Genomic DNA, 144,179 nt, shown 5'->3' with positions numbered 1-144,179 from the left:
AAGATTCTTTCTTTAGAGAATTATCCAAGAAAAAGATTAAGAGAAAACCTAACAGAGTAATTATCGGAGAAGAAGAGAGAGAGATTGGGGGAATGAAAAATGTGGAGTGAAATTTGAGGAAGAAAGAGAACAAGAGCGTTAAAGAGGGAGAGGGGGGAGAGTAATGTACGGTTCTTTTGATTTTGCATAAAAATACCAATTAAATATAAGAAAACCTTAATATTGGGCTATAGGGTGCCAATATCTAAAACTATGGCTTTTTTTATATCAAGTCTCTTCCTAGGTTGTTATACCATGCCATTTTCTCTTACTTAAAACCTGCTTGGTTTCGTAATCTGAGGTCATTTACAAAAACAAATAGTAATCACTAGACAATGATAAAGCTTAATTTTTTTTCTGGGAAACTTAAGAAACATCCTAAATAAGTTCTAACTTACCAAGCTCTAGCCATTAATCATAGACTTACCCAAACTATCCAATCACATACAAAAATTGAAACCCCAAATAAATAAGGATTATTTCTCTCTAAGAATCACACACAAATCTCCTTCCATATTTTTAAGCGTGATCAACAGCATTAGATGTAAAACGGAAGAAAATTTCATGGATGAGGTAGCAAACAAGGTGATGGAATATATCTATATCTATCTAAGCAAAAATAACTTTTTTTCAATAGGTATGGTTGAAATTCATTGAAAACATATAGATGAGTCAATATACAAAATTTGAGAAAGATTAAAGTTGATTTGGACTGATTTTATCAAAATTCGTGGTTAAAATCGAGGTTCAAAAAATTCTTCAGCGACACATGCATCAAACATGTATCATGCATGTATCCCATGCACATGTATACATGGAAAATACATATGATACATATTTTGACACAAACATGATACATATGTGATATACAAATGACGCATAGTGTGATACACGTATCATCTTTTTCCATGTTCATCTTCTACGTCAAATTTTTAATTCAAACCACCTCAAAACTCTACCAAATCATCCAAAAACTGATGTTTAAACTCCTTAATATATATCCAATCTATTCCAACAACACCCACTCAAAAGAAAGCAAATATTTGCCCTTTTTGTTTTGCTACAAATAGCTAACCGGCTAATATTAATAATCTTTTATGAATTGACTAATTTTTGTACTAACTTACTTATGGGTTAACTGGTAATTTCCAAAATTATTCCACATTTCTTGCTGACGTACAATACCTCTCATATTTAAAAAAGATAAAGTAAAATAATAAAATAACCAACTAAATAGAATAGTTGTGTATTCTCATCCAACTTGGAATCTGTGGCTGCCCATTACGTTGTGAATACAGTTTCAACACCCCTAACTAGAACTATAGATCACAAAGAATGAGAATAATGGAATAGAAAAAACTACGTAGGATTTTATACGTGTTACTACCAATTAATGGTAATTCACAGGTGGAGTTACTACCTGCCATATCTTGCAGATGGAAGATTTGATATCTAGCTAGCTTTTGCGTTCTCTTCCGTTGTCCCTGACTCACCTAAAAAACCCTCCCCCATTAGGTCTTTTCTTTGTCTCTTAAAATTAATTGAAGGATCTGTAATCCTAGTTCTCTTAACCTCGTTAATTGTAACAAATTAGCACTACAAAAAGAATATAAAAACAGCTGCACCATGATTAAAATGTTTTAGTTGAATTTTTATTCCAACGTTTTAGTTGAAATCTGTATTTCATAGGACATAATAGGTATAAACTTCTTTTCGTATTTACCTATTTTATCTAAGTATTAGTATGTTAGTATCAGAGGCGGAGCTAGGATTTGAAGCTTATGAGTTCGAGATTCTAATCATTTTTAAGTTTCTAAATTAATAATTTATACATGTTTAATAAATTTTATCAAATAAATACAGGGTTTGAACCAAAGTTACTGGGTTCGGCCGAACCCGTAACTCGCTCTCTAGCTCCGACCCGGCTAGTATACATGTTCTCTAGATATATTGCGTTAAGTGGAGGAGGAAAAACAAATCTAGACAATGTAGACATACCAAACTATGAAAGTCAAACATTGAATGTGGACAGCACGGTTGGAAAGAAACAGTTAGTTAATGATAGAAAGATTGGTAAGAAATTGAGCAAAAAGTCAAGTTAGAAAAACTGAAAATGCGTCCGTGACAAAAGCAGAACTGAAAATTGATAAAATAGTAGCGACGAGTGATGGAATGAATTCCTCATCCTTATTAGCCTTTGTTGAGCACCTGATCTAGGCCCAGCAATGCAGTAGAAAGTCCAGGATGTGCTATCCAGCCCAAGCGTAGTTAGCTCATTTTAATTATTTGTAGTTTTACTATTTTGATTTTCCTAATTCTCTTTCTTTTTCAAATCCATGGTTTCGCAAAATCAAAATCATTAGGATAATCTTTAGTTACCTCTATTTCCCCTCTAAGATCTTGCCGTGCTATTAAACCACCAAATCAACTGTTTAACAAAAAAAAATAGTTTTTGTGGTCAAATTAAATATTAAAATAAATCGGGTTTCTAATAACCAATTTTACTTCACTTTTCCGAATATAGAAGAATAAGAAATAATAAAAATTAAATATTCAACGAGCAAAGGAAAGAAAATCTTTTTGGCAGGTTTCTTCCAAAAGTTGAGAGTAAGAATCTTCAATCAAGCAGAGAAGTAAGAATAAAAGATTGATTGTTTATATTCGAGAATTCCCTCATCATCGTGCAAAATATGGATAAAGGGATTTATATAAGGGTACAATATATAGCTGCTTTGCCCCACTTAATTTCTGCCCGTTACTAACATTAACTATATTAATTGCTCGTTACTTGAATTATTCGTAACGGTTATGGTAATAATAAACAATCGTGCATAATCATGGATTATGCAGATTCCTTTTCCATATTCGTAGTTAATAATGAATCTTCCCATTTTTTGGTCTTCAATTATGCATCTCGTGTCTATCTCTTCTTACCCAGCTATCAGATACAGTATCTTTATAAACAACCTCGTGGGTGTTTCACCCACGCCTCGTCATCCTCCTTTACTGCTATAATTCAAATGCCACCTATCAAAATATCACTTATCCATGTGTCATATCTATTTTTCCACCAATACAAATAGTCCCCCAACTTTTTGAATATTCTCAACTAAATATTCGGGAAGTGTTAAGTTTAGTTATGGTGGAAATGTCTTGCCGCATCTTCCCGAAATCATTATGATTTTCCGCAGGAGCGAAGAGACGTACGTCTTTTCCATTTAATGCTCAAGACACGTGTCTTGCTATAATTAGTTCTATAGTTTGCATCGTCTTTTTAGGGCTTTCTGCCGCTTTGTCAGTTTGAAGTGACGGTTCCATGATGACGTCTTTTTCTTATAAATATTGCATTACGTATCTTTTGAAACCTTTTTCTACTTTCTTGTATTCCTTTCTAATCTTTCTCTATAACTTCTCTCCTTCCTTCGTGCTTTTGCTATCAATTAACAATGGCTTCAAACCCGTGTTCATCGCCAGACCCCAGAAAACTATCATTGTAGATGAGCTTCCTCCTTCTACAACCCAAGTTAAGAGTAGAAGAGGTGGCAGACTTCGTAGCCTAGGCTCCATATCGAGCCGAAGTTCTACTCCTTCTCAGAAGAATACCTCTAAATCTTCTTCTTCTTCTAAAGCTAAACTTTCATCGACCCCTAATTCTTCTTCCAGAATAAAAGATCAAAACGAACCACTGCCTGAACCTGTAGTTTCTGAGATTGTTCCTCAGGAATTTTCTTTTAAATTGGACTGTGAAGCATGAAAGAAAGAGGTTTCTTCCATAGCAGTACTTAAACCTACTGATCACTACCCTTCTTTAATCAACTTCGGCCCTCTTCCTTCAGTACGTTGTGAATGCTATTGGAAACCCAACTTCCCCGTCATAACTCATAGTGCTGATGGTTGAATAACCTCTTATTACGAGGGTTATTCGTTTGTTTACACTTATCCTTTTACTTCAGGATTCAAACCCCCTATTGATCCAGTAATCATTGAGTTCTGTCGTTACTTCAAAGTGTGCCTTCGAGGGCAGTAGCTTGCATTCGCTATTTGTCTGGCTTAGTTTCAGCCTCTTTCACTTTTCGTCACCTCCTCCATCTTTATTCCCTAAAGCTTTTCCGCGAAGGTGTTTTCACACTCGTATCAAGAAGCAAAAGAGTTTTGGACAGTCCCGAAGATGACCGTGACCGGACCTGGTATGCTCGATTCATGGTTGTTCCCACTTGTGCCTTGGTGGGTGACGAAAATATGCCTTTTTTTGAGAATTAGAACTTTGCACGTAAGTATTTTTCTTTGTCTTTTTACCACACCACTTTCTCTTTAAAATTTTGATTTCCTTATTCATATTTTCCTATTTTTCAGCAATAACGAAAGTCTTTCGTGAACTTCCCGACTTCCGTGATTCGGTAGAAAAAAATATTGTCTGCCGCTCCTATGGATCAAAGATCCTGGAAATTTCTCTCCCAAAAGTTTTGGTGGAAAGTGTAAACACATTTCTTTGCTTTATCGCGAGTTTTCTTTTTTGTTTCTTTGCTTATTCTGACATCTTTCATTGTTTTCAGGATTTGCTATTCGTGTGGTACGTCCCACTCCTGCTCCTGCAGCTAGACTCACCGTTAGTGCTGCGGATGAGCAAATTCTAAGTGTATCCTCTTCAAAGAGGAAAAACAAAGAAACTCGCACCTCTAACGAGGAAGAAGAAGATGAGGGATCCTTAGTAAAGAAGCCACGAGCTATAAGGCGCGTTGTTCTAGATGATGAATCCATCATTTCCTAGAATCATCCTTTAGTCTCCGTGCCTTTCCAGCTAGTTGATGAGCCTGAAAATGCTCCTCTGGATATCTCAGAGGATGAGGATACTGGTCCTGCTTTGAATCGCCCCTCAAGTCCTACTGAAAGGCTTTTTCCCAAGGATTTGAGGGCGAAGAAGAAGAGTTTGGCTTTGTTTCCGAAGAGCCGTGCCTTGCAACTCTTCCTATGACCCCTTCTGCTTCTGCCGTTGCGCCTACTGCTACTCCTGCTACTACTCCTGTTGCTATTCCTGTTGCCGTTCCTGGTGAAGAGGCCGGCCCTTCCAGTGGAAGAAGCATGAAGAAGGTTTTGATTGAATTCCCCGATGGCACAAATTTATTGAAGAAATCCAACCGAGCTGCGGTTTGGTTGAAATCGTTAATTGGACCTCTTGAAAGGGAAAAACTTGAATCCCACACCTCGATCACTCTAATAAATAATGTTATTCATTCTTCTCTTAAGGTATATTACTCTTCTCTTATCTCTTTCGCTTCTCTTTTCTTTAAGTTTGTAACTCTTTCACCTTGCCCTTTTGCAGATCAACTTAACAGGAAGCCATAGAATAGAAATTTAAAATCACCACTGCTGAGTTAGCAGTATTGAAAGCTTTAGCCAACCAAGTTAAAAAAGAGAAGGATAAGATGGAAGCTTCCTTTGCTGAGCATCACTTAAGGGCCAGTGAAGAAATTAGAAGCTTAAAAGAGCTTCTAAATCAGAAAAAAGTGTATGCGGGTGACCTGGTTCAGACACTGAATCAACCTCAAGAGGATCTCCGTGCTTCTTCTGACAAAGTTATGTCCCTCGAGGCTACTCCTGAACCTTTGAAGGTGTCTTATGAAGCTTCTGAGGCTGAAAATAAGACTTGAGGGCTGAAGTGGAGCAACTGGAAAAATATTATGAGGCTCTCAAGGATAAACTAACACTTGATGTTAGTTGGGCTTTTGTGAACACGCGTCTAAAAACTTTGATCGAAGCTAACCAGGAAGGTTTTAATCTCGAGGCTGAGATTGCTAAAGCTAAGGAAACAATTGAAAGTACTCAACAACGTTAAAGTTCTCAACACCCGAGGATGAAAGTTCCAAGTGTGATTCGAGTAAAGATGGTTCTGAAGCTGATCATGTTGATGTCCAACCTTTGTTTTCTCCTCTAGTTGATCCTTCTGCCCCTTCTGAAGATTCCCCTTCTCCATATGATCCTTAGTTTTTTTTTCTTTTATCAAGTAATATCGTTTGGATGTTTTCTGAATTTGTCCTTGGGAACTTTCTTTTCAATATCAACATCAATGTTAGTTTTCAACATATCTTATGTATGTTTTTGATCTTTAATTTCCGAGCTTTTTCTTGCAGTATCCAAGTAGAATAAATGCTTCAATATGCCGTGAATAATACGCATTGTCTTATTTATAAAAGAGAGCCCTTTTATATTAACAACACTGATGAAGATGACATCTCATCTTCATATTGGTGTAAAAATATGACATATGAAGTAGTTTGAAGAAGTTTTATTTGAACTTTCAAAACAAATATTCATGTACATCATTTTCATAACTGCTTTCTTTATAGCAGGTTTACAAGTACGGGTTTAATTATTCTGTGACTACATTTGTGGCCTTAACCTAATAGCTCTTGGGAGTTTTCTGCTGAACCTTCAGTTCCTTACTTCCCATTCCATGTGGAGCTTGAAAATTCACAATTTTCTTCAAGGTTTTTCCTTTGGCTATTGAGAGCTCTGATTTTGTGGTGTACTTCTTCCGTATGCATTGTCCCCCTAGTGCTGGAGCTTTGAAGTATGAAAATTTGAACACTGGATTAATTCCTTTCTATGGTCCTTACACTGAAGGGAAATACATACGGGACTCAGAGGTAACATTTTAGATGATGACTGCTTAACCCTTTTCATCAAAATTGTTGTAGCCTAGACCGAAAATAATTAAGTATTCCGCATGTCTTTTGGGTCTAATGTTATCATCTGGTACGGGCTAGATTTTTGCCTATCATCTAAAATGGTTAGTAAAACTAAAAGGAACAAAATAAAAAAATGAACTTTAAGATACCTGACTGTGGGTATTTGTTCAAAAGTAGTATTTCTTCAAGCGAACCACATTCCAATTGGAAGGTAACACTTTCCCGTCCATGGTCTCCAATTCATATGCTCCTTTTCCAGTAATGCCTTTAAATCGATATGGCCCTTCCCAATTTGGACTTAATTTTCCTGCATTTGCCACCTGTGTTGATCGAAACACCTTCTTAAGGACAAAGTCCCCAATCTTGAATTGTCGAAGATTCACCCTTCTATTGTAATCTCGCTCATTCCTTTGCTTTTGCGATACCATTCGTATCAAGGTTTCTTCCCTTCGCTCCTCTGTCAAGACTAAATTTGTACGAAGCTTTTCCTCATTCAATGCTTCATTTGTATGCTCAAACCTTGTGCTTGGTTCCCCTTTTTCCACTGGAATTAACGTCTCAGTATCATAAACAAGCGAAAATGGAGTTTCTCCCGTGCTTATTTTTGCCGTTGTCCTGTAAGCCCATAATACCCCTGATAGCACTTCAGGCCACCTTTCGTTTCTTTATATTATTGTCAATGATTTTATTTGTTGGCTCTGCTTGTCCATTAGCTACGGGATGATATGGTGCCTAAGTAATTCTTTTAATTTCTAACTTTTGAAAAAATCAGTAACCTTTGCTCTCACGAATTAAGGACCATTATCACAGATTTCCCTCGGAACCCCAAATCGACATATTATATACCTCCAAACAAAGTCGATAACTTCCTTTTCTCGTACATGTTTAAAGGCACCTGCCTCAACCCACTTAGAAAAATAATGGGTTAGAATTAATAAAAACCGTACCTTTCCTGGTGATTGAGGCAGAGGACCAACAATATCCATTCCCCACTTCATAAACGACCATGGGGTAATAATTGAATAAAGCAACTCTGTTGGTTGATGCATGTTGTTTACATATCGTTGACATTTATCACACCTTTTTATAAACTTTTCTGCCTCGTCCTCCATTTTTGCAAATAATATCCTGCTCTTATTAGCGTTTTTACTAATGACTTTCCTCTAGCGTGATTCCCATAATGTTTTTCATGCACGTCTCGCATCACATATTCAGTTTGTGATGGACCAAGCACCGCACTAAGGGTCCCCCTATCACGACCCCAATCTTCCACCGCAGAATGTCATGATGGCACCTAGTCTCTAAGACTAGGTAAGCCTAACATACATGAAGAAAAAACGGAAATGATAATAGAACTTCAAATTTAAACCAACCAACTATCATAAAAGAACTCCACAATATAGATGACAATAACTCCCAAAATCTGGAGAGGCTGAGTCATAAGCTCTACACGAGTATATTGAAACATCCCTAATACATCACTATCTAAATAAAGAGTATGCAATAGAAAAACAAGGACAGAGGGTAACTCCGAGGCCTGCGAACGCCGACAGGTATACCTTGAAGTCTCTAATCTGGAAGCTCTTCTCACTGGTTCCTAGCCTGGTATGAGGTACCTGGATCTGCGCAAATAGATGTGCAGAAGCGTAGTATGAGTATACCACAACGGTACTCAGTAAGTGTCGCACCCCGTTTTCTCGTGAAAGCAGTTTTCGACGTGTGACAACTCTTTTAAATGGGAATATCAAAAGAGAAGAGCCGCCACCTAATAATTTTGAGGTGAGTTAGGGCACCTATTAACAAGTAGCTCTGTTTGACTAATCCATGTTACCAAAGAACGGGTAAGGGCTCAAATTACCTCAAAGAGAAGTTGTTAGGTACTCTTCGAGGTCCACAACTGTGGGTCCCAGCCAAACTTTAAACTATGTGGATTATGTAATTAGACTAGGTGATCAAATAAATAAAGGGAAATTTAGAAGTCGAAGAGTCTTATTAGGACACGTCAGAATCGGTACAAATCTTAATGACTAGAGAGATACAACTACATTGATCTATGTTAAATGACTAAGTGTAAATAACAAATACATAAGGAAGGGGGGGGGGGGGTCTAAGTTTTTAAGCCTAAAGGATCACACCGTGTAACATAAATAATACTTCGTAACTCCTTTGAGGTAGGGGTTGCTCATATTATTCAGCGGTCACCGACTATCATCTCCTACTACTCGATTACTATGTTAAAGTTGTTTACCTAAAGGTGCTCTAATTCAATTCTAGGTCGTACCCTATGCGTGCACTACCCGTCCCATACCTATGGTCCAGGAGGCTTTGTACCTCTATTTGGGTGGTTCTAGACTTCACTTGGGATGCTCAAAATGATAAAACTAGCGCACATTCAAAAACATGTAAGACTACACATATGTACAATTAAAGGCTCAAGTTAACCTCCATACATAAATAACAAATGCACGCGGGCAGTTAGGCAATAGACAATTTCAGACGCATTAGAGTCATTAAGTCCTATAGGCATAGTTTCTATGTGATTCTGATTTCTAGCGTTGTACAGGCAGCGTTGCAGCCTTAAACTAATAAATTTGCAGATTAAATGTATTACAAACCTATAGGCATGACATCTACATTGTTCGTGCGATTAGGCAGTAAGGCTGATCGAAAACTCAGGGTTTACGACACTGATTTTATAAACATGTTTCTTAGGCAGGTGACAGTATCCTATAGGCAGGATTTCTAACAATTGACTATTGAAATTGATTTTATAATGCTTTATCCCTAGAGGCATGTCATCTAAGGCGGGGCAGTGTGGTGAAAGTAACAGAAGTAGTTGATTGATTGATTAAGGTCCTATAGTCATAATATCTAGATGAGCAGTATACTAAAAGCAATAGAGGCGATTGTTGATTGATTAGTTGGATCCTTATAGACATGGTATATAAACTAGCCAAGCATATTCTATTGCATCCTATAGGCATGTTGTCTAAACGTGCACAATGAGAAACAAGTACAACAAATGCTTAAACTAATATGCTTTGAGTGGTGTACAAGTATTAGACAAGTTATGTGAAGTGTGTGATTTCTTATAGGCATGCTTTCTATTAGTGTACAACACACTAAACTAAATAACATATAAGGTATGCTGAACGAAATAGCAAATAGAACACATAGACCCTATAGGCATGTTTTCTACCCTTTTACGCAAGCATTAGAATACCTCAACCCCTTTCATTAACTTCCCCATTATTCGTTATTACAAGTTATTGCAGCCCAAATGAAATAATACAAATTAAATATGAATAGCTGCAGAAGAAGACAACTATAGGCCCAACGATAGGCCCAGTACAGATAACCTAGTGCTTTTCCTAGGCCTTCGATAGCTCCAGTAGACTCAAAACCCAGCTCATAAGACCAACAGTAAGTCTGAATCCAATAGCCAAGCCCAACATCACATAGAACAGACACCAAACCTAAACGAAGGATTCACACATGATTACAAGCAACATACTATATGTTGAACTAACTAAACAAGGAAGGAAGTCTGCACACCTATATCTTAGGACTGTAAAGCTAATTATTACCAAGATATATAGACAAATTCATGTGACATGTTGGCAGGACACACACAAGATGAGTTCATGCTTGCATTTTCCAAGTTTAGGGGACATGATTGATTATCACAGGATAACAGACTACTTCTAAAGAAGTTTCAAATATTAATATGGTCCAAAACAACTCAAGGCAATTTCAAGCAGGGGATCTAATTATGAAAGTTGAAGGATCAACAAAGAGCAACCTTAATAGAGTCATTTTAGCATAAAGACTGACAATATAGGTTTATAACAAGCGAAAGGGTATAGCATGTGCAACATTAGCAGAGTTGAGGAGGCATATCACTTAGGTCAACATAGTAAGCATATATGCTTAGTTTTTAGAACAACAAGATTATAGTAAAGCATGAATTAGCCTAAAAGAGAATCAAAATTAGGAATTTAAGGCATGAAGGTCTAACACGATCATAGTCAAAGAATGGAAAGTAAACAATCAAGTAGGCATGGTCTATAGCAGCTAATAAGAATCTTTATTGTGATCAGTGTAACACAGAGGTTCCCAAGTTCAAAAATATCATGGTAGAAGGTATTGCCAACTTAAGGTCAAGCCGAGCAGACAAATTTCAGAACTTAAACCAGTCAACCAGGCACAATACAGAAAAACAAGTGTATTAGGATTCAACTGGGAACCTAGGCAATACTAAAGAGCACAGAGTTTGTTAAACACCACATTACAATTCTTAAAGCCACATGTTTGGTTAAATATTACGACAACAATTATGGTTCATGTAAGCAGATATAAAGACAAAGTTCACATAAAGGAGATATCAATAGAAGTTCATTAAGGCAAATTATGGGTATGAGACGATTCCCTAGGAATTTCAATGCGAGAATCCAAAATAAGGCGTGAGAAAAACTCATAATAAACAGCAGAACAACAAAGCAAACTTAAAGATACAAAGTCATTCAAGTTGAACACATAGGATTTTAAAGAATTAGGCAGGTTGTGACACTTGGAGATTCAGAACTGCAGAATAGCTATAATGCAGGTAAAACTGCCGATAATTACAACACAATATTGGAGTCATATTGGTTTGAACAACATGGATATGCGAAGCACTGGAAACAAGCAAAAAAGGATAGAATTTCAAAAGTCAAGACACTCATCAAGTGTTGCAAGGCTTTATTCGTGGCTTGCAGCGCCTCAAAATTAGTTACCATCCCGCTCTTGATTCCTTCTTCTGTTCTTTCCCCTAATTTGATGATATTGGAGAACTTGTGATTTTTGATGACCATCAACCTTTCGTAATACTGTGGATCTTGAGCCCTAACAAAGAACTTGTTCATTTGTTCTTCTTCAAGTGCTGGCCTTACTTTGCGGCCTCTGATCTCCAACGAGTAGCATACTCGCGGAAGGTTTCTATCGGCTTCTTCTTGAGGTTCTGAATGTAGAAAATGTTTGGCGTATTTTCCGTGTTGAACCTGAATCTATCCATGAAATTTGATGCTATACCAAGACAAAGAGTCTCCTGTAAGGCTTCGCATGAATAGTTTCATGCGGATTTGTTCATTCTTACCCACTCCTACAAGCTTGTCGCAGTATGTTCTCAGATGCACCTTCGTATCACCAGTACCATCGAATATTTCGAACTTGGGAGGTTTGTAACCCTCCGGCAGTTCCACTTCCGGCTGAATACACAGCCTTTCCCACATTCAACACTCTGGACTCTCCCTGTGAGTTTCTTGAGTTTCTCTGCCATGTTTCTAATGAGCATGTCCTTCTCCGTTAGTTCGAGTATGTATAGGGTTTGCTACGGGGTATGAGGTAAGGTTTCTACATATATCAGATTGCTTTGATGAGTTCCTGGAACTTGGGTATACGGGTGGTCGTTGGTCGAGTTTAGGGGATCGGGAATAGGTTTGCATTTTGGGGAGTGTGATAAGTGGTAGATTGCAGATATTGAGTTGGATGATGGTGGTGTTGGTGGGGGGTTGGCACTGGTGGCGGGTTAAGGTTCTGAGGAGGTGCGGGATTATGATACTAGTGTTGTGCGGGAGGGTTCAGAACTATGGGTGGTGGATTCTGATTTTGTGCATTTTGTGGTGGTGTTTGGTTCTGGTTAGTCGGGTTTTACTGGTTGATGTCGGGAACATTGAGGGTAAGGGAGAGGTTTGCCAGATTTCAGACCTGCTCAAGCTCGCCCTGTAATTCCAGGATTTTCTGTATCAAACGTAAGACCAACTCATTCTGCTCCGGAGTATTTCTGCCATCTGAATTTTCTATGTTTTCCGCCACAACATCGTTGTCTTTCCTGAATCAGGATTTTCTGCTTCAAATGTAAGACCAACTAATTCCAGGAATCCTGATACCGCTTAGATCATCCATTTTACTTTTGCCCTTGCTTTTGCTTTTTCGCTAGGTGGAGGAGGAGGTGGAGGACTTCTGGATCTAGTGTGGTATACTGGTAATGCCAGTAAGCACTAACCAACCTTTGGGATTGGGAGTAATCAAAAAGAAAGAAAAAGCAAAAGATAAACTAAGTTAGTAAGGTGAAATAAAAGCGTGTTCGCAATATTTAAACATGTTTCACAAAGTCATGCAATAATCCGCATCCTAATTTGGGGACCTCATTGTGCCTGAGGTAGGCCTAAGCGACACATAGACCTGGAGAAAATTGGTGCCAACGTTTGCTTCATTTCATTAATGCAAAAATGAGTCAAAACAAACTTTTACTAAATCGACAATAATATAATAAAGTTACTAATGGCATTTAGCTTTATTACATCAAAATCTAATCTAAGCTAGAAAGCAGTAAAGAACATCATCTCCTAATCTACTGGGTCCCTGAAGGACCTTCTCAATGCTTGACTCTTTTGACCCCATCAATCAGATTTCCCAAATCGCACATATCCAACAGTAAGTAAGCTTTTACCAGATTTTCTCCTTCATCGTCGTCCATGCCTTGACAATCCGAGAGTCTCTTTCTCATCTTCCCTTCTAGCTCCATCAGTCCTTGTTCCAGGTATTCCAATCTTTCTGTTGACTTAGTGGAAATCTCCTTCCATTCCCTTATTGCTTCCATGTTTACTTGGTGTTGCTCCAGATGTTTAGCTTCAGAATCAAACACCCTTTTGCGGAGCCTCTTGTACTTAACCTGTGCCTCAACCACTTCATCTATGATCCTACCCTTCAGATTGACTCCTGGCTTGATATCCCCTGCTATGTCGTCTTCTAGCCATGACAGATAGTAGTACATATGACCAGCGTGATACCTGTCTGGCTCAATAGTTTTGCCTTCCACAATGATCTTTTGGTTCCATGTGTGTTGCGCTTCAAACTTGAACGGAATGACATCTCCCTTGAAATCTGCCTTGTACTGGACCATATTGGAAATACGAGGTATGACTTGTTTTCTTCCAGCTTGTCTCATTACCCTTATTGGAGTGTAATGGTAGATACCTCGCAGCCCGATCAGCACCAAGTGAGTAGTCCCCTTCGATCTGATGATGAACTCACTGCTAGAAAACCATTCAAACATCTAATGTACCTGCTCGTCTGTCAGATTGCTGAAGAAATGCACCCACCTTACAGCATTTTCAGGCTTTGCAAACCTGTCTGGAATAAACATCATTTTCTTTGGGTGATGGTTGGCTATGTAGTCATTCAATGGCCTTCGCAGAAGCTCTTGATGGTACCCTCCTCTCTGAAAGTGTTCCAGTAGCTAGACTTATAGCAATAGATTACAACCCTCAAAGTGTCCGAATCCTTGCTTGCACCGATCTAGAGTGCGGTACATCTCAGCTAAGATCATGGGGATAATAGTGTAAGTTTGTCCCTCGATGCCATCCATTAAGGCCCTGGCGACCATGGCTAAGCGAGTATGAATCCTTTCTCCTTTTATTGGAAATATCAACAACCCCAAGAAGCAGATAATGAACACATAAAATCAGTGGTGCACCCATCCTAAGGAAGTAATGGCTAGTTCATCATGGTGAAGATGATATGACTTCCTATGCCCATAATGTTCGTAGAGAAATTCAAAAGGGATGTATAATTTCTTTAGACAGAGCAATTCGTCATTCTTCTTAAAACCCAATATTTACAGAAAACCGTGGGGTGTACGATTCTCTAGTACCAGTAATCCCGAACTATCCCATGGCAACTTGGCGAAACCTCCTATTTCTTCTAGGAGAGGCTTCATTTCTGTATTGCCAAATCGGAAAATAACTCTTTTCTCGTCCCAGAACATGGCGGCGGCCTCGATCAACTCCCTATTTGGTTGAATGTTCAACAAAGAGGGCAGGTCACCAAGTACTCTCCTCACATGATTCTTGTCACAAGGCGCAAGGTCTTTCCACCAGTCAAGTAGCAAAGGCGGGATATTCTGGACCATACCGAACCTGGGGATTTCGTGCTTCATTTTTTGCAAACAAACAAAGGTTAGCCCTTTCCCCCTCCAGATTTGACTACTTACGCAATAGTGATCAACACGTTGGTATATTTTCTCCAAGTAATGCACATAATATGATAGTTTCCACTGGGATTGTGGAAATTCCGTCGGACTTTGGACAAGGCTCATCTTAGCGGGTTGTTACGTTAATAACACTTCAACCCGTACTAGGTTTAGCGTGATGCATTTACATTCCAAATTAGAGTAGGGTTTCTAGAAGGGTCTAGACTGGTACTCCCAAGTGGACAACATGAGAGGGAAAGGCACGGGACCATCGACCGCACTACTGATCAACAAGTCTACTGCAAATAAGCCTTTCTGATTTAAGAAGGGTGATTACAGGAAAGTGCAAACACTCATCAAGCACCACTATGTTGATAATTTGCATGAGTGGAGTATGATGCGGAGCATGCTTTATGCAAAAATAATAACACATTGCCAAGTATTTGCATAATAAAAGTACGTAAAAGCAGTAAATAGTAAAATGAACATGAGGAGAAAAGAAAAGAAAGACAAAAGAGAGAAGTCAGTTTAGCTCATGAAAAAAATATGCGAGAACGTAATAAAGCAGGTAGGGAAATAGGTATGGGTAAGTCATAATATAGCAGTCTTAGACAAGATGAAGGAGGTGGAGAGAGATCATACATGTCATAGCAAATAAAGGAGAATAAGGGAAGGGATGTGCATATAAGAGCGTTTTAAAACAAATAAAGGTAAAAAGGGAAAGGGATATGCATGTAATAGCAGTTTAAGACAAAGAAAGTAATCCACATAAGTCAAGTTCATTATGGTAATAGCCTAAGTAATCCCCATCAGAGTCGGTAGGCTGTCACGCCCCGTTTTCTCACGAAAGCGGGTTTCGACGTATGACAACTCTTTTAAATGGGAAAGAGAAGAGTCGCCACCTAACGATTTTGAGGTGCGTTAGGGAACCTATTTGAAAGTAACTCTGTTTGACTAACCCGTGCCACCAAAGAACATGTAATGGCTCAAATCACCTCAAAGAGAAGGTGTTAGGCACTCTTCAAGGTCCACAACTGTGGGTCCCGACTTAAACTATGTGGATTATGTAATTAGACTGTGTGATCAAATAAATAAAGGGAAATTTATAAGTCGCAGAGTCTTATTAGGGCACGTCAGAATCGGCACAAATCTTAATGACTACAGAGATACAACTACATTGATCTATGTTAAATGACTAAGTGTAAATAATAAATACATAATTAAAAGGGGAGGGGGGGGGGGGTCCTAAGTTTTTAAGCCTAAAGGATCACTCCATGCAACATAAATAATACTTCGCAACTCCTTTGAGGTAGGGGTTGCTCATATTATTCAGCGGGCACAGACTATCATCTCCTGCTACCCGATTACTATGTTAAAGTAGTTTACCTAAAGGCGCTCTAATACAATTCTAGGTCGTACCCTATGCGTGCACTACCCGTCTCATACTTATGGTCCAGGAGGCTTTAGACCTCTATTTGGGTGGTTCTAGACTTCACTTAGGATGCTCAAAATGATAAAACTAGCGCACATTCAAAAACATGTAGGACTACACATATGTATAATTAAAGGCTCAAGTTAACCTCCACACATAAATAACAAATGCACGCGGGCAGTTAGGCAATAGATAATTTCAGACACATTAGAGTCATTAAGTCCTATAGGCATAGTTTCTATGTGATTCTGATTTTCAGCGTTGTACAGGCAGCGTTGCAGCCTTAAACTAACAAATTTGCAGATTAAAGGTATTACAAACCTATACGCATGACATCTACATTGTTCGTGCGATTAGGCAGTAAGGCTGTTCGAAAACTCAGGGTTTACGACACTGATTTTATAAAAATATTTCTTAGGCAGGTGACAGTATCCTATAGGCAGGATTTCTAACAATTAACTATTGAAATTGATTTTATAATGCTTTATCCCTAGAGGCATATCATCTAAGGCGGGGCAGTGTGGTGAAAGTAACAGAAGTAGTCGATTGATTGATTAAGGTCCTATTGTCATGATATCTAGACGAGCAGTATACTAAAAGCAATAGAGGCGACTGTTGATTGATTAGTTGGATCCTCATAGACATGATATATAGACTAGCCAAGCACATTCTATTGCATCCTATAGGCATGCTGTCTAAGCGTGCACAATGGGAAACAAGTACAACAAATGCTTAAACTAACATGCTTTGAGTGGTATACAAGTATTAGACAAGTTAAGTGAAATGTGTGATTTCTTATAGGCATGCTTTCTATTAGTGTACAACACACTAAACTAAATAACATATAAGGTATGCTGAACGAAATAGCAAATAGAATACATAGACCCTATAGGCATGTTTTCTACCCTTTTATGCAAGTATTAGAATACCTCAACCCGTTTCATTAACTTCCTCATCATTCGTTATTACAAGTTATTATAGCCCGAATGAAATAATACAAATTAAAAACCAGCTCATAAGACCAACAGTAAGTCTGAATCCAATAGCCAAGCCCAACATCACATAGAACAGACATCAAGCCCAAACGAAGGATTCACACATGATTACAAGCAACATACTATATGTTGAACTAACTAAACAAGGAAGGAAGTCCGCACACCTATATCTTAGGACCGTAAAGCTAATTATTACCAAGACGTATAGACAAATTCATGTGACATGTTGGCAGGACACACACAAGACGAGTTCATGCTTGTATTTTCCAAGTTTAGGGGACATGATTGATTATCACAGGATAACAGACTACTACTTCTAAAGAAGTTTCAAATATTAATATGGTCAAAAACGGCTCAAGGCAATTTCAAGCAAAGGATCTAATTATGAAAGTTGAAGGATCAACAGAGAACAACCTTAATAGAGTTGTTTTAGCATAAAGACTGACAAAATAGGTTTATAACAAGCGAAAGGGATGTGCAACATTTGCAGAGTTGAGGAGGCATATCACTTAGGTCAACATAGTAAGCATACATGCTTAGTTTTCAGAACAACAAGATTATAGTAAAGCATGAATTAGCCTAAAAAAGATTCAAAATTAGGAATTTCAGGCATGAAGGTCTAACACGATCATAGTCAAAGAATGGCAAGTAAACAATCAGGTAGGCATGGTCTATAGTAGCTAATAAGAATCTTAATTGTGATGAGTGTAACATAGAGGTTCCCAAGTTCAAAAATATCATGGTAGAAGGTATTTCCAACTTAAGGTCAAGCAGAGCAGATAAATTTCAGAACTTAAACCAGTCAACCAGGCACAATACAGAAAAACAAGTGTATCAAGATTCAACTAGGAACCTAGGCAATACTAAAGAGCACAGAGTTTGCTAAACACCACATTACAATTCTTAAAGCCACGTGTTTGGTTAAACATTGCGACAACAATTATGGTTCATGTAAGCAGATATAAAAATAGAGTTCACATAAAGGAGTTATAAATAAAAGTTCATTAAGGCAAATTCTGGGTATGAGATGATTACCTAGGAATCTGAATGAAAGAATCCAAAAAAACAAGGCGTGAGAAAAACTCATAATAAACAGCAGAACAACAAAGCAAACTTAAAGATACAAAGTCATTCAAGCTGAACACATAGGAGTTTAAACAATTAGGCAGGTTGACACTAGGAGATTCAGAACTGCAGAATAGTTATAATACAGGTAAAACTGCCGATGATTACAACACAATATTGGAGTCATATTGGTTTGAACAACATGGGTATGTGAAGCACTAGAAATAAGAAAAAGAGGATAGAATTGAAAAATCAAGACACTCACCAGTTTGCAGATTCAACAAAAATAAAGTAGAAAAGGCTAAGTGTCAGAAACAACTCGAATATCACCAGCAAAGAGAACAGCCAGAAGACCCAAATCCTAGTGCGCGAGAGTTCACAAGAGCCTCAAATGAGCTCCGAGTAGTGCTCGCACTAGGGATGTCGTTAGAGAAGGTTCCGACGGCCTTGGCTTTCAGCCGGCCAAGAGTAGTAGATTTAGAATAGTATCGAGTGAGTGAGAGTATGAGAGAACAACAATGATTAAAAGTCTGTTAAAGGGGATTAGGGGAGCGGTTTATATAGTAGTAAAATTGAAAGAACAAATAAGAAAACACGGTCGATCAAAATAATAAAGGAAATAATAGCATGCAGAATCGATTTAGAATTGGATTAGGAGAAAAATTAGGTAAACCCTAGTTCAAGATGGAGAACCAAACAGTTAAAAAAACTCTTATTGAATCAGAACCATATAACATGGTGGTGAATGTTTCAAGTCAAGAACATGGCGATAGTACAGAATCGAAGTCGAATGAACGCATGTTGATGAACTTCCATAAATAAATCAGTTACAAACACATTGTAATGTTTAAGAGATGGTAAGAATCTCCGTGTATGCAAGAAAGGAAAGGAAACATGGAAGATTTCCATGTGATATCGGATTGGGGCTTTGATTTGAGTGAGGAGGCTAGGGTTTGTGAAGTGAGGGGAGGGTTTGAGAGAGTATAGAGGTGGCTGCTGATGAGGAAAATGGGATTAGGGTTTGGGTGAGGGGATATAAGGAAAAGGGTTGGTTTATTATAGGCCGTTGATCATTTGAGATCAATGGCCAGGATCAAAGGGAATCGAGCGGGTTATTTGAAGGGGTCCGACCGGGTTGGCTTAAAGGGACGCTTGGTTTGGGTTGTGGGAGTATTGGGTCAGCTTTTGGCTCGAAAATTGGCCTAATTTTGAGCTAGGTTTTAAATAAAAGAAATTGGGGAAAAACAATTTAATAAAATAACTAAATAAATATAAAAACTACTATTTATGAGACTTAATATTTTAAAATAATAGTTGAAGATTAAAAAAATATAAAAAAATTATTTTTTGACCTTGAACAGAATGATAAATGCAACTAATTGTAAAGTATAGACTATTTTTGCAAAACTATAATTATATAAAAATAAAGTAAAATATTATGAGACATATTTGTGGATGCAAATGAAAACTTTGGATGATTAAGTCATCACAAAATAATTTAAGGGGTAATTAATGCATATTCAAGTAATTTAAATGTAAGAAAATCAATTTTAAAGCCTAAAACAACTATAAAAATACTTGTATAACTCTTGTAGATTAAGTAAAAAAATGATATTTTGAAAGTATATATACTATTTGAAAAATATGAGGGCACAATTGGGTATAATCAGTAAGTATCAAGCCTAACCTCGGTAGAGTAGTGACGAGGTCAGGTCAAGACACCTACTAGGATAAGAAAAAGAAATTGAACAAGTATAATATATTCTAAGAATGTAAATGAGGAAAATGAGGCAATAAAGAAATACAACAAGATAGACTACAATTGAATTTAAAGCAATAAATGCAACGAGGAAGGAACACATAATAAGAACATCAGGAAACAATGTGGACAAATACAAGTGAGGTAAATGAGAGATAACAACAAGAATCACAACCGTGGTACCGCCTCGTAATCTCATTTCACAATTACAATCTTTCCTTATATCACTGTGGGAGCCTTACATTTAGTTTTGAAAATTATTTTTTTTCGAAATAACTACCCGCGTTTTAGCCCACCTTATCACACTGCATGGCTTCAAGTAGTTCCCCTACTAGCAACACGCGTATCAAGCCCACCCTATCTCACCGCATGCGTATCAACTCCTAGCTTTTTACCACCACATACGTATCAATATCACAACATATCACAACTCGCACATCGAGTTTGCAAATGACACAACTTGCCAAAAGAACCAACAATATCAATGTTTCCATAACAACCAGCCCATGGCTCAACCACAATGTGTACAAGAGTCTCAATAATAGCAAACTGAAATTGAATAGTTCAACAAGAATGGTATTTCAATAATTAACAACTTTGCCTCAATGCGATCAAGACTTTTACAACTTCAACACCAATAACTCAGCAAGAAGTTATTCCGTGAAAACAACAACTTCAAGTAACAAATTAAACAATTAAAGAAGTAACAGACAATACGGAAAAAAATAACTTCAACTAAAGCATATAAGAGAAATTAACAAGTAAAAGGTGGAACAAGTGTTAACATTGTCAAATATGGCATGTGAGGGTAGATTAATACATGTAAGGGTAGACTAACAATGAAATTATAACATGCTATGACAATTCAATTAAAGTCATGAAAAGAGTCCAACTAGCCTAAACCGGTCAAATACCACATATAGCCCGTGTACCCACTCGTCACCTTGCATACACGGCTTTCACATATCACAAATAGCACAATTCAACTCAAATTCTAAGGGGTAATTCCTCCCACAAAGTTAGGCAAGATACCTTCCTCAAACAAGCTAACTCAATCCACTAGTAAGCCTTTTCCGCGAATATCCAACTCCAAACGGCTCGAATCTAGCCAAAATAATTTAATACCATAAATATAAACCATAGAAAACTATTCCGGATAATAAAGTTGCAATCTTTAAAGAAAATTAAAAAGTCAACTCAACAAGTCAACTCCGGGCCCGCATCTTGAAACTCGACCAAACTTATAAAATGCAAACACCCATTCAATAACGAGTCCAACCATACTCAAATTATTCAATTCCAACCTCAAATCGACCTTCAAATCCTCAAAATATACTTAGGAAGTTTTCACAAAAATTTCCAATTTTTCTAACTCAAAACACTAATTAAATGGTAAAAACAATGATGGATTCATGTATAATAATCAAATCTGAGTCAAAATAACTTACCCCGATCAACTCCTTGAAAATCTCTTACACAATCGCCCAAAACCGAGGTCTCTAACTCAAAAGATGATAAATGGAATAAAACCCTCGATTTGGAATTAAATATATGCTGCCCAGTTATTGTGAATCGCGATCGCGAAGAACAAAATAACCACTTCCCTCAAACACCCTACCCGAACGCGAAGCTAGAGCCGCGAACGTGATGGTTACTAGATTTGCCCCTGCGCGAACGTGATCTTACCTATGCGATCGCGTAGGCTTGATGCCTGAGGCCCCCGGCTGACCTCTCATCTATGCGAACGTGTGGGCACTCTCGCGTCCGCGAAGAACTGAGACCCACAAGCTACGCGAATGCACTCCAATTATCGCGAACACGATGCACAAAATTCTACCAATCCTAAAAGACCCTTCGCGATTGCGGACCTTTCCTCATGATCGCGTATAAGGAAACAAGAACCAGATACATCAGCAGTGCTACAAGTCCAAAAGTGAGCTGAACATGATCCGAATCACATCTGAGGCCCCCTGGACCCCATTCAAACATACCAACAAGTCCTATAACACGGTACAAACTTAGTCGAAGCCTCAAATTACATCAAACAACACCGAAATCATGAAAGTACCCCAATTCAAGCCTAATGAACTTATGAACTTCTAACTTCTAAAACTAATACCGAATCATACCAAACCAATTCCGATTGACCTCAAAGTTTGCACATAAGTCATAAATGACACAACGGACCTATTCCAACTTCCGAAACCATAATCCGAACCCGATATCAACAAAGTCAACTCTCGGTCAAACTTCTTAATCTTCCAAACCTTCAACTTTCCAACTTTCGCCAATACAAGCCAAAACGACCTACGGACCTCCAAATCAATATCCGGACATGCTCCTAAGTCCAAAATCACCATACAAAGCTATCAGAACTATCAAAATTCCATTTTGGAGTCGTCTACATTAAAGTCAAACTCCGATCAACTCTTTCAAATTAGGCTTCCAACTTTGGGACTAAGTATCCCAATTCAATCCAAAACTCAGCCGAAACCAAACCAACCACCCCGACAAGTCACATAACCATAATATAACATAGAGGAGGAAATAAAAAAGGGAACAAGGCTAAAACACTCAAAATGACCAGTCAGGTTGTGACATCCTTCCCCTCTTAAAATAAACGTTCGTCCTCGAACGAGTATAGAGGTATACTTGAAGTGATGAAAAGATGAGGATAACGGCTACGCATATCTTGCTCAGTCTCCCAAGTCGCCTCCTCGACTGGTTGACCCCTCCATTGAACTTTCACTAAAGCAAAGTTCTTCGACCTCAACTTGCGGACCTGCCTATCTAAGATGGCCACCGGCTCATCAACATAAGACAAATCCATGTCTAATTGGACTGAGCTGAAATCTAAAACATGGGACGGATCATCGTGATACTTCCAGATCATTGAAACATGGAACATCGGATGAACTGCAGATAGACTAGGTGGCAATGCAAGCTTGTATGCCACCTCTACCACTCTCTCAAGGATCTCAAAAAGGTCGATATACCTAGGGCTCAACTTGCCCTTATTCCCGAACCTCATCACACCCTTCATGGGTGAAACCCGGAGCAAAACCCTCTCTCCAACCATAAATGCTACGTCACAAACCTTTCGATCGGCATAACTCTTCTGCCTAGACTGTGCTGTACGAAGCCGATCCTGGATCAACTTTACCTTCTCCAAGGCATCTCGAACCAATTCTATGCCCAACAATCTAGCCTCACCCGGTTTTAACCACCCAACTAGAGAACGATATCGCTTCCCATATAGGTCCTCATAAGGAGCCATCTGAATACTCGTCTGGTAGCTATTGTTGTAAGCAAACTCCGCAAGTGGCAAGAACTGATCCCAAGAACCCCCGAAATCCATAACACATGCACGAAGTATATCCTCTAATACCTGAATGGTGCGCTCGGACAGTCTGTCCGTCTGGGGGTGAAATATTGTACTCAACTCAACCCGTGTACCTAACTCATGCTGTACGGCTCTCCAGAAGTACGATGTAAACTACGTACCCCGGTCAGAGATGATGGATATTGGCATGCCATGAAGTCAGACAATCTCACAGATATAGATCTGAGCTAGCTGCTCTGAAGAATAGGTAGTCACCACCGGAATGAAATGGGCTGACTTGGTCAACCTATCTACAGTCACCCATACATCGTCAAATTTCTTCTGAGTCCGTAGGAGCCCAACAACGAAGTCCATGGTAACACGCTTCCATTTTCACTCGGGAATCTCAAGTCTCTAAAGCAACCCACCTGGACTATGATGATTATACTTCACTTGTTGACAATTTAGGCACTGAGCTACATACTCCACTATGTCTTTCTTCATTCTCCTCCACTAATAGTGCTGCCTCAAATCCTGATACATCTTAGCGGTACCCAAATGAATGGAGTATCGTAAACTGTGGGCCTCCTGAAGAATCAACTCACGTAACCCATCCACACTGGGCACACATAATCGGCCCTGCATCCATAACACACAGTCATGTCTGATAGAAACCTCCTTGCATCGCCGTGCTGCACCATGTCATTAAGGACAAACAAATGGGGGTCGTCATACTGACGCTCTCTGATGCGATCATATAAATAAGATTGAGAAACCACGCAAGCAAGAATCTGACTAGGCTCCGAAACATCCAATATAACAAACTGGTTAGCCAAGGCTTGAACATCCAATGCTAATGGCCTCTCCGCTACCGGTAGATATGCCAAATTACCCATACTCTTCGCCTTTCGTCTCAAGGCACCGACCACCATATTGGCTATCCCGGGATGATATAGAATAGTGATATGATAGTCTTTAAAAAACTCTAACCACCTCCGCTGCCGCAAATTAAGATCCTTCTAGTTGAATAGATGCTAGAGACTCCAGTGGTCGGTATAGACCTCACAAGGGACACCGTACAAATAGTGCCGCCAAATCTTCAAGGCATGAACAATAACTGCCAATTCCAGGTCGTGCAATGGATAATTATTCTCATGGACATTCAACTACCGAGATGCGTAGGTAATCACCCAACCGTCGTGCATCAACATCGTGCCAAGGCCAACACATAACACATCACAGTACACAGTGTAAGACCCCAAACCCATAGGAAATACTAACACTAGGGCTATAGTCAAAGCAGTATTGAGCTTTTGAAAGCTCTCCTCACATTCGGACCATCTGAAAGGAGCACCCTTCTGGGTCAATCTGGTCATAGGTGCAGTAATGGACTAGAAACCCTCTGCGAAATAGCGATAATACCAGACCAACCTAAGGAAACTCTGAATCTCAGTAGCTGAAGACAGTCTAGGCTAACTCTGCACTGCTTCAGTATTCTTCGGATCTACTTTAATCTCCTCACTCGACACCATATTACCTAAAAATGCCACCGAATCAAGCCAGAATTCGTACTTTGAGAATTTTCCATGCAACTTCTTTTCTCTCAAGGTCTGGAGCACAATCCTCAAATGTTGTTCATGATCCTCCCAACTGCGGGAGTACACCAAGATGTCGTCAATAAACATAATGGCGAATGAATCAAGATATGGATGAAATATACTGTCCATCGGGTGCATAAATGTTGCTGGGGCATTGGTCTGCCTAAATGACATTATAAGGAACTTATAGTGACCACACTGAGTCTTGAAAGTAGTCTTCGATATATCCGAATCCCGAATCTTCAGCTGATGATAACTTGACCGCAAATCAATCTTTGAGAACACTCTGGCACCTTGTAGCTGATGAAATAAGTCATCAATACGCGGCAATGGGTACCTATTCTTCACTGTAACCTTGTTCAACTGCTGATAATCAATACACATGTGCATAGAACCATCCTTTTTCTTCATAAACAGAACCGGAGCATCCCAAGGTGACACACTAGGCTAAATGAAACCCTAATCAAGAAATTCTTGCAACCACTCCTTTAAATCCTTCAACTCCGCTGGGGCTATAGGATATGGTGGAATAGAAATGGGCTGAGTGCCCGGCAACAAGTCAATACCAAACTATATCTCTATTGGGCGGCACACCCGGAAGATCTGCTAGAAATACATCTAGATAGTCTCACACTACTGGAACTGACTCAATGGTAGGAGTATCAACACTGAAATCTCTCACAAAGTCTAGGTATGTATCACACCCCTTCTCAACCATCCACTGTGCCTTAAGGAAGGACACAATCCTTCTAGTTACATAATCCAAAGTACCCCTCCACTCTAACCGCGGTAAACCTGGCATAGCCAATGTCACCGTCTTGGCGTGACATTCAAGAATAGTATGATAGGGCAACAACCAGTCTATGCCTAAGATAACATTAAAGTCTACCATATTGAGCAGTAATAGATCAGCTCTAGTCTCAAAACCACCAATAACAACTAAACACGACCGATGCACACGGTCAACAACAATAGAATCTCTCACAGGCGTGGACACATAAATAGGAAAACTCAAAGAATCATGAGATATACCAAAATACGGAACAAAATAAGATGACACATATGAATAAGTGGAGCCTGGATCAAATAAGACCGATGCATCTCTATGACAGACCGGAACAATACCTGTGATGATAGAGTCGGATGCAACTGCCTTTGTCCTAGCAGGAAGAGCATAATATCTGGCTTGGCCTTCCCTTCTAGGGCGACCCCTACCCGCCTGACCTCCACTCCTAGCTAGCTGTGCTGGTGGAGTGGCAGTTGGAGTAGCAAGCATGGCCTGAGAAGTATGTGGATCCGGAGGAATACGTGGAGCCTAAGTAGTCTATGGAGGAGCACCCCTCCTGAGGCTGGGGCAGTCCCTCACCATATGTCAGGTATCACCACACTCAAAGTAAGCTCTTGGTGGGCGTGGCTACTGAAGCTGGCTCGAGCCTGGTCAGCTGGTCTGGATTCTAAAAGCACCCCGTGCAGGAGGTGCACTAGACAGTGGCAGTGCATAATGGGAAACCCGAGACTTGGAAGTAGCTGGAGTACCACTAGAAGATAGAAGGGCTGAATGAATTGGACGGATCACTTAGCCCCTGCCATGACGGGCTACAACTGGGGCACGGGCACCACTATATCCACCAGAATCTCGAGGCCTCTTGGCCTCCCTGTCCTCTCTCTCATGGCCCTACATACCCTCCAATATCCATGAGATTTCTACCACCTGCGGATATTGGGTATCTGTCTCCAACTCTCGAGCCATGTTGAATATAATTCCATAGTTGAGCCCCTTGATAAATCGACGGAGTCGCTCTCTGACTGTAGGAACCAAGGCAGGTGCATGTATGGACAACTCACTGAATCTAAGAGCATACTCTGACACTGTCATAGTACCCTGGCACAGCTGCTCAAAATCTATGCACCATGTATCCCGAAGGCTCTGGGAATGAACTATCTCAAGAACATCTCTGAAAACTGAGCCCATGTGAGTGAAGCTTCATCGACTGGGCTACCCTCCTCGTAAGCGCGCCACCACTGATATGCTGCTCCCAAAAATAGGAATGTAGTAAAAGAAACCCCGCCCGTCTCCATAATATCCATGGTGCAGAGAATACTATGACATTTCCCTAGAAAACCCTGTGCATCCTCTGTAGCTTGGCCGCTGAAAGTAGGACAATGGTACTTCTTGTACCTCTCAAGTCTAAGCTCCTCCTCCTTAGATGTTGCTGCCCTAACCTTGGGGATGAACTGAAACAACAGGCTGCACTGATATAACCTCTGGACCTGATCAACATGGACCAGCTGCTCTGGGGTATGGGCCGCGAGAGTCTGAGCTCCTCCCCCAACCTAAGATGTGGCTAGTGCAAGTGGAATCAACCCCGCCTGAGCTAGAGTACCAAACATGCTCAAGAATTGTACGAGGGTTTCCTAGAGTCTATGGGTGGCAACCGGCACCTCAGGTGCTTGCCCCCCCAACTAGAGCTACTGATGGCTTCTCTGTCACAGCTCGGGTAGGTGCTCTAGCTGCACCACGTGCCACTCCTCAGCCTCTGCCCTGGCCCCGGCCTCTCGCGGCTCTAGCAGGGGGCGTAGGTTTCTGATTGTCAGATCCAGTAGTGTGTGTCCTCACCATCTGTGAGAGAATACAAAGGCAAAGATTCAGAATTTCGAAGCCAACAAATTCGCACGATAAGGAATCGAGGAAGTGAAGTTTCCTAACAGTTCCATAGCCTCTCAAAGATAAGTATATACATCTCTGTACCGATCCGTGAGACTCTACTAAACCTGCTTATGACTCGTAACACCTATGAACCTAGAGCTCTGATACCAACTTGTCACGACCCCAATATCCCACCGTACGATGTCGTGATGGAACCTAGTCTCTAAGACTAGGTAAGCCTAACATACATGAAGAAATAATTGAAATAATAACAGAACTTCAAATATAAACCATGACGAGCTCGAAACACAGACTTAAATTATGCTCGCTAGTCAAATATAGTATAGTATAATATCATATCCATATGGATTGGATTTAAACAGTATTCTTGTAGTTTCTAGCTCGATTGATATACAAGATGATCAAACAATTGAGATTTCTATGATTTCTAACTACAATTAACTAAGAATATAAAGCTATTGACTAATGACAATCGCAACAAAGGTAATCAAGGAAGTTATCAATGGGAGAAAATATGATTGATAGGATAAGTGCAAGATAATTTTTTGGGATCTAACTATAGGTAATTCACTTCTAATATTTAAGTGAGTCTCTCGAATTCACTCAATTATTAGTTCAAACGTTCAGCAAAAACTCCTCTCTCGAATTCACCCACTCTCATCACGTGTTTTCTCTATTGTATATCCAATATTGCTCTACCCATCACTAAAAATGGTCTTCCTAGGATGAGGGGGACCTCCTTGTTTTCTTCCATATTCACCACTATAATATCCACAGGAAATACAAACTTATCCACCCGAACTAACACATCTTCCACTATCCCCTCGGGTGTTATAGTCGTTTGGTCTGCCAACTGCAAAGATATTGGCACCGACCTTATCTCTTCAATCTCCTTCTCCAGTTTCCTGTAAATAGATAGAGGCATTAATTTAATTGAGGTACCAGAATCACATAACGATTTATCAAAATTGATAGTTCCTAATGAGCAAGGTATAGTAAAACTCCCCGGATCTCCACACTCTTGTGGGAGTTTGTTTTGCAATATCGCGCTGCAATGCTCTGTGAGCTTGACCACTGAGGTCTCCTCGATCTTCTTTTTCTTTGTAAGGATATCCTTCAAGAATTTGGCATAAGCAGACATTTGTGAGAGCACTAATGTGAATGGTAAGTTTACATGAACCTGTTTTAGCACATCTAGAAATCTCCCAAACTGCTTGTCCAACTTTTCTCTATATAGCTTTTGAGGGAAAGGTAAAACAGGTATATGCTCGCTCTCATCATGTTCCTCCCTTCTCAAATTTTTTTCCTTCTTTTTTTCCCTGCTTTCATCGGGCCTTTCTTCTTTTTATCAACATCATTCTTCAGCTGCTCCCCACTTCCTTTTTCAAGTTTCACATTATTTTGGATTGGGGTGGGATCTTTCAAGACTTGCCCACTTCTCAGAGTTACAACATTCACTGTTTCTTTGAGATTTCTCTTAGTATCAGCAGGGAGAGTTTCTGGAGCCCTTTTAGATAATATTATTGCAATTTGTCCCACTTGTCTCTCCAGGTTTCGAAAACTAGTGCCAAGTTCTTTGATAGTTGCTCCATGGGCGTCCTGCCTCTCATATGTCTTAATAATGAAAGCCTTCATTAGATCCTCTAGACTAGGCTGGATGGGCTGTTGAGGCTGATATTGCTGCCTCTGCTGATTTTGGTATTCTGGAGCTCCTTGTACCTAGGGTCTAGAGTTATTTTATTGCCAAACATTGGCAGTACCTCCAGGTGAACTCCATGAAAAATCGGGGTGTCTATGACCAATTGCATTATAATTTCCCACAACATTCACTTCCTCAGTTGAGGCTTGACACTCACGAGTAGGGTGTCCTCTTCCACATATATCACAAGTTACGTGAGGCTCATTTTGTATCGAGGCTAAGGCCAACTTTCGTATTTCCTTAGCCATAGCATCAAGCTGTACCTGCACAAATGTATTAGCATCAACTTGGTGAACATCAGTCGATCTTCTTCTTTCAACACTCTTAGAGGGCCACTGATTTGCATCTTCAGATAACTCATCAAGCATTGTAACTATCTCCTCTGGAGTCTTCTTCATCAAAGGGCCTCCAACTGCATTGCTCAATGTTCTACGTGAGGCCGGTGTCAATCCTTCCTAAAAATCTTGGAGTTGCATCCTGAGTTCAATTCTGCCATGTTGGCTCTTTCAATTCTCCCATGCTTCAAAAACAGTTTCAGTCTCTTTCTGGCAGAAGTTATGGATTTCTCTTCTAATCTTGCCCCTCTTAGCTGAGGAGAAATATTTATCAAGGAATTTTCTGGTCATCTCCTCCCAAGTTCTGATCGATCCACTGGGCAAACTCCAAAGCCACTATTTTGCATCATCTTTGAGTGTGAAGGGGAATGCTCTTAAGTACACTGTATCTTGTGACACCCCCATTGTATTGAAATGTGTTCATAATCTCCTCGAATTCCATTAGATGCGTGTTTGGGTTTTCATTTGGCTTCCCTCTGAAGACACAATAATTCTGAAGGGTTTTAAGCAACCCTTACTTCAACTCGAAATTGTTTGCTGCGATTGAAGGTGGTCTAACACTGGATAATCCTTGATTGTAGACCGGTCTAGCATAATCACCCAAAGGTCTCCTAGTCCTGGGAGCTATATTTCCAAACTGGTCTGCAGCCAAGGTTTGATGTTGATTAAGTCTGTGACCCCTCTCTTCTTCATAGATGTTCTGTGCATCTCTAATAGCTACTTCCTCATCATCCCGTGCAACTGTTTCTCGTCGTTGGGCTGCCTCTCTTGCAGCCAAATCTACCTTATCATCACCATTTCCGTCCATAGTTTCTGGGCTGAGGATTGCCTAACCTTTTCTAGCTTCTCGGTGAGATTTTTTTCCTTCCTCAATTGTCGCAGTTTTGTTTCTAACTCTGGCTCGTATGGTAGCACTACTTTCGCAGAAGCTCGAGTCATGCACCAATCTTAACCTATAACCTACACACAACCAAAGAACACCAATCGTAAAAAGGAAAATATAAAATAAAAAGAAAAATTCTTAAATTAGATCTACAGACTATTTCAAACACTATTGATTGCCAATCCCCAGCAACGGCACCAAAATATGATGAGCTCGAAACATTGAGTTAAATTATGCTCGCTAGTCAAATATAGTATAGTATAATATCGTATCCATGGGGATTGGATTTAAACAATATTCTTGTAGTTTCTAGCTTGATTGCTATCTAAGATGATCAACAATTGAGATTTCTATGATTTCTAACTACAATTAACTAAGAATTTAAAGCTATTGACTAATGACAATTGCAACAAAGGTAAGCAAGGAAGTTACAATGGGAGAAAATAGGGGTTGATAGGATAGGTGCAAGATAATTGTTTGGGATCTAACTCTAGGTAATTCACTTCTAATATTTAAGTGAGTCTCGAATTCACTCAATTATTAGTTCAAACGTTCAACAAAACCTCCTCTCTCGATTAAGTCTTAACCTCACAAGATGAACCAATTTAATCACGTGAAGATATGCAAGAATGCGTAGTGGATTGGTCTTTAGGAGAACCTCTCTCGATTATCCTCTTAACTAGGTTTAATCACTAATTCAACTAGACTCTTTCGATTACTAAGAAGAATTGATGAACTCAACCAACAATATAATGCAAAGATATCACAAGTTATGCCTCTCTAGATTACATGAATAAGTGAATAAAGATGCAACAATTAAGTCATCCAAAAATGCTTCAATACATAAAACTAGAGTTATAATCCACAAACAATCATCAATATATAAAATCCATCAAACCCTATGGGGAACTACTCCATAGATATGGAGCAATTCATCACAAATATAATTAAAGTATAGGAAAACATAAATTCAATCCAAACTCGTGTCTTGAGTGAGGAAGGAATGATGAAATCCTTGTGCTCACATTCTTCAACCTCCTCCTTAGCCTAATTAGGTCGAATATGTGTGAAAAGTCCAAAAAATAATATTTTTCATGTATTTATACCAAGTAGGGTCGGCCTAGATAAAACCACCTTCTCCTAGTCCAAATAGGACATTGGCTCTGTAAATTTGCACAGGCGCACCGCATGGGGAGGCGCACTATGCTGGGCATTAGTAGGGAAATCCAGAGATCTAATTCTGACAGGCAGCAGAGAATTACACAAGCGCGACGCCCCACGCACCGCGGCAGTGGGGATTTCTCAGAGTATGGATTTTGCTTCGATTTTTGACGTCCAGACTTGGTCATCGACCCCCGAACATGATCCCGGCTTAATCCCTTGGGATTTTACTCAGACTTCAAAGCTTCAAATAGCTCGAATTCATCCCATAATAACTATATAGCTCAGAATCACTCCTACAAGGCATAAAACACACAATAAGTGCAAAACACTATCAATTAAAGCTCAACACGAATAAAGTGCAGTGAATTAGAGTATAATAAGTGACTAAAATACGCAATAATAGCATACCATCAAACCAACCGACTATCATAAAAGAACTCCACAATACAGCTAACAATAACTCCCAAAATCTAGTGAGACTGAGTCATAAGCTCTACACGAGTATACTGAAACATCCCCAATACATCACTATCTAAATAAAAATTATGCAATAGAAAAACAAGGACAAATGGTAACTTTGAGGCGTGCGAATGCCGGCAGGTATACCTTGAAGTCTCCGATCTGGAAGTTCTACTCACTGATGCCTAGCTTGGTATGAGGTACCTGGATCTGCACAAAAAGATGTGCAGAAGCGTAGTATGAGTATACCACAACGGTACCCAGTAAGTATCAAGCCTATCTTCGGTAGAGTAGTGACGAGGTCAGGTCAAGACACCTACTAGGATAAGAAAAAGAAATTGAACAAGTATAATACAGTCTAAGAATGTAAACGAGGAAAATGAGGCAATAAAGAAATACAACAAGATAGACTACAACTGAATTTAAAGCAATAAATGCAACGAGGAAGGAACATATAATATGAACATCAAGGAAACAATGCGGACAAATACAAGTGAGGTAACTGAGAGATGACAAGAAGAATCACAAATAAGGTACCGCCTCGTAATCTTATTTCAAAATCACAATCATAATATTTCCTTATATGACCGCGGAAGCCTTACATTTAGTTTTAAAAATCATTTTTCCCGAAATAGCTACCCGCATTTTAGCCCACCTTATCACACCACGTGCCTTCATGTAGTTTCCCTACTAGCAACACGTGTATCAAGCCTACCTTGTCTCACCGCATGCGTATTAACCCCTAGCCTTATACCACCACATGTGTATGAATATCATAACTCGCACTTCAAGTGCCCAAATGCCACAACTTGCCAAAAGAATCAACAATATCAATGTTTCCACAACAAACAGGTCATGGCTCAACCACAATGTGTACAAGAGTCTCAATAATAGAAAACTGAAATTGAATAGCTCAACAAGAATGGTATTTCAACAAATAATAACTTTACCTCAATGTGATCTCCGCAGACTACTCAGGCTCCACAGATTTAGTCATGTCCACAGACTTCTCAAGCCATGGTTGTTGCCCCAGTTATCACTCCACCCGTACAGCCAGCTGGGGGTAGGGGACGGGCCGGTTGAAGTCGCCCTAGAGGGGGAGGCCAGGCCAGGCCAGATTCTATGCTTTTTCGGGTAGGACAGATACAATCTCTTTAGACGCAGACATCATAGGTATGGTTCCGATTTGTCATAGAGATGCATCAGTCTTATTTGATACGGGATCCACTTATTCATATTTGATACGGGATATATCTCGTGATTCTTTGAGTTCTCCTATTTAGGTGTCCATGCCTGTGGGAGATTCTATTGTTGCTACTCAATATGGTAGGCTTTGATGTTATGTTAGGCATGGACTGGTTGTCGCCCTATCACGCTATTCTAGATTATCACGCCAAGACTGTGACATTGGCTATACCAGGGTTACCATGGTTAAAGTGGAGGGGTACCTTCAATTATGTTTCTAGCAGGGTTGTGTCATTTCTAAAGGCTCAACGGATGGTTGAGAAGGGTTGTGATGCATATCTAAACTTTTTAAGTGATGTCAGAGCTGATACTCCTACCATTGAGTCAGTTTCGGTAGTGAGAGACTTCCCAGATGTATTTCCAGCAGATCTTCCGGGCATGCTGCCCGATAGGGTTATCAATTTTGGTATTGACTTGTTGCCGGGCACTCAGCCCATTTCTATCCCACCATATCATATGGCCTCGGCAGAGTTGAAGTAGTTAAATGAGCAGTTGCAAGAGTTGCTTGATAAGGGTTTCATTTGGCCTAGTGTATCGCCTTGGGGAGTGTCGGTTTTGTTTGTAAAGAAGAAGGATGTGTGTATTGATTATCGGCAGTTGAACAAGGTTATAGTGAAAAACAGGTACCCGCTACCGCGCATTGATCGCTTATTTGATCGGCTACAAGGTGCCAGAGTGTTCTTAAAAATTGATTTGCGGTCAGGGTATCATCAATTGAAGATTTGGGATCCGGATATTCTGAAGACTGCCTTTAGGACTCGGTATGGTCACTACAAGTTCCTTGTGATGTCATTTGGGCTGACCAACGCCCCAGTAACATTCATGCACCTGATGAATAGTGTATTCGATCCATATCTTGATTCATTCGTCATTGTTTTTATTGATAACATCTTGGTATCATGCTCCAAACCCTGAGAGAGAAGAAGTTGTATGCAAAATTCTCAAAGTGTGAATTTTGGCTTGATTCAGTGGCGTTTTGGGTCATGTGGTGTCGAGTGAGATGATCAAGGTAGATCCAAAGAAGATTGAAGCAGTTCAGAGTTGGCCCAGACCGTTGTCGGCTACTGAAATTTAGAGTTTCCTTTGTTTTGCCGGGTATTATCACTGTTTCGTAGATGGTTTCTCATCCATTGTTGCACCTATGACCAAATTTACCCAGAAGAGTGCTCCTTTTAGATGGTTCGAGGAGTGCGAGGCGAGCTTTTAAAAGCTCAAGGCTGCTTTAACTTCAGCCCCAGTGTTGGTGTTGCCTACGGGTTCGGGGTCTTACACTTGTATTGTGATGTGTCGTGTGTTGTCCTTGGCACAGTGTTGATGCAAGATAGTAGGGTGATTTTCTATGCATCTCGGTAGTTGAAGACCCATGAGAAGAATTATCCAGTCCACGACTTGGAATTGGTAGTTATTGTTCATGCATTGAAGATTTGGCTACACTATTTGTAGAGTGTCCCTTATGAGGTCTATACCGACCACCGAAGTCTACAACATCTGTTCAAACAGAAAGATCTTAACTTGCGGCAGTGGAGATGGTTAGAGTTGCTTAAATAATATGATATCACTATTTTATATCATCCTGGGAAGGCCAATGTGGTGGCCGATGCCTTGAGTCAAAAGGCGGAGAGCTTGGGCAGTTTAGCATATCTACCGGTAGCGGAGAGGCCACTAGCCATGGGTGTACAGGCCTTGGCCAACCGGTTTGTTAGATTGGAAGTTTCGGAGCCCAGTCAAGTTCTTGCTTGCATTGTTTCTTCGTCTTCTTTATATGATCGCATCAGAGAGCGTCAGTATGACGACCCACATTTGCTTGTCCTAAAGGACATGGTACAACACGGTGATGCCAATGAGGTTTCTATCGGAGATGACACTGTGTTGCAGATGAAGGGCCGGTTATGTGTGCCCAATGTAGATGGGCTACGTGAGTTGATCCTTCAGGAGGCCCACAATTTGTGGTACTCCATTCATCCGGGTGCCGCTAAGATGTATCAGGATTTGACGCAGCACTACTGGTGGAGGAGAATGAAGAAAGACATAGTAGAGTATGTATCTCGGTGCCTAAATTGTCAGCAAGTGAAGTACGAGCATCAGAGGCCAGACGGCTTTCTATAGAGACTTGACATTCGCGAGTGGAAATGGGATCATGTTACCATGGACTTCGTTGTTGGGATCCCACGGACTCAGAAGAAATTTGACGCTGAATGGGTAATTATGGATAGTTTGAACAAGTTGGCTCATTTCATTCCGGTGGTGACCACCTATTCTTTGGAGCAGCTAGCTCAGATCTATATCTGTGAGATTGTTCGACTTCATGGTGTGCCGGTATCCATCATCTCTGACTGTGGCACGCAGTTTACATAGCACTTCTGGAGAGCTATGCAGCGTGAGTCAGGCAGACGGGTTGAGTTGAGTACAACATTTCACCTACAGACAGACGGACAGTCCGAGCGCACTATTTAGATATTAGAGGATATGCTTCGTGCCAATGTTATGGATTTGGGGGTTCTTGGGATCAGTTCTTGCGGAGTTTGCCTACAACAATAGCTACCAATCGAGTATTCAGATGGCTCCTTTTGAGGCCCTATTTGAGAGACGGTGTCATTTTCCAGTTGGTTGGTTTGAGCCGTGAGAGGCTAAATTATTGGGCACGAACTTGGTGCGGGATGCCTTAGAGAAAGTCAAGTTTATTTAGGATTGGCTTTGTATAGCCCAGTCTAGGCAGAAAATGTATGATGATTGGAAGGTTCGTGATTTAGCATTTATGGTTGGGATTTTGCTCTGGGTTTCACCCATGAAAGGTGTGATGAGATTTGGGAAGAACGGAAAGTTGAGCCCTAGGTATAATGGACCTTTTGAGATCCTTCAGAGGATTGGTGAGGTGGCCCACAAGATTGCATTCCGACCTAGCTTATCTATAGTTCATCCGGTGTTCCATGTTTCTATGCTCTGGAAGTATTATGGTGATCCGACTCATGTTTTAGACTTTAGCACAATCCAATTGGACAAAGCTTTGACCTATATTGAGAAGCCAGTGGCTATCTTGGACAGGCAGGTCCGGTAATTAAGGTCAAAGAACATTGCTTCAGTGAAGGTTCAATTGAGGGGTCATCCGGTCGAGGAGGTGACCCGTGAGACCGAGCACGACATGCAGAGTCGTTATCCTTATCTATTCACCACTTCAGGAATGTCCTTATGCACGTTTGAGGACTAATGTTTGTTTTAAGAGGGGGAGAATGTGACAACCCGACTGGTCGCTTTGTGTAATTGAGCCTCGTTTCCCCTTTTGATGCTTCACACATGTGTGTTTATAGTTTTATGACTTATGGAGTTAATTAGTTTTCCAGAAATATTTCGGGTTGATTTGGACCCTTTGATTCTTGACTTAGAAGCTTAAGTTAGAAATGTTGATCAAACTTTGACTTTTGTGAAAATGACCTCGGAACGGTGTTTTAATGGCTCCGATAGCTTTGTATCATGATTTTGGACTTGAGCGTATGCCCGAAATTGAATTCGGAAGTCCGTAGGTTGAATTTGTGCCGTTTTGCCAAAATTTGGCAATTTGAAGTTGAAAAGTTTGATCGTAGATTGACTTTTAGCTATCGAGCTCGGAATTTGATAGGATTTGGACACTTAGTTGCAATTCTAGTAGTTCTTGAGCTTTACTTTGAATTTCATGCGTTTTGGTATTTGATTCATTGTTCTAAATGTTATTTTTATGTTTTGATCATGCGAGCGAGTTCGTATAATATTTTAAGACTTGTGTGGAGGTTTGATATGGAGCCCCGATGGCTCGGATGAGTTTCAGACATGTTTCGGAATAAGTTGAACTGAAAATGGAATTGATGGTGTTGCTAGTGCTTTGTTATCGCAAATGCGAGCACCAGCCTCGCAATTGCGAAGGTGGCATAGGGGTTTCAGATGTCTCAAATACGACTTCCCCTTCGCATTTGCGAAGTCAGAAGGCATGAGGGCTGGTTCGAAATTGTGAGCAATTGGTCGCATTTGCGATAGTGGCCAGCTTCACAATTGCGACTTCTGTGGAAGCTGTCAGGGTTTGCATCCCTGATTTGCAAATGCGAACCCTGTGTCGCAAATGCGACATCTGCAGCTGGTCATAAGGGCTGGGAGACAGGATTGTTCAACATATTCTCTCATTTTAGAACCCTAGACTCGGTAGGAGGTGATTTGGAGAGGGAATTTTCATTTACAAATATTGGGTAAGTGATTCTAAACAATTTTCAACTATATTTAATCAATATATCTTAGATTTAACATCAAAATCATGTGAATCAAAGTGAAAATTTGTGTAACTTTGTCAAGTTTATGAAAAATAAGAATTTGAGTTTTGAGAGTCGATTTGGACTCAGATTTTGAAACTAATCATATATATGTACTCGTGGGGTTATGGGTCGTCGGAATATAGCCTTGGACCTGGATTTTGACCGAGTGGGCCCCGAGTTGACTTTTGTTGTCTTTTTGAGAAAATTGTAAAAATTATACCTTTATCTATTGTATTTGTTTTCCCTTGAATTGTTTGATGATATTAAGTCATTTTTGGTTAGATTTGAGCCGTGTAGAGGCAAATTTTAGGGGAAAAGCTATTTTTAAGGGTTGAGTGGGCCTAATTGAGGTAAGTATCTTTCCTAACTTTGTGTGGGGGAAATACCCCTTAGGATTTGGGATTGATTGTGTTATTTATGCTATGTAAAGCCGTGTTTTCAAGGTCACGAGTGGGTACATGAGTTATATGTGGTATTTGACCGGTTTAGGCTACTTAGACTCTTTCCATGCCTTAAGTGAATTGTCATATAATGTTTTAAATTCTCATGGTCGATCTACTCTTACTTGTGTTAGTCTATCCTTATATGTCTTATTTGACTTTGTTAACACTTGTTCTACATATTACTCGATACTTTGCACTTATACTTTAGTTGAAGTTGTTGTCTCTTTTATTGTTATAGGTTATCTCTTCCATTATTGACTTATCTTTATTTTAAGTCACTGTTACATATTATCTCTTTCATTGTTGATTTATCCATATTTTAAGTCATCGTTACATGTTATATCCCCATTGTGAGTTATTCTTATTTGATATCATGGTTACACATTATCTCTCTCATTGTTGAGTTATTGGTGTTGAAGTTATAAAAGTCGTTATCACATTGAGGCAAAGTTATTAATTGTCGAGATATTCTCCTTGTTGAGAAATTTATATTTATTATTATTGTTAATATTCTTGTACACATTGTGGTTGAGCCATGGTCCATTATTGTGAAACATTGATATTGTGGATTATTAGCAAGTGATATATGGGCACTTGTGGTGCGAGTTGTTATTATGATGTGATATTGATGTGCATGCGGAGGTATAAGGATAGGGGTTAATGTACATGCGGCGGCATAAGGTAGGACTTATGTGCGTGTTGCTTCTAGGGGAATTACTTGTAGCCACGCGGCGTCATAAGGTGGGCTAAAGTGCGTGTAGCTATTTCAGGAAAAATATTTTCAAAACTATTTAAATGTAAGGATCACACGGCGGTATAAGGAAATATTGTAATTGAAATTGAGAAAAAGTGAATACGAGGTGGTACCTCCTTTGTGATTCTTGTTGTATACGAGGCAGTACCTCGGTTGTGATTCTTGTTGTGTAGGAGGTGATGCCTCATTTGTTACTATTGTTGTTTATCTCATGTTGTAAAGAGTTATTGGTGAAACACTTCTTGTTGCTTTTATTCTTCCTTGTCTTATCAGTTTGGATCCATATTTGACTATGGTGGTTCTTTCTAATTGCTTCTTTTATGCTATCTTTGTGCTTACAATTCCGACACTAGTCTATGTTATTAACTTGTTTCGTATCAGTTATTTCTCCGCCTTCCATTACTTCTCGTTATTATGTTTTTATTCTATTTATTATGTCCTAGTATGTGTCTTGACCTGGCCTCGTCACTACTCTATCGAGGTTAGGCTTGATACTTACCGGGTACCATTGTGGTGTACTCATACTACGCTTCTGCACATCTTTTCGTGCAGATCTAGGTACGTCTGCTCGTGCCGAACATTAGTGTTTGATTGTAGCTATTTGCCGAAAACTTCAAGGTATACCTGCTCGACGTCCGCAGGCCTTGGAGTCATCTTCCGTTATCCCTATAGCATTGTTGTTTCCTTTATTAGACAGTGTTGTAGTAGGTTTTTTGGAACATTCTGTAGAAGCTTATGACTCATTCTTACCAGGTTTTGGGAGCATTGTAGTTGTGTTTCAGTTTTCGAGATAATTTATGAGAATTGTTAGCTTATATCATGTCTTAGGTTTTATTTCTGTAATAATCTCTCATTGTTAGGCTTACCTAATCTTAGAGACTAGGTGCCATCACGACATCCTAAGGAAGGAAAATTGGGGTCGTGACAGAAAGTGGATGGGAATCTTTGTTAGATTGGTGTTTTCCCGTAAAATGATACAATTGAATTTGTAACATGGTTTATAGACACGTGAATTAATTTGATCCAGAAATAATATTATAAAATAAATTCAAAGGAAATAGAAGCCTGGCTATGAACTTTGGTTTTCCAGTAACAAAAGCGAGAACAATATTAGGAATAAAGTCGAAGAACAATGTCATAAAATGATAGCCGGTTTAAGCTTTTGTGCACAGAATGTCTTGTGTTGTACAATGGATACTAATTCTCCTATTTATAACTATATTTAGGGAGACAAGATCCCCAAATAAAGCTCCTCTTGAATGTGAATAAACTCGTCATTGATGGATGCATAACAGTTAGTTATAAATGCAGATATTCTCTATTTTCATTGAATGTTATTCGATATCAATTCTTCAAATCTTTATCATCGGTTACCCTGTCTTCGGAATTTACCCAGCACTGGTCACATGCTTGTAACCAATATCAACTACTTGTTGACTTACATCTTACATGTCTTCATTTCAACGTGTCACATTCTCATTCGTCCAACTGTCACTAACCAATTTTACCGCATACAGATAATCCCCCTACTTTTTGGTGACAATACTTTAGTATTACCGGGAAGTAGAGAAAAACACTTTCCTTAGCGGGCAAGTTTCTGAATAGTTTTTGACACATGAAAGGCGCACGTCTCTTCGCATTTAATGATCCGAACACGTGTTACCCCATGATTGGGCAAATATTTTTGCCAATTTTCGAGGTAATCATAACCACGAATTTTGCCACCTATAAACTTCTCTACTTCTCATCATTTTTACTCTCTACATTTACAACTCCTTCTTTTTCTCCGATTTACCTTAAAACCCTACTTGAAAAAATTAACTTTCTCGGTAAAGTCTTTCTTCACAAATTTCTTACCACCATGCCTTCTAACATTGTTGCCCTCGAAAACTCTAGCCTTCTCTTCGGTGGAGGCCCAAAGAAGAAAAAAATAAATGAAGCTAATGTCGAGTCTTAACCTCCCACCGTGAACTCCATCATACCCCTTTAAGTTACCCCCAAATTTGATCTTCAAGAACAGAAAGAACCCATTAATTCCAAAAGTGACAGGCATTGGCCCATTCGTAGGTACCCTTCTTCCATCCGTCTTTCTAGAAACCCTGTTGTTAAGGAAGACTGCGAATGGAATAATATTGAAATCCTCGCCCCTAGTGAAGTTGAAAGGGTCACTTTCTCTAAACCAGGGTCCATGTATGTTATACATACCCTTTCACTTTGGGCGTGGGTAAATAAATCGACCCCATAATTCTGGAATTTTGCCCACCGGTACCAAATCTATTTGGCACAAGCATGCCCATCAGTATGGCGTACGGTAGCTTACCTCCGCCAATTGTGCTCTGAGACCAAGGAAACCCTAACTCTTGCACACATGATGAACCTCTACTCTCCAAAAATCTTCCATGTGGTTGTTCTAAAACTTAGAAAATGCGGTCATCATGCCCTCCTTACCAGCGTCGATGACGACAACGATCGTGGATGGATGGAACAGTTCGTTGTCATTGCTACCAGGGACATCCTCTCGACCATAGCACCTGTTTTCCTGAATCATGCAATATTCTTCATAAGTCTTCAAATATTTTGTTTTCTTTCCATGTTAAAAAAAACCGTCCTTCTTTGCTAACTTTATATTTCCTTATTCCAGCTACTCATTGGGAACCACCACGGGTTCAGAACCTGGCCCAATGGATACAGAAAGTTTTGGATATCATAACACCAGAGTCCCGAAGGTGGAAACAAATGGCTCCCAAATATGGGTGGAAAGCCAAAAAGCCAAAAACCATGGTAAACAAAAATTCTTCCTCCCTTCTTTCAATCTTTCAACATAACATAGAATCAATTTATTAACTATCTTTTTGCACCATAAAAGACTTCCGAAGGGATCCGTTGTTTGCCCTGACATCGAGGCTCTTGATGATTCGGTGGAAGCCGAATGGGTACTACAAAATGCCCTTAACCAGAGGAGAGCTCGTGAATCTACTATCACTTCTGGTGAAGGCGCCTCCTAACCGAGTCACCATCCTAGAAATAAGAAACCAAAGAGGAAGCGTACATCCTCGACTGGGACTCAGGAGATGAATGTGAAAGAAACACCAACCGGACTGGTCATAGTGGTCCTTGATGATAAGAAACCGATGATAAAGCGGTTGCCCTTCAGAGAAGGAAAAAACTTCATCAGCTCAACCGGATGCTCAATCGGATGAGCTTCAACCTCCAAAGCTTCAAACCCCACAACCAGAAGAATTTCAAGGGCTCTTCGTGGAAATGGGATTGGCCAAAAACACCGCATCCCGTTTTCGAATCCTTGTTGTTTCTTCAGTTCAACAAGTTCGATCCCTGACCTTCCTCCACCATCAACTTTTGAGCCGGTCAAAATCGCCTCTCTTTCTACACCAGCTGCTACTTCTCCACTGGCCCCAACTGTACAAACAATAAACGTTCCTTCCCCACGATCACCTGATCATGGGAATCTAGGGAACACTTTTTCGGTACCTACTCAAAACCTCAGTGGCAAGCAAAGCGTCATACTTTACCGGTTATCTAAAACCTGGTCTCGGCGCTTTACCGGTTACCGATTTTCCAACTCATATGAACCTTTACCAGTTATCTGAAACCTTATAAGGTCCTTTCCATGTTGATCCCAACTTCCCGGTGTTAACTTCCCGAGAATTTTGAGTTATCTTTCTCATGACCAAATTCCCAACTTTGAAATATTGGAGATTTGCTCTATGGTTGTAATACCTTTCCATTATTTGCTTTTGTACCACCATCCTCACATGTTCCAGATTTTGGTTCTCTTCAAGCAAATCTAGTTTAACCAGCAATGCTTCATTGTTTGTCTCCTCGTTTGCTCGGGAAAATCTTAGGGTCGGTTCCCCAACCTCCACCGGGATCAAAGCCTATGAACCATATACAAGTGAGAAGGGTATTACACCCATGCTCGACATTGTCGTGGTCTGATATGCCCACAATACACCTGGTAGCTCATCTACCACTTGTCTTTAGCATCTTCTAACTTCTTTTTAAGGTTTTGGATTATTACCTTATTCATTGACTCTGCCTATCCATTAGCACTCGGGTGGTATGGTGAAGATGTAATTCGTTTGATCTTCAATCCTTCCAAAAGTTTCTTAACTTTGGAACCTATAAACTGTGGCCCATTGTCACAAGCGATTTATTTTGGTATTCCAAACAGACAGGCGATGTGATCCCATATAAAATCAATCACTTCTCATTCTCTAATTTTTTGGTAAGCACCTGCCTCAACCCATTTACTAAAATAGTCAGTTAAAATCAAAAGAAATTTTACCTTACCGAGTCCTTACAGTAAGGGACCAACTATGTCCATCCCCCATATCATGAATGGCAATGGTCACACCACCGAATACAATAATTCTACCGATTGATGCACTAACTGAGCATGACGCTGACACTTATCACATATTTTGTACAAATGTCTTCTCGTCTTGCTTCATCCGAGGCCAGTAGTAGCCAGCCCTTATCAATTTGAGAACCAATGAGTCTGCACCAGAATGGTTCCTGCGTATTCCTTTATGGACTTCCCTCATCACTTAGTCAGCCTCCGATGTCCCTAAACACCGAGCTAATGGTCCTTGGAATGACCTTCTGTAGAATTGACTGTCAACAAGACAGTAATGCACTGCCTTAGTCCGTAGTGCCCGGGATACTTTTTGGTCTTCAAGCAATTTTCCATGCCTTATATATTCCATAAACTCATTTCTCCAATCTCAAATTAAATTGGTTGAGTTAACTTCACAATACCCATTCACGTCCAACACCGAGTGCAGCAACTGATCGATAGCACCGAAATCAGTTCCTTTCATTTTCGTGGATGACCCCAATTAGCCAATGCATCTGCTTTCATGTTTTCTTCTCTCAGAATGTGTATGATTGACCATTTCCTGAATCGGGAAAGTAATACTTGAACCTTGTTCAAGTACTATTGCATGTGCTCCTCCTTGGTGTCAAAAATTTCATATATTTGGTTCACCACCAACTGGGACCATATCTGAATGCGAACATGCAAAACAATCAATGTTAGATTTTAAAATATCCATAATTTTTAACCTGAGTTCGGGACTCAAACTTGTTCGTAAGTGAAATTTTCTTTCTAAGAACTCCTCGAACAAGGCCACTTGTTTGAGCTCTTCTGTGGTTGATTTGGTCGTGTCCGTTTCTTTCGGTACCTGATAAAATTCTGATGACTCATCTTCTTTATCATCTTCAATCGCGGTAGAAAAAGGTACTGATTCCTGTAATTGCTATTTGCTCATTTCTTTTTCCTTGCTATTGGAAACAGTCACTGTGTTCATCTCCCTTGCAGCCGGTTGATCTCCTCTGATCTGCTTGATCCCTTATGGTGTGGGAAAGTTCAACAGTTGATGGTACGTTGAAGGTACATCCTTTATTACATGTATCTATGGCCTTCCAAGGATTACATTATAGCCCATATCACCATCTACCACTTCGAACAGGGTGGTCTTCGTTACACCTTCGGCATGTGTTGGCAATATAATCTCTCATCGGGTTGTCATACTTGTTAAGTTCAACCCTGCCAAAAGCTTTGTTGCCGGAATTATGTTTCCGGTCAGCTTTGATTGCTCCAAAACTCTCCATTGTATGATATTAGTTGAACTTCCTAGATCAACCAACACACGTTTAATTTTGAAATCTAAAACATTAAGAAAAATTACCAGAGCATCATTGTGTGGTAGAAGAAGTCCAAAATCATCTTCTTCTATAAATGTGATGTCATCTTCTGAGATCTCTCGGGTCCTCTTGCCATGAGTTACCAATATATTTGTCTTCTTTGTTGCAGAAATGTCACCCAATTTACAACGTCTCCACCAAATATCATGTTTATCATTCATAAGAGGTGACCCTGCAGCCGGCTTTGATGGTTTTGCAACATCCCGGTTTTTCCCATAGTTGTTCTTATCCCGGTCACTTAAAAACTCTCTGAGGTGACCATTCTTCAACAATGTTGCTACGTCCTCCCGGAGGTTTGGGCAGTCCCCAGTCATGTGGCCGTGAGTTACATGGAACTCACACCATAGATTAGGATCCCTTTGGCTAGGATCTGACCGGATTGGTTTCGGGAACCTAGCTTCTTTAATATTCCTCATAATCGACACCAGTTCTACCAAGCTGATGCTAAAGTTATAATCGAATAACATGGAATATGTTGAATCTCGGGACCCCGACACCTCTTTCTCCTACAACGATTTCCTACTTCGACCACGGTCTGCCCTTCTATCGGAAACGAACCTATCCGATTACTGAAAATCTTAATTTCCACGTCCATCGATCCTCTCGTAAGGTTGAAATCGACTCATAGAATACCTCCGATCTGCATCAAAATCATTTTTAAATTTATCATGATTCCGATAACGATTACGTCCTTTGGAAGACATCAAAGAACCCAATTGATAATCTTCTATTCTGATCTTTGACTCGTAGCTTTTGTGAACATCTTCCCATGTGGTTGCCTCAAATTCTAGCAAGCTTTTCTTTAGTTTTTGGGAGGCATCGGAACTCAACGAGTTGAGACCCTTTGTAAATGCCTCCGCTGCTCACTCATCTGGTACTGCTGGTAACAACATCCTTTCCTTCTGAAATCGGATCACGAACTCACGCAATAGTTCGGGTTCTCCTTGGGATATTTTGAATATATCCAACTTCCTTGCTTGGACCTTTCTTGTTCCAGCATGAGCTTTGATAAATAAATCTGCAAGCATTTCAAAAGAATCAATATAATTCTCAAGTAAAAGAGAATACCAAGTTAAGGCACCCTTCATCAAGGTTTCGCCAAACTTCTTCAACAAAGCAGATTCGATCTCGTGCTGGGCCAAAGTCGTTTCCCTTTACAGCCGTAGTGTAGGTCGTGATATGTTGTTTTGGATCCGAAGTCCCATCGTACTTCGAAATATCTAGAATTTTAAACATCTTCGGGATCAATTCTGGAGTCGCACTTCGTTTAAAGGACAATTGCGTATACTTTTTGAAATTCGGTCCCTTTAACACCATCACGGCGCGACTCCCGGGATCTGATTCATTCGAGCATGAAATTCTTTTGCATTCTGATCCATTCATTCATTCATTTCTCTCATGAATCTCATGAGTTCGATTTTGAAAGGGTCGTTTGTGTTGTTGACGTTCCCATATCCACTACAGGTACCTTCTGCCTCGTTAAGGCCAAACTCCTCCCTTGGAGCGTCGTTACCGGTTCTTTCAATTGTTTGATTTGGAAGGACGCTGTGAGGAATCTGAGCTCTTCCATTAACATTATTGGAAGCACCTAGTAATGCATGTTTCAACTTTGTTATCACCCGATCTTGTTTTTAGAGGTGATCCATAATTGCCCTTTGTTGCTCCCTCAAGATTTTGATTGTTTCAATAACGTGTTCATCATCGCATCATCAAGAGTTGGACTCCTCACATGTCGAGAATTTTGATTTTCGCGAACTGGGATTGTTTCATCTCCTTCATTGCAGGTTTCGTTCGTTGAATCATCACGTTGGAACACATCCTCGCGTTCATTGTGTGCTCCAACATTATAGGAATTGTTGACATCATTAGCTATCATATCTAATTTTTCTTTTGCTAAGAAAGGAATCAAAATTTGTTAGTAACAGATGAATAGATCAAAGCATTTACACAATTATTTATGTCCCACGATGGGCGCCAAATTTTTTACCCGTAAAACAGTATAGTTAAATTTGAAACATGATTTATAGACATGTGAATTAATTCGATCCAGAAATATGAAATAAATAAGAACAGAAATAAGATTATAAAATAAATTTAAAGGAATACAAGTCTGGCTATGAACTTAGCCTTTCCGGTAACAGAAGCGAGAACATTATTAGGAATAAAGTCAAAAAATAATATTATAAAATGATAGTTGATTTATGCTTTTGCGCACAGAATATTTCGTCATACAATGGATACTAGTTATCCTATTTATAGCTATATTTATAGAGACAAGATCCCCAAATCAAGCTCCTCTTGAATGAGAGTAAAATCATCATTGATGGTTGCATAATGGCTAGTTATAAATACAAATATTCTCTGTAACGGCTTTTCATTAAATGTTATCCGATATCAATTCTTCAAATCATTATCATCGGTTACCCTGTCTTCGGAATTCACACAGCAGCGGTCACATGCTTGCAACCGCTATCAACTACTTGCTGACTCAAATCATACCCGTCTTCAATTCCACATGTCACCTCCTCATTCGTCCAACTGTCACTAACCAATTTTACCGCATACAATTGTGATTCCTCATTTTGTAATATGCATGATATTTTGATTCTCAAGATGGATGAGTTTTATTTTACTAGAAAGTCAAAGCGTAAGTCTTCTAATATCTGTTATTCGCAGCACTTGTGTGTTGAAATCCTTTGTGTTGTGATTGATGTGCAACTTCAAGAGCTTAATGATCATTATGATGTAGTGGGTAGTGATTTGCTTCTCGGGATGGCTAGCATAAATTCAGTCAATTCTTTTGCTAATTTTGATAAAGGTAGAAAAATGACTTTAGCAAAGTGTTATCCAAATGAGTTTGATGAAGTACATATTCGGGATTTGAGTTATCAACTCGATACTTTCAGAATTCATATGCGAAGTGGTAATGCCAAGTTCTCCAACCTGTAAGGAATTAGTGATTTGGTAAAAGCATTAGTTGAGGCAAATCTTGTAGAGACTTATTCATATGTTTACTTACTTTTGAAGTTGACTTTGATTTTACATATTTATACCGCAACTGTGGAGAGAGTATTTTCATCCATGAAGCAAACAAAGAATGAAGAGCGGAATAGCATGGGTGATTAATATATAAATAATTGTTTAGTTTGTTACATAGAGCAAGATGTATTTACAAATTAAAGTAATGATGTTATTATTGACCGTTTTCAAATATGAAAACTCATCGAGGATAGTAAAGGGATGATGTATATTTATTATATTAGTAATATTTTTGAAAATTTTATGCTTTGCGCCAAGTAGTCATAGTTATTATAATTTTCTTTCTATCGATTTGTCTATACAAATCGAAAAATGAATAACCCGAATCGAAGTTGATCAAATCGAGCAGCTTGGTATCCGGAACTTTCGAATCATGGATCCGTCTCCAAGTAAAATTAACCTTTTTTTTCTTTTTCTATCCCTTTTTTAGGGGAGGGTAGGCTGGGATATAGGTAAGGAAGAAAAAATGGAGGACTTTGGACTTTGCTGAGATTTGAAGTCTTTACCCACATGATGTAGGGTGAAGTTGCAATAATTGGACGGAAAAATTTAGAGGTAACTAGTTTCTCAACGGAGCATAGAGCATAAGAAGTCTAACATGATAACGATTATCGGATTGCAATTGTCACATTTATTATTTAACAAACTACTAGACCATATATGGTCAATAACGAACCACATAATTACAAGGACGTGTATGGTTGTGCATATCTCACTTGCTTAGATCTAGTTAGACTAAATCCGCTATCATTTAATATAAACGGTTTAATTTTAGTATTTAAGTTATATGTACCGATGGAACTGCAATTAGGCATCTATGTTTATGTAATAATATAGTAGAATAGTCAAATTAAAACAGGTTGATATTCGTTAATTACAAACAAGAACAATTTATTTCTCCTACCAACTTGGACGGCTAAATTGAAGACAAGGCATTGTTACTCTCTAGATCTCTGCTCTTAAATCCTATTCTTTCCCAAGAAAGATGTTGTAAGTCAAGAATGAAGAGAAAGAATAGCTGAGACATAACGGTGATATTCCTAAGCTAGTTGCATCTCACTAACGTGCCTGTTAAGTTGAGCGTAATACATTCTAAAGTTTGCAGTAAAAAACGTGGACTAAGAAGCATGACAGAAATTTTCAATAATATATATTGTGGTCCAAATAAAACTAAAGGTCCAATAGGTTGGGCAACAAGTAACTAATTAGACTTTGTCAAATTTAACATTCATGTCTTTTTAGACTTCAAAATTGGTGGAATGTGGAAAGGTGAACCCCAGCAGCGTGACCTTTACCTCTTTATGAACTTTTTCCTTTTATAATTGTTTTGCGGTTATAGGCCATTTCCACGGTATTTACTAGGAGGACTAACATTCTCCCTCTCCCTCTCTCTACCTGTAAAACGATACAGTTGAATTTATAGCGTGATTTATATACTAGAGAACCGATTCGACCAAAAAATGATAAATAAATAATAACAAAGATAAGATTATCAAATGAAATTAACGGAGATAACAAGCCTGACTTTTCTGATAACAAGAGTGAATGCAATGTTCAAGTGTGCAAATTGAGAGTAATAAGACTATAGATTATAGCTTTTGTGTACAGAGTTTCTCGTGTGTAAAATGGATGTCATTTTTCTATTTATAGCCCTATTCAGGGAGACAAGATCCTCAAATCAAGCTCCTCTTGAATAAAAATAAAATCGTCATTGATGGGTGCATAATAGCTGGCTATAAATACAGATATTCTCTGTAACGACCGTCCGTTGAATGTTAACCGATCACAATGCTTTGAATCTTTGTTACCGGTTGCTCTATCTTCGGGACTTGTTCAGCACTGATTGCACGCTTGCACCCAGTACCAGATGTTTGCTAAATCACATCCCACATTTCTTTAGTTCCACGTGTCACTTCGTCATTCGTCCATCTATCATTAACCAATTTTACCCCATACAAATAATCCCCCTACTTTCCGATGATGCAATTTAGTGTTACCGGAATGCTAATAAGAATTCTTTTTCTTGGCGGGAAAGTTTTTAAATGGTCTCTGACATTTGAAAGGACGCATGTCTTCTCGCAATTAATGACCCAAACGTGTTGCCTTATGAATTAGCAAATATTTTTATCGGTTTTTAAGGTAATCATTACCATAATTTTTTTCGTCTATAACTTCTACACTACTCATCATTTCACTATGTACTTTCACAACTCCTTCTTATTCTTTGAATCTCCTTAGATTTTTTCTGCAGTGTTCAACATTCTCAGCAAAAAACCTTTTTCTTCTCGAAAATTCTAGCCTTCTTTTTGGCGGAGGTCCAAAGAAGAACAAAACCAAGGAGGTTGACGTCGAGTCTGAACCTCCAACCGTAGACACCATTATTCCAATTCATCTTAGCACGACATCCGACCTTCAAGAGCATAAACAACCTGCAAATTCTAAAAGTTGCAGGTTCTAGCTTGTTCGCGGATACCTTTCTTTAGTTCGTCCTTCTAGCATCCCTATTGTGAAGGAGGAGTGTAACTGAGGTAATGTTGAAATCCTCACCCCCAATATGGAGAACGAGTTACCTACTCCAGGCCGGGGTTCATGTATGTCTACACATGCCCCATTTACTTTAGGTCCTTTCACCTTGGGAGTGGGTGAAGAAATTTACTCAATAATCTTGGAATTTTGCCACCAGTACCAAGTTTGGTAGGGACATGTAGAACTTTCCATATGGCGTACGGTGGCCTGCCTCTGCCAATTATACGCAGAAACTGGGAAGACCCTAACTCTCATGCATATGATGAATTTTTACTCCCCAAAGATTTTCTGTGGGGGTGTGCAAAATCTTAGCAAGCGTGGTCATCACGCCCTCCCTGCCAGCGTTGATGACAACAATGATCGTGGATGGATTGAACAGTTCGTTGTTATTGCAACCAGAGATATCATCCCGGCCACGGTGCTAGCTTTTCCCGAATCATGGAACCTTTTCCATAAGTCTTCGTGTATTTGTTTCTTTTCTTCGTGAAAAAACTTTCTTCTAGATGACACCTTATTTATTTCGCTCCAACTGCTCACTAGGAACCACCACGGGTTCAAGGCCCGGACCGATGGGTACAAAATATTCAAAATATCACTACGCCAGAATCCCGACAATGAAAAAAGATGGCTCCCAAGTATGGGTGGAAATCCAAGAACCATGGTAAGCAACAATTATTCTTTCTTTCAATTTTAACAACTTTGGAACAATTTGTTAAATGTCTTCTTGTTCCACATAGGACTTCCAAAGGGTTCTGTCGTGTGCCCCGACGTCGAGGCTCTCGATGACCCCGAAGAGGCCAAACGGGTATTGCAAAGTGCCCTTAGTTGGAGTAGGGCTCGCAGATCTGCTCGTGCCTCCAATGAGAGTGCCTCCTCCCGGAGTCCCAAATCTAAAAATAAAAAACCGAAGAGGAAGCGTACCCTCTTGACCCCGTCTTCCTCCTTGACCGAAGAGGAAGCGTACCTCAAGAGAAGAGAGTGAGAAGATCATCAATTGGACCGGTCACAATGGTCATTGATGATGAAGAAGGGGCTAATGATGAAGACACCACTCTTCATAGAAGAAAAAGGTCTTCATCGCCTCAACCGGATGCTCAGTCGGTATAGCCTCAAAATCCATCGTCAGAGGAAGTTCAGGCACTTTGGTAGAAATAGGTTTGCTTTAAAATGTCGATTCCCATTTTCCGATTCATGCCGATTTCTCCGATCTGAGGAGTTCGGCCCATGACCTTCCTCTGTCACCGACTACTGAGCTAGCCACAACTGCCACTCCTTCTACATCAACTATTTCTTCTCCATCCGCACCACCTGCTCCTTCTTCACCAGCATCAATTGCTTCTCCCCTACCGGCATCAGTCGAACAGGAAGGGAATGCCTCTCCTCCATGGTCTCCTGATCATTAAAATCTGGGAAGTACTTATTCGGCATCACCTCAGGACCCTCACAAGAAGAAATGTTATTCTCTCGATTTTGAGTGGGTTCCATATGCTTTCCAAGCCGATGGAGTTCGCCAACTATCTGAAGCTACTGGCCTTAGAGAAGGATTGGAAAAAGTTGGACTGCCTTTATGGGGAGTGCCTAATAAATAACAACATGCATTGCTCGGCGCAAGTAGTAATATCACTTCCTTATATCTTCTTTCAATTTATATTTCGAAATAATAATTTTGGTTTTATCCCATTTTAGGCCAACTTTCTTGCCTCTGAGGGCCTACAAAGATTGATCATGGACAAGCTAAAGCTTGCTTCATAATGAGATCAACTTTTGGCTAAAAGGAATCAGCTAGCCGAGCACCTCCCAGGAGGCAAAATTTCTCAAATGGATGAGCTCAAGTCCCGACTTCAGCAGTCAGAATAAGATAGGATGGCTCATAGCCAAGAAGCCGCCCAGCTACATGAAAACCTTAAGGAAGCAAAGGCTAAGTGGGTTGAGCTTCACGATACTATGACTGTTGTTATTGAGCGTGAGTCTGCCTTCATGGAACAAGTTAATAAATTGGAAGCTAGCTTACGTTCCAAAATAAAGGAGGCCAATGTTGTCGAGGAAAGGAGGGCAAAAATGGAAGAGCGACTTAAAAGAGTCAATGAGCATAATCGACTTCACTCGTCCACCAACATTGAGCTCGATTCCAAAATCAGCGCAATGAGGGCTGAGAATGAAGAGCTCCAATCCAAGATTCATAGGCTCCGAGCAAAACTCCAGGACCAAGAAGATTCCTTTGTCTTTAGCCATCTATCATATGAAGAGGAAGACTTTGGAGGCGGCCAAAAAAGGCATTTCCAACATTGATGACTACATTGCCAGAGCCGGGGAACTGGAGAAGACCGCTCGTGACAACCTTCCTGCTCGGCCCGCTACATCCGATTCTTCGAATACTAATTCTGAGTATTCAGGAATAGTAAGGGAAATCGAAGAATACGAAGGCCCCAAACTGATAGCGGAACAACCTTCTTCCACCAGAGAAAATAAAGACCCTTCTCTCCCTTCGGGTTCTAGCAGCAAGGAATGATGTATATGTTTTATCTTTTGTAACCGCGCCAAAAAATATTACTAAGTTTGGCGCTTTAATTAATAAAAGAAACTTTTTTGCCTAAGTGTTGTGCAAAAAATATTCTCTTTGCCTAAGTGTTGTGCAAAAAGCATTCTCTTTCATTTAATTGACAAAGCCTCGAGAATATTTCTGCATCCGATAACTTTTCATTTCGGGCATAAACGCTTTCGGAATCTACCCTTTACTATGAGGGTTTCATAAGAGAGGGCACTTATGTTTATGGTTCTCTTGAAGAGGACGTCTCCGGTTCATTCCGGCATAAGCATTTAAAGTTTTTGTTAACTTTCAAACGATAAAATAAATTAAATTATCATTCAGACAAGAGATAAAATAAAAATAAAAGGACTTTGATTTATTCCCTCTATATTTAAAAGTATATTTACATAAGTATTAATTTGCTTAAGTAAATAAAGTTGCCAATACATGTGGCTAAATTGTACAACTTATTTCTACGGGGTTGATCATGCAGTCCCCGGTCCTGATAAGACATTAATTCCAGTTCTAACAGTCCCTGGTTTTTGTAACATATTTAGTGTCTTGTCATGTATTATCCCCTCCCCCCAAGTGTTCGAATGCTAAGCATGAGGATTCTAACACTGGAGGCCTTGCATTCGACGAAGACACTCCTTTCATAGCGAGCCTTTGTGTTGCTTCCTCGGTTAATGGAAACAACTTGTGGATGGGTAAACAATCTGTTACCGGAGGCCGATGAGAGTGTTGGGAGATGAGCTATGCTATCAGGCCAAAGATTATTTAACCATCCATACGTTGATTTCCATACGATTTGATCCACACGGAGCTTTTGGTTGTTTGATTCACTAGCTTACCGATGACCATTCCTTCGTAGTATGCTTTACATCGATGCCTCGTTAAAAAACTTGCCAAAAAAATTCAATTGGGACAAAAACTAGTCGAAGGGAAAAGGAGTGCAGCACATACTTTCAGTACCAGCAAGGATCTTCAACAATAATACCTTTTGAGGTGAGACACATTCCAATTGCTTGACAATTTAACTCGATCTTGATTTTCCAATCCGTATGAGCCTTTACCGATTATAGCTGAAATTTGGTAAGGTCATTCCCATGTCGACCCCAGCTTCCCGGCATTGACTTCCTCAGTGCTTTGAGTAACATTCCTTAGAACCAAATCCCCAACTTTGAAATATCAAAGATTTTCCCTGCGTACCTTTCCATCCTTTGCTTTTGTGCCACGATCCTCACATATTCCAGATCCCGGCACTCCTCAAGCAAATCTAGCTTGACCAACAATGCTTCATTATTTGCTTCTTCATTTTCTCGGGGAAATATTAGGGCCGGTTCCCCACTTCTACTAGTATCAAATCTTCCAAACCAAACACGAGCGAAAAGGGGGTCTCTCCCGTGCTTGACTTCGCTAAGGTCTAATATGCTCATAAAATACCTGGTAGCTCATCCGACCACTTGCCCTTAGTGTCTCTTAACTTCTTTTTAATATTTTGGATAATTACCTTATTGGTTGACTTTGCATGTCCATTAGCACTCGGGTGGTACGGAGAAGACATAATTCATTTGATATTTAATCCTCCCAAGAACTTGTGACTTTTGAACCTATGAATTGTGGCCCATTGTCACAAGCAATCTCCTTTGGTATTCCAAATCGGCAGATTATGTGGTCCCATATAAAACCAACCACTTCACGTTCTCCGATCTTTTGGTAAGAGCCTGTTTCAACCCATTTAGTAAAATAATCAGTTAAAACCAAAAGAAAGTTTACCTTCCCGGGCCCTTGTGGTAAGGGACCAACTATGTCCATCCCTCATTTCATGAACGGCCATGGTGGCACAACCAAATGCAGAAGTTCTGCCAGCTGATGCACTAGATGTGCATAACGTTGACATGTGTTGCATTTTTGTACGAATGACTTTGCGTCCTGTTCCATCCGGGGCCAATAGTAGCCAGTCCTGATTAACTTGGGAACTAAAGAGTCTGCACCAGAGTGGTTTCTGCATACTCCTTCATGAACTTCCCTCATCACGTAGTCTGCCTCCGAGGCCCCTAGACATAGAGCCAATGGTCCTTGGAATGACCTCCTATATAACTGTCCGTGCATCCTGTTCCATCCGGGGCCAATAGTAGCCAGTCCTGACTAACTTAGGAACTAAAGAATCTGCACCAAAGTGGTTTCCGCAGACTCCTTCATGAACTTCCCTCATCACGTAGTCTGCCTCTGAGGCCCCTAGACATCGAGCCAATGGTCCTTGGAATGACCTCCTATATAACTGTCCATCGACAATACAGTAACGAGTTTCTTTGATTCGTAGTGCCCGGGATATTTTTGGGTCTTCGGGTAATTTACCATGTCTCAGATATTCGATGAACTTGTTCCTCCATTCCCAAAATAAGTTGGTTGAATTAACTTCATAGTCGCTATCCACATCCAATACAGAATGCAACAATTAGACGACTGCAACGGAATCAGATCCCTTCATTTTTGCGGATGAACCCAAATTAGCCAAAGCATCTGCCTCCACATTTTCCTCAGAATGTGAACAATTAACCACTCTCTGAATCATGTGAGTAAAGCTTGAACCTTGTTCAAGTACTATTGCATGCGCTCCTCCTTTGTTTCAAAAATTCTATACACTTGGTTTACCACCAGTTGAGAGTCGCACTTTATCTTGATGACCTCGAAACCTAGTCCTCATCTAGTTTGAGTCCTGCAACCAAATCCTCATACTCATCTTCATTGTTACTTAATGGTACAGTTCTAATGGCATGTCTTAGGGTTTCCCCGAAGGGGTGATTAGAACTACTCCGAGATTGGACCCTTTTACGTTGGAGGCCCCATCCGTAAACAAGGTCCAAACCCTCGACACTATTTTTGAGACCAGCACTGCTTCTTTAGCAGCCAAGGGCACTAATGCCGGATTGAAATTGACCATGAAGTCAGCCAAAACTTGCGACTTGATTGCAGTCCTGGGCTTGTATTTTATGTCGAATTCACTAACTTTGATCGCCCATTTAGCCAATCGACCTGATAACTCTGGCTTATGAAGGACAATCGTTAAGGTAAAAGTTGTCATAACGGCTATTGGATGACATTGAAAATAAGACCTAAGCTTTTGAGAGGCAACTAGGAGAGCTAAGGCCAGTTTTTTTAGGTGCGGATATCGTGTCTCCTCTCCTGATAGTATTTTACTAACATAATAAATAGGAATTGAGTACCTTATTCTTCCCGAACCAAGACGGCGCTTACCGCTACTTCCGAGACTGCCAGGTAAATTAGTAGTTGCTCACCTTCCCCAGTTTTGACAACAACGGAGGGCTGGATAGGTACTTTTTAGGTCCTTCAGCGCTTGTTGGCACTCCAGAGTCTATACGAAGTCGTCCTTCTTCTTCAAAAGTTAAAAGAAGTGGTGGAACTTATCCGAGGACCTTGAGATGAATTTGCTTGGAGCCGCCAACCTACCGGTCAATCTCTATACTTCTTTCACACTTGTTAGATGGTCCGGGATATCCTCGATGGCTTTGATTTTGTTGGGGTGTACTTCGATTCCTCTTTGTGAGACCAGAAATTCCAAGAATTTACCGGAGCCAACCCCGAAGGCACACTTCTCCGGGTTGAGCTTCATGTTGTACTTCCTCATATTGTCAAACGTCTCTTGGAGATGTTCCAGATGATCTCCTGCATTGAGATACTTAACTAATATGTCATCAATATTGACTTTCATTGTCTTACCTATTTGTTTTTCAAACATCTTATTAACGAGCCTCTGATAAGGGGCTCCGGCATTTTTAATCCCAAAAGGCATCACATTATAGCAATATGTGCCAAAGTTTGTGATGAAAGAGGTCTTCTCTTGATCTTCCGGGTTCATTCTAATTTGATTATACTCGGAATAAGCATCAAGAAAACTCATTAACTGGTGCCCAGCTGTAGCATCAATCATTTGATCGATGTTTAGCAACGGGAATGAGTCTTTGAGGCACGCCTTATTTAAATCCTTATATTCTATACACATTCTAAATTTGTTATTCTTTTTAGGTACTACTGCGTTATCTAACCATTCCAGGTAATTTACCTCTCGAATCGAAGCGATGTTAAGTAATCGGGTTACCTCTTCCTTAACAAACTTGTTTCTGACCTCTGCTATCAGGCATTTCTTTTGCCTTACCGGTGAGAAGTTTGGGTCCAGACTCAGTTTATGCACCACCACCTCCAATGGAATATCTTTCATATCTAAATGCGACCACGCAAAGTAGTCAGCGTTAGCTTTAAGAAAATTTATAAGTTTTAACCTGAGTTCGGGACTCAACCACGTTCCTAAATGGAATTTCCTTTCCAAAATTCTTCGAACGAAGCCACTTGTTTGAGCTATTTTGCGGTTGATTTGGTCGCATTTTTCTCCTCCATTATCTGATATAATTCCGATGACTCCTCATTTTTATCATCTTCGATTGGGATGGGAGAAGGAATTGGTTCCTATAATTGCTATTTGCTGGTTTATCTGTCCTTGCTGCTGGAAATGGTTACAACGTTCATCTCCCTTGTCATCGGTTGGTCTCCTCTTATATGTTTGATCTCTTATGATGTCGGAAACTTCAACAGTTGATGATAGGTCGAGGGCACATGATTCATCTCATGTATCTATGGCCTTCTGAGGATCACATTACAGTCCATGTTGCCATCTACCACTTCAAATAGGGTGATCTTTGTTACTCCTTTGGCATGTGTGGAAAGCAAAATTTCTCCCCGGGTAGTCACACTTGTTAAGTTGAAGCCAGCCAGAAGTTTTGTTGCCGGAATGATATTCCCGGTTAACTTCGCTTGCTCCAAAACTCTCCATTGTATGATGTTGGCTGAACTCCCTGGATCAACCAAAACACGCTTAATTTTGAAATCTAAAACATTAAGTTGAATTACCAGCGCATCATTATGCGGTAGAAGAAGTTCATCAGCATCTTCTTCTATGAAGGTGATGTCATCTTCCGAGAGTTCCCGGATCCTCTTTCCAGGAGTCACTAATATCTTTGTTTTCTTTGCTACTGAAAATGTTATCCCATTGACTTCGTCCCCTCCGAATATCATGTTGATTGTCATCCAAGCTGACCCTACTGCCAGCTTTGATGGCTCCGCATTATCCCGATTTCTACCATAGTTATTCTTGGCGTGGTCGCTTACAAACTCTCTAAGGTGATCGTTCTTCAACAACATCGCTACCTCTTTACGAAGATGTAGGTAGTCCGCATTCATATGGCCGTGAGTCCCATAGAATTCACACCACATATGGGATCTCTTTGGCTGAGATTCGATCGGATAGGTTTTGGGAACCGAGCTTCTTTAATATTCCTCATTGCCGAAACTAACTAAACTAGGCTAATATTAAAGTTGTAATCTGACAACCTAGGATATGTGGGATCTCAGGACCCTGGCACCTCTTTCTCTTACAACGATCTGTTATTTCGGCCACGATCCGTCCTTCTATCGGAAAAGAACCTATCCGATGACTGGAATCCTTTACTACTACGCCCATCGGTCCTATCGTAAGGTAAAAATGACACTTAGAGGGCCTCCAATCTGCATCAAAGTCAGTTTTAAACTTATCTTGATACCTATCGCGACTCCGCCCCTTGGAGGACACCGAAGAGCCAAGTTGATCATCTTCTATCCTTATCTTCGACTCGTAGCGATTGTGAACATCTGCCCATGTGGTTGCCTGAAACTCGAGAAAGATCTCCTTCAATTTCCGGGAGGCATCGAAACTCAACGGAATAAGGCCCTTTGTAAATGCCTCCGCTGTCCACTCATCCGGAATGCTGGTAACAACATCCTTTCTTTCTGAAACCGGATCACAAAGTCTTGCAGCAGCTCGAATTCTCCTTGCAAAATTCTGAATATATCCGCATTTCTAACCTGGACCTTTCTTTCTCTAGCATGAGCTTTGATGAACGAATCTGCAAGCATTTCAAAAGAATTAATTGAATGCTCAGGTAAGAGAGAATACAATGCCAGGGCACCCTTTATGAGGGTTTCGCCAAACATTTTCAACAAAACCAACTTGATCTCACACTGAGCCAAGTCGTTTTCTTTTACTATCGTGGTGTATGTCGTGATGTGCTCTTGTGGGTCCGACGTCCCATCATACTTTGGAATATCCGGCATCTTAAGCTTCTTTGGGATCAATTCTGATATCGCGCTTGGTTTAAACGGCAACTGTGTATACTTTCTCGAATCTTGTCCATTTAACACTGGCGCACCGCCTGGGATCTGATCCATCCGAGCATGAAACTCTTTCGCGTTCTAGTCCATTCGTTCATTCATTTCTATCATGAATCTCATGAGCTCGGTATTGAAAGGATTATTCGAGTTTTTATTCCCAGATCCGCTACCGGTCCCTCCGATTTCATCGAAACCGACTTCATCCCTTGGAGTGTTGTTATTGGTTCTTTGGGTCGGCTGATTTGCAGGAACGCTGGGAGGAACCGGAGCCCTTTCATTAGCATTATTGAAAGCACCCGATAACGCCTGCTTCAAATTCGTCATTACACGATCTTCCCTTGAAAGGTGATCCATAATTGCATTTTGTTGTTCTCTCAAGATTTTGACCGTTTCGACAACATGATCATCCTCCGCATCATCAGGAATCGGGTCCCGCACATTTCGGAGCAATTGTCCTTCGCGAACCGGGGCCGCTTCATCCCCTTCGTTGCGAATTTTGCTAGTTGAATCATCACGCTGGAACACATCTTCCCATTAATTTTGCGCTCCAATATTGTAAATATTATTGACATCATTAGTTGCCATATCAAATTTTTACTAAGGAAAAATTCAAAACTTGTTAGTAACAAACGAATGGATCAAAGCAATTACGCAACTGTCTATGTCTCATGGTGGGTGCCAAATTATTTACCCGTAAAATGATACAGTTAAATTTATAGCGAAGTTTATAGACAAGAAAAATAATTTGACCCAAAAATGATAAGTAAATGAGAACAAAGATAAGATTATCAAATGAAATTAAAGGAGATAGCAAGCCTGACTAATAACTTAGCCTTTCCGATGACAAGAGTGAATGCAGTGTTTAAGTGTGCAAATGAGAGTAGTAAGACTATAGATTATAGCTTTTGTGTACAGAGTTTCTCGTGTGTACAATGGATGTTAATTTTTCTATTTATAGCTCTATTCAGGGAGACAAGATCCTCAAATCAAGCTCTTCTTGAATGAGAATAAAATCGTCATTGATGGGTGCATAACGGTTGGCTATAAATATAGATATTCTCTGTAACAACGTGTGTGGTTGCGTCCATCGCACTAACTAAGGAATTACAAAGACGTGTGTGGTTGCGTCCATCGCACTAGCTCAAGTCTAGTTAGAATTAGATCCACTTTCATTTAATATAAGGAGCTTAAATGGGGCATTTTCATATGTACATATTTTTTGGGCCACCTATTTGAAGTTATACCATATTGTACAGAGTTTTGTAAAGTGTACCTGTTCAGATCTGAAATAGTTCAATTTCTTCAATACAATTTTTGAAATTAAATTTGAAGTTCTTCTATCTTTCGGGACCCCCTACCTAGACTTGGCAAGTTTTGTTTAGTTTTCCCTTAAACTTTACGTAGTCTTTAATACCCCCTAAACTTGAAAATTTAATAGCATCGACCCCCCCTAGATGTTGATGTGGCAAAGAACGTAAATACACTCTCTTTTAGGCGTGTGTGAGGAAAGAAAAATCGAAAATTTAACTTCCAAGTGGGGTATTTATCAAATGTTAATTGCCGCATAATTAAATATAATAATTTATTTATTCTAATTGTATTTGTCGTTGTTTCTTCTTAATAAATATTACATATTTTATCTCAATTATATTTTTTTTAGATACAATCAATATTTGTTTTAACTGTGTATATTTTTTTCGGGCCAAATCTATAAAAGTTAGTTGAACCTCTATTTTTTTAAGCCAAATAAAAAGAAGGTTTAGCCAAAGTAATGAAGTTCATGGAGTATATTCTACAAAATGAAAAAAGTACAGTATCTTTTTCTTTTCACGCAATGACTATTTATTTATACTATGCATTATTCTTTTTCGAGTCAAATTTATAAAATATTTGATTGGAATTTTATTATTTTTAGCCAAAATATGGAGTTCCAACAATGTTTTTTGTTTTTATTTTTTCTTCAGATGCAATAAGTATATGTTCTAACTGTGTATTTCTTCTTTTTTCTGACCAAATATACAAAAATAACTTGATTAAAATATCATTATCTTTAGCCAAATAAAAAATTATGGTCAAAATAATACTGTTCCAAATTATTTTTAACAGATTTGGCATGAAAAAATAATTTTAATCATTGGTGGACTTAAAAAGGTAAAATTATATATTTTATTGTAAAAAAATGCCACATGGACAAACAAATTTGTACGGCAACGCGTGTGTCACACTCTTATGGATTGTCAGCATCTAGGGGGTTGAGGCTATCAAAATGTCAAGTTCATAGGGGTATTAAGGACCACGTAAAGTTTAAGGGGAACTAAATAAAAGTTGTCAATTCAACGGGGTCCCGAACTATTCTGCATAAGTAGTTCAATCTCTTTAATGGAACTTTAGAAATCAAATCTAAAGTTTTTCTATCTTTCAAATGTGACTTCAAAAATTTGAATCTTTAGTAATTCAATCTCTTCAATTCAACTTCAAATCTTAAGTTCTTAAACATAAACCTGTTTTTCGAATTTCAACAATCCAACACACGATTCATTGCTCAAATCTACTCCAAATGAGATCAAGTTTGAAAATAACTTTTAAATATCATAAAGAACAAACATCAATCATCAAATTGTCAAAACAACAACAAATTTAACAAACAATTTTGCAACTAAGAAGAAGAAAAAAGCAGTGGTGAAGAAGAAGAGAAAAATATATGTATCTAAAATTATTTAAAATTGGGTATCAGTTAAACTTTTTTTTAAAGTGGATACAAATTCAATGGAGAGCGCAAAACTCGGCGCCACGAGAAAATTTTACACTTAAATGTAGTGATAATTTAAGTTATATCCAGTGACTGAACTGCAATCAAGCATTTATGTTAACAATCTGGTAATCATAATCTTTTGGAATAGTCAAATTAAAGCAGATTAAATTGAAAACAAGACATTGTTCCTCTGCTTTTAAATCCTATTCTTTCACAAGAAAGATTACGTTAGTCAAGAATGAAGAAAAAGAATAAGTCGGAGACAACGGTGAATGTCGAGATTCATGAGGGGCAAGTAATTACTACTTGTAGTTCACAGGTGCCTGACTAACAGAAGTGGAAAGACGTGTGGCTAAACTATCAACTTTGGCTGGCACTATATTGAGATAGACATGTAACTCATGATGACACCCTTTATTCAATGTTGGTAGTTAATTGTTGGCTTCAACATGATACAGGAGCTCTCTTCTATTTTCTCTTTTATAAAATATATAATATATATAATTATTCAATATTCGAGCAATTAAGCTGATTCATTTAAATTCCTGTTAGATAAAAATACAAAATAGTAAAGTTTAATGTGTACTTTATTATAAAGTTTATCATTCAAAAATCTTGATGGTTTTAATTTAAGGTGAAGAGATATTAACTCTCTCACTATACATATATACTCGTTGATATATGTTGTGTTTTGATATCTAAATCTAAACGGGAAGGCAAGACAGATACTTCAGAAACTTCTCTGTGGTTCCATTCATTTTTGCTTCTTTATTTTTAGACACAGGGGGCCTAATTCTGTGGCCATTCTTTCTTCCACACTTCATAGCAAACAGCTCATAAAATCCTAACTGTTACCTAAATTGTTAAGAAATAGTACTTCATATACCCTTAGGTGGTCCAGTTTTTATTAATTTCATCATGTGCAAAGTCTTTTTCTTTCCGCTGCTTGATGTATTCGACTGTCCTATAAATAAATTTCCTCGTTAGGTGAAAGCGAAGAAACACACAATGACAAACGAGCCACTAATGTATGTTTTTTTTCCTAATGAAAGATCATTGTCTGCTAATCCGATCCAAAAATTCAAACAAATCATTATTTTGAGAAAGTGATAATGTCTCTATAAAATTCTTCTGTTTTTATATATTCTCCTTTCATTCTTTATCAAATTTCTAACATCTGATACTGCATATATAATGAGTTTCAAGAATATCAATGGCTAATTATATAACATGTGAGTTCGATTTTATCATTCCCATGGCTTGACTTCCTTCCTGGTTGTTTGATACATGTGGATCTTTCGAATTGGACATCTCCAGAAGGATTAACGAGGAATAAAAATCTTACCTCCATTTGAAAGAAGGATCAACGAAAAATATGCATTTTCATTAGTATGAGTGATTTTGTGTAGTAATATTAAATTGCAAACCAAAAACAAAAGAAAACCAAGCTATATTAAAGTAATGATAGAGGATACGAAATCACATCAAGTTATTTAAAGCAATATTTAAACAAATGAAACGACTTTCTAGATGCAAATTAAAGAATTTCAAGTAAAGCAAGAAGAAGACGTGAGCCAGACAAGAATTATTCAGATCGTTTGAACCAAATTTAGAAATTAGAGGATATATCAAATCATATCAAGTTTCAGAAGGGTCCAAATTATTCTTTCCCGCATCGTGACGAGTTACTCTTTAACAAGAAAAATATCACTCTGAAAATTGTGAATAGATATCGAAACTTCATACGCAAGGAATAGGGGAAAGCGTGATGCATGAATCTCTCCCGTATACTTGACATCTGTAACAGACAGTTTGTAATAGCACACTTATATATTATGATCCATCGGATTGATCATTTCGTTTCTTTACTATATATTTTTCTAATAAGATATATTACGATTCTTCAAATCTAGATTTATTTTTAGATAAAAACATTTTAAGCTTCCGTCAAACAAATAACTTCAAATTTTTTTCAACAACAAATAACATCAACTCAATTAGTGATATGGTGGAGCCTGGTACAATTCCCAACGGAAAATACTTGTACGATGAGTAATTAACGTTCAGAATTAATATTATTATGCTCGAAATGGGATCAAAATTTTGCTACATGACCAAGAATGGCAGACTATTATAAATCATATACTTTATCTCTGTTATCAGCAACATACTGCAGTTACTGAAAAATAATCTGTACGTCAGGTAAGAATATACAAAAATTAATCAAAAGACCAAAAATTTATCAACTGTGGTGGGGTAATTTATTCCTTCGACCCCCGCCTCTTTATTCCTATTTTCATCACCATCGTTAGCTTGAGAACTTTTTTTGCAGTGCGCATCATCTTCCTCCTCTTCAACTTTAAACACTCCCTGTACAAATAACTCCACATCAATATCTTCATTTCCCTCTATAATATTCACATTCTCATCAGACGGCACAGGGATAAACGGTGGCCTGGGAAGTTGCACAATCAAATCCCAGTTTATAGATTTGAAAAAATCATGACCTTTGATTTCATCCACAGAGATCCTCTGCTTCGGATCCCTTTCAAGTAACTTCCTTATCAAGTCTCTTAACGACGTCGCTTCGCCAACTAAATCAGGCACCTTCGACAGTATTCGATAAAACGTTTCCTTCCGATTTGAACCCCTAAACGGCGTCGTCCCGTACAGCATCTCGTACAATACAACTCCTAAACACCACCAGTCCACAGAGAAATCGTGGCCGTTGCCTAAGATGATCTCCGGTGCCAAATACTCTTCGGTTCCGACGAACGAATTCGACTTTTCGGTCGCGTCGAATTCTAGACTCGCCGAGTCAGGAGCGAGTCGAGCCGAGTGAATCGAATCATCTGGAGAGATTCCCGAGTTGCAACATTTGTTCAAAGGAGAAAACCGATTCTTCTTCTTGCTCTTCAACGCAGTTTGCTCCGATCGTTGAGGAAGCTTGGCTGTTTTTGTTTGTCGAATTTCTGGAGTTTTAGGTGAAAGTTTGGTAGAGAGATCGAAGTCGATTAGCATTATGTGACCGTTCTCTTGGATCATCACATTTTCTGGCTTCAAATCTCTATATACAATCCCTAATCCATGTAGATACTCCAATGCTAGCACTAACTCTGCCGCATAGAATCTGAAAATTCAAACAACATTTAATTTTACATCAAAAACATGTTTACAAACAGAATTCACCTGAAGAATTTGCTTTTGCAATTCATACAATTTAATATGCAAATAGAGACAGAATCACAGAAATCGACTGACCTTATAGTATCATCGGAGAACATTTTTTCAGTTTGTTTTTTCCGGAGAGAATTGAGATCACCTCCTGGACAATAATCAATGGCATATCCAACAATCTTATCCGTCGATACAACTCCTCTGAGTTTAGGCAGAAGCGGATGTTGAAAACAACTGAGCACGTCACGTTCGAGGCAAATTCTTCTATATTCACTGTCATCGCTGTTTCCACTGGCCTTTTTCTTCTCAATTGAAGCTCTCAAAATAGATTTCAAAGCAAGCAACTCACCGTCCTCTGTTTGAACCAAAAACACCACTCCTTTGGCTCCGCGGCCAAGGGCGGAAATTACCTTCAGACTCCGCAGTTCTATGGAGGGAACCTCTGGCTTCTCATAGTTGTCTCCGTCGTTCATGGCGGAGGTGGCCACAACGAACGATCAGAGTAATTTGTTGCACAAAATCTGGATATGCTGAAGTTTTAATTCTTAAACTGTATGGTTTAAAGTGTAAATTTGAGAATCTTCGGACTTTATTTTCTCGAGCAACATAGAAACTTTTGAGTCTACGAGACTTTTATATATAGGGTGAGACTTTTGAGCTATAAACAATCTTGAATGAAGTATTAAAAGATGCCCTTTATTTCCTCCTTGCGGAAGAAGATTGAGAGTGAGAATGTGGTTTTTTTATTCAACTATTTTAATTTTGTTTCAATTAAAGTAAAGTAGTATAGGTAATAATGTATGGTGGTCACGACAGTCAAAGACTTCGGGCGCAAGTTCGATTACGGTGTGGTATTCTAGAAGCCCATGTCACGGTTAACGGACTTTCCTCACCCTCTTTCCAAAATCGTATATATTACACGAGTATATTCATGGTATTATACTTCCTCATCCCGAATAGGATAATTATAGAGTAAGAATTTGAATATGAGAATCAATGCATCTATTTTTGGTATACATTTGACTCTTTGATTTTTATTTTTTTATAAACACAGATTAAATACTTTGGAGAAGGCGTAATAGTATTTGTATACGGTCAAAACCGAGGTTTGTCCTTCGTATGATTAATCGAGATTGGAACATGATGGTCCAAGGTTCATCATTGTAATATCGAGTCATGGTGCGAAGAATATGTTGTCGAGCTCGAGACCCAGAGACCGATCAAGATCGAGGTCGGTCAAGATCGAGCTCGAAGACTCAGAGACCGATCAAGATCGAGATCGGCAATGATCAAGATCGAGCCAAGAAACAAAAAAGTCATTACAGCCGCAATTAGGGGGAGAATCTCGGCGAAAATCACGGCACGTATTAAGAAGAGGCCGATTAATTAGCATATCATGAGAGTCCTTACTGTATTTAGAATTGTATCAAGAGTAGGACTCCCCTACTATATAAAGGGGGTCTGATCATTTGTAAAGGGGCTCTCAGACAGTAAAAAAGCAATATACTACTCTTTTCTCAAGGTTCTCAATACTACTCTGCTTATATTTTCTTTGTTGTTTCATTTGGTTCGAGGGCCCAAGCTACATATCTCATTTGGTTTGTTTTTATTTTTCTTTACAGTCAATTTCAATATCAGTTTGTATATTTTCTCGGTTTGTGCCAAGTAAAATCACGTATCCTTAAAACCACATATAAATTTAATTGTTATCCATTTTTAGGGTAAACAGTTTGGCGCCCACCATGGGGCTAAGGACAATAGTGATTGCCTCGTGTTAATTTTCATATCACACACTGCTTTACACTTGTTCTTGTAAGCATTTTTTATTCCAGGATCAGCATGTCGAACTCTCAAGCAGTACCCACACACATTGATAACGGCCTTTGGTTGTCATGGCAAAAACGACAACGTAACTGCCCCAGGAAACAAATTGCTTCCAGTTGACCTCAACAGAGTACCAGACCCCATCGACGTCAATTCCCATATTGCCCTGAATGCAAATCTGGGTGTCGACCCCGAAAACAGCGTCCGCAGAAGCGTTTAATCAGTCGGTCAGAACTCACAGGGCGGCGAAGAAGGCGGAATCAGCCTTCAAATAATATTCGAAATGCTGCAGGCTCAACAAGCTGCAATAGCACAACTTCAAAATCAGAACCACGCACCGAGTAGGGTCGAACCCGAGCCATCACAGAAAATTGTTCACAGGGTCGAACCAGTGCTGGGGAGGTCAAATGGGAGTGAGTCAGGAACCGACCCCACTATCTTGAAAATGTTCGAGGAGCTGACAAAGAGAATTGAATCGGGGGAGAAGAAGATTGAAGTGAATGACAAAAAAATAGAAACATATAACTCCCGAGTTGATCAAATTCCGAGAGCTCCACCGATTTTTAAAGGTTTGGATTCAAAGAAGTTCGTACAAAAGCCCTTCTCTCGAGCGCAGCTCCTAAGCCCATTCCAAAAAAAATTTGCATGCCAGAACATTTGGTTTACTAGGCGTTGATAAGTTGCACCATCATTTTTTAGACCGAATGGCATTACATTATAACAGTAGGTATCGTACTTAGTGATAAACGAGGTTTTTTCCTAATCCTCCGGGTTCCTCTGTATCTGGTTGTACCCGGAGTAGGCATCGATCATAAGATCGATATTTTGCAAAGAAAAAGAATCCTTGGGGCATTCTTTATTCAGATGTTTATAATCTATACACATTCTAATTTTGTTTCCCTTCTTAGGGACTACCACTACGTTTGCTAACCATTCAGGGTACTTTACTTCCCGAATGGATCCTATTTTGAAAAGTTTGGTTACCTTGTCCTTGATGAAGGCATGTTTAACCTCGGACTAGGGACTTCTTTTTTACTTTACCGGGCAGAATTTAGGGTCCAGGCTTAATTTGTGAGTGGTAATTTCTGGTGGAATCCCTGTCATATCGATATGGGACCATGCAAAGCAATTCATGTTAGCTTTAAGGAAATGAATAAGTTTTTTCCTAAGCTCGGTGGTTAGCCCCGTGCCCAGGTATACCTTTCGTTCGGGTTGACGCTTGGCCTGTGTGATTTGTTCCAGCTCTTCGACCGTTGACTTGGTGGAATCGGAGTCATCGAGAACTACGAAGGATCGAGGGATCCAGTAGCTGTCATCTTCGTCGAACCCTTGCTCTTGCAATTGGGTCGAGGCCGATATCAGTGGTTGCTATTTGGCCTCCTGCTTTCCCTTCGATCCCTTCCTTGATGAGAGTGCCGATACTGGTATTACTTCATCGACTGAAAATATTTCCTTGGCAGCGGGTTGCTCCCCGTAGACTGTTTTAACTCCCTCCGACGTCGGGAACTTCAAAACTTGGTGAAGGGTCGAGGGCACTACCCTCATGTTATGGATCCAAGGCCTTCCAAGCAGGGCGTTGTACCTTATGTCACCATCGATCACATGGAACTTAGTTTCTTGGATGGTCCTGGCCACGTTCATTCACAAAGTAATTTTACCCTTGGTGGTTTCGCTTGCCATGTTGAAGCCGTTAAGTACTCGGGCTGCGGGCACAATTTGATCTTGTAAGCTGAGTTGTTCTATGACCCTCGATCGAATAATGTTGGACGAGCTACCTGAATCAATCAAAACACGTTTAACTTGAATTTTATTCATAAGGACAGATATAACCAGTGCGTCGTTGTGGGGGTTGTAAGATCCCCTCTACATCCTCGTCACTGAAAGATAAGGTCCCTTCTAGTACGTAATCTCGAGTCCGCTTTTCCCTCGTGATCGACACATTGGTGCATTTGAATACGGGCCCCTGAGGAATATCGACCCCTCTAACAATTATATGGATCACGTGCTGCGGCTCTTCTTGCTCATTCTGTCTGTTTGATTCTCTATTCTTGAAATGGTTTTTAGCCCGATCGCTTAAGAATTCTTGAAGATGCTCTTCGTTGAACAAACATGCCACCTCCTCCCTCAGCTGTCTGCAATCTTCTGTTCTATGACCATGATATTTGCACATTTGATTAGGATTTCTCTCGGCCAGATCAGTCTGTAGAGGTCGGGGCCACCTGGTGTCTTTGATGCGCCCAATGGCCAATACAATAACTGATGCATCAATGTTGAAGTTGTATTCTGATAGTCGTGGTGCTTCTTTGGGTTCGACATTTCTGTTGAAACCACTTTTACTCATGAGCCCTCGAGAGCTCTGTCCTCGATCATTTCGACACTGGATTTGCGTCCAGGCCTGCTGTTTCTCCGATCTCCACCGTATGGCTGATATCGATCTTTGTATAACCGTGGTTCCCGGTCAATATCCCTTTTAACTCTGTCGATGGTCCTGTTTGGATAAACGAACACGGATGGAGTCCCCAACTGGTCATCCTCGACCATAATCTTTGACTGGTATCGATTATGCACGTCAGCCCAGGTTACAGCTGGATATTCGATCAAGTTCTGCTTCAACTGTTGTGAGGCTACCAAACTTCGTATGTTTAGGCCTTGAGTGAAAGCCTGAATGGCCCAATCGTCGGCGACTGGGGGCAGATCCATGCGCTCCATTTGGAATCGAGATACAAACTCTCTAAGCATCTCATTGTCTTTCTGTTTTACTTTGAAGAGGTCCGACTTTCTAGTCTCGACCTTTATCGCTCCGGCGTGCGCTTTGACGAAGGAATCTACGAGCATGGCAAAGAATCAATGGAGTTAGGTGATAAATTATGGTACCATATCATTGCCCCCTTTGATAAAATTTCTCCAAATTTCTTCAGCAGTACGGATTCAATCTCACCGTCCTCTAGATCGTTCCCCTTTATTGCGCATGTGTAAGAAGTGACATGCTCGTTGGGGTCGGTAGTTCCATTATACTTGCAAAGAACAAATAGGAAAATCAATGGAAGTTTATATTGATGATATGTTAATTAAGTCCCTACGAGCAGAGGACCATTAAAGCATTTGCAGGAAACTTTTGATATATTAAGGAAGTACAATATTAAGCTTAACTCCGAAAAGTGTGCGTTCGGAGTTGGCTCGGGCAAGTTTCTAGGTTTCATGGTGTCCAACAGGGGAATCGAGATCAACCCCGATAAAATCAAAGCTATCGATGATATCACGATAGTGGATAATATAAAGGTCGTGCAGAGGCTGACGGGGCGGATAGCCTCCATAGGACGATTCATTTCAAGATCCTCGGATAGGAGCCACCGATTCTTCTCGCTGCTTAAGAAGAAGAGCAATTTTGCATGGACTCCAGAATGCCAGCAAGCCTTAGAGGAACTAAAGAGGTATTTATCGATCCCGCCGCTGCTTCATACCTCGAAAGTAGACGAACAACTTTACCTATACTTGGCTGTCTCGGAGATTGCAGTAAGTGGAGTCCTGGTCCGAGAAGAACAAGGTACGAAATTCCCTGTCTATTATATTAGTCGAACCTTAGGTGAGGCCGAAACTAGATATCCACACTTAGAAAAATTAGCGCTTTCTTTAATAAGCGCCTTTAGGAAACTAAAACTGTATTTCCAATGTCATCTAATGTGTGTTATAACAACTTATCCTCTTTGAAATGTTTTTCATAAACCCGAGCTTTCGGGTCGATTGGCCAAATGGGCCGTAGAAATTAGTGGGTACGATATTGAGTATCGATCCTGAACCGCCATCAAGTTTCAAATCTTAGCTGACTTTACCCTGCCCTCATACTCGAGGTTAAAAAAGAACTACTGATAAAATTGGGTACATCTTCGGGAGTCTGGACCCTCTTTACGGATGGTGCTTCAAACACGAAGGGGTCCGGACTAGGCATCGTGCTAAAATCACCCATAGGTAATGTAGTAAGACAGTCTATCAGAACTACAAAATTGACTAACAATGAGACCGAGTATGAGGCCATGATTGCAGGTCTCGAACTAGCTAAAAGCTTGGGAGCGGAGGTCATAGAAGCTAAGTGTGATTCCCTCCTCATGGTAAACCAAGTTAACGGGACTTTTGAAGTCCGAGAAGACCGAATGCAGAGGTAATTGGATAAACTACAGGTGACTCTACATCGATTTAAGGAATGGACCTTGCAACATGTACCTCGAGAACAGAACAATGAGGCTGACGCTCTTGCAAACTTAGGTTCATCGGTCGAGGATGACGAACTCAACTCGGGGACTGCCGTACAACTCATGAGATCGGTAATCGAAGAAGGTCAAGCTGAGATAAACTCCACGAGTTTAACCTGGGATTGGAGAAACAAGTACATAGAGTACTTAAAGAACGGGAAGCTTCCATCGGATCCAAAGGAGTCAAGAACTCTATGCACAAAGGCAGCACGGTTCACTTTGTCCGAAAATGGAACGATGTTTAGAAGGATGTTCGATGGACCGTTGGCAATATGTTTGGGACCAGGAGATACCGACTACATCCTACGAGAAGTTCACGAGGGCACTTGTGGAAATCATTCTGGTGCCAAATCACTGGTCCACAAAGTAATCAGAGCAGGGTACTATTGGACCGATATGGAGAAGGATGCAAGGGAGTTCGTTCGAAAAGGCATGCGCCCATGATTCATCAACCCGGGGAACTACTACACTCGGTCCTCTCCCCATGGCCCTTCATGAATTGGGGAATGGACATCGTTGGCCCTCTCCCGTTGGCCCCAGATAAAGTTCAATTTATTTTGTTTATGACTGATTATTTCTCTAAATAGGTTGAAGCACATGCTTTTGAGAAAGTCAGAGAAAAAGAAGTCATAGACTTCATTTGGGACCACATCATATGTCGATTCGGGATACCCTCCGAGATTGACTGTGATAATAGAAAATAATTCATCGACAGCGAAGTAACTAAATTTCTCGAGGATCACAAAATCAAAAGGATCCTATCAACACCTTATCTTCCCAGCGGGAACGAACAAGCTGAGTCGACCAACAAAACCATCATCCAAAATCTTAAGAAGAGATTGACCGATGCCAAAGGAAAATGGAGAGAAATACTACCCGAGTTTCTATGGGCATACCACACAACATTGAAATCCAGTACCGGAGCGACACCATTCTCATTAGTTTACGGCGCCGAAGCTCTGATCCCGGTCGAGGTCGGAGAACCTAGCATCAGGTTTCGATATGCAACACAGGAGTCAAATAACGAGGCCATGCATACGAGCTTAGAATTGTTGGACGAAAGACGCGAAGCTGCTCTCGTCCGATTGGCCGCCCAAAAACAGCGAATCGAAAGATACTACAATCGAAGAGCCAATTTTGACACTTTAACATCGGGGACTTGGTGCTAAGAAAATTAACCCTCAACACCAGAAATCCGAATGAAGGAAAACTGGGTCGGAACTGGGAAGGACCGTACCAGGTTCTGGAAATCATCGGAAAAGGATCCTACAAGCTCGGCATTATAAATGGCGAACAAGTGCCGAGTAATTGGAACGTATTGCACCTAAAATGATACTACTGCTAAGGTACGGCCCTTTCCATTTTTATTTATATTTTAAAACTAACCCTTGCAGGTGTTTGACCAGGAACAGTGAGGGATTCTTCGACACGAAGCCTTTAGGTCTGAAAGCACGCGTTGAACTCTTTTTCCCTTAGACCGGTTTTGTCCCAAATGGGTTTTCCGGCGAGTTTTTTAATGAGGCAACCATTGATCGTGCTAACTTAGAATAATTCAACAGTATCCGAGGTTTCTTTACAATCAACCTCGAACACTGGGGGGCATTGCCGCATTGACCTCGAATGTCAACTTTGATATGAAGAAGTTACTTCATGGCAGCAGGGTCTCGATAGGAAAAATTTTGTAAGGCTCAAACGGTCAAACGAACCATACCCGCATAGTTTGCTCGAGCCCTCGCACAAAATATGTACGCATGTATAATCATTTATAAAGAGAAGTATTTTTATTTATAATTCCATATTCTCTACCTATTATGTAAACATGCTTAAGGGCCGACTATAACCAGAGTTCGGATAATTACCTCCACGCTCGGGGACTGCCGTCCGAAAAATAAACGAGATCGAATTATTAAAACTCAGAGATCATAAGACCTTTTAGGCAACCCTCGATTTTTATAGGCCACGGCTAATTCACTCGGGGACTAACTCTTCGGGGAAAATAATCCCAAGGGGAAAATCCCGAACTAAATAGGCTACGACCGAATTAACACGGATCGAAAACGTCCGAATTTCATAACAAAACATGCCTTCAAATTCTTTCATAAACCGCTAAAAAAGGCTGCCCCCGGCAAAATCATAAAAGGCTTCGATAATATCAAGCCTCGAAAACTCTAATGAGTACAAAATTATTCGAACTCTTAAACGGTTCCTTATTTTGAGCCAAGGCATTATGAGTGTTTTTTGCAAATACAAATGATAAAAAAACTTGTTCAAGCCGAAAAGGGGAGAAAGCCATAAACAACCTTTCTTACAAAAGCCTAAGGGATACATTACTTCGAGTTCGAGCAAGCACTCACTCAATCGAAAAATCTAAGGACCGTACTAGTTCGGTTCTAATCAAATTGTCTAAACCCCGGACACAATTTTATGATAAGGCATTTTCAACCTTCGTAAAATACAGAAAAGCAAAGGAAAAACACAAGAATCAAAAAAGCAAGAAAAGCCTTATATATATATTCAAAAGATTTTTATAAAAGGTCGAATTGGCCCCAGAAAAGATACAAAAAAAAACAAGAAACCTAATATCCTAAGTGGCTTGGTCTTCATCGGAGGCTGCATCCTCGGGATTTTCTCCGTCCTCATATTCGCTCGAGCTCTCGGAGTCTTCCTCAGGGAAGGCCAGCCTTCAAGCTCTGGTTTCCTCCGCCTTGGAATTTTTAATTTCGGCCGCAACATCGAAGCCCTGAGCACTGATCTCCTCGAGAGCTTTCCTCCGAATGGGCCACTTTAGCATCAGCTCTTTTATTGGCCTCGGCCACCTCGGATCTGGCCAATTCAAGTTCATCGGCCAAGCCTGCCTTATCAGAAGTGGCCAAATCCAATCGATACTGAAGCTATTTAATCTTCTTGATCCGCATCGAGGCATTTTCTTCTACAGACCGAAGCTGGGTCTCAACCAACTCCAATTGCGCTTGTACGACCTCCTTTTTCAAAGCAAGGATGTCCATATTTTCTTTGAATTTTTCCGCCTCGGCCAGTAGCTCATCTACCTGCGAATTGAGCTGTTCGAGCCTCTATCGAACCTGCAAAATTGGATCGTTAGTGGTTATCTCCAATTCATCTTCACTATCGTGAAGAATTCGGAATACCTGCTCAGTCATAGCCATTTACTCATGCTCATCTCGATCCGTTGCCAAATTTGTCCGAAGTTTCTCACTAAGATGTTTGTAGGAGTCACTCTTCTCAGTGAGGTTCCGAACTTCGGCCTCATGCTCTTCCCAGATTCGGAGGAAAGCCTCGTGATGCAACACCGAGGCCTACAAACATGGAAAAAGATGTTAGAATTATCTACAACCCTAAGTGTAAAAGAATCGGCAGAGATACCATCGAAATTACCTGATTCAGAGCATGTTGAGCCTCGTTGAAAAGGCAAGCGGGTCCTACCGCATTCATCATGGTTTTATCCTCTTCGGTCACCAAGGACCGAAGGTAACTAGAAATACCCGCAGGGGGGAGAAAAATTCGAGCATCCTCCGGGATGGAGAGCACTATCTTTCACTTGAGATCGGGATTAGCACTCAGGGCCGGGAATCGGTCCACCAGTTTTGGAACCGATGAAGACCCGGTAGAGCCTGACCATGATGCTTTCTTCGGCACCGGTAATCCGCCGAACCCGATAATCGCCTCCAAGGCAACTGACTCGAGCCCATCCAAAAAATCGTGGATGTCGGTCGACTCCTGAATACCCTCGTAAGATCGACCTTCCAACATGTTGGCCTCACGAATCATAGCATCCAAAATATGAAGGGATCCGCTAATGTCGATTACCTCGAGATCGTCCCTCGAAATATCTTCTGCTTCCCGAAGAATCTTGCCCTCGGTCTCTCCTTCAACCATCTCAGCTTGAGATGAGATAATCTTGGATTTTCCTTGTTCAGGAATTATGCCCAGGTTTCCCTTATCTACCTCCAACGATTCGGAGGATTGTTGTATCATAACATTAGCCTGTATACAGGCTATTTCCTCTTCTCCTTCCTCGGGCTCATCCCTTAATCGGCGGATCAAATCCGGAGGCATGATACCGGAGTCCCCTTGGGCTTGCGAGATTTCTTCGCCGGTTTTTTCTTTTTTGAGACCAGGGAACTCGGTGCATCTTTTCTCTTCTTCTCTTTAACCTAGTTCGGGGCAGGGACCTCTTCATAACCAGATGGGGGCCTTATGGCAACATCCTTACCAAGCCCTACAAAGGAAAAAAAGGGGGTAAGTAAGCGAAGAAGAACAAATAACAAACAAACTAAGAAAGAGACTTACCATGACTGTGGGCCTCCAATTGACCCTTTGATAGTTTCACCCAAGCACGCTCGGAGTACGGTCTCTGCAACACCAAACCTTCAACCCATTGTTTAAGACCCGAAATCGGTTCCGGCATCCGATCCAAAGCTGTAACAAGAAAAAAAAAAAGATCAAAAAAATGAATGGCAGTCACAAATTGAAGCACTCGAAGGGAAATAAGTACTCACGGTTCATATTCCATTTCTCATGAAACGACATATTTTAACTCAAACAAATCGGCTCATCCAGCCCCGATCACGAGTCTCGTCTATACTCGAGAACTGCGCTTTGGTGGCTTGGCGAGCAAGCTTGATTAACCCTCCTCGATAGAGTCGGGGACTATAAAGGTGCATGAGATGATCGAGGGTGAAAGGACACCCCTCGATTTTGATTGAGAAGAATCGAAGAAGAATCACTATTCTCCCAAAAGAAAGGTGGATTTGGCCAAGGGTCACGTCGTATCTCTTACAAAAGGCGACGATGACAGGGTCTAATGAACCCAACGTGAAAAGGATAAGTATAAACACTTAAGAACCATTTCACGTGCGTAGTAATTGATTCTTCAGGCGATGGGACTACCACGTGCTTGTCGCCCCAGTTGAATTCCTATTTTACTTTATCGAGAATTTTCTCGGTGATTAAACATTGGTACCTCGAGATCGGCTCACATCGTCCCGGTACCGAAAAAAGTTTTTCAACTTTAAAATCGATGACAGTTGAGCACCCTACCAGAACGAATTCCTCAGGGCGAGGCTCCACCGCATCCTCACCGTCGGCGGGTCGTGATGAAGAAGCGGCCTCTTTTTGCGTCACTATTTTGGAGGTTTTCGCCATTGATGAACAAAGGGAACGAGAATTAGGGTTGTATGCGATGTAAAATGTATGAAGCAAAGGGATTTTTTGAAGAAGATGCAAGAGTAGAGAAAAAGCTTTTGAGTGAAAAGTTTGTATGAGAATGAAAGTGTGAATATTTATAGCCCGATGATGACGGTTCAGAACCGGTAGTGGCCGACCAACGACTCATAGGCATTTAATGCCTTGGTAACTGGACCGACGGGACGTTTGTTACATACGTTATAATCGGGCTCGTCGCTGACATCATCATCCACCAAGTCGGAGTCCGAAAATTCATATCGTTTCTCATCATCTTCTTTCCGAGAAACGAGGGGACTATCTGTATATGGTCAAAACTAAGTTTTGCCCTTCATATGGTTAATCGAGATTGGAACATGATGGTCCAAGGTTCATCATTGTAATATCGAGCCATGGTGCGAAGAATATGTTGTCTAGCTCGAGATCCAGAGACCGATCAAGATCGAGATCGGCCAGGATCAAGATCGAGCCAAGAAACAAAAAAGCCGTTACAGCCGCAATTCGGGGGAGAATCTCAGCGAAAATCACGGCACGTATCAAGAAGAGGCCGATTAATTAGTCTATCATGAGAGTCCTTACTATATTTAGAATTGTATCAAGAGTAGGACTCCCCTACTATATAAAGAGAGGTCTGATCATTTGTAAAGGGGCTCTCAGACAGTAAAAACAGTAATATACTACTCTTTTCTCAAGGTTCTCAATACTCTGTTACTCTACTTATATTTCCTTTGTTGTTTCATTTGGTTCGAGGGTCCAAGCTACATATCTCATTTGGTTTGCTTTAATTTTTCTTTGCAGTCAATTTCAATATCAGTTTGCATATTTTCTCGGTTTGTGCCAAATAAAATTACGTGTCCTTAAAATCACATATAAATTCAATTGTTATCCGTTTTTAGGGTAAATAGTATTACAACTTACAGATTTTATATAGCTATAATAATTTAAAAAATAACTAATAGATTGTTAAAAAAACTGTTTGCTGGAATGGATTGTACTATGTCTTCCTCTTTCGAGTAAATGATAGCTAATAGTTCTGGTACTGGCCTCACCTATTTAGTGCTGTTGAACTTTGGTATTGGCCTAACCTATATTAACCAAACATCATTGCTCAGACCTTCTCTTTTATTTCAAGTATATCCACACGGACTGCTCTTTTTTTTCTTGGTTAAGAAAATAGATATGCAAGGTAGTATATGACGATTTTTTTATTTTAAGAGTGTCAAGGTATATTCTACCACTATTATAAAATTAATACATTATCTAATATAACTAAGTTTTTAAGACCCCGGATTCATTTAATCAATGAAATTTATGTTCGAAATTTGTATTTGGAAAAATGTTCTGCAAAAGTAAAACAGAAGCAGAAATAGGAGAAATAAAATGTTCCGAACATAATAGAAAACTGTGTTTCCGTAAGAAATTTAAAATTTTCACTATTGCCAAAGGTTGTTGAATTAATTCCTCCCACGATAGAATAGAACAACTATTTTATAATACCGGCAATAAAAATCACAGAATTTCACCGAACTCAACTGACGGCAGCAAACCACAATGGATACTTACGTTTTGCTTTTGAAAATTGTGCAATATGCAGAAGAGAGGGGAGAGGTTTTTCAGGTTTTCGGTGGTGAAAAATGAGGCACAAACTGTAAATTTATAGCCGACTGGTTCAAGTTGAAAAGGTATGAAGGTGCCTGTTGAAAATAAGGCAGTGTCTATTGTTGGCAGAAATATTTTAAATTTATATTACGAATTTGTTTGATCGCGAATGACCGATGGGAAAATATTGCCGGGAATTTTCGGGGAAAATTTCAGAAAAATAACGGAAAAGGAAAATAAATTTGGTCCAAAATTTTGATTAATCAATCAGTTGACCAAATTCGAAGCAGAGTGAGCGACGACGGCGACGCGTTGCTTGCTCTCTTCTCAACTTTTTAAGAGTTAGAAGAAGTGCTTCTATATATAAGTACAAGATTTTCTTCTTCATATCCAACAAGGGGCAAAGTTCCCTTGTAAAGGAACCAATTCAAAATTCATTTACCTCCATTTTCCCATTCAAGCCTTTCTTTAAAAAACCCCAACAATTTATGCTTTCGTACAGGGTAAAATTAGTTTATATTAAATACTCGAATGATGGCGTGGCACGTGAAATCGGAGGCACGTGGGAGATAAATTGAGTGAAAACCAAAACCGAGGACAATAACTTCGGTTGGTACCGGGTAGATCCCGATGGAAACACGACCAATGGAAGCAAGCAGAGATGTTGGTCACCGGATGATATTTAATGAAGAATATTTCTCAGTATTAAATATGCATCCGTTGTAGAGAATTTGGCATTCATGGTCTGCCGTTACATATTCATCAATGGCCCCATTTATTGTCATTTAAGAGGGACTTGATCCTATGATCTTGTTCCCTAGACATAGCTATAAATAATGGCGTGAACAGCCATTGTAACACACGAAATCTCTAGCAAAACTTATGCTATATTTTATTCCCAAGCTAAAGAATATAACTTTATTTTCTATCTAGTATTGTTCTCATCACTTTCTTCGAAAGCCTTGCTCCCGTAACCAGACTTGCTATTTCTTTCGATTTCAACACTAAGTCTTATTTTTTACTTTATTTATTTATCAAATCAGTTTGCTTGTCTATAAACCACACAACAAATTCAACTGTACCATTTTATGGGTAAACAGTTTGGCGCCCACCGTGGGGCTTAGACAACTGTGTAACTGAGTTGATCTTTGCGTCTATTACTAACTTGTTTGGTTCTTTGTTTCATAGAAAAAATTGAAACGAATGGCATCTAATGATGTCAACATCACACACAATGTTGAGGCATAAGAAAATTTGCGTCAACATGAGGATTCAATCAGTGACACCCGAAACGAGGGGAACGTAGAAACTCTGATCCATGGCGGGCAATATCCCCGACATATGCTGAAGACAACTCCCGATGACGCTGGGGATGAGCATGTTGCGAAAACAGTAAAGATTTTGAGAGAGCAGCAAAAGGCCTTTATGGGTTATCTCTCAAGGCAAGACCAGGTCATGAAGAACTAAAGCAGGCATTGTTAGGCGCTTCCAACAACACGAAAGGAACAGGCCATGTTCCTCTTGGCGCTCCCGCAAATCAAACACCTCAAAGAGTTGACAACAACACCCCAAGGGGTGAGATCGGCTTCGATGGATCTAGGGGGTCGACAACGGATCCGGTAATAACAACGAAAATGATCCCTTCGAAACCGAACTCATGAGATTCAAGAGGAAAATGAACGAGCGGATGGATCAGAGCGTGACAGAGTTCCACGCTCGAATGGACCAAATTTCGAGCACACCACCAGTGTTGAAGGTTTCAGACTCGAAGAAGTACACCCAATTGGTGTTCAAACTCAGCACAACACCAAAATTGATTTTGAAACGGTTCAAAATGCCATATATACTTAAGTATAATGGGACTTCAGACCCTTAAGAGCATATCACAACTTATACAATAACAGTGAAATGAAACGACTTGGCCCAACGTGAGGTTGAGTCGGTCCTACTGAAGAAATGCGGAGAAACCCTCACGAAGGGGGCCTTGAAAGAAAGCCTACTCGAGTTCCAAGAAACTACATGTGCGGATGTCCAAAACCGTTATGAATCAAAGATAATGATAGAAGATGATCAGCTCGGGTTCCCGGAAACAACCAAGGGTCGGGATCGAGAAACGAACAGGGATAACTCAAAAGATAATTTTGATGCACATCGGTGATCTTCTAAGGGTCGATTCTTGCCCTACGAGAGAGCTGCAGGACGCGGCAACAAAGGGTTTCGGTCAGCGAATAAGTTCGCCCCCAATAGAAGAACTGACCGCTGCCGAGACAACAGGTCATTGCAGGACAAAGAGGTATCGGGTTCTCGGGATTCCATTTATCTTAGGTTGTCAGAGTATAATTTCAATGTTAGCGTAGTGGAGCTAATATCATCAATGAGAAACATCAAGGAAGAACGGTTCCCGAGGCCGATGAGATCGGATCCCAGCCAGAGGGATCCTAATTTATGGTACGAATATCATGGAACTCATGGCCACCGAACTGGGGACTGTCGATATCTGCGCGAAGAGGTGGAAACGATGTTGAAGAAGGGCCATCTCAGCGAATTCTTAAGCAACCGGGCCAAGAACAATTACGGTCACAGCCGAGACAACACAGAACCCTCGAAGATAGGGGAAGACCCTCCTCGACTAACAATCAACATGATTTTGGGGGGGAACGAGATCAACGGTGTAACTTTCTCGGCAGTCAATAAGACAAAGGTATTAGTGACTCATAGCAAGAGACTCCAGGAAGTCGCCGAAGATGGCATTACCTTCACGGAAGATACCCTGGTAATTTCTCTTAACGTTCTAGATTTCAAGATTAAACGTGTTTTGGTTGACCCAGGAAGTTCAACCAACATTATTCAATGGAGGGTGTTGGAACAAGACAACCTTACCGGAAGCATCATTTTGGTAACAAAGCTCCTCGCCGGGTTCAACTTAACAAGTGTGACAACCCGGGGGAGATCTTGCTGCCCACGGATGCTAAAGGGGTCACGAAGACCACCTTATTTGAAGTGATGGACGGCGGAATGGTCTACAACATAATTCTCGGCAGGCCATGGCTATATGAGATGAAGGCTGTACCATCGACATATGACCAACTGCTGAAATGCCCAACTCTAGAGGGAATCTGTCACGATCTGAAATCCCAACCTCGGAGTTGTGATGGTGCCTAACATCCACTTGCTAGGAAAGCCGATGTGAGATAATTAATTAACCAATTTTAATAGTTAAAAACAAAATAATGATATTCAACGAGAAATAAATGCCAAATCTAACACAGTGCTAATATAATCCACGTGATAATAAATACTCCCAGAAATCTGGAGTCACAAGTACACGAGCAACTAGAAGTCTACAAACATAGTCTTAAATAAATACAATTGTTTAAAAGAGATAAACAATAAAATTGGGAAATGGAAGGGGACTTCAAGGTCTGTGAACGCCAGCAAATCTAATTTGAGTCTCCGTATGAAAATAATCTGAGTCGACGCACCTCAAGCACTGCTGGGACCAATACCAGTACCTGCACAAGAAGTGAAGAAGTGTAGTAAAAGTACAACCGATCCAATATACTCCATAATTGTCGAGCCTAACCTCGATGAGGTAGTGACGAGGCTATGATAAGATACATACGTAAATAAACGTGTACATGTATATATAAAGCAGCAAAATAACAAGAAAAATGATAAAGTACTAACCGGTAGGACACATGGTAAAAGGGGGAGATATAAATACGACAAGTATGAAATCACGAAATAACATTTTCCGAATTGAGCAACAATATAACCAAATAATCACCAAAACCGGAAATCAAATAAGATAATGATAAGAAAATGGCACGGCATCACCCTTCATGCTTTTACTCTCGTCCTCACCATGTAATATCATGAATATAATGGCAAAACATCACTCTTCATACTTTTACTCTCGTCCTCACCATGCAATAGTATGAATGTAAAGGCATGGCATCACCCTTCGTGCTTTTACTCTCATCCTCACTATGTAATATCATGAGTATAATGGTACGGCATCACCCTTCGTGTTTTTACTCTCAAACCTCACCATGTATGATGATGAATGCAAATGAGACACGGCAACACCCTTCGTGCTTTTCTCTTTTCCTCACCAAGCAACAATATATATTCAAATAATAAAACAAGGCGAGGAATAATTTCACTTCAAATATGGTGCCATGATATCAAACTTCAACTTCCAAAAATATTTAACATCTTTAAAATAACAATAAATACTAAACGAATAATTAAAGGAGTAATAATCTAACCTAAGCATGGATAACATAATTAACAAGACAATATAATTGAAAGAAATAATTTCCACCTACACGCTTTAACCCAAATGACAACGCATAGGTACTCGTCACCTCATATCTACGTTGTCCGCACACATAAATCATGTAGCAAATAGACCAACAAGTTCTAATCCCTCAAGTCAAGGTTAACCACGACACTTACCTCACTCTGCAACCAAATCAATGCTCAACCGCGGCTTTTCCTCTAGAATTAGCCTCAAAACCAATCAAATCTAACCAAATATAGTTCAAATAATTCAAAATAAGCTTTAGAAACTACCTAGTGAAAAATATTTAATCTTTAATGCATTTGGAAAAAGTCACTAAACGTCAACCCCGGGCCTACTTGGTCAAAACCCCATATTTGGACCAAAATCCAATTACCCATTCACCCCCGAGTCCGGTTAAGTGATTAGTTTCCAATTCCGACCTCAATTTGAGGTCTAAATCTCAATTTCTCAAAATTCCCAATTTCTACCTAAATCCCTAATTTCTACCATGCAAAATCAAAGATTAAAGGTTAAGATCAATGGGTGTTTATGGATAAATCCCGATTTGGGACTGTTTAAAAGACTGGGCGTCAGGTGTTCATCGCATTCGTGAGACACCTGTCGCGATCGCAAAGTATAGCGGCGTAAATGGCCTTCGCGTTCGCGGGAAACCCTTCTCTTTTGTGATGGCCTCACTCACTTGGCCTTCGCGTTTGCGATCCTAGGCTCGTGTTCGCGTAGAGTAACACCTGCCTCCCCCAAAATCCCCCTTAACCCATCGCGTTCGCGTATGTATGTTCGTGTTCGCGAAGGGTAATCCCTCTACTGCTCAGTGTTCATGGCCGGTTCACCGCATTCACGGAGAAGAATTCCGCCCATATCCCAGTTCCGCCTTCGTCATCGCGAGAGTTCCTTCGCGATCGCGTAGCACAGTTTATCAAACACCAGCAATAGCTGAAACCAGCTATCTGCAAAGTCCAAAACTGATCCATAGCTTATCCGAAACTCACCTGAGGCCCTCGAGCTCCAAACCAAACATGCACACAAGTGTAATAACATCATACAAACTCGCTCGCGCAATCAAAACACCAATATAACACCTAAAACTACGAATTGAACAGCAAAATGCACGAAATTTTCAGAGAAACTCAAGAACTTCCAAATTCACAATCAAGTGTCTGAATCCTATCAAATCAGCTCCGTTTTGCACCAAATTTTGCAGACAAGTTTTAATTAGTAAAATGAACCTATACTTCTTGGAACCAAAATCTGAACCCGGTAGCCATAAAGTCAACCTACGATCAAACTTTGAAATTCTTTAAACCTTCAAATTATTTGTTTTCAACAAATCACATAGAATCAAGATATGGACTTCCGAATTCAATTCTGGGCATACGTCCAAGTCCAAAATCACGATACGGACCTACCGGGATCGTCAAAATACTGATCCGGGATTGTTTACACAAAATATTGACCGTAGTCAACTCAAATAATTTTTAAAGCTAAAATTCATATTTTCTTCAATTTTTCACATAAAAAGTTTACGGAAAAATACACGGACTGGGCACGCAAATCAAGAAATACTAAACTGAGCTAATCGAGGTCTCGGAACACTGAAATAAGTGCTAGAACTCAGAATGACCTATTGGTCATCACATTCTCCACCTCTAAAGCAAACGTTCGTCCTCGAACGAACATAGAAAGGTATCAGGACTGGTGAAAAGGTGAGTGTATCTACTATGCATATCGGACTCGGACTCCCACGTAGCTACCTCGATCGGCTGACCTCTCCACTATACTCTAATAGAAGGATATATCTTAGACCTCAACTTCCAGACCTGCCGTGCTAGAATGGCGACCGGTTCCTCCTCGTAAGTCAAATCCTTGTCTAATTGGACTGAGCTGAAATCTAATACATGGGATGGATCGTCGTGATACTTCCGGAGCATGGAGACATGGAACACTAGGTGAACTGTAGATAATCTAGGTAGAAATGCAAGATTCTAGGTCACCTCACTAACTCTCTCAAGGATCTCAAGGGGTCCAATATACCTAGGACTTAACTTTCCCTTCTTTCCGAACTTCATCACACCCTTCATGGGTGAAATCCGGAGCAAAACTCTCTCTCCAACCATGAATTCAACATCACGAAATCTCCAATCGGCATAACTCTTCTGCCTAGACTGTGTTGTACGAAGTCGATCCTGAATCAACTTGACCTTTTCCAAGGCATCCTGAACCCAATCGGTACCCAACAATCGAGCCTCCCCCATCTCAAGCCAACCAACTAGAGAGCGACACCGCCTCCCATATATGGCCTCATAATGAGCTATCTGAATACTAGATTGGTAGTTATTGTTGTAGGCAAACTCCGCAAGCGGAAAGAACTGATCACAAGAACCCCTGAAATCCATAACACAGGTGCAAAGAATATCCTCCAATATTTGAATGGTTTCCTCGGACTGTCCGTCCGTATGGTGGTGTAATGATGTACTCAACTCAGGTATTGCTCCTAACTCGCTTTAAACGGCCCTCCAGAAGTGCGATGTGAATTTTGTGCCCCGATCATAAATAATGGACACTGGCACACCGTGAAGATGAACAATCTCGTGGATATAGATCTCAGCTAGCCGCTCTGAAGAATAAGTAGATGCCACCGGAATGAAGTGCACCGACTTGGCTAACCTATCCCTAATGACCCATACTGCGTCAAATTTATTCAAAGTTTGTGGGAGCCCAATAACGAAATCTACAGTAATACGTACCCACTTCCACTCGGGAATTTCAAGTCTCTGAAGCAAACTGCCAGGCCTCTGATACTCATCCTTCACCTTCTGGAAATTTCAAAACCGAGCCACAAACGCACTATGTAGGATCCTGAACCTGTGGGCAACACCAATACTAGGGCTATAGTCAAAGCAGTCTTGAGTTTATTAAAGCTCAACTCACACTCATCAGACCACCTGAATGGGGAACCCTTCTGGGTCAATCTTGTCACATTTCGCGTTTTCGTACGTTAAAGTTTTGTCGTAAGTGAATCGACGTAGACTCGGGAATGAGATTATTTTTGACGATATAAGCATTTATGTTATTTATAACAGGTGATAAGTAAGTGCCGTGAATGTTAGAGGGTAAATATATCAAAGAAGATGAGTTTCGTTGAAGGTTGTCAATTTGGGAGAAAATACGGTTTGAGCTATAATACCCAGTATTTATGGACTAGTGCCATACAAGATACCATATGACCATGATAGCAAGGTGTATAAAATTTGTTAAAAGTGATTAGTATTTTAAGTAAGTTGAGATAATTCTTAATTATGTGGATAATTTGGTGGTTAATTATTGGGGAGTATAAGCATTAACGTGGCAGCAAGTAGGGATTCAATATTGACAAGGCAAGTCTTGGAGCTAGGTGGCAAGATTAGAGAATTCTTTAGCCAAGTAATCCTAAAAGTGGGCCCCACCCACTTTGATAAAGAAATCACATCCCTACATCATTAATGGAAATGGAAATACTTGCTTAAGTTATGGATGGGAATTCTCCAAAACGAATTCATATGAACTCTTACGATGCCATAGTAGCGTGAATTGCACATTCTAAGGGAGCCCGATATAACCTTTCTCAAGAATATTATACGGATTTTCCCTACTTCAATCCGACGTTACATGTTTTATCATAAAAGACGTGTGTTAGAGGGATTATCAAGAGAATCGGCTCAGGTATGTTAAGGCTATACCTTCTTTTCTTTTGGCATGATCCAAGTAACGATATGTAAATGTAATGTTATTTCATAAATGGTTCTACTCTTAGTAACTAAGAAGGTCTACGTTGTTGATTCCTGTAACATGATATTCAAAGCATGTCTAAGTATGTTCCTAACTCTCTATTAAGGTATTCAATAAAGATGTTAATGTTTATAATGGTATTATATGCATCATCATTTACCACCGAGCTACGCCGGTTGGGTAGTTACACATTTACCACCGAGCTATGGCCGGTTGGGCAGTCATGCATTTACCGTCGCGCTACGACCGGTTGGGAAGTTACCATTGATCAGTTGGGCAGTTAACATCATGAGAATGATGTAATCAAAACTATTATATTGCAATTTTATTTATATATACGAGATGGGTCTTATTTTATATGTTATGGTACTCGGCGGCAAGTCAGAGGTTATAAGTTTACTCTTATCCGTCCCCGAGATAGTATCTTATTATTACGTTTCATTTCATTCTTACATACTCGGTACATTCTTCGTACTGATGTCCCTTTTTCTGGGGCGCTGTGATTCATGCCATACAGGTGTAGATAAGCGAGGTGAGGACCCTCCACTGTAGGCTGCCTCTAGATATCAGTTTTTCGTTGGTGAGCTCCACTTCTTTCTGGAGTATTGCCGAGTCACGTTCTATGTATGTTATTTAGATTTATGAGAAGGTCGGGAACCCTGTCACGACTTATATATTATGGTCATGTTTTCTTAGAGGTTTTGCAGACAGTGTATTTTGTATAGTTTTAGGTATGACATGTCAACGGCCTTGTCGGCCTCTATGTATCTATATAAATCTTTTTGAATTAGTTATGTGAGTTAAGGTCTAATATTGTTACTTATATATATATGTGGCCTATCATGGCCTGTGACGAGTCTTATAGTAAAGAAGGATAAGGTACGTGGCGCTCGGTCGATTAGGCACTGGGTGCCAGTCGTGGCCCTCCAATTTGGGTCGTGACAAACTTGGTATCAGAGCAGATTTTTCCTAGGGTTGCCTGCAAGCCGTGTCTAGTAGAGTCTTGTTTATAAATGTGCTGTGCACGACATTGTATAAACAGGAAACTACAGGGATTTTAGGGACCGGTTACCCTTCCTTCTTGATATTAGATCGTGAAATAGAGCAAAGTCGTAGGAAATAAAGCCTTTGACCTTTGAGTTGTTTTATATACACAGATATGCCTATGACCAAAAAAGCTACAGCTAGTCAGAACGGTAAAGCAGTACCTCCACCTATTGCTCATGATGAGGATATGGATATACGGAGTGCAGTACGGTTGTTGACTAGATTGGTAGCCGCTTAGGCTCAGCGCCAGGTAGGTACAGGTGTTAGTTACGTTGACAGGGTTATTAGCACGAGAGTTCGAGACTTCATCAACCTGTACCCTCCAGTGTTTACCGGATCCAACAAGGATGAGAACCCACAAAACTTTATTGATAGAATATAGAGGACGTTGAGGTGATGCATGCATCAGACACTGAGTCAGTAGAGTTGGCCTCTTACCGATTACGGGATGTTGCGGTTCAGTGGTATGAAACTTGGGAATTGTCTAGAGGGACAAATGCACATCCAGCGGAATGTGAAGAGTTCTTAGGGGCTTTCTTGCATCATTACTTGCCGGTAGAGATTCGTCAGGCAAGGGTAGATAGGTTCTTGGCTCTTAAACAAGGGAATATGAGTGTGCAGGAGTATAGTCTCCAGTTTGACTCCTTTGCGAGGTATGTCTCCTTGATTGTGGCTAAGATGAGTGACCGAGTGCATCGGTTTGTGGTAGGACTTGGGCCGCACCTAATTAATGAGTGCTTCACAGCCGCTCTGCTCTATAATATTGATATTTTCCACATACAGGCTTATGCTCAGAATTTGGAGGATTGGGAATGGCAACAATACGAGAATCGTGATAAGGGTCAGCGTAAAAATGCTAGGTCTGCTAGACAACCTGAAGATTTTCTGGGCGATCCTATGCCACCATATCCTATTGATAGTGTCCGACAGTTGCAGAGGCCGCATTATGAGAGATCTGTCTATTCTGAATCAGGTCAGGGCTCGAGAATTTCGGGTTTTCAGAATCAGAGAGATTCAACGCAGATGAGGACGCCTCCTCTGCGGTGCAGTCAATGCGGTAAAGCTCATTTTGGACAACGTCGTCAGGGATCTAATGTATGTTATACCTGTGGAGACTCTAGTCATTACATGAGGGATTGTCCTATGAAGGACAGAGGCGGGATAGTTCAGCCCCCCAAATCTATAACAGTCTCCTCTTCTTCAGTACACCCTCTAGAGCGAGGCTCTCAAGCATCAGCTGGTAGAGGTAGAGGCAGTGGTGGAGCATCTAGCTCTGGCGGTAGTCAGAACTGCATGTATGCTTTGGCATGTCATCAGGACCCATAGGCTACACCGGATGAGGTGTCGGGTACTGTGACTATGAGTAATGTTCAATCTTATTAACGTAAATTGCCCAATAAAATATGATTAATATAAGAGTGAGTTGGAATTATGTCCGAAGGGTTGAGGGAAACCAAGGCTAGATTTAAACCAAAGTAAGACCCCGAGGATAGTGGACTAAGGGAGGAGAGATGAGTAACCTAGGACATTAAGAAGTTAGAACTCTGATAGCTCTAACGCACAAGGGAGGAAACATCATATAGTACGCAAGATTTTGGGAAAGTTAGTATAATGGAATAGAAAGTTATGAACCCGATTATTAAGATTACAACTAGTAGATGTCAGCGCCTAGAAGATAGATTAATAGAATCGTAGGTGGCGAATGGATTAGGAAGTAGTTTTATGGAGGGACGATATCCTGACCCCGTGAGAGCCCGATATTTGTTTCATTGGAGTATAGCCCGGGAAGGTATATACATTTATAATTGGTCAGTATGTTATGTATATATTTCAAGTTTAAACATTCAAGGAAGGATGTTTCTAGGGGGGGGGGGGATGCCACATTTTGCGTTTTCGTACGTTAAAGTTTCGTCATAAGTGAATCGACGTAGACTCGGGAATGATATTATTTTTTAGGTTATAAGCATTTATGCTATTTATAACAGGTGATAAATAAGTGACGTGAAGGTTAGAGGGTAAATATATCAAAGAAGATGAGTTTCGTTGAAGGTTGTCAATTTGGGATAAAATACGGTCCTAACTATAATACCTGGTATTTATGGACTAGTGTCATACAAGGTACCACATGACCATGATAGTAAGGTGCATAAGGTGTGTTAAAAGTAATTAGTATTTTAAGTAAGTTGAGATAATTTTTAATTACATGGATAATTAGATAATTATGGATTTTTAGTGGGAGATTAACTTAGCAATTAAGCTAATTAAGAATTTGGTGGTTAATTATTGGGGTGGATAAACATTAACGTGGCTGCAAGTAGGGATTCAATATTGACTAGGCAAGTCTTGGAGCTAGGTGGCAAGATTAGAGAATTCTTTGGCCAAGTTATCCTAAAAGTGAGGCCCACCCACTTTGATAAATAAATCACCTCCCTACATCATTAATGGAAATGGAAATGCTTTCTAAAGTTACGGATGGGAATTCTCCAAAAAGAATTCATATGAACTCTTACGATGCTATAGCAACGTGAATTGCAAATTCTAAGGGAGCCCGGTATATCCTTTCTCAAGAATATTATACAGATTTGTTCATACTTCAGTCCGACGTTACGTGTTTTATCACAAAATACATGTGTTAGAGGGATTGTCAAGAGAACTGGCTCAGGTATGTTAAGGCTATACCTTCTTTCCTTTTGGCATGATCCAAGTAACGATACATAAACGTAATATTATTTCATAAATGGTTATACTCTTAGTAACTAAGAAGGTCTACGTTGTTGATTCCTGTAACATGATATTCAAAGCATGCCTAAGTATATTCCTAACTCTATATTAAGGTATTCAATAAAGATGTTAATGTTAATAATGGTATTATATGCATCATCATTTACCACCGAGCTACGGACGGTCAGGTAGACATGCATTTACCACCGAGCTATGGCTGGTTGGGCAGTTACACATTTACCACCGAGCTACCGTCGGTCGGGAAGTCATGCATTTACCACCGCGCTACGGCCAGTCGGGCAGTTATCACTGCTCAGTTGGGCAATTAGCGTCACAAGAATGATATAATCAGAAATATTATATTGTAGTTTTATTTATATATATACGAGATGTGTCTTATTATATATGTTATGGCCCTCAGCGGCAAGTCAGAGGTTATAAGTTAACTCTTATCCCTCCCCGAGATAGTATCTTATTATTACGTTTCATTTCTGCCTTACATACTCGGTACATTCTCCGTACTGACGTCCCTTTTTCTGGGGCACTGTGATTTATGCCACGCAGGTGTAGATAGGTGAGGTAAGGACCCTCCACTGTAGGCTGCCTCCAGATATTAGCTTTTGGTTGGTGAGCTCCACTTCTTCCTGGAGTATTGTCGAGTCACGTTCTATATAAGTTATTTAGTTTTATGAGGATGTGGGGAACCCTGTCATGACTTATATTATATGGTCATGTTTACTTAGAGGTTTTGCAGACAGTGTATTGTGTATAGTTTTAGGTATGACATGTCAACGGCCTTGTCGGCCCCTATGTGTCTATATAAATCTTTTTGAATTAGTTATGTGAGTTAAGTTCTAATATTGTTACTTATATATATCATGGACCGTGACGAGTCTTAAAGTAAAGAAGGATAAGGTACGTGGCGCTCGGCTGAGTAAGCATCGGGTTCCAGTTGTGGCCCTCCGATTTAGGTTGTGAAAAATCTAGTCAATAGGGCTACAATGGATGATAACCCCTCCACGAACTGGCGATAATAAACCGCCAAACCAAGAAAGCTTCGAATCTCTATAGCTGAACTAGGTGTAGGCCAGTTCTGAACTACCTCAATATTTTTAGGGTCCACATTAATGCCCTTGGCAGATACAACATGCCCTAAAAGGCAACCGAGTCCAACCAAAACTCACACTTTGAAAACTTTGCATATAACTGACTATCTCTCAGAGTCTGAAGTACAATCCGAAGATGTTGTTCATGCTCCTCTCGACTGCGGGAGTAGATCAAAATATCATCAATGAAGACGATCACAAAAGAATCCAATAATTGATTCATCAAATCCATAAATGTTGTTGGGGCATTTGTCAAACCAAATGATATCACTAGGAACTCATGCCCATACCGAGTCCGAAAATCTGTCTTAGGGACATTTGATGCCTTAATCTTCAAATAATGGTAGCTAGATCTCAAATCAATCTTCAAAAACTCTTTTTCACCCTGAAGCTGATCAAATAAGTCATCAATCCTCGGGAACAGATACTTGTTCTTGATAGTGACTTTGTTCAACTGCCGATAGTCTATACACATACTCATCAAACCATCCTTCTTCTTCACGAACAACACTGGTGCACCCCAAGGCGAGACACTAGGTCTAATGAATCCATTATCAAGTAAATCTTGCAACTGCTTCTTTAGTTCCTTTAACTCAGGTGAGGCCATACCGTATGGTGAAATAGAAATGGGCTAAGTTCCCGGAGTCAAGTCAATACAGAAGTTGATATCTCTGTCGGGTGGCATCCCCGACAGATCTGCAGGAAACACCTCTAGAAACTCACGCACGACTGGCACTGAATCCATGGAAGGAACCTTCGCACTAGAATCACGAATATAGGTAGAATATGCTAGGAATCGCTTCTCAACCATACGTTGAGCCTTCACATAAGAAATAACCCTGATGGTAGAATGGATATGAGTCCCCTTTCACTCTAATCGAGGAAACCATGTCATGTCTAAGGTCACCATCTTAGTGTGACAATCCAATATAGCGTGATAAGGTGGCAGCCAATCCATCCCCAAAATAACATCAAAGTCCACCATATCAAGAAGTAGGAGATCTACATTAGTCTCAAGGCTCGCGATAGAAACTATACACGAGAGATAAACATGATCTATAACAATAGAATCTCCCACAAGCGTGGACACATATACATGAGAACTCAAAGACTCACGAGGCATAATCAGATATGAAGCAAAATAGGATGACACATAGGAATAGGTAAAGTCCGGATCAAATAGAACTGAAGCATCTCTATGGCAAACTGGAACAATACCTGTGATGACTGCATTAGATGACTTGGCCTCAGGTTTAGCTGGGAATGCATAAAAATAGGGATGGGCCCCACCACTCTGACCTTTGCCTCTCGGACGACGTCTAGCTAGTTGGCTTCCACCTCTAATGGCCTGACCTCTGCCTCTGGAAACCTGACCCCTGCCTCTAACTGGATGAGTGAGCGGTAAAGCAACCGGTGCCGAAACCATGACACGAGAACTCTGTTGCCTCCCTGTGTCTTAGGGGAAAATCTAAAAAGGTGCCTCACATCTCCACAAGAATAACAATCCCTCGGCTGCTGTGACAGCTGACCTTAGAAACGGCCTTGTCGACCTGGATAACCACCTTGATAACTCTGGATCGGAGGTGCACTAATAGGAGTTGATAGTGCACTATAGGCTAGTTGCTCAAGATGCGATACATAAGGACCACGACTACCCAAAACACCATGGGATTAATGAAGCGCTGACAGAAACGGCCTGGGAGAATGGCCTCTACCAAAGTACCCCTGCCTCTAGATGAGGTACTACCGAAACCTCCGAAATGACGATGTCTCTTATCAGATATCGCCCCCTCTCCTGACTACAAACCATCTCTATCCGTCTAGCAATATCCATAGCCTCTGGAAAGAAATATCATCTCCGGTCTTCTTGGCCATCTGTAGCCTCATACTGAAAGTAAGTCCACCAATGAATTTCCTCACTCTCTCCTTTTTAGGACGGAGTAAGATAGCTGCATGGTGATCTAGGTCCACAAATCGGGTCTCATATTGGGTAACAGTCATGTTACCTTGCTGAAGGCGCTCAAATTGCTTGCAGTACTCCTGTCTTAGAGTGAAAGGAATAAACTTCTCTAGAAATAGCTGCAAAAGCTGATCCCGGGTAAGTGAAGGTGAACCAGCTGGTCTAGTCAGCACATGATCCCACCCCCATCTCTTGGCATAACCGGTCATCTCGAACACTTCAAAGTCGACCCCATTGGTCTCAACAATACCCCTGTTGCGCAACACCTTGTGGAAATGGTCCAAGTAATCTTGTGGGTCCTACGAAGGTGAACCACTAAAGTGAATAGGGAAGAGCTTTGTGAACTCATCTAATCTCATCAAACCCTCAGAAGACATTGCGGGCCTCTCCTTGATCTGTGCATCAACAATAGGCTGAACTACCCCAACTGGATGGACCATTGGAGTCTGATACATGGGAGCCATCTGCTCCAGAGTGTGAGTAGCGGAAGTCGGTGCTCCTCGCCCATCCTGAGATACGGCTAGTGTCACTGAAAATGCTCTGGTCTGGGAAACACTCTCCATAAGGCCCATTAAATGGACTAGAGACTCCACAGCCTCTAAACGATAAGTACAGACGCCATCGTACCGATCCTCCAAACTCTACTAAGTGTGCTCATAACTCATGAGACCTAAGCAACCTAGTGATCTGATTCCAACTTGTCACGACCCAAAATCCGAACCTCGGGGTCGTGATGGCGCCTAATATCTACTTGCTAGGCAAGCCGACGTGAGATAAGTAATTAACCAATTTTAACAGTTAAAAATAAAATACTGATATTCAACGAGAAATAAATGTCAAATCTAATGTAGTGCTAATATAATCCATATGATAATAACTACTCCCAGAAATCCGAAGTCACGCGTATACAAGCAAATAGAAGTCTACAAACATAGTTTGAAATATATACAACTGTTCGAAAGAGATAAATAGTAGAAGTGGGAAATGGAAGGGGACTTCAAGGTCGCGAACGCCAGCAGATCTACCTCGAGTTTCCGTATGAAAATAATTCGAGCCGATTCACTTCAAGAACTGCTAGGACCAATACTAGTATCTACACAAGAAGTACAAAAGTGTAGTATGAGTATAACCGACCCAATGTACTCCGTAAGTGTCGAGCCTAACCTCGACGAGGTAGTGACAAGGCTATGACAAGACGCCTACATAAATAAACAAGTACAAGTATATATAAAGCAGCAAAATAACAAGAAGAATGATAAAATAATAACTGGGAGGGGACATGCGAAGAGAGGAAGATATAATAAATACGACAAGTATGAAATCACGAAATAAAATCTTCCGAATTGAGAAACAATATAACCAAATAATCACCTAAACCGGAAATCAAATAAGATAATGATAAGAAAATGACACGGCATTTCTTTTACTCTCGTCGTCATCGTGTAATATTATGAATATAATGGCACGGCATCACCCTTCGTTCTTTTACTCTCATCCTCACCATGTAATATCATGAATATAAAGGCACGGAATCACCCTTCTTGCTTTTACTCTCAAACCTCACCATGCATAATGATGAATGCAAATGAGGCACGACAATACCCTTCGTGATTTTCTCTCTTCCTTACCAAGCAACAATATAAATCCGAATAATAAAACAAGGTGGGGAATGATTTCACTTCAAATATGGTGCCATGATAACAAACTTCAACTTCCACAAAAGAAATAATAATCTAACCTAAGCATGGATAACATAATTAACAAGACAATATGATTCAAAGAAATAATTTCTACCCGCATGCTTTAACCCAAATGACAACGCATAGGTACTCGTCACCTCATATATACATTGTCCCCACACATAAAACACGTAGTAAATAGACCAACAAGTCCTAATCCATCAAGTCAAGGTTAATCATGACACTTACCTCACTCCGCAACCAAATCAATACTCAACTGCGGCCTTTCCTCTAGAATTAGCCTCCATACCAATCAAATCTAACCAAATATAGTTCAAATAATTTTAAAAAATAAAATCTTTAGAAACTACCTACGAGTGAAAGATATTCAATCTTTAATGTTTTTGGAAAAAGTCAACAAAAGTCAACCCCGATCTAGCTTGGTCAAAACCTAATATTCAGACCAAAACCCAATTACCCATTCACCCCCGAGCCGAGTTATGTGATTAGTTTTGAAATCCGACCTCAACTTGCGGTCTAAATCTCTATTTCTCAAAATCCCCAATTTTTACCAAAATCCCTAATTTCAACCATGAAAAAGCATAGATTAAAGGATAGGATCAATGGGTGTTTATGGAAATGTAAGGAAACAAGTTAAAATCTACTAACCTATGAAGTTGAGATGAAAAACCTCTTTTGAATCGCCTCTAGGCCGAGCTCAAACTTGAAAATGGTGAGGAATGGGATAAATCCCGATTTTGGACTATTTAAAATACTGGGCGTCAGGTGTTCATCGCGTTCGCGAGACAAGTGACGCGATCGCGAAGCATAGCGGCCTAAATGAACTTTGCATTCGCGATGGATTCACCCACCTAGATTTCGCATTCACGAGCCTACGATCGCGTTCACGTAGAGTAACTCCGGCCTCTCCCAGAATCCCCTTTAACACATCGTGTTTGCGTATGAATGGTCGCATTCAAGAAGGGTAATCCCTCTACTACTTCGCATTCACGACCAGTTCTCCGCGTTCGCGTAGAACAATTCTACCCCTGTCCAAGTTTCCCCTTCGCGATCGCGAAGCACAGTTTATCAGACACCAGCAACAGCTGAAACCAGCTATCTCGAAAGTCCAAAAATGATCTGTAGCCTATCCGAAACTCACTTGAGCCCCTCTAGCTCCAAACCAAACATTCACACAAGTGTAATAACATCATACGAACTTGCTAGCACGATCAAAACACCAATATAACACCTAGAACTAAGAATCATACATCAAAATGCATGAAATTTTCAAAGAAACTAAAGAACTTCCAAATTCACAACGGAGCGTCTGAATCCTATCAAATAAACTCCGTTTTGTACCAAATTTTACAGACAAGTTTTAAATAGTAAAATGAACTTATACCAAGTCTATAAACCGAAACATGATAGACATAAAGTCAACCTATGGTCAAACTTCAGAATTCTTTAAACCTTCAATTTACTAGTTTTCAACGAATCACGTCGAATCAAGTTAGAGACTTCCGAATTCAATTCTGGGCTTATTCCCACGTCTAAAATCATGATACGGACCCACTAGGATAGTCAAAATATCGATCCAGGATAGTTTACATAAAATGTTGATCGTAGTCAACCCAAATCATTTTTAGAACTAAAATTCATATTTTTTCATTTTTCACATTTTTTGAAAAAAGATACGCACTGCGCACATAAATCAAGAAACACTAAATGGAGCTAATTGAGGTCTCGGAACACTAAAATAAGCGCTAAAACTCAGAATGACATATCGGGTTATCACATAATCAAACAAATAAGAGGAGATCAACTAGTAACATGGGAAATGAACGCAGTATCGGTTTCTAGAAGTAAAGGGAAGGAACTCAACAATAGCAATTACAGCAACCGGCGCCTACTCTCAAACAAAGCGAAGATGACAAAGGGGAGGAGTCATTGGAATCCCATGAGGTACCAAGATATTTTCAGGTACCGGAAGAAACAGACGCGACCAATTCCTCGACGGAAGAACTCGAACAAGTGGCTTTGTTTGAAAAATTCCTAGAGAGAAAAATATACTTGAGGAAAAGGACTCAACCCCGAGCTCAGGTACGAATGTATTGATTTTCTTAAAACTAACGTTGATTGTTTTGCATGGTCGCACGCGGATAAGACATATATCATACTAGAGTTGGCCGCACATATCACCAATAAGACTGGACCCTAGCATAACACCGGTAAGGTAGAAGAAGCGCCCAATAGCCGAGGTCAAAAATAGTTTTCTCAAAAAGGTAACTCGGTTACTTTACATTAATTTAATCCGGGATGTAAAGTATCCTGACTGGCTAGCTAATATAGTTGTAATTCCAAAAACGAATAATAAAATTTTGAATGTGCGTAGATTATAAGGACTTGAATAAGGCATGCCCGAAAGACTCGATCCCACTGGCGAACATCGATTAAATGATTGACGCCATGGTCGGGAACGAGTTAATGAGTTTCCTCGATGGCTATTCCGGGTACAATAAGATTAAGATGAACATGGAGGATCAGAAAAAAAACTTTGTTCATAACGAACTTTGGCACATATTGTTATAATGTGATGTGTTTCGGGCTTAAAAATGTCAGAGCCACTTATCAGAGGCTCGTGAACAAGATGTTCGAAAACCAAATAGGTAAAATGATGGAAGTATACATAGATGATATGCTGGTCAATTCTTTGAATGTATGTGGCAATTTAAAACACATCCAGGAAACCTTCGATATCCTAAGGAAGCACAACATGAAGCTCAATCCCGAAAATGAGCGTTCGGAGTTAGATCCAGTAAATTCTTGGGTTTCGTAGTGTCACAAAGAGGGATCAAGGTAAATCCCAATAAGATCAAAGCCATCGAGGATATCCCAGACCAGCTGACAAGCGTGAAAGAAGTCCAAAGGCTAACCGGAAGATTGGTCGCTCAAAGCAGGTTTATTTCTCGGTCTTCAGAAAAATGTCATCACTTCTGAAGTAGAACAACAACTTCAAATGGACTCCAGAATGCCAATGGCCTTAAAAGACCTGAAACGTTATATATCAAGCCCTCCGCTACTATCACAACCAGAGGAAGGTGAATAGTTGCTGATATACTTAGCGGTCTTGGAGGTAGCGATACGTGTTGTTCTAGTCCAGGAGGATGAAGGTGCGCAATATCCTGTCTATTATGTTAAAAAAACAAATTGTCATGAGAGAAAAAACGCGTTATACACACCTCGAAAAACTGGCCTTAGCTCTCGTAGTCGCCTCTCAAAAGCTTAGGCCTTATTTTTAATACCACGTGATAGCCATGGTGACAACCTTTCCTCTGCGGAATGTCCTTCACAAACCTGAGTTGTCAGGTCGGCTGACCAAATGGGCAGTTCAAATTAGTGAGTTTTATATTGAGTATAAACCTAGGACTGTGATTAAGTCACATATTTTGGCTGACTTTGTGGCAGATTTAAGTCCTGGGTTACTGCCTCTGCCTGCGAAACAGGTCGTGATGGTGTCGGAAATGACATCAGAAGTTTGGACCTTATTCACAGACGGAGCTTCCAATGTGAAAGTATCCGGTCTCGGGGTGGTCCTAATCATGTCCTCGGGAAAAACCCTAAGTCAAGCCATAAAAAATATTCCTTTGACTAACAATGAAGCCGAGTATGAGGCATTGATTGCAGGACTCGAATTGGCCCGAGGACTTGGCTCCATGGTCATAGAGATCAAATGTGATTTGTAGCTGGTGGTAAACCAGGTTTATTTGATCTTTAACACAAAGGAGGAATGCATGCAACAATATGTGATTAAAGTTCAAACTTTTCTCATACGATTCAGGGAGTGGTCGATCACCCGAGAGAAGAAAACATACAACTAATGCATTCGGTATTGTCGTGCAACTTATACATTTGGTATTGAATGTGGATGGTTATTGTGAAGTAAATACAACTAACCTAGTCTGGGACTGGAGGAATGAGTTCATCGATTTTCTTCAGCATGGCAAGCTGCCCGAAGACCCGAAGGCACCTTGGGCATTCCGTACCAAAGCATCTCGCTACAGCCTCTGGGGAGCAACTATATAGAAGGTCGTTCCAAGGCCCATTGGCCCAATGTTTAGGAGCCTTTGAGACAAATTACATCATGAGAGAGGTTCATGAAGGGATATGCGGGAATCATTCTGGTGCAAATTCTTTGGTTCTAAAATTAGTTAGAACAGGATATTATTGCCCTGAGATAGAACAAGACGCGAAGGCATTCGTTTAGAAATATGACAAGTGTCAACGCCATGCATAGTTGGTGCACCAACCGGCAAAACTCTTGCATTCAGCACTGTCCCCATGACCATTCATGAAATGGGGTATGGATATAGTTGGGCCGCTACCAGCGGGTCCCGGGAAGGTAAGATTTCTTTAGTTTTAATTTATTACTTCACTAAATGGGTTAAGGCAGGTCCCTACCAAAAGAACGGTGAGTGCAGAGTGGTCGATTTTCTGTGACAAAACATAATTTTCCGGTTCGATACCGAAGGGGATTGCCTGCGATAATGTACCACAGTTCATAAGCTCCAAAGTCACAAAATTCTTGAAGACCTGAAAATTAAAAGAATCACATCTTCACCATACCATCCGAGCGCAAATGGGTAGGAAAAATTAACCAATAAGGTGATTATTCAAAACCTCAAAAAGAGGTTGGAAGCAGCCAAGGGCAAGTGGCCCGAAGTGTTATCGAGAGTTCTATGGGCATACCCGAGGACGGCCAATTCGAGCATGAGGGAGACATCTTTCTCTCTCGTATAAGACGCAGAAGCTCTGATCCCGGTAGAAGTAGGAGAACCGACCTTGCGGTACTTCCGGGCGGAGAAAGAAGTAAATAATGAAGCATTGCTGGTCAAACTGGACCTGCTTGACAAACGCAAGGGCTTGGCGCATATAAGAATGGTGGCTCTAAAATAAAGGATGGAAAGATACTATAACCGCAGGGACAATCTCCGCTATGTCAAAGTGGGAGACTTGGTTTTAAGGAAAGTGACTCAAAACACCCGGGAGCTCAACATGAGAAAGCTGGGTCCGACATGGGAAGGCCCCTATCGGGTTTCAACTGTCACCAAAAAAGGGTCATACGAACTAGAGAACCAAGACGGAGTCATATTACCGAGAAACTAGAACGTGACTCACCTCTAAAGGTTATTACTATTGATAGATCCTGCTTATACTGAAAGTACGTGCTGCACACTTTTTCCCTTCACCCAGTTTTTGTCCCAATTAGGTTTTATGGCAAGGTTTTTAATGAGGCAGCAACGGAAAGCATACTACGAAGGAAATATCATCAGCAAAGTTAAGACCTTTAAATGACAGGGCAAATAAATGACAAGCCACTATGTGATGGTTAAATAATATTTGGCTCGATGGCAAAATTCCTAATTGAAAACGAAGCTTGCCATCGAACCAAAGATTATTTAACCATTCACAAGTGTTTTTCCTCAAAGGAGAAAGACTTCCAGTGTTCCAATTCTCATACTTCGCATTCGAAGACTGGGTGGAATAGTACGAGAATGTGGAAACATAATTGCCACAAAAACCAGGACTGCGAGACCCTGGAATAATAATATCTCATCGGGATCGGGGACTACATGGCTAACCCCGTAGAAACAAGTTGTACAAGTTAGCCACATGTATTGGAAATCTCTTTTTTTTTAGCAAACGAATGCTTATGTACTTTGAAGATAGAAGGAATAAAAATAAATTCCTTTTTATTTTTATCTTGTTTCTTGTCCAAACGATGAATTGATTTTATTATTTGAAAGTTAACTAAAAACTTCAAATGCTAGTGTTGGAATGAACATGATATGTCCTCTTCAAGAGAACCATTAACATAAGAGGAACCTCTCATATGAAACCTTCATAGTAAAGGGTTGGTTCCGAAAGCGTTTATGCCCGGAACCCAAAGGCTATCAGAAGAAAACACACCTGAGGCCTTACTTAATTGGACGCAAAACAGAATGAACATTGCACAATGCTTAAACAAAAGGTCCTTTTTATTTATCAAACATGCCAAACTGCATAAGTAAAAAAATACAAAAGGAAATTAACAAAAGAAAAGAAAGAAAAAAGCTAAACTTCGTCTCCACCGGAACTCGGGGAAAGAGAGGCATATACACCCCCGAGAGAAGTAGGCAAATCTGTCGCCGGCGCAGGATCTTGGACTTCATCGTTATTCTCTTTAAGTTCCTCCTCGATTCTTGAGAACTCAAAACTAGCACTAGAAGAGTCAGTTGCATTAGGCTGATACGGGAGACATTCTTGAGCAGTTAACTTCAGTGTTCGGTCCTTGGCGATCTCATCGTCAATATCAATAACACCCGCTTTGGCCTCTTCCAAGATTTTCCTCCTCATATGGTACATAGAGTGTGTTTTTTCAATGATGAGGGAATCTCCTTGGTGCTGAAGTTTTTGTTTAAGCCTATCAACCTCGATCAAAAGGCCATCCCACTCAGATCTCATGGCATTGAGGCTAAGATCGAGATCACGGATTATAGTTATATTAACCTTATTTTGTTCCATGATCTTCTTATACCTATCTTCCATCCGGGCCCACTTCTCCTCGGTAACAATAACCTCTTCAGCTTTGGAGTTCAAATTTTCCTCCAAATTATTTGCTCATTCAATGGAAGCAGACTCACTCGGTAGCAGCAAGAGCAACATCTTGAGATTCAGCACACCTAGCCTTTGCATCCTGAAGTTGTGCATGTAGTTGAGTGACTTCTTGACTGTGAGTCATCGCCTCTTGCTCACTCTATTGCAATCGAGCCTCAAGCTCGGCCGTTTCAGTAGCATTTGCCTCTAGCATCGGGAAGCGTACGACAAGTTGATTCCTCTAAACCAATAGTTGATCCCGCTCGGGCATAAGTTCTTCATTGTCGAGGATCAATCTCTAAAGGCCCTCGGAAGCAAGAAAGTTGGCATGCGAAGCAAATACCAAAGTTAGAAACCCTGTTGCAACAAGACGAATAGAACCAAGCAATAAAAGAGCAAGTATGGTACCGCTGCTGCATTGTGCATGGCGTTATTCAACATACACTCCCCTAAAAGAGAGTGAATTTTATTATTATCTTTTTTTGAAGCCAGCAGTTTCAGATAGTTGGCAAGTTCCACCGGCCTGGATAGCAGGTGACACTCCTTTGAGACCTAGAGAGAGACACTCCTCCTCCATTGGGGATCTGCAAAAATGGGTAAATAGTTGTGTACTAAATTCCTATGGTCAGGGGACTGGGGAAGAGGGACATCCTCCTCTCGAGTCTCTATGGCCAGGGGAGGAGATGTAGTGGTTCCTTGCTATGAAGGCACAACTGGTGTGAAAGGAGATGAAGTTGATGATGTTGTAGGTTTAGAAGCAGTTGCGACAGAAGCAGTGTTGTTTGTTCGTTGCTCACCAACCAAAGGCAGAAGAGGCCCGATATCAGAACTCATAGGACCGAGAACAGCAACTGGGACTGGAAAGGGAGAATCGATGTTCTCCCCTAGATCCATTTCTCCCAGAGCACTCGCACCTCGCCCTCAATTGGGGTTCTAATCTCTCGAGATTGAGCATTCTTTTGAGATAATGAAGATATTTGTCTCCTTTGGATGAAAGCTTTTTCATCATTGGCTTCCCCATCATCGTCAATGACCAGAGTGGCTATGGCTGGCTCGGGTGTGTCCGTCTTCACTTTCTTATTTTTACCCCCGGCCGAGAAAGAACACCGCCTTTTTGGTTGCTTGTTCTCTTGCCGAGGAATCCAAAATGAAGCGCCTACACCGGAGTTAGACTCGAGGGCAGCGATCCGGGTGAGAGCCTCCTGCAACAACCTCGCAGCCTCTGCAAGATCGGCCAAATCATCCTCCTCAGGGCAGGAAACAGAACCCTGCAGGAGTCCTGAATCAAACAAAAAGGTAGGGTTAATAGTTTTTCTTATGTACAAAGGCGGAATGAAAGAAGAGTCAATTTACTGTGGTTCTTGGCCTTCCACCTCTATTTGGGGGCCAACTCCTTCCACCGACGGGTCTCTGGCGTAGTGATGTCCAAAATCTTCTGAACCCATCGGTCCAGGCCTTTAACCCTTGGTAGTGTCCGCCGAGTAACTGAAATAACAAAAGAAAAAGGGTTAACAATGACATGGGACAACTTTTTCGGAGAAAGAGGTAGATTTTGAATTTACGTGAATGATTCTAGGATCTAGGGAAAGATGGAGTTGTGGCCGGGATGATATCCCTGGTAGAAATGACGCCAAACCGCTCCATCCTTCCACGATTATTATCATCATCCATGCTGGTAAGCAAAGCATAGTGACCACGCTTGCTGAAGTTTATTATCCCCCCCCCCCCCCGGAAGATTTTGGGGGAGTAGAGGGTCATCATATGTTCTAAGGTGAGGGTCTCCCTCATTTCCAAGCACAGCCATTGCAGACTAGCCATCGTTCGCCATATAGAGGGGCCTACTCGTCCAAGTATATTTGATACCTGTGGCAGAACTCCAAGATCATGGGGTCAAGTCCCCTACTCAATGAGAATGTACCCAAAGTGAAGGGTTACATGTAAACGTACGACAAACACTTCTTAGTGAAGGTTACCCGCTCTACCAGATTGGGAGCAATAATATTTAGGGCATGGCATTCACAATCCTCCTTCATAGCAGGAATACTAGAAGGTGAATAGAATAAAGATATTTACCAACAACCCAAGTTCGAGGGTTTGAAGTGGGGAACGTCTCTTCAAAATCTTTGGCAATGTTAAGATATTAAGGGATGATGGTTCCTACCATGGGAAGATTAGCATCAACATCAAATTCCTTATCTTTGCTCTTTTTTGGGCCTCCGCTGAAGAGAAAACTAGAGTTCTTGGAAGATTTAGTAGGGGAAAACTTAATAATAAAGAGATGATATAGATTTTTGAAGAATATCAGAGAGAGATAAAAGCAGAAGGAAGCTAAGTGCAAATAGGTTAAGAAAGCTTATGAAGTTGTTAGAAGTGAAAGAAGAAGAATGAGGCGTATAAGTAAAGGTATAGTCAGCTAAAATTGTGGTCATGATTACCTCGAGAACCAGCGAAATATTGCTAAATCGTGGGGTAACACATATTCGAGATATTAAATGCGAGGTGACGTGCGTCTTGTCAAGCGTCTCAAACTGTTCAGAAGTGTTCAGAAAATATTCCGCCAAGAAAGGAATCTTCACCAACTTCCTGATAACACAAAGATGTGCCACCGTAAAGCAGGGGGGCTATCTGTATAGGGTAAAATTGATTTATATTAAATGCTCGAATGATGGCGTGACACGTGGAACCGGAGGCGGACGAAAGATAAATCGAGTGGAAACCAAGACCGAGGACAATAGATTCGATTGGTACCGAGTAGATCCCGATGGGAACACGGCCGATGGGAGCAAACGGATGTTGGTCACCAGATGACCTTTAATGAAGAATATTCCTCATTATTAAATATGCAGTCGTTATAGAGAATTTTGTCATTCATGACATGTCGTTACATATTCTTCAATGGCCCAATTTGTTGTCATTTAAGAGGGGTTCGATCCTAGGATCTTGTTCCCTAGGCATAGCTATAAATAGTGGCTTCAACAACCATTGTAACACACGAAATCTCTAGCAAACCTTATGCTACATTTTATTCCCAAGCTAAAGAATATAACTTTATTTTCTATCTAGTATTGTTCTCATCGTTGTCTTCGAAAGTCTTGCTCCCGGAACCAGGCTTGTTATTTCTTTCCACTAAGTCTAATTTTTTAATTAATGTATTTATCATTTTGAGATCAAATCAGTTCGCATGTTTATAAACCACACAACAAATTCAACTGTACCGTTTTACGGGTAAACAACTTTACAATGATATTTCTCTTTCAAAATTAGTTGTTCAATTATTATGCTGATATTTACCATATATATTCATACGATTAAATAGATAAGTAAAATTGCAATATCAAAACTCTGTATTTAATTAAATGATGTCACATCAAATTTGATGGAAGGAGTATTTGATTTAATTAATCTCTTTAATTCTAAATGTTGAATATGTTTAGGCGTTTAGCTAGAACATGCAGCTTCACACTTATTTGAACCCAAGCAATTAAAGAAAATAATAATTCGAATTTGGAGCTCTAGAATGACAATATGGTTAACTAAAGCTTCGAAGGTGTAGTCTTACAAGCTAATTAGGGGGGGGGGGGGACTCATGGGAGAAATAACATCTTAAGAGAGATCTAATGGAAAAATGTGTAACTTTACATATTTGTTGTCTTCATAAAGTTGATACATATTGGAATTTAGGTGTAAATACATGTTGCAAAATTTTCCTTATCTGCAAATTTATCGTTATAAGTAGTACCACTTTTCCTGCTTACTAGTAATCTTGTTTACCCTAAAAACGGATAACAATTAAATTTATAAGTGGTTTTAAGGATACGCGGATTAATTCAATACAAATGATGAATCACGTTAGATAAAACAGATAAAGGACGTAATAAATTATCAAACCAATTAAGGGAAGTGATCCCGGACTCAGTAACAACTTTAATGAAATGCCTGCCTTCGATCCCGGGCTCACGTTAATGATGAACAAATGTAAGTACTTTGAATAACGGAGAAAATAAGAGTATATTGCCTTGATATGCGTGTTACAATGTCCCTAATGAATAATCAGACCCCCTTTCCCCCCCATAGAGTAGGGGAGTTACCCTAAGTACAATTCCATAAAAGATAAAAATCTTCGGTTTTACTAATCACTGATTTTCTACCGATACATGCCGAGATTCACGCCGTGACATCCAACTGGTCACGGATATAACGACCCTTTATTGGTCGTGCTCGATTATCTGGTAATGCTCTCCGAGGTTTTTGGGTTTCGAATCGAACCTGGGGTCGTGGCCCCGATGCTTCCAAGTGCAAGTGTTTTGCCTGGACCCCGACTCGAGGGCTCCTTGCCTCGATTATGGTTCCTTGCAGTCGCGTCTCTTGCTCCGTTTACTTCATCAAAAATCGAGGCGTCCCACGAGCTCGGTTTCACCCGTATACAGATAGTCCCCTTGTTTCTCGGAGAGTAAGTATACTGAAACGACGAGAAACGACATGTGCACTTCGATTCCTTCTTCAATACGCCTTGACAGAAACAACAACGAATTCGAAACGTCCCATCAGCTGTGTCATTATGACTTCAAACACGTGTCAGCCATCGACAGGTCATCCCTGGATGTGAAACGGCGCGAAGCCTCTATAAACACTCCCTTCCTTCGTTCATTTTTTACCTTTTGACCAAGATTCTACCTTCGAGTCTTCAGGATGTCACTTTCCTTCTTCGTACTCTAATATTTTTACCTCCGCTCTTCATGATTTCTCAGTAAATTGCAAGCTTTTACTTATTTCTTACCCAAACCAGCGTACTTGACCTTTCATCTTCCAGCCTTTCTTCATATTTTTCAAGCTTTTTCCAGATAACAATGGCTAAAACTTCCAAACTTTTCCCCCCTAAAAGTCATTTCCTCTTCTTCACAACCGACAGCCAAAGTTGAGGATACCACTCCCGATGTGGTTGTCCTCAAGAGATCCGCTCCGGTCGCGGCTACCGATGAACCAGCTGCCGAGCCTCCCTTAAAAATGTTCGTCCCCGGGGGGTGCTCGGTCGTCGATGACTTTAAGGTAGAAAAGCCCTCATCGGTGCAGGGCTGATGTGAGGCGGTATCTAGGTATATTTGATCCATCACGGTAAACGTCCTTCCTATGGTTCGAAAGGACAACGGCTGTGTGGATAAGGACGCAGTAGTCCCCGGGCCCAAGGACGCCATTACTACCTATGTGGAGTGGTATCTGAGTGTTTACGCTTATCCCTTCACACTGGACCCGGTGGACCTGGTTATTCTTGACTTCTGCAAGAGGTTTGATGTATGCCTCGGTCAGATCCACCTATCGTTGTGGAGCATCGTAATCCTTCTTTGATACTTCGTGAACAAGACCAAATCCCGTCGGTTCACCATCGATCACCTACTACGCCTATACAGTCCCCGAGTCTTCCGAGGGGGACTGATAAAGCTCACACGCTGGGCTAGCAAAGCCCCATTCTCGAGCATCGGACTAGGATCGGGGCTGCCGGGGATGCTTCGTCCGGGTGAAGACCGCAGACTTGATCCTTTCTGAGTTTATTCCATTCCCCGAGAAGTGTAATGTATCTGGTAAGCACAACTTTCCTTTAAATGTCGATTTTACATTCATCTCTTTTTTCCTCACTAGTATTTGTGGTGGTGGAGCTGCTGCTCGATTCCCAAACGCCATTCCTCCGTTAAGGAGTAGATCGAGGGCATTTTTTTGCAGATGCCTTATTCCAAGCGCACATGGGCCGAACTCTCGAAGGGCCGTTGGGAGGCCCGTTCTCATGGTAATATCTCTCTCCCCAATAAGTAACACTAGCCTCCCTTTTTAGTACTATATTATCATTTTCTCTCTTTTCTTTTTGCAGACTTGTCTAAGACCATTGAGCTTAGTCCTTCAGTAGGGGACAAGGACATGTCCTTTGATCCCTCTACTTCAGAGCAGCTCGGAGCTGCAAGAGGAGAGAAGAAGAAAATGAAGGCTCTGGGTTCCCTGAGTTCAGAGAAGAAGAAGCCAAGGAGAAGGTTGTCCTGTCAGCCAAAGGAGAGTTCTAGCTCTCAAGCACCCGACTCGAACTCGCTTTTTTGGCTCAGGGATGAGCCCGAGGAAGATAATATTTTTGTGGTCTGTAAGCCGACCTTCCCCGAAGAGGAGACGATAGACGTGGGGGAAACAACGAAGGCTGATCCCCCTTAGGTTCGGGAGGCCGATGTAGAGATAAGGGCTGAGACCTCTCGACACGTCGTCTCTGCTCCGCCTGGTGTCATAGAGATTTTGGGGTTGCCTTAATTAGCCGAGTCCATGTTTGACAAAGCCCGAGCGGTGAAGGAGCGATCCAACGAAGGGACCCATGGAGCGGATGATCCCCTTCGTTCTTTTATTGAAGGTGTGAACTTGACTGCTCTAGAATACTTCTCCAGGTTGGGCGACTAGGAGGTACTGAGGAAAGACCTATCTTCAGAGGTATGCAGGCTGAATTCGAGCCCAAAATTAATCAACCAGTTCCCTGCCCCGAGCATGGATCCCGGACGTAAGAGGTCAATAATCATCACCGTCCCGGAGGATGCCCGGGTTCTTTCTGCTCCTGTTGGAGTAGCGACTTACCTCCGGTGCTTGGTAACCGAAGAATACCAAGCGAGAATGAATGAGGTGGATATATCATGCTTGTTCAACGAAGCGCAACAGGCGCTAAACCGGGTAAGGCATCATTACGCTTTTCCATCCTCTGACTTAGTTTTCGATATTTCTCATGTTGTCTCTTTTTTATCTTTTTCAGGCCTCGGTACTCCATCATGAAAGTTTTCTCTAGTATCGGGATGAGGTTAACCAGCTTGAGGCGGAGGTCAGGGAGCTTGCCGAGAAGACGGACACGTATAAGCTTCTCAGTGAGCAACACGAATGTGTCGTTAAGAGTCTCCGGGCCGAGTTAGATGCGGCTCAAAAGAAGCATGCCTACTTGGTGGAACAAGTAAAGATTTTCGAAGTTAGCAATGATGACTTAGCCATGGCGACTAATGACCAAACCTCGCAGGTCCAGCAGAAGATTGATCGGATCGACCAGCTCCGGGCTGAAATGAACGAGGTTCAGGCCATGGCCGATGTCTGGAAAGAAAATATGGACTGGCTGGCTTCGGAGAAGGAGAATGCCCGGGAGCAGCTGACATCGGTAGAGGTCCAACTCCGAGTGGCAAAAGAGAAGGCCGATGCATGGTCTCGGCAAATCGAGGACCTCCAAGCTCAATTGGGCTCAGCCATTGCTGAACGGGATGCCTTTACTAAGGAGCTCGAAATAACGAGGTCCGAGTCGGAAATAACCAAGGTTGATGCTGAAGAGATGGTGTCCTTGTAAAGGGCTGATATTGAGACAGCCGAGGCCCGCCTGAAAGTTATTATTGAGTATGTGAAGCGGTTGTCTCGAATGGAGACCTTCGAGGAGATCCATGCCCTAGGTTTCGACTTGTCGACTGAGATCGAAGAGGCGAAAAGGCTCGAGGTAGAGGCCAAGAAGCTGGCTGAACCCGAGGTGAAGAAGGCTCTGAGGGCTCCGGCGAACCCGAAGATGGAGAAGACCCCGACGACTGTAGTGACGAGGCGGGTTCCGGTGGAGATCAGGCATAGGTGCCTTAGTAAAGATATTTTGGAATGTATAAATAAGGTTTTTTCCCTTTTGGAAATTTTCAAGTCTATTACCTTTAGCATCCTCTTTACAATTACAAAGATTTCAAATGACTTAGCACGAAGTAAAATGTAGTAATAAGTTATTGTTCGGAGGTCCGAACAAGACTTGTTCTCGATGTAAGTTTTGTTTGAAACTTGTGGGAGCTTGGAATGACCGGAAGCGTTCCCCAAAGTGCTTGTTTAATTGTTCTTAGATTATAATTTTGCCGACGGTAACCTTTGTACCGATTTGGAATTTTGAAGGCCTTATGTTTTAATTACGGGCTTTGGACGTCTCCGAGCCATTATTAGGGGTGGCCGTAGCCTTTTAAGTTCAGGAAATGCCTAAAAGGCTTTGTACCTATAGGCTTCGATAGCCCGAGTCGTCCGAGTTTGTCTTGGACGACAGTCCCCGAGTGGTGGCCGTAGCCTTTTAAGTTCAGGCACTGCCTAATAGGCTTTGTACCTCGAGGATTCGATAGCCCGAGCCATCTGAGTTTGTCTTAGACAATAGTCCCTGAGTGGGGGCAATCTATCGAATTTGTATAAATGTTGCCCTTGGGCTCGGTATCCTTAAGGAACAAAATGTAATAGTCTTAAGGGAGAAAATATGTATCTGCAAGGTAGAAACTTCCATTCATTCATGTGCGTAATATACAAGATTGTAAGTGTGTACAAGCTTTGTGTTATGGCTTAGGTGATCTATGCGCCCATGGTTCATTTGATCGTTTGGCCCCTACAATAAATCCTATCCACCGAGCCTAGACTGTTCAAGCACAAAGTTTCCTTCCTTGCTAAAAATTATTACCCGAGGGTGATGGCCTCCAGTATTCAAGATCGATCGACGAGAGGACTTGGATACGCGTGCTTTCAAGCCTAAGAACTACATCATCCTTTGGTTGTTGCCTGTAATTGTTAGTCCAATTCGCAATGTATATCAAGAAAGAATGAATGGGGTGGTACCTTAGCTGTAGTATCATTTTAAGTGGGTCATGTTCCAGTTGTTCGGTAGACGCTCACTGTTCCCTACTTCGAGTTTGTACGAACCTTTACCGGTAATCTCGATAATTCCATATGGACCTTCCTAATTCGGTCCCAGCTTCCCTTCGTTCGGGTTCCGGGTGTTCAATGTAACCTTTCTTAACACAAATTCCCTGATATTGAAGTGCCAAAGGTTGGATCTTCAGTTATAATACCTTTCGATCTGCTGTTTCTGGGCTGCCAATCAGACGAAGTCGGCCTCGCACCTCTCATCCAATAGTTCTAGGCTCGTGCTCATGGCCTCACCGTTCGACTCTGCGGTCGCATATCGGAACCTGAAACTCGGTTCTCCTACCTCGACTAACATTAGTTCTTCGGCACCATAGACCAAAGAAAACGGGATGGCCTCAGTACTAGACTTTGAGGTCGTACGGTATGCCCGCAGGACTTCGGGCAAAATTTCCTTTCATTTTCCTTTGGCATCAGTCAACCTTTTATTAAGGTTTTGGAGTATGGTCTAGTTTGTAGACTCCGCCTGCCGGTTCCCACTAGGGTGATAGGGTGTTGACAAGATTCTTTTGATTGTATGGTCCTCGAAACATTTGCTTACATTGCTGTCGATGAACTGCTTCCCGTTTTCACATACGATCTCGGTCGGCATCTCGAACCGACATATTATGTGGTCCCAAATAAAATCAATAACTTCTTTTTCTTTGACTTTCTAAAATGCCTGAGCCTCAACCCATTTAGAGAAATAGTCAGTCATAAATTATATAAATTAAGTCTTACCGGGTGCCCATGGCAGGGGATCGACGATGTCCATTCCCCATTTCATGGTGGCCTAGGTGACAAGACCGAATGTAGTTGCTCCTCGGGCTGATGGATCATCGGTGCATGCTTTTGTTAATTTCCGTGCAATTTCCGCATCTTTCTCCATGTCGATCCAGTAATAGCCGGCTCTAATTATCTTACGAACCAACGATTCAGCCCCCAAATGGTTCCCGCATGTGCCTTTGTGAACTTTCCTCAAAACATATTCGGTGTCTCCCGGTCCCAGACATATGGTGAGTGGGCCATCGAACGTTCTTCTGAATAGGGTGTAATCTTTGGATAGGCTTAACCTGGCCGCCTTCATGCGGAAAGCTCACGATTCTTTAGGATCTGAAGGCAACTTTCAAGTTTCCGGGTAATCTATATACTTGTTTCCCTAGTCCCAGTTTAATCTTGTCGAGTTTATTTTGGCGTGGCGTTCTTCCACTACCGATTTCATGAGTTGTACGACAGTTCCCGAACTGAATCCATCATCATCAACCGACAATACTAAGTTAGCCAAAGCATTGTCTTTGCTATTTTGATCCCGGGATACATGTTGCAGGGTCCACTCATTGAATCGATGTAGTGTTACCTGTAGTTTATCCAAGTATCTTCGCATTCATTCCTCTTTCAATTCGAACATCACATTGACTTGATTCACCACAAGGAGGGAATCGCATTTAGCTTTGATCACCTCGGCCCCCAAGCTTTTAGCTAGTTCAAGACCTGCAATCATGGCCTCATACTCGGCCTCATTGTTAGTCAATTTCATAGTCCTAATAGATTGCCTATGTCACGGGCCGACTTCCTCGCATAAGTCAGCGGCACCGAATAGCCCGTGCGGCGCCTGCAGTCACCCCTCACTGCAGGACAGCCTTTCTCCTTTCCCAAGATTTCTAGCACAATCTTATGCCTGTGGTGAAGCCTACCTATGAGGCTTGCTCCAGCTGTGCCACCTGTTTGATGTCTAGGATCATGGCCTCGACTAATTATGGCGCATCGCATCTGCTGGATCTCATCCATGCGCACACCCGGGGTTGGCTTAGGACATGTCTTTCCCTCGCCTAGAACTGAGCATCGCTCTCGCATGCACAGTCCAATACTCAAGCTTGACACTCGCCTCGTGCATCCGCATCCAGTTTGTGCTTCGCTCGAGTAAGGCAACCTTTAGTCCTTGGCCTATTTCATGTGTGTATTTCATGACATGCCCATACATAGACTTCTCGACATACTTCCATCCCGAATAGTGCAGTGTCACCCCACAACTGTATGTCTAGGCCAACAGACCCTTGCTCGCATAGCTGAACCCAAGCTAAGCTCACAAGTCGACACATGAAGCCCCTAAGATAGGTGATTCAAGTATACAATTGACACGGAGGTCTTGATCCATCATTTTGGCAGCCCGCGGGGCCTACTCATTCCACACATCAAGCCTTCAGCACCTGTTGGGTGCCTAATGCTAGCCCGAATGTGTCGCGCCGTCCATATAGTTCCCTAACTCGTATGGATACCTAAGATACTCCTTTGAGTCATCGAGGCAGGCCCTTGAGTTTCCCCCTCAAGGTCACTCATTTGATATCGCTTGGTGGCAGCACGCAAGAGGGAGGCATGTTGAGCTTCAATACCTCTACCCCCCCCCCCTCCTATATATGCTTAAAATAAAAAAGCCCAAGATTCACCAGTAGACATGTCTACGTTAGAGAATCAGAAGAACCTTTTTCTCACCGGATCAGAACGAAATCACAACCCCCAAAATGCGGGGTGTGACATCCTCCCACACTCATCATGTCATCATCCCCGATGACACAACAATGCCCACGACAACCCGGAGTCTGCCCCCTCAGGGATGTATACCGCGACTCCCTTAATCTTGTGGGTCGGACTTCCTCGAACTCCTGCTCAACATGAAGTCGTGCCCCTTGCACTTCTCCCCCAAGTATCTTCCAAGCGTGCCTCTGCACTTCACCTCCTCTCGGTGTTCGCTTGGAAAGTGCCTCCGCACTTGCACCCTCTAGTGTCTAACGTTGTGGTGACTCACACTAGTCAACCACACCATGACTCTCACGGCCTTCATGTCCGTCCAAATCTCTTCCCTCAATGGTAAGCACATCAGCGTGCTCTTTGGCGCATCTCCCATAGCAGTATCGCTCACGTACCCTTTTCACACCCTCTAGCATAGCTCCTGTAGCTCAATCGCTCTCGTAGCCTTTTCCTTGCCCTTATTACCTTTGAAGATTTGCTTTCTTGAGGACTCACAATTTTGCTCGAATGCCTCTGCATAGGCGGATCCTCTATCACTCAATGTGGAGGATACTTCGCAGCACTTCCGTCCCACTTGGCATATTTGTCGGCCTTAGGAAATTCATGCTGCAACATGGAACCTTTGGCAACTCAACTTCTTTGTACCCTTTGGCACTCAGTAAGCTCTTGGGATGTACTCTCGGTGAGTACTACATTCTCAAAGTTATAGCATCGCCACATTCACGAACAAAGCTCTTTGTTTTCTAACTGTCACTTCCTCAGCAAGTACCCAATGCTCCCGGTAGTACTTCTGTACTCGCCCTATAGACAAGAACTCTCTTGGTTCTGCCAGCACGGCTTCCCGGTTCGGTGTGCCTATCACTTGGCCCCATCTCAATGGTCCCCGATCATTTGGCATACCCCTTTCTAGAAATACACCTTCTAACTTGGAAACACGCCCAATTCTGAAGCTTCGCTATTTCCTTCAAATTCGTCTCCTCAACTTGGCAATTCCCTCAGGCAGTTCACAAGGATGTCCTGCAGGAAAGACACTCAACTGATGCACTGCTCGCATCTTTGGCAAGATCTCCGCACGATCATGCACATTGTTTATAGTCTACGGCTCACGTTCTTTGCAATATGGTTGCTCGACCTAGCAAACATGGTCTTTTCTTGAACACCTGACTTATCGGCATATAATCACTTTCAATTGAAGCTTGGACTTTCGAAAGAAACTGGGGTCACCCATTTCCTTCTTCAAAACGGCCAACAGCTCCAACTGGCTGCTTATCCCACTGCTAACAGAGTCTCTGACATACTTTCATATCATCACAATCAAGAACAATTGAGCTTCTACTAACCGTCTATCCCTTCTTGTGGAACTATCCCAACAGCATCGCGCAATGGCCCTCATTGCAAGCAAAATGTGCCTCAATAGAATCCCTCTGAAAATAGCAATCGCTGCCAGGAAGACATCCATAACGATATCTCAATCAAACTAGGATGCACCAAAATCACCTTCCAAAACACAGACGATGGCGGAAACAACAACTGTGAAGTGGTCTGATTCTAATGATCGTAGTTCATGGATGATAAAGAAATTTTGTCCATAACTCACACGACCAATCCCTTTTTTACCAGTAGTATCGGGTTCTCGATCTCTGGTGGCATATGAACATCAATCTCTGCTTCGATATCATCTCTGCACTGACATCCAAAATGCACTCGCCATCTCAACTTCTGCTTTGACATCATGTCATGGCATAGTATGGCCTTAATCAGCTCTGATATTACATGTCACGGGCTGACTTCCTCACGTACGTCAGCCCCACCAAATAGCCCGTGCGGCGCCTGCAGTCACCCTTAGTTGTAGGCCAACCTTTCTCCTTTCCTAGGTTTTCTAGCACGATCATGTGCTTGTGGTGAAGCTTATATATGAATCTTGCTCCAACTGTGTTGCGCATCTGATATCTAGGCTCATGGCCTCAACTAATTTTGGTGCATCGCATCTGCAGGATCTCATCCATACGCACACCCGGGGTTGGCTAAGGACATGTTTGTCTCTCGCCTAAAACTAAGCATCGCTCTCGTGTGCGCAGTCCAATACTCAAGCTTGACACTCACCTCGTGCATCCGCACCCATGTTGTGCTTCGCCCGAGTAAGGCAACCTTTACTCTTTGTCCTACGTCATGTTCTTCTTTCATGAATGCCTATACAAAGACTTCTCCACATACTTCATCATGAATAGTGCAATGTGCCCCCACAACTGCACGTCTAGGCCAACAGACCCTTACTCGCATAGCTGCACCCAAGTTAAGCTCACAAGTCGACACATGAAGCCCCTAAGATAGGTGATTCAAGTATCCAATCGGCACGGAGGTCTTGATCCATCATTTTGGCTGCCCGCGGGGCCTACTCGTCCCACACATCAAGCCTTCAGCACACGTTGGGTGCCCAACGCTAGCCTGAAGGTGTCGCGCCATCCATAGAGTTCCCTAACTTGTATGGATACCTAAGACACTCCTTTGAATCGTGCAGGCAGACCCTTGAGGTTCCCTCTCAAAGTCGCTCATTTTGTATGTCTTGATGGCAGCACGCACAGGGGAGGCAGGTTGAGCTTCAATACCTCTACCCCCCTTATATATGCTTAAAATTAAAAGGCCCAAGTTTAACTAGTAGACATGTATACATCAGAGAATCAGAATGACCCATTCTTGCCTAATCAGAACAAAATCACAACCCCCAAAATGCGGGGTGTGACAGCCTAACTATGTTACCCGTGGGCGGCTTCAACATGATGCCGAGTCTGGACCCTTTTGCGTTCGAAGCACCATCCGTAAAGAGGGTCCTGATCCCCGAGGAGGTCTTCGAGGTTAACAAAAATTCCTTTTTGACTTCAGGTATTAAGGCCGGCATGAAGTCAACTATGAAGTCTGCCAAAATTTGAGTTTTAATGGCGGTTCGGGGTCGATATTCAATATCATACCCACTAATTTCCATGGCCCATTTGGACAATCGTCCCGAGAGCTCGGACTTGTGCATTATGTTCCTCAATGGTAAGTACTCACGACACATATGGGATGACACTGAAAGTATGGCCTCAACTTCCTTGAAGCGCTTAGCAAATCGAGCGTCAATTTCTCCAAGTGAGGATACCTCGTTTCGACCTCTCCTAGAGTCCTGCTAACATAATATATAGGAAATAGCATACCTTCTTCTTCCCAGACTAAGACTCCACTTATTGCTATCTCGGATATCGCTAAGTACAGGAATAACAGTTCGTCTGTCTTCAGAGTATGAATCAAAGGTGGACTCGAAAGGTACCGTTTGAGTTCTTCCAAAGCTTGTTGGCACTCTGGGGTCCACGAGAAGCTATTCTTCTTCTTCAATAAGGAGAAGAACTGATGGCTCTTATCGGAGGGCCTCAAAATGAACTGACCCAGGGCGGCTATGCGCCCGGCTAGCCTTTGAATGACCTTGACATTATCCACCACAGTGATGTCTTTTATGGCCTTGATCTTGTCGGGGTTGATCTCGATCCCCTGATTGGACACCATGAATCCAAGGAACTTCCCGGACCCAACTCCGAATGCGCATTTCTCCGGGTTCAACTTCTTATTATATTTCTTCAGTATGTTGAAGGTTTCCTAAAAATGTTTCAAATGGTCCTCTGCTCGCAGGGACTTAACTAACATGTCGTCAATGTAAACCTCCATAAATTTTCCTATTTGCTCTTCGAACATCCGATTTACTAGACGTTGGTAAGTGGAACCAGTGTTTTTTAGTCCGAATGGAATTACGCTATAACAATAGGTTACGTATTTAGTTATGAAGGAAGTCTTTTCTTGGTGGCCCGGATCCATTTGGATCTGGTTGTACCAGGAATAGGCGTCAAGAAAGATGAGTATCTCGTGGCTGACCGTCGCATTGATCATGCGATCGATGTTAGGCAAAGGAAAAGAGTCCCTAGAGCATGCCTTGTTCAAGTCTTTGTAGTCCACACACATTCTTAACTTATATCCATTTTTAGGCACTACCACTACGTTCGCTAACCAATCCGGGTACTTAACTTCCCGTATGGAACCTATTTTAAGGAGTTTGGATACCTCGTCTTTGATGAATGTAACGATTTTGGACTGAGGCCTCCTTTTCTATTTAACCGGGTGAAACTTAGGATCTAAGCTCAGCTTGTGAGTAGTTATTTCTGGCGGGATCCATGTCATGTCAAGATGGGACCAAAAAAAATAGTCTATGTTAGCTATAAAGAATTTAATGAGTTTTCTCCTGAGCTTGGCAGTTAGCCTTGTGCCCAGGTATACCTTCCGATCGGGCAGGCGCTCGATCAATATGACTTTCTCCAACTCTTCAACCATTGACTTGGTGGCATCAGAATAGTCAGAGGCTATGAAAGACCTGGGGACTCTGTAATCGCCATCATCGTATGTCCCCTACTTTTCTGGTTCGGTCGGGGCCGGTGTCGGTGATTGCTATTTGGTTTCTTCGTTGGTGACCGAATCAGGTTCTTCGATGTTGAAAGTGCGGATATCGGGACCACTTTATCGACCGCGAACATCTCTTTTGGAGCCGGTTGCTCTTCGTAAACTGTTTTGATCCCTCCTGGTGTGGGGAATTTCAATTCCTGGTGTAATGTCGAGGGTACTGGCCTCAGGTTGTGAATCCATGGCCTCCCGAATAAAGCATTGTATCTCATATCTCCTTCGATCACGTAGAACTTTGTTTCCTTAATGGTTCCGGCAGTGTTTACCGGCAGGGTTATCTCCCCTTTAGTGGTCTCACATGCCATGTTAAACCCATTTAATACTCGGACTGCAGGACCAATTTGGTCTTGTAGACCTAGCTGTTCCACGATCCTCGATCTAATGATATTGGCCGAGCTACCTGGATCAGTTAACACACGCTTAACTCGAGATTTATTTATGAGTATAGATATTACTAGTGCATCATTGTGTGGTTGCACGATGCCTTCAGCGTCATCGTCGTTGAAAGATATGGTTCCCTCCGGTACATAATCTCGAGTTCATTTTTCCCTTGTAATGGACACTTTAGTGCGCTTTAACATCAGCCTCTAGGGGACGTCAACCACGCCAATGATCATTTTGATGATGTGCTGAGGTTTCTCTTGCTCAATCTACTTGTTGGAGTCCCTGTTCTAGAAGTGATTTTTGGCTTGATCACTTAGAAATTCTCGGAGGTGTCCGCTATTGAATAATGGGACTACATCTTCTCTCAGTTGTCGGTAGTCTTCGGTTTTGTGGCCTTCAGTGCCATGATACTTACACATTAAGTTGGGGGACCTTTGGGCAAGATTGGATTTCAATGGTCGAGGCCACTTAGTATCTTTGATACGTCTGATGGCTGATACGATGTTGGAATCATCGATGTTAAAGTTGTACTACGATAACCTTGATGCTTCCTTAGATGCAATGGGTCTATCAAAACCGTTTCTGCTCATGAGTCCTCGGTTATTAGGACCTCGGTCACTTCTTCTTTCACTTCTCATAGTGTTGCATCCGGACCCATTACCCCTTTGATTTCCAATGTATGGTTGATACCGGTCTCGGTCACTAGTCTTGACGGGATAAACGGACCTGAAAGAGGCCCCGAGTTGATCGTCTTCGACTCTAATATTTGATTGATACCTGTTATGGACGTCGACCCAAGTTACTACTAGGTATTCTATCAAATTTTACTTCAACTATTGTGAAGCTAATGATCTTTGGTGATTGAGTCCTTGGGCAAAGGCCTGAATGGCCCAATCGTTTGCAACCGGAGGCAGATCCATTCGTTCCATTTGAAACCTCGATACGAATTCCCTAAGCATCTTGTCATCTCTTTGCTTTACCTTGAAAAGGTCTGACTTCCTCGTCTCGACCAAGATGGCCCCAGCATGCGCTTTTACAAAGTCATCTACAAGCATAACATAGCTCAATTTTAGCTCCTTTTGACAAGGTCTCTCCGAACTTTTTCAGCAGAACGGACTTGATTTCATCATCTTCCAAGTCGTTCCCCTTGATGGCACATGTGTAGGAGGTCACATGTTCATTTGGATCAGTTGTCCCATTATACTTCAGAATTTTGGGCATACAGAACTTCTTTGGGAATGACTCCGGAGATGCGCTCAGAGGGAAGGGCTTTTGGACAAATTTGTTGGAATCCAGGCCCTTCAGTATCGGTGGTGCTCCAAGAATTTGATCGACCCTAGAGTTATAGGTCTTCACTTTTTTGTCGTTAGCTTCAATTTTATTTTCTCCCGACTCCACCCGTTTTGTTAGTTCCTCAAGCATCTTTATTATCTCGGGGTTGATCCTCGGTTCTGCTTCACCCGGCCTTTCTATGGCCGGTTCATCCCTGCGAGCATTTTCCCAGGATGATTCGGGCTCAACCCTGCTGGGGGCGCAGCTTTGGTTCTGTAACTAGGATATCACTGCCTGTTGAACCTGTAGCATTTTGAAGATCATGCACAAATTGATCTCATTACCTTCGCCGTCGTGTGTACTCTGGGCTTTCGACCGGGCTCTCCCGCGAATGCTATTTTCGGGGTCAGTAGGCAAGTTTCCTTCGATAGCCATGTGTGAATTAGCATCGATCGGATCAGCGATTGAAACTCCATTGGGGTCAACAGGGGGCATCTCGTTGCTGGGTACCAAGTTGTTGTTCTCGCCATGGTGGTCGAACTCAGCATCCACGTTCAAATAGACAGATTGGAAGTTCAACATTTTGAATTTTAACTTGAAATTAAAACTCAAAGAACAAGTGTAAAATAGAGTGTGTTATGGAAATTTGTATCAAATTGCCACTATTATCCTTAGCCCAACAGTGGGCGCCAAATTGTTTACCCTAAAAACGGATAACAATTAAAATTATATGTGGTTTTTGTAACACTCCGGAAAATTTCGAAGTACTTGAGCGCTAGTAAATAAGTTGATGTGCGCTAATTATATTTTTTTGTGTGTAGACAAGGACTATTATATGAATGATATAAATTGATCATGATAATATATGTATAAAATGCATTAATAATGGTTTATGGTCTAATAAGAGCCCCAAGGCTAAGGCAAGTTGAAACCTTCATGATAGAATAAAGTTTCAAGTGAGTTTGTACAAGACCTAACTTCAAACGGGAATACCTCTCTGGATATTAAGCGTTATATGGTGTATAACCTATCAAATTACATCTCTTTGAGTCTAGTTTCCAACGCTTCAAACCGTTAATCATTTCGACATTCCTACAAGAAGTTATGACCAAATTACCAAAGGCTGACAGAATGCGATTCTGCGACCATTATGTGATCGCAAAATGGTCGTAGAATGGACTAGAACAGCCCAGTTCTGGGTACCAATTTGTGCGACCCGCACATCAATTGTGCGGTCCATTGTGCGACTGCATAGCTGAGTTTGGAGGGTTACTTTTTCCCTTTTCATAACCCGACCCCATTTTGATAAATAGGCTTTGGGGCTTATTTTGGGGTGTTTTTCTGAGCGTTTTAGAGAGAGGAGGGATCCTAACATTATAATCATCCAATCTTGAACCAATCTTCAAGAATCAAGGAAGCTAATCACAAGATCTTCATCTAAGAGGTAAGATTCAAACCTTTAATCTTCAATTTCGAGTTTGTGGTAAAAGATTAGTGATTGGGAGTATGATTCTTGGGTGTAAGCGTATTATGTATATATGTTGTACCAATAAGATTTGTGGGAAGATTGTTGAGCTCAAATAAGTAAAGATTGAGTTATGGAGTGAAGGAAATCTTGTAGAAGAACCTTGTAGTTAAATTTGCACACCTAGTGTTTGATAAAATGCTCAAACGAGCTGAGACCATGAATATCTTCCTAATTATGGTTCAATTTTGTTATGTCTCAAAATAGATTGGGATTGCTAGAATTTTCGAAACGTTGTAGTAATTTAAGTAAAGCTCAAAGCGAGGTATGTTGGCTAAACTTCTTTCATAGAATTGAATTCCATGATGCTCTTGTAAGTCCCGAGATATTCTTTATAAATCAATTATTCAAATAAGCTTTGTGTTGAAAGGTACATATTCAAAATGTATTTCGGATACTCTTATCATATGATGTTATCCTTCGAGAATGTGTTCAAAGCATGAGTTGGGTATAAAAATATTATGACTCCAAGTAGCGTTTCAAGTGAAGGCTATTATGCCAAATTGTGTAACAAGTCTCAATGTACATAAGACTCTTATTTTCTCATAGGTGTATTAAAGAGGGGTTGCTCTGATGGTAAGCAACCTCCACTTCCAACCAAGAGGTTGTGAGTTCGAGTCACCCCAAGAGCAAGGTGGGGAGTTCTTGGAGGGAAGGATGTCGAGGGTCTATTGGAAACAGCCTCTCTACCTCATGGTAGGGGTAAGGTCTGCGTACATACTACCCTCCCCAGACCCCACTAGTGGGATTATACTGGGTTGTTGTTATTGTTGCTATTGTATTAAAAGTCGTGATTTGAGATTATTTGTTGTCGATAATTTATAAAGATGCTTGAAAGTGAAAGTAGTGAGTTGGGGATATAAAGTGTAGACACCGTGCCAATAATGAAATTTATGATTGTGGCTCAATAGAGCCAATGAAATGAAATGATGTGTGAAATATGATGATGAGTATTGAAAGTAATGAAATGAAAGTATGGAATATAAGATACGGCCATCGTACCATGAATGAAGAATAATATGTATGACAAAAAGGGAACCAATGAAATAATGATGTTGTATGTAATTGAAAGTACTAATGAAGTGATAGTATGAAGATGAGATATGGTTGTTCGCCTAAATGAGAATTATGAGGTGTTGTATATCCCAATGGTTTCAACTATAGTTGTATGCTTCTGAAATAATGTATGTAAATGACTTCAATGTTAAATCCTCAAGAATAATGAACTTAGCTAATGATCTCAAGATGTCAAGTGAGTGAATAACGAGATGGAAGGGAGATGTCCTATGCTAAATGATAATGAACCTTAAGAAAGGAAATTGGGCTTATGTACCATTGAAATTTGACTTATTGATTCACCATGCATGTGCTAATGTAATATGCTATGTTTCTCCGCGATGGGCATGAACATGAAGTGTTCCAATGATCCGTGAACTTACGACCTTAATGTAATGTTAATCATATCGCTTTGAGTTTATACATGGTTATATGTATAATATGATATGTGAACACTATGAACGGTCTATGAAACGCACAGGTGTATTGCGTAAGTAAACATTGTGAACGGTCTATGAAACGCACAGGTGTATTGTGTAAGTAAACACTTTGAACGGTCTATGAAACGCATAGGTGTATAATATTATATGTAAACACTGTGGATGGTCTATGAAACGCACATGTGTATTGTGTAAGTAAACACTGTGAACGGTCTATGAAACGCACAGGTGCATTGTGTAAGTAAACACTATGAATGGTCTATGAAACGCACAAGTGTATCGTATCGTATATGTGAATCCTGTTGACGGTCTATCAAACGCATAGGTGTACAATATGATATGTAAACACTGTGAACGGTCTATGAAATGTACAGGTGTATTTTGTAAGTAAACACTGTGAACGGTCTACGAAACGCACAGGTGTATTGTGTAAGTAAACACTGTGAATTGCCTATGAAACGCTCAGGTGTATCGTATGGTATATATGAATCTTGTGGACGGTCTATGAAATGCATAGGTGTATAATATGATACGTGAACACTGTGCAATGTCTATGAAACACACAGGTGTATTGTGTAAGTAAGTATTGTGAACGGTCTATGAAACGCACAGGTGTATTGTGTAAGTAAATACTATGAACGGTCTATGAAACGCACAGGTGTATCATATCGTATATGTGAATCCTATGAACGGTCTATGAAATGTATAGGTGTATTGTGTATGAAATCCTATGAACGGTCTATGAAACGCATAGGTGTATTATATGATATCTGAACACTAGGGACGGTCTATGAAATGTATAGGGGTAAGATAAGAGATGGATATGGACGGTCAAGTAAGATGCATTGGCAACGCAGACATTATGAGCCATTTTCATTGGCCTTGTTTGTACATGTTATTTCAATTGTTCCGCGTATAGATCATATGGCTCAATTGACCCTAAAAGAAGTTTAGAATGATGCAAGTATAATAAGGCTTGATATTTCAACCTACGCGATGTTTTGTAGTCTTTTGATGTACTTTAATGAAATAAATATGAAATGCTATGATTGATATAAAAATAAAGGGTTTGATGTCTCGAATAAGACAGCCTAGCTGATCGGGTCGTGATCGAACTCCGTGCTGAGAGGATGGTGGTATTGGTATTGTGAATAATGGTATTGTGAACAATGGTATATTGGTGCTAAGACTCATCTGAAATTATGGGAATTTACGTGACACTTGATGTTTTGGTATTGTTCAAGACTTTCATTGATTTTGTGATTATTCCTTCTTATAATATTAATTATTCTATTGAGAGGGTGTTTAGTTATACATACTAATACTGTTTCGATAGTACTAACGTCCCTTTTGCCAGGGGCGCTGCATCTTTTAATGGATGCAGGTATACTTCTACATGATGATATGGATCTTTGGTAGGGATCTTAAGTGCATCAGATTATGGTGAGCCTGCTACAATTCCAGTGGGCACTCGAGTCTAGTTGGTATTATGTACTTAGGTATCTATTGTTATATAAGCTCCATGCACACTGTGGGTCATGTACTTAAGTTTTGAGTCTCGTCATGTATTTATGTTCACGGATATTTCTGAAGCTGTGTACCCATCACGAGTGAAAAAGAAAAGAAAAAAGAACTATGGGCCATTGAGCCAAATGTATTCAATATGAAAGTCATGATCTAATTATGTTTTGATAAATCATGCATGAGTTATGATGAGAGGTTGATGTAACGTAGGCTTGCTCGACTGTGTTCACTCGGTTGAGCGTCGGTCGCGCTCCTCGAGTTTGGGGCGTGACAAACTTGGTATCAGAGCATGGTTAAGGAGTCCTAAGGTGTCATGCAGTTGTGTCAATAGAGTCCCTCTTATCGGTGTGTTGCCTGCCAAACTTATAATAGGGAGGCTACAACGATATTTAGGAAATATTTCTCTTCTTCTATCCTCGATCGTGAGTTAATGTTCCAAGTTAGTCTGAGAGTTCCCTTATTAATACAAAGGAATGTAGCACATCGTTCTACGATATAAGAAAGGCATAAGGATTAAAGGAATGACGCACATGATAGTCATAATGTGTGAGGAACCCAATTGTCCTCGTAATGGACGAAGAAAAAGCCAATGATACGACCAAAGGTAAGAAAGATCATAAAGTTGGCCTCGAGAGTCATAGTTGTTGATTTCATATATATATATATATATATATATATATATATATATATATATATATATATATATATATATATATGGTGCAAAGTGGTACTATCTATATGTTGTTTAGGATTGATTTCTAGGATTCTCTAACAGGTGGATAGGCCTAGTTACAGGGGAAACTCTGCCGCAACCCTTAAGAATTTGTTAAGATGGCCAAATTTTAAGGGCCCTAAGTAAGTTCAGATTTTGGGTAGGAAGTATAAGAACCATGTAGTCATAAGTTCTTATGTATAACGGTTGGAGGTAAAATTATGGTAACTCTATTCTTAGAAGGGACTTGTAAAATATTCGAGGACGAATGTTCTTAAGTGGGGGAGAATGTAACACCCCGAAAAATTTCGAAGTACTTGAGCGTTAGTAAGAAAGTTGATGTGCGCTAATTATATTATTTTATATGTATACAAGGACTATTATATGAATGATATCAATTTATCATGATAATATATGTATAAAGTGCATTAATAATGGTTTATGGTCTAAGAAGAGCCCCAAGGCTAAGGCAAGTTGAAAACTTCATGATAGAATAAAGTTTCAAGTGAGTTCGCACAAGACCTAACTTCAAACGGGAATACCTCTCTGGATATTAAGCGTTATATGGTGTATAACCTATCGAATTACATCTCTTTGAGTCTAGTTTCCAACGCTTCAAACCGTTAATCATTTCGACATTCCTACAAGAAGTTATGACCAAATTACCAAAGGCTTACAGAATGCGATTCTGCGACCATTATGCGATCGCAAAATGGTCGCAGAATGGACTAGAACAGCCCAGTTCTGGGTACCAATTTATGCGACCCGCACACCAATTTTGCGGTCCATTGTGCGACCGCATAGCTGAGTTCGGAGGGTTAATTTTTCTCTTTTCATAACCCGACCCCATTTTGATAAATAGGCTTTGGGGCTTATTTGGGGGTGTTTTTCTGAGGTTTTTAGAGAGAGGTAAGAGCATTTTAGAGAGAGAGAAGGAGGGAACCTAAAATTATAATCATCCAATATTGCATCAATCTTCAAGAATCAAGGAAGCTAATCACAAGATTTTCATCTAAGAGGTAAGATTCAAACCCTTAATTTTCAATTTCGAGTTTGGGGTAAAAGATTAGTGATTGGGAGCATGCTTCTTGGATGTAAGAGTATTATGTATATGCATTGTACCAATAAGGTTTGTGGAAAGATTGTTGAGCTCAAATAAGTAAAGATTGAGTTATGGAGTGAAGGAAATCTTGTAGAAGAACCTTGTAGTTAAATTTGCACACCTAGTGTTTGATAAAATGCTCAAACGAGCTGAGACCATGAATATCTTCCTAATTATGGTTCAATTTTGTTATGTCTCAAAATAGATTGGGATTACTAGAATTTTTGGAACGTTGTAGTAATTTAAGGAAAGCTCAAAGCGAGGTATGTTGGCTAAACTGCTTTCATAGAATTGAATTCCATGATACTCTTGTAAGTCGCGAGTTATTCTTTATAAATCAATTATTCCAAATAAGCTTTGTGTTGAAAGATATATATTCAAAATGTATTTCGTATACTCTTATCATATGATGTTATCCTTTGGGAATGTTCAAAGCATGAGTTGGGTATTAAAAGTCGTGATTTGAGATTCTTTGTTGTCGATAATTTATAAAGATGCTTGAAAGTGAAAGTAGTAAGTTGAGGATATAAAGTGTAGACACCGTGCCAATAATGAAAGTTATGATTGTGGACAATAGAGCCAATGAAATGAAATGATGTGTGAAATATGATGATGAGTATTGAAAGTAATGAAATGAAAGTATGAAATATAAGATACGGCCACCGTGCCATGAATGAAGAATAATATGTATGACAAAAAAGGAACCAATGAAATAATGATGTTGTATGTAATTGAAAGTACTAATGAAGTGATAGTATGAAGATGAGATATGGTTGTTCACCTAAATGAGAATTATGAGGTGTTGTATGTCCCAATGGTTTCAACTATAGTTGTATGCTTCTGAAAAAATGTATGTAAATGACTTCGATGTTAAGTCCTCAAGAATAATGAACTTAGCTAATGACCTCAAGATGTCAAGTGAGTGAATAACGAGATGGAAATGAGATGTCCTATGCTAAATGATGATGAACCTTAAGAAAGGAAATTGGGCTTATGTGCCATTGAAATTTGACTTATTGATTCACCATGCATGTGCTAATGTAATATGTTATGTTTCTCCGCGATGGGCATGAACATGAAGTGTTCCAATGATCCGTGAACTTACGACCTTAATGTAATGTTAATCATATCGCTTTGAGTTTATACATGGTTATATGTATAATATGATATGTGAACACTGTGAACGGTCTATGAAACGCACATGTGTATTGTGTAAGTAAACACTGTGAACGATCTATGAAACGCATACGTGTATAATATTATATGTAAACATTCTGAACGGTCTATGAAACGCATAGATGTATAATATGATATGTAAACACTGTGAACGATCTATGAAACGCATAGGTGCATTATGTAAGTAAACACTATGAACGGTCTATGAAACGCACAAGTGTATCGTATCGTATATGTGAATCCTGTGGACGGTCTATGAAACGCATAGGTGTATAATATGATATGTGAACACTACGAACGGTCTATGAAATGCACAGGTGTATTGTGTAAGTAAACACTGTGAACGGTCTATGAAACGCACAGGTGTATTGTGTAAGTAAACATTGTGAACGGCCTATGAAACGCACAGGTGTATCATATGGTATATGTGAATCCTATGGACGGTCTATGAAACACATAGGTGTAAAATATGATATGTAAACACTGTGAACGGTTTATGAAACACACAGGTGTATTGTGTAAGTAAACACTGTGAACGGTCTATGAAACGCACAAGTGTATTATGTAAGTAAATACTGTGAACGGTCTATGAAACGCAGAGGTGTATCGTATGGTATATGTGAATCCTATGAACGGTCTATGAAACGTATAAGTGTATTGTGTATGAAATCCTATGAACGGTCTATAAAATGCATAGGTGTATAATATGATATATGAACACTTGGGACGGTCTATGAAATGTATAGAGGTAAGATAAGAGAGGGATATGGACGGTCAAGTAAGATGCATTGGCAACGCAGACATTATGAGCCATTTTCATTGGCCTTGTTTGTACATGTTATTTTAATTACTTTATATTTGTTGTCGATAATTTATAAAGATGCTTGAAAGTGAAAGTAGTGAGTTAGGGATATAAAGTGTAGACACCGTGCCAATAATGAAATTTATGATTGTGGCTCAATAGAGCCAATGAAATGAAATGATGTGTGAAATATGATGATGAGTATTGAAAGTAAGGAAATGAAAGTATGGAATATAAGATACGGCCATCGTACCATGAATGAAGAATAATATGTATGACAAAAAGGGAACCAATGAAATAATGATGTTGTATGTAATTGAAAGTACTAATGAAGTGATAGTATGAAGATGAGATATGGTTGTTCGCCTAAATGAGAATTATGAGGTGTTGTATATCCCAATGGTTTCAACTATAGTTGTATGCTTCTGAAATAATGTATGTAAATGACTTCAATGTTAAATCCTCAAGAATAATGAACTTAGCTAATGACCTCAAGATGTCAAGTGAGTGAATAACGAGATGGAAGGGAGATGTCCTATGCTAAATGATAATGAACCTTAAGAAAGGAAATTGGGCTTATGTACCATTGAAATTTGACTTATTGATTCACCATGCATGTGCTAATGTAATATGCTATGTTTCTCCGCGATGGGCATGAACATGAAGTGTTCCAATGATCCGTGAACTTACGACCTTAATGTAATGTTAATCATATCGCTTTGAGTTTATACATGGTTATATGTATAATATGATATGTGAACACTATGAACGGTCTATGAAACGCACAGGTGTATTGCGTAAGTAAACATTGTGAACGGTCTATGAAACGCACAGGTGTATTGGGTAAGTAAACACTTTGAACGGTCTATGAAACGCATAGGTGTATAATATTATATGTAAACACTGTGGATGGTCTATGAAATGCACATGTGTATTGTGTAAGTAAACACTGTGAACGGTCTATGAAACGCACAGGTGCATTGTGTAAGTAAACACTATGAATGGTCTATGAAACGCACAAGTGTATCGTATCGTATATGTGAATCCTGTGGACGGTCTATCAAACGCATAGGTGTACAATATGATATGTAAACACTGTGAACGGTCTATGAAATGCACAGGTGTATTTTGTAAGTAAACACTGTGAACGGTCTACGAAACGCACAGGTGTATTGTGTAAGTAAACACTGTGAATTGCCTATGAAACGCTCAGGTGTATCGTATGGTATATATGAATCTTGTGGACGGTCTATGAAATGCATAGGTGTATAATATGATACGTGAACACTGTGCAATGTCTATGAAACACACAGGTGTATTGTGTAAGTAAGTATTGTGAACGGTCTATGAAACGCACAGGTGTATTGTGTAAGTAAATACTATGAACGGTCTATGAAACGCACAGGTGTATCATGTCGTATATGTGAATCCTATGAACGGTCTATGAAACGTATAGGTGTATTGTGTATGAAATCCTATGAACGGTCTATGAAACGCATAGGTGTATTATATGATATCTGAACACTAGGGACGGTCTATGAAATGTATAGGGGTAAGATAAGAGATGGATATGGACGGTCAAGTAAGATGCATTGGCAACGCAGACATTATGAGCCATTTTCATTGGCCTTGTTTGTACATGTTATTTCAATTACTTTATATTATGTGTTCCGCGTATAGATCATATGGCTCAGTTGACCCTAAAAGAAGTTTAGAATGATGCAAGTATAATAAGGCTTGATATTTCAACCTACGCGATGTTTTGTAGTCTTTTGATGTACTTTAATGAAAGAAATATGAAATGCTATGATTGATATAAAAATAAAGGTTTTGATGTCTCGAATAAGACAGCCTAGCCGATCGGGTCGTGATCGGACTCCGTGCTGAGAGGACTGTGGTATTGGTATTGTGAATAATGGTATTGTGAACAATGGTATATTGGTGCTAAGACTCACTAATCTGAAATTATGGGAATTTACGTGACACTTGATGTTTTGGTATTGTTCGAGACTTTCATTAATTTTGTGATTATTCCTTCTTGTAATATTAATTTTTCCATTGAGAGGGTGTTTAGTTATACATACTAGTACTATTCGACAGTACTAACGTCCCTTTTGCCGGGGGCGCTGCATCTTTTAATGGATGCAGGTATACTTCTACAGGATGATATGGATCTTTGGTAGGGATCTTCTGTGCATCAGATTTAGGTATCTATTGTCATATAAGCTCCATGTACATTGTGGGTCATGTACTTAAGTTTTGAGTTTCGTCATGTATTTATGTTCACAGATATTTATGAAGCTATGTACCCATCACGAGTGAAAAAGAAAAGAAAAATAAATTATGGGTCATTGTGCCAAATGTATTCAATATGAAAGTCATGAACTAATTATGTTTTGATAAATCATGCATGAGTTGTGATGAGAGGTTGATGTAACGTAGGCTTGCTCGACTGGTTTCACTCGGTTGAGCGCTGGTCGCGCTCCTCGAGTTTGGGGGGTGATAATTTTAAGGATACGCGGATTAATTCAATACAAATGATGAATTGTGTTAAATTAAACAAATAAAGGTCGTAATAAATTGTTAAACCAATTAAGGAAAGTGATCCCGGATTCAGTAACAACTTTAATGAAATGCCTACCTTCGATCTTGGGCTCACGTTAATGATGAACTAATAAACAAAAGTAAGAGCTTTGAATAACGGAGAAAATAAGAGTATATTGTCTTGATATGCGTGTTACAATATCCCTAATGAATAATCAGCCCCCCATCCCCCCACCCCCCACCCCCACATTTTATATAGTATGAGAGTTTTATTCTAAGTACAATTTCATAAAAGGTAAAAATCTTCCGTTTTACAAAGCACCGATTTTCTGCCGATACGTGCTGAGATTCACGTCGTGACATCCGGCTCGTTACGGATATCACGACCCTTTGTTGGTCATGCTCGATTATCTGGTAATGCTCTCTAAGGTTTTTGGGATTCGAATTGAACCTGGGGGTCGTGGCCCCGATACTTTCGAGGGCTGGTATTTTGCCGGACCCCGACTTGAGGGATACTTGCCTCAATTCCGATTCCTTGCAATCACGTCTCTTGCTCCGATTACTTCATCGAAAACCGAGGCGTCCCACGGTCCAGTTTTTTCAAGCATCAAGGAACTTGTCAATTAATTTTTCTATGTAAAAGTTTACTCGTACATAAGATTAGAATTTGTTCCACTATATTAGGTTAGTGTTAATACTAATATATACTCTACCTTCCTCGATTCTACCTCATAGACGGATAGACATACAAACTTTTAAGCTTAAAAGAAATAAAATATGACATCAATAGCACTTAAAGTCAAGTCGCCCGGGTCTCGAGACAAGGGAATCAAAATTTAAAACGTTTTTATATAAAATAATAAAAAAAAGCATCTCACTAGTAATTAGAATTCACCAAACGCCGTAGTGAGACTAGTTCTGTCTTAGAAAATTATTTTCTGGTCAAACAAGTTACATTGAAACTTGGTCATGTGCCGTATCTAGCCGTTCAATACGTGGTCGTGGAGAGGGGCAACAATCACTTCACTCCCTCTTTCTCGCCCGTCAAATGCATTTTCCACTCCACTAAGAAATTCGTAATTGGTGGCGTTAATTGTTTGAAATTTTCTAAAAGCAAAGTTTGTAAATTTCTTTTCCATGTTTTTGCAACCTCGATTGTTTTAACGGAAAAAGGGCTTAAGTGCCACTAAGTATTGAATTTGGTATAATAATACCGTCCTTCCATCTTTTTTTAAAGGAAATGCATCTATCGTTTAACTTCTGCTCAATCATGCCCCTATTTCTAATTGTCTTTCAATTTTAAAAATTAATTTTTTTTTTAATTCACGTGTAATATTTTTATTGGCTAAACTTAAAGACCGGCCCTAAACACTAACCCACCCGTAACCCGCCCCGTTACCGACTCGCCCCTCTAATTCATTTTAACCCAGTAAAACAAGTTCTTTCACCAATTCTTCTTCTTTTTCCTCTTTTCATTAGGGTTCAAATTCTCATCTCCCATTAAGCAATTATTCGCTCCAAAACACACAACAATACCTTTGATCTCTCTCCATAATTGATATGGAAGATGGAAAAAGTCAACCACTCAAAGCTAATCTGAAAATGTTAATGTTCAATTTCCTTCACTTCCTAGCTTTAATGTCTGGAAACACTTATACAGTGGAAAGAAGTAGCAGGGGACTACACTTTCTCACATTGATTTAGAGAAGCCAATAGCACTGCCGACCTTCTTGCTAACTGTGGAGTGTTCATATGAAATTCTCTGCCTTCTTTGTGGAAGCTAATATTTTACCAAGGAAAGTGAAAGCTACTCTGAAGAATGAAGATTGATAGAGACCAGATGATCAATTTAAGAAATAAGACCAGAAAAAAAGGCTTTCATCTTACAACTGCAATCTTTGTCCCTTACGTGAGTTTTCTTTTATGCCTTTGAAAGTCAACTTCTTAAGAAATTTAGGGGACAAAAAGGAAAAAGGGTAGGAGTAAGCTTTCCCTGTTATTGAAAAATAATTCCGATTCTTCTTCTTGCTCCCTTACGTGTGAGTTTTCCCTGTTTTACTGGGTTAAAACGAATTAAAGGAGGGCGGGTCGGTAACGGGGCGGGTTAAGGGTGGGTTAGTGTTTTGGGCTGGTCTTTAAGTTCAGCCAATAAAAATATTACACGAGGATTAAAAAAAAATTTAATTTTTCAATTGAAAGGCTGTTAGCAATAGGGGTATGGTTGAGCCAGAACTTAAACGGCAGGTGTATTTTTATTCAAAAAAGGTGGAAGGAGGACATTATTATACCAAATTCAATACTTCAAGTACACTTTAAGGGGATGGGGTTTGAAGTTTGAACCCTACTTCAACTGTAGAAAACCCCTCAACCCCAATCTCGATGTGTTTGAGTTGATTTTGCAAAATAAAAAATGAAGTTGGCCTTTTTCGAAAAAATAATTTAAATAAAAAAAAATTGAATGAGTTAAAATTTTATGCCGAAAGATTCTTTAAGGCAAGTTAACCTACATGAAGAAAAATTAAGTTACCCTCAAACACGTAACTTTTCTTATCAAACTTAATTAGGTAATTTGAAAAATCGAGAATTAACTTTTTACAATCAGCTAAATTGCACCGAGAATATAAATTGATGTTTACATCATTAATATTAGATTAATAACTTAAGAACTTTTTTGAAAAATATGAAATTTGTGAACTTAGTTATTCTCGTGGCATGACACAGAGCTAGACACAAATAAAAGCGCATAGGTTGGGCCCTGATCTATGTAGCCCTATTGAGCAGCAGATTTTAGAAAAATAGTTTGTTATGTTTGATTAGTTAGAAGTGTTGTACTTGTACAACCAGCATTGCTGCAACAAGTTGCTTGCGTTCGCCGCTAAGTCAAATACACTATTATTTCGCCCGTTATCAACCTCTCCACCTTTTCTGCCCACCTCATTACCATGCATGCATATTATTTCGAATAAGTAGAACTGGTAATAGAAGATACACTCATTATTTAAGCAGTGTAACAAGTACGTAACTCTTATACAGAAAAAAAAATAGTACTAGCATTTATACTTGACTATTAATAACAAGATATATGTCTTGCATTTAGATTTATGTGTCTGCTATCGCTCAATAACTCGAGGTAGTCACTTTGAAAGAATGCTGCCAACAAATATTGTTGGAAGTGAAAAATGCAATCACTTCTTAAATGGAATGGTTTGTCTGTTTTAATTGCCCATAACTAAGACTGACATTGGAAAGAAGTATAGTAAATAGAGACCGCAGGATTTCAGTTTCACCAGAATCATTTAATTTAATATTCATTTCCTTCTCGTTGTTGCCAAGTCCATTTTCATGTAAAATGTCATTATACTGTAAAAAAGGACAGAGACAAGAGAGAGAACTATACGGACAGTAAAATCTCATCTTTATTAGAGCCCATTTAGCCAAACTGTCAAAAACTGCTTATTTTGAAAAATAATTTTATTCAAAAGTGTTTTTTGAAAAAATACTTTTGCAAAACAACCGTTTGTGTTTGGTCAATTCGTTTGAGTAGTGTTTTCTGCAAACTCATTGTGTTTGGTCAATCTTTTAAATAAGCGTTTTTAAGTATCAAATCACAAAAAAGAACAGTTTAGGTTTAATTTGCGATTAGTATTATTTAGAAAAGAAAGATAAATTTAAACATTTATTAGATTAAATTCAATTAAAATATAAAATGTAAATATAAATATAAATTAAAAATTCTAATTAATAAAAAATTTAGTTATTCCAAAGCAATAATATTGAGTGTTTAGTATTACTTATTATTTACATGATAATTTAAACATGTTAAAATACATCATCCTATATAAATTTAAAATCTACTCTTAGGAATAGGAGAAAGAGAATAAAAATATGATAAAAATAAAAAAGAGGATAAATGTATAGTAGAAATAAAAAGAAAAAAGAAAAGAAAAAGGGAAAATATTAAATTAATAAGAAATAATTTGGAAAATATAAATTTATTATAAGGTTATTTTCAATATATCATCGGTTTCAAATGTTGAAGTTCAACACTTTTAGTTTGTGCACTTTTGGCTCAACAATTGTAGTGGTGTGCTGTTTTTAAGATAATACAAAAAAGGAATTTTTACATTTCTATATACTATTTCAAACTTTATTACCTTCACTACTCAAGTTTTAATCTTATTACATAATATATATATATATATATATATATATATATATATATATATATATATATATACACACAAAATTACCAATTATGTACATTTTTAGGCATTTAATGATAATAATTAAATATCCTTAAATCACTCTAACGTCTATATCCCACTCCCTCCACGTTTCTCCCCTCCCCTCCCCTCCCCCCCCACGTATCTTCAGTATCTCCCTCCATTAACGCTTGCTTTCACTCTTCTTCAAAAATCCCTCTATATTTTTTCACTCTTCTTCAAAAATCCCTCTCCATTTTTATAGATTCAAGCTTTAAATACTCTACCATACACCTACATTAATGCCTGTTGCTTGCTTAACTTTCAATGAAGAAGAAAACACTTTCAAAGATCAACCCTAATTCCAGTAAGAGAGCAGCAATTCCATCATTGACGGCCATTAATAAGCTTTGAAGCTTTGAATTCGAATTTGAATTTTTAAAAACCATTATTTGTTTGGATTGGGTGTTATTGCAAACAACTGAAAATATTGTTTGGAGTTTATATCTCAATTTTGAGGGTGTTTTGGTGAAAATTAAACTTGATTTTGGCTGAATTTCAGATTAAAACTCGTCGAAGAAGAAGAAGAAGAAGAAGAAGAAGAAGAAGAAGACATGACATACATTATACTTACGAAATTGTAGTAAAATTATAGACAAATTGTATTATATTATTTATATATTTTTTTTTGTTTAAATATTGTATGAAAATTGAACAATATTGTATAAAAATTATATTTAAGTTGTATGATATTGTAGTTATATAAAACTGAGTAGAAATAATGTATGAAAATTATAGATAAATTGTAGATAAGTTGTATAATATATAATTAGTTATATGAAATTTATTTTTACTATGTATAAATCAGATACAAAATATACAAAAGACATATTGTATAAACTTTATATAAAAATTGTATTTAAGTAGTATGATATTGTAGTTGTATATAACTAGGTAGAAATAATGTATGAAAGTGTAGGTAAATTGTAGATAAGTTGTAGATAACTCGAGTTTCACATTTCACTCCTCACGTCATCTTCTCCTGGTTCTCTCTCTCTCTTCAAATTTGTATTGTGTATATCTGGAAAACAGGTAATCCGATTGGAAAAGAATTTTGAAGCCGAAACTTTTGTCATTTTCATATCAGTTTAGTGCACAAAGTTATATGAATTCAAAAGCGAAACGAATTGAATTCTGTGCTTAAGTTCAGCTGCTCCGCTTATACTGATGCTTGTAATGCGGCAATTGTCAAATTCTTATTGATTGAGATTTTGCAGTTCAATACTCTTTGATCGAAATATTTGAGCGAGAAGTAATTTATCTTTGAATATTAGTTAAAATTTGATAGCCGAATTTTCTCCTGTAGTCGAATCTATTGCTTCGGTGAGAAGGCAATGTAATACTGTATTACTCCAATAGATTTCTCTTAGCTCCAGCGCATATTTTATTGTATCTAGAAGATAAGTAATCCGATCGATAAAAGCAGTTGAATAGATGCTTTATACTTTCTCAATCAATTTGATGCTCTATGATATATGAATTTGAACACATACCAAATTGAATTTTGAGCTAAAATTCAGTTGCAGAAAAATAAGGAAAGAGAAGAGGAGAGAAAAAAGGAAAAGGGTGTAACTAAATCCCTTGATTGAAGGAACAAATAATGGATTGGGAGCCTTTTAAGGTGGATTGTATATATTTTGTAACTAAAATGTGTTTAGGTCGGGTAATACCAAAACGTGAACTTTTTTCATAATAAAATTTCAAATAGTGTATATGAATGGAAAAAAACCAAATTATAAACGTACTTGCAAAACTTTTGGAGTAACTATAAGGCTAGTAAAGCAAATGTTTTAGAGCTTTTTTCACTTTTAGCGTGCGCCAAAAATTATTTATATTTAATAGCTAAAAAACTGTATAAAATTTGTATAATTTTTATATGTAACATACGTAATATATATATATATATATATCGGCTATTATTTTGATAGCAGCTATACAGTGTCATTTTCCCAATGCTTTAGGCCCCCGAATTTTTGGGGACTCATATTTTACTGGTAGAGATTTATGAATTAAATATTTTTTAGAAAAAATTGAGCATTTTAAAGTAAAAAAGTTATAATTTTTTTTAATAAAAAGGAAAAAGAAACTTTGATTTATTACTAATAATAACTCCAGATTGATCATTTTTATACATTTATTACTTCTTCTATTTCAGTTTATGTGGTGCTCTTTCCTTTTTGATTTGTCTTTCCTTTTCAGTCTATCCCAAAAAATATCAGATCTATATATTTAGAATTAATTTAACTATAAAATCTCTATTTTGCCTTTAATGTAATAATTTCTAGCTACACAAATGTGTAAGGTTTGTCTTAAACCATAAAATTTAAAAGTCTTACTTTTTTTCTGAAACTCTTTGCCAAGTCAAATGGTGCAACATATATTGAGACATAGAGATTACAATTTAAATATGTCATCAAAAAGGCTTGATTCTTTTTAAATGTTAATATATATTGCTTGTAGAGTAATATTAACATTTCTTGTAACTGTTGCATCTACAAAGAATTTTTTAAAATTAAAATAGATAAATCTTATCTAAAATTGATAATGTCTCGGTAGAGATTAATTGGATTTTCTATATTATCAACTAAAAAAGAATTATTAGGAGAAATCGATTATAAAAAATTATTGATAACTTTGCATCATTAAAAGCTAAGAAAATAGACTTCAATTAAAATATTTACGAAGTACTTTTTCTTTTAAAAATATTTAAGGCCTCTTATCAAAGTTTGGCTTCAGGCCCCTCACTTGGTTGAGCCGCCCATGCTTAAGGATAAAACATAGGGAAAACGACAATGTATAGGCGCTCTCAAAATAATAGTCGAAAAATACATATTTTATATATATATATATATATATATATATATATATATATATACACACACACATATACATACTGTATATTATATATAAAAATTATATAAATTTTATACACTTTTTCGACTATCGAATATAAATAATTTCTGGCGCTGGCTAAAAGTGAAAAAAGCTCTAAAACATCAGAGAAAGAGTAGGTGGAAGGTGTTAATTGCTTATCTTGGATACGATTTGTACGTTGCATTTTGAATAGAATTTATGTTCACTAATATAGACAATAGTCAGTTTGGAAAATATTTTTTATTTTTCCGATATATCTTCCCCGATCAAAAACCGTCTGTCGCACCCTCGGATGTATTTCTCAATTTTCGACGGAAAAGTGATGAAGTAGAATGAATTTTAAAAAGAATCCTTTTAAACTTGTAAGAAATACAATATTGTTTACGCTTAAAATGGATAACAATTGAATTTATACGCGTTTTTAAAGATATGTGGGTTAATCCGATGTAAGTAATTAATAATGTTAGATAAGCAAATGAAAGATAGAAAAACCAGCAGTAGTATTGAATCCGGGCTCGGTTGTGGGCTTAACAATTAATCTGCCTTCGATTCGTAGCCAAGATATATATGAATAGTTATGAACAAGAATAAGAGCGCGAAGGTGACATTCCTCACGTTTATCATTGTCCCCAGACTTCACTCTTTCAACACTTGTATACTTTCTAAAGAGTCAGGCATGCCCCTGTCCCTGTCTCCAAGTGTGTGATCCATCGATTCACTGAGTGACTTTTTCTTACCGATGTGCTTGCGTCCCTATCTCTTAAAGCCCTATCAACTTCCCTTGCCGATTGAAGAAAGCCTTTTGAATAGCATAGAAACAGAGAAAATAAGTTTATATTGCCTTGATGTGCGTGTTACAGTGTCCTCATTGAATAATATAGGCAAAAAAGCCTCATAGCCACTTGAACTTGTACCGATTTTTTATTTCGGTAAATAAACTTAGGAAAGTCCCATTTTAACACCTCAAATCGATAGAACGAGTATTAATAAGCACTTTCTCAATGCGTGTTGCTCAATACACATCAGCGTCCACATCAGATAAATGTCATTTATTTTTATTTTATATATAAAAGAACTCCAAATTCAACCCCTCCTCCTCTCCTCCCCCCCACCCTAAACTATAAAAAATACTTGCGGGCTTCCATCACCCCTTTCGCAGCTCTCTATGAAGTTGCCATTGCTGCGACAAATTGGAGCTATTATTTCAACTTCTATAGTTTATAAATTTCTGGACAGAATTGAGACTCTCCATAAAATATCCACAATCATTTTTCTTTTGCCTAAATAATATCAAGATTTTTCTTTGAACACCTTCCAAAAGCCCGATTACTTCTGCCCGAAGTCCAACAAACCTAGCAGCTAAAATATTTTCTCAAACTAAACCCCTCTAAATAGGAAACCAAAATGAATTCTGCAAGGTTCTCGAATTGATTTCTATGAAATTCGAGACAAGACAATCAATAAAAGAAGAATGAGCAAAGTGGGGGAGAGGAGGTCACGAAAAAGTTGTGCTAGAAAATAGTGTGAAAGAAAAGGGAGGGGGAGAATGGGGAGGGGAGGGGGAGGGAGAGAAAGTGTGGAGGGGGGGGGGAATCTGGGACTACTGTGAAAGAAATGGGGAGTGGGGAAGAAGAAGGAGGGGCGGGGAGGGGGATGGACTATGGAGGGAACCTGCAAAAAATAAAGAATGGAATTAAAGCTTTTTTGTAATTCATTCTTTTTAACTTTCCCATTTTAATTAATAGCTTAAAATTTTTGTTTTATTTAGTAAGTATTTTTTAAATCATAACCATTACATACACGCGTTTTTTTACGGTGATAGGCACGCATTTTTGCCACGTCAGTTATACCACTGCCACATAAGCTTGGTCAATGGTCAATGGTGTTTATTAATACTCGTTCTATCGAGTTGAGATGTTACAATGGGACTTTCCTAAATTTATTTACTAGGATGAAAAATCGGTGCAAGTTCAAGTGGCTACGAGGCCTTTTTGCCAATAATAAACTTCCCCTTCATACTTCGAGCGCTCATGGCGCAGGCTTTCGAAGGGCCGATGGGAGGCCCGTTATCATGGTAACATTCTCCCTCGAATAGTTATTATCGTGTTCTTAACTCACATCATACTGACCTATCTTCTCTCTTTTATAGGTTTTCCTAAGACCACCGAGCTTAGGTCTTTGGAACGGGGTGAGGACATATCATTGTCCATTGATCCCTCCATTACAGGACAGTCCAGGGCTACCACGGGGGAAAAGAAGAAGAGGAAAAGAAGACCTTCAGGCTCCCTAGGTCCCGAGGTGAAGCCAAAGAAGAGGGTGGCTCGCAAGCCCAAGAAGAGTACCAGCTCCCGGGTGCTAGATTCCGACTCGCTTCTCCGGCTCAGGAATGAGTCGGAAGAAGACGATATTTTTATTGCTCATGGATCGACCCCTCCCGGGGAGCAGGCGGCGGCCGAGGGGGAGATTCATGAGGCCGACCTCCCTCAGACTCGGGAAGCCGATATGGAGAATGGGGTGAGACCCCCCGAGACGCCGGCTCCCTCCGAAGGAAGCGCCCGTGTAATAGAAGTTATGGGGACACCCTTCTATACCGAGTCCATGCTTGAGGAGGCCCAAGCAGGAAAAGAGAAGTACAATGAAGGGGTTTATGGCACGGACGATCCCTTTCATTCTTTCTTTGATGGTGTGGACTTATCCACTTTGGAAGATTTTTTCGGGCTGGGCGACCTGGAAGTCTCGAAGAAGGATACATCTTCGGAAGCTAGTGGGTCGAGTTCGAGCCCAAAATTGATTAATTAGTTTCCCGCTCCAAGTGTGGACCCCTGTCGTAAGAGATCGATTATTCTTACTGTCCTGGAGGGCTCCCGGGTTCTATCTGCTCCCATGGGAGTAGCCAGCTACCTCCAATGCCTGGTGACCGAGGAGGTCCATGCAAAAATGAACTAGGTGGACGTGTCGTGTCTTTTCAATGAGGCGCAGCAGGCGCTGAACTGGGTAAGGCATCATTACGTCTTCTTTGAATTTTACTTAGGTTTTGATATCTCTCACGACTTTCATTATTTTGCATGTCTCGGTACTTCACCACGAGAGCTTCCCCCGGTACGATGTCGAGGTCAATCAGCTCGAGCTCAAGGAGCAGGCTCGAAAGAAGGATATGTACAAGCTCTTCAGCGAGCAACAAGACAGGACCATCAAGGACCTTCATGCCGAGCTGGATAGGGCTCAGAAGGAAGCATCGGCCCTGAAGTGGGAACATGCCGACTTGGTCGAAAAGGTAAAGGTCTTTGAAGTTAGAAACGAGAAACTAGTTGTAGTGGCTAACGATAAAACCTCTCAAGTCCAACAGAAGATCTACCAGGTCGACCAACTCCGAAAGGAGATAAACGAGATCCAAGCCATGGCTGATGGGTGAAAGAGTAAGATGGATCTGCAGTCTTCGAAAAAGGAAACCGACCAGGCAAAGCTGACATCGGTAGAGGTTCAACTTCGGGTGGCGAAAGAGAAAGCTAACAAGCAGGCTCAGCTGAATGAAGATCTCCGAGCAAAGTAGAGCTCGACTGTCGCAGAATGGGACACCCTCGGTAGAGAGCACGAGGCAATGAAGTCTAAGCTGGAGACAGCCTCTATCGATGCTGAGGAGATGGTGGCCCAATACAAGACCGATGTCGAAGCAACCGAGGCCCGCCTGAAGACCAATGCCAAATATGTGAGACGGATGTCTCTAAGGGATACCCTTGAAGAAACCCATGCCCGAGGCTTCGACCTGTCGGCCGAGATCGAGGAAGCAATAAAGCTTGAGGCTGAGGCGAAGAAACTTCGAGCCTGAAGGTTCCGAGGGTTCTGGGGGGTCCGAAGGCTCCGATGGTTCTGGCAACGAGTCGGGCCCCGGTGAAGATCAGGCATGAATGCCTTAGAACATTTTTAGTTTTTGTCTTGTGTATATTTATTTATTTATTTTGAGGCCATTTTTGTTGGGTCTTTGTAAATACATTCTGGAATATATAAAAATTCCCTTTCTGGCAATTTCAAGTCTCTACTTTTTTAGCATCTTTTCATAATCTCTATTATTGCAAATATTTCTGATACCTTAGCATAACTTCAAATGTAGTAATAAGTCGTTCGTTTTTCATATGTTCGAATAGAGCCCGACTTCGATGCAACTTTATTTGCTCGAGGCCTTGAAAACTCAGTATGACCGGCAGTTTTCCCAAGATGATTAAGTGATTTTAGACGATACTTTTGCCGTGGGTAACTTTTTAGCAGGTTTTGAATTTTTATAAAGGCCTTATGTTCTGATTACGAGCTTCGGACGTCTTCGAGCCATTTTTTGGGGTGGCCGTAGCCTTTCGTGTTTAGGCACTACCAAATAGGTTTTGTACGTCCGGGATTTGGTAGCCCGAGTTGCCCGAACTTATTTCGGACAACAGTCCCCGATTAGGGGTAGACCTTGGGCTCGATAGTCCCCGAATAGGGGTAGCCCTTAGGCTCTATGTTTGAAGATGCAAAATACCTAATAGCATGGTGGAAACTTTCTTTCATTTCGGTGTGTAAAGTACATAATCAAAAGCATGTAAAATCTTGTATTATGGCTAAGGTGGCCTACGAGGGCACGGTTCACTTGACCGTTTGGCCCTTACAATAAATCCTAACCAACGAGTCTAAGTTGTTCAAGTACAAAGTTTCCTTCTTTCGTTGCTAAGAACTGTAACTCGAGGGTGATGGCCCCCAATATTCGAGGTCGATCTTGAGAGGGCTCGAATATTGTTGATGCGCCCATCGACTCCGATTTAAAACCGATCTTCGAATCTAAGTTAGCACGTTTTACTATTACTTCATTAAAAACCTTGCCGCAAAACCCATTTGGGACAAAACCGGTTCAAGGGAAAAAGAGTGCAATGTGTGCTTTCAGACCTAATAGTCATATTTTCCTTTGGCTATTGCCTGCCAGTGTTAGACCGATTCATAATATTATAAAAAAGTAAATGAGATCGTACCTTAGCAGTAGTACCGCTTTAAGTATGTCACGTTCCAGTTATTCGGTAGCGGTGCACCATTTCCCGCTTCGAGTTTGTACGAGCCCTTGCCGGTAATTCTGACGACTCGATATGGTCCTTTCCAATTCGGTCTCAACTTTCCCTCGTTCGGGTTTCGGGTATGCAGTATTACTTTTATTAACACCAAGTCCCCGATCTTGAAGTGTCAGAGATTGGCTCTTCGGTTGTAATATCTTTCTATCCGCTGTTTCTGGGCAGCCAACCGGACTAGGGCGGCCTCTCGTCTTTCATCTAATAGTTCCGGCTCGTACTCATGGACTCATCATTCGATTCCTCGGTCACATATTGGAACATGAGGCTCGGTTTTTCCACTTCGATCGGTATTAATGCTTCGGCACCATAGACCAATGAAAACTGGGTGGCCCCGATACTAGACTTTGAAGTTGTATGGTATGCCTAGAAGACTTCAGGAAAAATTTCCTTCCATTTCCCTTTGGCATCGATCAACATCCTTTTCAAGTTTTGGAGTATGATCTTGTTTGTAGATTTTGCTTATCCGTTCCCACTAGGGTAATAGGGTGTGGATAGTATCTTTTTAATCTTGTGGTCTTCAAAAAACTTGTTTACCTTGCTGCCGATGAATTGCTTTCCATTATCACACACGATCTCGGACGGTATCCCGAAACAGCATATTATGTGGTCCCAAATGAAGTCAATGACTTCTTTTTCTCGGACATTCTCGAACACTTGAGCTTAGAACCATTTAGAAAAATAATCAGTCATAAAAATTATGAATTGAGCCTTACCAGGTGCCCACTGTAGGGGACCGATGATGTCCATTCCCCATTTCATGAATGGCCATGGGGACAAGAACGAATGTAGTAGCTCTCCAGGTTGATGGATCATCGGTGCGTGTCTTTGACAGTCGTCACTCCTTCGTACAAAGTCCTTTGCATTTTTCTCCATGTCGATTCAGTAATAGACGACCCTGATTATCTTCCGAACCAAAGATTCCGCCCCCGAATGGTTTTCGCAGGTGCCTTCGTGAACTTCTCTCAAGACATATTTGATATCTCTCGGCCCCAAGCATATGGCGAGCGGGCCGTTAAATGTTCTTTTGAATAGAGCCCCTTCGGACATGTTGAACCTGGCCGCCTTCATGCGTAGAGCTCTCGATTCTTTAGGATCCGAGGGCAACTTCCCAGTCTTCAAATAGTCTATGTATTTGTTTCTCCAATCCCAAGTTAAACTTGTTGAGTTTATTTCGGCATGAAATTCTTCCACTACCGATTTCATAAGCTGTACGACTGTTCCCGAGCTGAATTCATCGTCATCAACCAATGACCCCAAGTTAGACAAAGCATCAGCCTCACTATTTTAATATCGGGCCACGTGTTGTAGGGTCCAATCCTTGAATTGATGCAGCGTTACCTGTAATTTGCCTAAATACCTTCGCATTCATTCCTCTTTTACTTCGAACGTCCCATTGACTTGATTTACCACAAGGAGGTAATCACACTTAGCTTCGACCACCTCGGCCCCAAGGCTTTTAGCCAATTTGAGACCTGCAATCATGGCCTCATACTCGGCCTCATACTCGGTCAATTTTACAGTTCTAATAGATTGCCTAACTATGTTACCCGTAGGCGGCTTCAACACGATGCCGAGTCCGGACCCCTTTGCGTTCGAGGAACCGTCCGTAAAGAGGGTCCAGATTCCCGAGGAAGTCCCCGAGGTTAACAACAATTCCTTTTCGACTTCGGGTATTAAGGCCGGCGTGAAGTCGGCTACGAAGTCCACCAAAATTTGTGATTTGATGGTGGTTCGAGGTTGATATTCGATATGATACCCGCTAATTTCTATGGTCCATTTGGCTAACCGGCCCGAGAGCTCGGGTTTGTGCATAATGTTCCTTAGTGGGTAAGAGGTTACGACACATACGGGGTGGCATTGAAAATACGGTTTTAACTTTTTGGAGGCGCTTAACAAAGCGAGCGCTAATATTTCCAAGTGAGGATACCTTGTTTCGGCCTTGCCTAGAGTTCTACTAACATAGTAAACATGAAATTGTGTACCTTCCTCTTCCTGGACTAGGACTCCATTTACCGCAACCTCGGATATCGCCAGTCATTGGACGGGCTCCGCCATGAACGCTGTTCTCAGGGTTGGTCAGCAGGTTGGCGTCGATGGCCACATGTGAGTTGGCGTCGACTGGGTCTGCAACTGGGACTCCGTTAGGATCAGCAGGGGCACCTCGTTGTTAGGCACTATATTGTTGTTTTCGCCGTGATGGTCAGATTCAGCATCAACGTTCAAGTGAGCACACTGAGAGTTTGACATTTTTTCCGAAATTAAAATCTCAAAGAACAAGCGTAAAACAAAGTGTGTTATAAAAATTTGTATCAAATTACCACTATTATCCTTAACCCCACAGTGAGCGCCAAACAATTTACCCTTAAAATGGATAACAATTGAATTTATACGCGGCTTTAAGGATATGTGGGTTAATCCGATGCAAGTAATTAATAATGTTAGATAAGCAAATGAAAGATAGAAAAACCAGCAGTAGTATTGAATCCGGGCTCGGTTATGGGCTTAACAATTCATCTGCCTTCGATCAAGATATATATGAATAGTTATGAACAAGAATAAGAGCCTTTGAATAGCTTAGAAATAGAGAAAACAAGTTTATATTGCCTTGATGTGTGTGTTACAGTGTCCTCATTGAATAATAAACTTCCCCTTTATATAGTAGGTGAGTTTTATCCTAAGTAGAATTCTAAGAAAGGTAAAAATCTTCCTCTTCGCTAATCACTGATCTGCTGCCAATACGGGCCAAGATCCACGTCGTGATATCCGGTTGGGCACGGATATCACAACCCTTTGTTAATCATGTGCGGACGTTTGGTAATGCTTTCCGAGGTCTTGAAAC

At 40.3% G+C, this 144,179-nt stretch overlaps 6 protein-coding genes across 6 annotated transcripts; 3 read left to right on the top strand and 3 right to left on the bottom strand.

Annotated features, from left to right (window-relative positions):
- Nucleotides 1-6,892: 6,892 nt before the first annotated feature.
- On the bottom strand, nt 6,893-7,837 carry LOC138909043 (uncharacterized). Its single transcript, XM_070200070.1, has 2 exons — nt 7,668-7,837; nt 6,893-7,340 (listed from the first exon to the last, which is right to left on the bottom strand). The coding sequence occupies exons 1-2, from the start codon at nt 7,835-7,837 to the stop codon at nt 6,893-6,895; spliced, it is 618 nt and encodes a 205-aa protein (XP_070056171.1).
- A 17,698-nt stretch (nt 7,838-25,535) lies between these two features.
- LOC138909042 (uncharacterized) lies at nt 25,536-26,879 on the bottom strand. The gene is made up of 2 exons (XM_070200069.1): nt 26,591-26,879; nt 25,536-25,774 (listed from the first exon to the last, which is right to left on the bottom strand). The coding sequence occupies exons 1-2, from the start codon at nt 26,877-26,879 to the stop codon at nt 25,536-25,538; spliced, it is 528 nt and encodes a 175-aa protein (XP_070056170.1).
- Nucleotides 26,880-63,673: 36,794 nt separating this feature from the next.
- Nucleotides 63,674-65,569, bottom strand: LOC104098752 (serine/threonine-protein kinase OXI1-like). Its single transcript, XM_009605564.4, has 2 exons — nt 64,886-65,569; nt 63,674-64,754 (listed from the first exon to the last, which is right to left on the bottom strand). Exons 1-2 carry the CDS (start codon nt 65,272-65,274, stop codon nt 63,848-63,850), a joined length of 1,296 nt encoding a protein of 431 aa, XP_009603859.1. The 5' UTR covers nt 65,275-65,569; the 3' UTR covers nt 63,674-63,847.
- Nucleotides 65,570-80,047: 14,478 nt separating this feature from the next.
- On the top strand, nt 80,048-87,032 carry LOC138909041 (uncharacterized). The gene is made up of 2 exons (XM_070200068.1): nt 80,048-80,603; nt 86,905-87,032. Exons 1-2 carry the CDS (start codon nt 80,048-80,050, stop codon nt 87,030-87,032), a joined length of 684 nt encoding a protein of 227 aa, XP_070056169.1.
- A 158-nt stretch (nt 87,033-87,190) lies between these two features.
- LOC117277351 (uncharacterized) lies at nt 87,191-88,120 on the top strand. Its single transcript, XM_033656783.1, has one exon. It carries the CDS (start codon nt 87,191-87,193, stop codon nt 88,118-88,120), a length of 930 nt encoding a protein of 309 aa, XP_033512674.1.
- A 19,286-nt stretch (nt 88,121-107,406) lies between these two features.
- Nucleotides 107,407-108,238, top strand: LOC138909040 (uncharacterized). Its single transcript, XM_070200065.1, has 2 exons — nt 107,407-107,586; nt 107,699-108,238. Exons 1-2 carry the CDS (start codon nt 107,407-107,409, stop codon nt 108,236-108,238), a joined length of 720 nt encoding a protein of 239 aa, XP_070056166.1.
- The last annotated feature ends 35,941 nt before the right edge of the window (nt 108,239-144,179 follow it).

The sequence above is a fragment of the Nicotiana tomentosiformis genome, chromosome 1, assembly GCF_000390325.3.
Source record: "Nicotiana tomentosiformis chromosome 1, ASM39032v3, whole genome shotgun sequence".
NCBI lineage: Eukaryota > Viridiplantae > Streptophyta > Magnoliopsida > Solanales > Solanaceae > Nicotiana > Nicotiana tomentosiformis.
The sequence above is the reverse complement of the archived record's forward strand: the minus strand, read 5'-3'. Positions and strand labels throughout refer to the sequence as shown.

Bases quoted from the DNA above. Each gene is read 5' to 3' on its own strand.
- LOC104098752 (XM_009605564.4), bottom strand. From the start codon at position 65,274: ATGAACGACGGAGACAACTATGAGAAGCCAGAGGTTCCCTCCATAGAA. The intron at 64,755-64,885 runs GTCAGTCGATTT...TTGAATTTTCAG, and splicing joins TTCTCCGATGATACTATAAG to ATTCTATGCGGCAGAGTTAG.
- LOC117277351 (XM_033656783.1), top strand. From the start codon at position 87,191: ATGCATGCATCAGACACTGAGTCAGTAGAGTTGGCCTCTTACCGATTA.
- LOC138909041 (XM_070200068.1), top strand. From the start codon at position 80,048: ATGAGAAACATCAAGGAAGAACGGTTCCCGAGGCCGATGAGATCGGAT. The intron at 80,604-86,904 runs GTGTGACAACCC...TTATATACACAG, and splicing joins CGCCGGGTTCAACTTAACAA to ATATGCCTATGACCAAAAAA.
- LOC138909040 (XM_070200065.1), top strand. From the start codon at position 107,407: ATGGATCCCGGACGTAAGAGGTCAATAATCATCACCGTCCCGGAGGAT. The intron at 107,587-107,698 runs GTAAGGCATCAT...AGTTTTCTCTAG, and splicing joins CGCAACAGGCGCTAAACCGG to TATCGGGATGAGGTTAACCA.
- LOC138909042 (XM_070200069.1), bottom strand. From the start codon at position 26,879: ATGGGCTCAGTTTTCAGAGATGTTCTTGAGATAGTTCATTCCCAGAGC. The intron at 25,775-26,590 runs GTATGTAGGGCC...ATGTTATCTTAG, and splicing joins AATCTCATGGATATTGGAGG to GCATAGACTGGTTGTTGCCC.
- LOC138909043 (XM_070200070.1), bottom strand. From the start codon at position 7,837: ATGGAGGACGAGGCAGAAAAGTTTATAAAAAGGTGTGATAAATGTCAA. The intron at 7,341-7,667 runs GTTTTTATTAAT...ATGGGCTTACAG, and splicing joins CAATCACCAGGAAAGGTACG to GACAACGGCAAAAATAAGCA.